Below are 125,002 nucleotides of genomic sequence, written 5' to 3'. Positions count from 1 at the left end.
CTGCTGTTCACTTGCCCAGGACTCCCAGTCCCTGAGCACCTCACCAGCCATGAGCCACTGGCCAGAGGCTAGGGCTGCCTGAGGTGTCAGTACTGAACCACTGGGCTTCCTCCACCTTTTGAAACACCATCTGGGTGTGTTTTTTTTGGTCCAAATGCTGCACAGATCCAGGCTGAGTGTGCCAGGTGAGGAGTAGTACCTGCTACACCCACAGTGTGAGTCTAGCGATCAAATTTGCAGTGTGAGCTCAGCCTGGGATTGACAATTAACATGGAAATTCTGCAGTATCAGACTGGGTAAAAATAAACTCAGATGCATCCAAACCTACCAAAGATTTTTGTTTTTCTCCTTCAGCCAGTGAGTAAGACTCTAAGCAAGCATTTATATATATGCACATACACACACACACACATATATATATATATGTATGAATTAAACTTTTAAAAGGGCAAAATGCCTCATGCTCAACACACAGGAAAATGGGTAGAAAAATGTTAACGTTGAAGTTTTTAATGAATGTGAAAGGTTCAGCTAAAAATATACAAGAATGGGCAGCCCTGAACTTTCTTCAATGCAATTTCAGAATAAAACCAAAATTAAAGTTTAATTTACCAAATACATGCAAGCTCCAGATCTTTGCAAAGAGCTCGGCTTTTCCCTGTGTTTCGTGCAGGTGGGTATGAGGTTTGGCTGACAGCTGCAGTCTGGTTGCTTTTTCCACCTCCATTATTGATGACCAGGGAATGAAACTGAGAATAACCTGGAAGACCTTGAAGTGTCAGCTTATGTATTTACAGTGCCTTATTGTGATGGTGTTTGATGGTAGCACTCAAGCACAGCAAAGCTTTCCTGGATTACATGGGAAAGTGAGACTGGAAAATGACTGAATTAACTCACCTGAAACCCCATGCCTGGTCCAGCAGAGCAGTGAGCATGAACACCAAGGACAGGTTTGCTGGGGTGCGAATAGAGTCTGCTTGCAGTTCAAATGTGCTGCACATCCAAACTGCAGCAAAGCCAGAGGGCTCCACTCTAGTGCCAGCCCTGCCCGTGGGAGCTGATGGAGGTTGGGCACTGTCTTTGGTGACTTCTCCTGCTGTGCTGTCAGACGTGGTGGCTTTGGGGCACGTCTGGTGAAGCCATTTCGGGCAGGGAGCCTGGTGTTTCACTGAGGCCTTGCAGCTTGCCCACAGAAACTGGCCTCTCTCCCTGCAGGCTGTGGTGAAATCCCCTGAATCATCACTAATCCCTGCCGGGGCTGCCAGCGCTCCCGGGCTGCCGGGCACAGGGGGCCTGCGGCTGCCGGGAGCCGGCACAGCCCACCCAGGCTGGCACTGCCCCTCCCGAGGCCGAGCTGGAGCCTCAACACGTCCAGGTGGGCAGGAGAGGAGAGGTTCCAGGGGGAATGGATGCAGGAGGGCCCTGGAAGCACTGGGCTCCGTGAGGGTGGGCTGTGCTCAGCGGAGGACACTGAGCTTTGTCTCAGACTGTTGCTGTAACAGCTCCAAGCTGGAACTTGTCTGGGGAGACATGGCTCCAGAAATACTTGTGGGAATATGCATGACAAGGGAATTGCGATGGATGACCCCAGAGTTTCAACTTCTCTCCATGGGACAGTCATGGCTGGCTTTTTATGTTTCTTCTTTTTTTTTTTTTTTTTTTTTTTTTTTTTTTTTTTAAATAAGCCATTATTTTAAGGGAAAATGGCATTGAGTGTCTTGAGAATGCTCTTTGCCTCGTGGCTGGAATGGGTACCTACCTCCTTCCCTCTGACTCTGGCATGTCGCCCCTTTGGCCATGTCAGTGCCCCTTCCCCTCCTCCATCTGGTGGGTGGCACAGGGTGCTCTCTGTTCCCACCAAGGGATAGTTAGTGGGGCCCTCAAACCTTGCACTTGCCTAAAGGGTGGGAAGGGCCATGAGAAATCAAACTGCTTGGTTGTTTCAAGCTGCTGAGAGCTTCGGGAGAGGCCTGAGGGTTTCTTACAGCTGTCCTGGAGGCTGAGGAAAGCTGAGGAGGGAACGCAAGGTCAGGTGTGCAGGGGCTGCAGTGTGCTCAGCTGCTCCAGTGCTCTGCCTCTGTGCCCACCAGGTGCTTGGGCACCTCCCAAATCTGCCTCTCTCCAGAGGCTGATCTCCAGCTCACAGTAGTGCTCACAGCATCCCACAGTGTCCATGCTTCCCACCTCCCATCTCTCTTTGAACTCCTATCCCAGCAGCAGGAGCTAAGTGCTGGGGATGGATGCACCTCCCCACAGCTCTAAAAGTCCTGGCCAGAGTCCCCAGCCAGTGGTGACAGTACAGAGTGTTTCTCACTGCAAGCCACCTCCTGACTGCATTAAGTGGAAGAGAGCCAGGTGGCTGATCATCAGCAGGGTTGCTCCAGCCAGCCCTGGGCAGGGCTGTGTGAGAGGCACCCAATGCAGCAGCTGCTGGGAACCACACCTTGCTCACACGGAGCAGCATCCACCTTGTGCAGCAGCTGAGCTGCCCAGTGCCCATTTACTGCTGCACTTGCTCCAACTCCTTCCCTGGGGTGCTGTGAAGTGGGGCAGGGATCATTTGGGCACAAGGCTGAGCCAACAAGCAGGGACTGGCCAGCCCAGAGCCCTGGGCTATGTGTTTTCTGTTACTTGGTGGTTTGGCCTTTTTCTGTGTTTTTGGTTGTTGTTGTTGTTGTTGTTGTTGTTGTTGTTGTTGTTTTGTTTTGTTTTGTTTTGTTTTGTTTTGTTTTGTTTTGCAATGAACCCTGTGCTTTGCAGAGACTTGTCTGCAGGACAGAGACCTTGCAACTCAGCATGGGGGGAGCTTCCAGCCTCAGATTGCAGGCAGCAGCCTGGCTCACTGCTGAGCTGAAACAGGGTGCTGAGGAGATGCTCAGCATGGCATGGAGGCAATCCATCTCCTCCAGACCTGTCCCTTGCTGCAGCAGGGCAGCACCCCAGGCACAGGGGGCTGGATGCTGAGTGTGTCTGCCCTGGCTCATGTGCATCATTTCCTGGCAATAACCTAAATTTTGGACAGAACCAGGCCCCAGTCCTATTGGGAATCATCAGTCTGGCTGCATCCATGCAGCATCCGGCCTCTCTCCCTGCTGGCAGTCCCAGATGCTTGGCAGCATTTCGTGCTAGTGGTCACTTGTGTCCTCACACAAGCAGCAGGACTGCATGTTTTGGGATGCAGCCCTCAGCTGCTACCCACTGTCAGAATCAGATCATGTCACTCTCCTCTCCTGGGGGTACCAGGATGTTTGCAGGGGCAGAGCACCCCTCCCTGCAGCCCCCTCCTGCTCCCTGGAAATGCCTTGGGCTCAGGTGGTCCTGCTGCTTGGGCATGACACTCCAGAACCTGTTTCTGGGGAGACCTTTGCGTGTGGTATAAGATGCAGCTTTAAAAGCAGACTGGAACTGTATTTTGTTTTTCCTCACAAGGAACAGAGCATTGTCCCTGTACCAGTATTTATGAGAAATTACACCAAGCAGTGGGTCAGCAGAAGAGGCAGATGGCCGGTGTATCTTTTCCAAATACTTTTATATAAATCAGTGTCAAAACCAGCAATGACATGTTTTTGTGGTTGGTGTATGATCTCCATCAGCCTGGATTTTCCTGGGGTATCTGTACAACATTTTTCTCTTTTAAGATAATTTCTACAGCCATTGACATGGCCACATGGAGATTATTTTCATACTACTTAGTTCAAGAGTGAAGCCTCCACCAAGAGCAACTTCCCTGGAGAGACATAATCTTCTACAGGAGTTAAGTGCTCACCTGACTTGCCTTTCAGCTCAGTTTATTCACTTCCAGTTAAAGCCAGCCCTGAGCAGGGACCATCAAAACCAAGATAAGATTACCTAAAAGGGGTTTGGAATAAATGCATCAAAAAGATACAGAGAAACAATGAAATACATTTATAAACCCAAGAGCTATTTGAGGCTGAATTGGTATGGGGGCATGTATTAAAAAGACTCAGAAAACTAGCAAGTGAGGGAAAACAATTTTAAAGGTACTAAGAAACATCTACCAGCAAGGCAGGAAACACTTTGTTGTTTGCCAGCACTTTTAGTCCCATGACACTTTCAAACACAAACCTCCACCATTAAAATTTATTAATCCTCCCTTCTGACTTCTGTGTGGGTCATTTAGAATTGCTTAATACTGAGCTTAGAGGAAAAACCTAATAAGCCAAGCACTAATCTTTGAACTTGGCATAATTCTCTCCTTGCTCTTTCTCAGCGTGTTCTGTCTTGTCCTGCCACCCCGCTGAGAAAGCCCCAGAGTGCTGGCACAGGTGGCCAGTCCAGACTCACACTGGCACCCAGGGCACGGTGGCCATGGCCAAGGGGCTGCAGTTTCCAAACAAACTGCAGTGAGAGAGACTTTGGGACTTGGAAATGAACCTCTCAAAAAGAACTTGTGATGAGAGACTATTGATGAGACACAGGAAGACTGGGATCTTTGGAAAGTAACACATGGAAATTACATATGTATATATTTGTTTAAAATAATTACACTATACTCTGCATGAAGCATGAGGCTAAAACATGTTTTAGATTCAGATGAAAGCTTGACAGCATTTTCTCTCCTTTCCAAAGTAGAAAAGCCTCCTGACACAGCCCCAGGTGCTGACCCAAGTGAAGGAAATCCCAAAGTCTGTCTTGGAAAACAAAACAAGATTGCTCCTTCAGCTAATGCCAGGCTTAGTGCTAACATTAATTTTGTACAGTGCTTCTGTAATATTGCATTTAGCAAAGCATCATTCAGGCTTTTAACCAGCCCTTGGAGAGTGTCTTAGCCCCATCTCACAGCAGGAAGGAAGCTGCTTTGCTGAGGCTGGGGACAGGGTGACAAAGGTGGCTTTTGGACATGATCCTCTGCTGTGCTGCTCACCCTCTTCAGAGGTGAATGTTAACCTGGTCACTCTCCTTCTTCTCCAGAAAGAACATAAAGAAAAGATAAAAAATCCTGGTTTGAGATACAGAATCTTCCTTTAGCTGAGTGTCTCTCTCATGTACAAACTCACCCACAGTGCTAGGCAAGGATTTCAACCAAGTATTTTTGTCCCAACTAGCTGGATTTTATTTATGCCCCTTTTGGTCTGTTCCTTCCTCAAGATTAAAATAAAAACAACAACAAAAGTAAAAATAAAGTACAAAGGTCTCGAGAGAGATCAACCTTTCCTCTCCCTGCTGCCTTTCCCGCAGAAATAGAAAATTCCTGCAGAATTTCTCTTGGGAATGGAAAAGACTGTAAAAAGCACTCTATGAAAGGTGAAAAGCCTTGTGGTCCACTCACAGCTGGACACCTTGGTCCCTCCCACAGCTCACCTCGCACCAGCAATGAGGAGAGCATCAAAGGGGGCCCCATCCTGCTCAGGACAGATCCCCGTGCCAGCCCAGGTGCTGGGAGCGAGATTGCCCCGCTAGAGATGTGGCTGAGCCCGTGTCTGCAGCCCCCACCTCGTTGTTTCAGGCACTGAGCTTTATCCTCCAGGCTGTGCCCATTTTGGGGGTGGGACCCCTTTTGTGCCCCGTGCCTCGGGGTGCTGGCGGGGGCAGGATGGGGCTTTGCTGCCCCAGGAGGGCTCAGAGGGCTTGGGGGGCAGCGGGAGAGGCTGCAGAGAGCAAGGGAGGAGCCCCACGAAGGGAAGGGGGTAAAAGCAGGGAAAAGCTGGGGAGAAACCTGTCGGGGTGAGAGCGGGGTCAGAAAGCCAAGGGCAGGCGGTGCTCCCATGGCAGCAGGAGCGATGCCCGCCCGCTCGGCTGCATCCTCCGCTCATTTTTAAAGGCAGCTCCCGTGTTGGCAGAGGAGCGTTCGGCAGCCCCTTCCCGGGAGGAGCAGGGCGGTGCCGGGCACGGGAGAGGAGCATTATCTGATCGGGGCGGCGAGGCAGCCCCATACATGGCAGCGCCGGCACGGCCCGGCCGGGCGGCTCCCGGGTCTGCGCTCGGTCAAAGTCACAGCGGGGTCCAGGAGCAGAGCTGGTGTCTTGCGACTTCCCCTCTACACTGAGCAGGCCAAGCATCCTCTAAATAAAAAGCCTGCCTTGGCCTCTGCGTAGGAAACAGCCGCATTTGAGCAGCTGGGTCGAGCAAGAGACTTCCAAATGAGGGCATCCCGGCCCCGCCAGCCTCGCTGCGGAGCGCTCCCCGCGCTGGCAGCGGGCGCTGCCTGCTCCTATTAAAGGAGATTGTTTAATCTCCAGCTGGGCTCACGCAGGCTGGAAGCTGCAGCCCAGGAGAAATCCTTGGCAAGTGTCATTAGGACGTCAGGTCTGTTTTGGGATGCCGAGTGGGCCGGGTGCTGCTGCTACAGCCAAGGGTGCTGAGCCCCCTTCCCACTGCAGCATCCCCCGGCCTGCCCTGGGACAGACCCACACTGGTGTGGGATCGTGAGACCTGCAGCTCTGAGGGATGCTCTGTGAGACTGGAGATCACTCTGAAGGCGACAAGACCTCCTGTCAAGAGAGGGGGACATGACCTCCTGAGGTCTGTCAGGACAAGCTCCACCATGGGGGTGGCAGGTCGGGTGAGCACCCACCAGACACAGCACTCAGTGCACCAGGAGCCCCAGCACCAGGCTGGATTTGGGCTGGGCTCAGGGACACTGGGCTGGGCAGGTGAAGGCTGCCTGCACCATGGGCCATGAACAAACAGTGCCAGCAGGAAGGGCACACTCCTCCACTGACCAGGGTTTCCTGACCTCCAGTTTCACTGCTTTCAGCCCAGGCTGATCCCACAGCAGCAGGCTGTGGACAGGATTCCACTTGCCTTTGAAGCTCTATTTCGAGACATTCACCTGCAGGCCACACACCTGAGGCCACCATGAGTTACTGCAATTTGTGACTAACCTGTTTTAAACCACAAATGGTCCCTACTGTCACCTCAGAGTCCACCAAGCTGAGTGGGGCCAAACCTGACACCATGTGTCCTGCAAAGCATTAGGGTTTCTGCTGATGTTTTCACCTCACTGAGGTGTAGCTTGGCTCAGAGGCTCACAAAAGCCATAGCTGATGCTGTCCCGGAGCACTGAAAGGGGCAAAGAGCTCCCTTGCTTTTTCCTGCTCACACACCAAGGCATCAAACCTTGCCTTTGGTTCAGGCACAGCCAGATCTGGCCACCAGCTCACTGAGCCACTTCCATCCCTCCTGCCTCTTCCTCCTGCCAGCTCCCCAAAGGCAGGGAGGGGTGCAGGCTCATCACAGGAGCAGATGACTTTTTCCACAGAAACAGATGCCTGCTTCAGCCAACACATTGTCTTTGTGTTGAGCTCGATCCCACCTATTCTGATTGTCACTGTTGTTATTATTTCCATAATATTTTTCCTCCAGACTTCTGGCTCCAGGAACATATTACTTCAGCCCTGCCCACTCCCAGGGCTGTGAGGCTTCAAAAGATGTCTGAAAGACCTGTCCTTCCTGGTGACAAGTGATCCTTCCTTTGTATTCTCCCGGGACAATGTCTGCAGCATGTCACAGGTAGGGAGGAGCTGCCCAGGAGAGCAGGACCATGGCTGTGGCCATGGCAGGAGGGTCAGAGTTCTGGCAGCCAGCTCAGGAACAGCTCAGGATGGGGCAGGAGGGGAAGGGGTGATGCTCCTGGCTAGCACCAAACCAGAGGTGGCTTCTTTTCTTCTTTGCCAAAGGAGAAAGGTGCCTGTGCTCGAGATTTTTATGGATCACTGCAGGCTGAAATTCACAAAACAGCTTGCTGCTTCCTTCAGCAGTGGAAGTGAGGCAGTCACAGTCATCCATCCAGGGAGACTTCAGCATGGACCCCCAGCTCCCTCCCTGGGATGTGCACAGGATGCTCCAGGTCCAGCTGACACAGGCAGCCACGCTTCAGCCACAGCCAGGGCTGTCCATGACATGCACAGTCCTTTTCAGCAGCTTCAAACAGACACCAGCTCTGTACAGTGAAGATCTGAGGCACTTTCTGGCTCCCCAGAGACATCACTGGCTGACCCTTGGAGCTGACTGAATATTTATGATCTCCAGGAAGGAGAGCAGCAGCTTGAACACAGACAAGTAACCACAGGGCTGTGGTATTGTGCTTCCTCCTAGTTCTTTGCTGAGTCTTATGACTATAAAACAAACATGAAGATCCTTCTTGCATACTGTGAATCCCTTCTCCAGGAGAGAAAATTTCAGGAAGGTTCTCACAGCCCTGTGAAAATGTAGCACCTCACTTTGCCGAGAAGAAAATCTGGGACCTTCTCAAACTACTCCACTTACATTTACCAACAGAGTGCTTTTGTTGTCTTACACGTCAGCAGGGCGGCTAGAGATCTAACTTGAGCCTTGGGAAATTCTGACTCCTACTCTTCCTGCCTTGTAAGTGACACTTGTACAAGCTGCACCACTCCCTCTGTGTGTGAGAGCAGGACCTTCCCTTCCTCTTTCACACTAGCACCAGCCTTGGCCATGGGGAAGGGCAGCAGAAAAGCATCCAGCCAGCCAAAGGAGAAGTTGGTTTAGCAGCTAGACAAGAAACCAGGGCTCAGAAGTGTCCTGGCCCCAACCCAGTGTATATTCAGACCAGAAGAGAGAAATGAAAGCAGCTGAGACAGGAAGAGACTTTTTGCTGTCATCAGGCAGAGTTTTGTCCTTCACCCACCAGCTCGCCCCTGTCTGGGGCAGCTACCACCCCTTCCAGCCAGAGCTCTGTCACAGACAGCAGCAGAGCAGGGTGCTCTTCTGTGGAAAGCCACACCTAGAGAGGGATGTGCCTGTGGGGCTGTTGCTTCTTGTGGTGCTCCCCAGGACTGCCAGGCTGGACCCTTGCTGCAGGAAGGGGTGTCCACTGTGATCACACACTGGTAGTGGGTCCCTGTCACAAGCACTGGGAGGAGGAGCAAGTGGCTGTCCTAAAAACTGACCCAATCCTCCAGCAATGCCTGGGAGAAGTGTGCCAAGGGAAGGAGCTGCTGCTACTCACTTTTCAAATCCATAGATCTATTCCACCTGCTTGAAAATAGAAGCCAAGATTAGATCACCTCAACCTTTCCTTCTCTAGATTTGCCTCCATTTCTGCTGTCTCCTCCATCAGGACATGGCCTATTTAGGGACCCCCATCACCTGCAAAGACAGATTTTAGTACCTTTCCCTGAATCTCAGCACACTCTAGGATTTTCCACATGGCAGCTGGTGAGTGGGATTGCTGGCAGCCCTTTTTGTCTCAGTGGCATCAAGGCTGAGCAGGGCTGTGTTCTAGCTCCTACTGGGTTTAACACCTCCTTTCCTTTGCTGTCTGCCCCAGAAACACGAGGGAAGGAGGCTCTGTGCCCTTCAGGCTCAACAGCAAGTTGTACAGCACCCCACAAGCACCAGCAGCTATGGGCTGAAGAACTGGTCTGGGAGCCCAGGTTTGCTAGAGACTGCAGACTCCTTGCACATACACTGACTTCTAAATGAGCACAAGCAGCTCATTGGATCCTCCCAAGCTGCACAAATTTGGTCTATGAGCTGAGGAATCTGCTCACAGAGTCACAGAATTATTTGGGTTGGAAGGGACCTTAAAGACCATCTGGTTCCACCTCCCCTGCCACGGGCAGGGACACCTCCCATTAGACCAGGTTGCTCAAAGTCTCATCCAACCTGGCCTTTAACTGTTCCAGAGACACAGCATCCACACTGGAGATGGCAACCTTCTCCATGGGCAGCCTGTTTTTATGCCTCTTGCACCAGAAGCCAGGCTAGGGGGTGCTCTGCAGCCAGGTGGGTGTTCAGTCCCCTTTGAGAAGAGACTGAGGCTTAGTTCTCAGCTTGAATGTCATGACAGCCTTGGTTAGTCACCATCAGGATTGGGGGTGCCTCCTCTTCTGCATTGCACTTCCACACCTACAGCCTGGCTGTGAGGCATCCAGAAAATCCTCCAGCACAGCCAGTGTAACAGGTGCAATCAGCATAACCACAAATTTCAATGCAGCACCAGGCTGATCCAGAGCTTTACTTCCAGGCTTTTGGTTTTTCCTTTAGCAGCATGTCTATCTTTGGTTCAGTCCCAATTTAGGATTTGTTTTCATCCCCTGCCTTCCCTGAACTCTGCTGCTAGATCAATGAAACTCAGCTTTGCAATGAAATGTGGAATGCTACTGCTCCCAAGAAAAAAAATCTGGGAAAAGGCATCATCTGAGTGACAAAAAAAGGCAAGGATGAAGCATTCTTTATTCTTATATGTTGTTGGAGGACAGAAGGGGAGGGTAAGGTAGAGGTAATAGTAAGTTAATGAGAAAGGCTGGATGCTTGTTAAACAAACAGCATGTGTTTGTCCCTATAAACCTTGGCTCTCATCCCTCTGCTTTATTTTTATCCTTGATGAATGCTTTTGTCACTGCCTTTACTTCTACTGCTTTGCAAAGGTGGTTCCACAATTCCCCACTTCTTAGCCAGACGTAAGACCAATTTTTCCTGACTGTTTTGCATCATGCAATACCCACCCTGGCAGACCCAGCTCATAATGTCAGCAGTAGATAGAAAATTGGAGAAGCATCATTGATATTTTTAACTACCCAAGTTATTTGGTGCACAAACCAGAGCTCAGCTCTCCTTTGCACCCAGCAGAATTCTCCCCTGTTCCATCAGGATTCACCCCAAGTGCAGCTCTGACCTAAAAACTGACCTTTAAAATGAGATGCCTCTTGGCCAGCAGTTCTGGTTCCTGCTGTGAGCTGTCACAGTTTTTGGGCTGATTTCCCAGAGAGACAAGCCTCATCTAACAACACACTGTGTGTGAGAGCTTGGGCTTGTGTATGCTCAGTCTGTGCCCCCTGGAGCTGTGGCACCTGCAAGTGGGCAAGGCTGGGGGGGCTGGAGAGAAACCTCCCTGCCTGTGCCCTGAGCAGAGCTCAGAGCAGCCATGAGCCCCTCCATGCAGCTCCTGTGGGCTGCAGCTTCACTCCAAGAGCTGGAGTTGTTCCACCAGACTGTGAGACAATGTGGGAAACAGTGCACTGAGCCCCAGACTCAAATCCACACCAGCGAGGGGCCCTTTGAAGTGGTGCTCACTGAGCTCCTCTTCTGTCACTGGTAAGCTCCCATCACGTCTCCCTTTTCACCTTGCAGTATTCATTTCCATGACTAAGTGGAGCTAAAGGGCAACCAGGAAGAAAAATGGATGTGGTTTCCCACAGCAACGTGGCCAGGACAAGATTTTCCTCCTGCTTGTGGCAGCCTTGCAGTGAGAGCAGGCTGCTCCCTGACAGCCCCAACAGCAGGAGAGCCCTGCCCTGTCTGTGAGCACCCAGAGGCCTCCCAGCCCCTCACTGGGGTGTTCTGGGGATGAGCTCCTTGCCCATCTCTGCCCCCATGCATTAGAGAATCCACCCTATAAAGAGCGTTCAGTGAGGTGGTCGATTCCCTGGTGAGAGGCCTGGAAAACACCCAGGAACTGAAGGCATCCAGAACTGATGACTCTCTTTCCCCCTATCCTAGGGGCTGCTCTAAATTCTAGATTCATTGCAGCCTTGCCTTTATTTGAGCTAAGCCATCCTGCAGGTCTGGATTCACTTCAGCAGCTGAACACTGAGGAGATCCCGTTGCTCTTGCCATGCACCATGGACCAGCACGGAGATGCTGCAGGGACCCCAGAGCAGTTGTACTCTTTGTCCAGCTGGAAAAGCAGCCACAGATCTGGTCTGTAGAGACTCGTGGAGCTCTGACACCACAGGAGACCTTAAAAAGGGACTGTCCCTTGAAGCAAGGGCTGAGCCAAGGCTTGTCTCTAGAGATAAGAAGTAAGCAACAAGTTTTGAAAGCCAAGGATAAAGAGGTTCATCAAGGGGTCAGTTAGATAAAATATACTAAAATATATTTGACCTAACAAAGTTACTCTGGTGGCTGCCCCCAGATCAGTGATGAGGAACAGAACTTCCCAACAGCAGAACTCTGCTTTTGCTGCTCCTGCTGCAGGCACACACAGCAGGGTGAACCCTGTGCACGCCTCTCACCACAACCAACACTCCAGAAATTGCCTTGGGAGGCTCAGAAAAGGGCTCAGCAGCAGCCCATGGCTCTGGGACTGCAGGAAGGAGGGGATGAGACACAGGATTCCTTCACAGAACAAGCACCACGTAGCCTGGAATAAACAGCTCCCACCAGCCAAGTCCAAACACCCCAGTGATAAATATTAGTACCAGTCACTATTAATCCCACAACAGCAAAATTTGGATTGCAAGTGAAAGATGGAGCAAAATATGCAATTTGAACAAAGCTCCTGAGCAAATAAGGAAGTTTCACTTCTTGCCTACTTGAAGCACATGTGACATGATTTGTTTGAAGAATAAAATAGACTGCAGGCATGGAAAATGCCAGGCATAAAGCTTTAGAGAGTTACAAATACTGTGGAATATAAATGGCAAGCAATCCCAGATTATTTTAGAAAAGGCTGGCTGCAATTTACAGCCTTGATTAGACTGATTACTGAAGGATGAACAGCAAAATAACTTCAGTAATTAAATTTCCAAAGAGGAAACCAAAGGTTCTTACTCGTAAAATGAGCAGCAAATGAATTTAAATATTCAATATGACTTTTGCCCTTCTCAACAGAAGAACATGCTACCTGACATAGTCATTTTCTAGGAAAGGAGACTGAACAAAGCTTAATGAATAAATGAAAAGGGCTTTGTGGCCATATAGGTTTTCCATGAGAAAGGTAAAGCCCATTGGAATTACACTTCAGCTCAGAAAGCAATACAACTTAATGGAAAAGTAAACGTATCATTAGGGTGTATTTCAAGTTGAAAAAATAGTTTCCAACAATATCTTGTGGTCAGTTTCCCTCCATAATTAAGTGGAAGTTGTACGAGTAGATGGTAACACCGATAACCGATGTGAAATCGCAGTGAGGGAGTGATCCATGGAGTTCTGTTCTAAAAAAAACTCCAAGAGAATCCCGACCAGAGCCGTTTCTGCGTTTGGGAGACATCCTGTGGCTGCTGCAGACACTGCACCGGCCCTCTACAGCTCGCCTTGCCGAGCAGAAGGGATCGAGCATCCATCCATCCATCCATCCATCCATCCATCCATCCATCCATCCATCCATCCATCCATCCATCCATCCATCCCTCCCTCCCTTGCCAAGCACCCCAGATATTTCAGCTGGCACCCCCTGCCACCAGCCCCTGCCCCTCTGGGTGCCACAGACACAGGACCATGGCAACAACGCCTCCAAGCTCCTATCAGTGTTTCTCCCATCCATGTGGAAACACGTGTGAAAAGCATTTCATGCCTTTTTACTGCGTGAGCCAGGGGAGGAAATTATTCCACGCTCAGAAACTTTGCTGTTTGTTGCTGTTTGCGGTGCTTGTGCCAAGGTCTTGGCAAGAAGCACCTCCAAGCAAACAGGATTTTACCTCGAGACAGGCAAATGATTGAAAACCATGTGATTGAAATGCCAGTAGAATTTTACTTTCTGATTTTGCATCCACATATGTTTTAACAGAATTATTTTCGTGGTGAGGTGCTTTGTTATCTGATTTTATTCACCTAATACATTCAATGTGATCAGCAACTACAAGGAAACACAAACTGTACAAATATTGTGGTTTTATGCTCTGAATTTTTTAAGGATGTTAAACGGTAACATAAGTGTATAAATGGAATGAGAACTGCAACATATCTGTGCCTTGAAACTCCATGCTGTGGTTCCCACAGCAACCATAACCATGGCCACTTCTCATGGATTTTACATCGAGTCTGACGCTGTTCCAAGTGCTCAACACACATAAGCAAAAACCAAGCAAAAGCATTTGTTTTCCCTGCAATAAACATCTTACCTGCAAAGTCACAACCACTGAAGGTGTTAATGGCACTCCTAGGTGAAGGTGAACTCCCAACAGCTGACGATTTAATGCCCTGAGTGTGGCTTCTGTGCAGAGATATTTGCAGGATTCATAGTGTTGGCATTGACACCCTCCTGTTTTCTGTTATTGCTGGAACAAGAGCCTTGTACCAAAGGTTAAAGCATTCTTAGAAGGCTAAAAGAGAGCAGTTAAGGGTCTTTCAAATTCTTTTATTTCAAATACCAAACTGTTTCAACTTCTGAAGCACTGAGTGGTCAAGAGACCGTTCCTCCATGGTTTTAGTCATTTTATCCAGCCCCTTTGCTGGTAGCAGTACCTGGCAGTGCACTAAAAAGAGACTGGCAGAAACAAGAACATGAAAATCATAAAGTTATCTGAATTTACTGGTTTGCCTTTTTCTGCTCTTAAGTTTGCCAAAAGTAAGGAGCACACACAGAGACAGCAATTCCTGCATCCCCTTGTTCTTGGTTTTCTTCAAGCATTTACTGCTGTTGCAATGCAGGACTCTGATTGGTCTTGGGTATGAAAAAGTTCAACTCCTAACAGATTATTCATTTCTCTAGTTTGAGTGTTATTCAAAACTCATGTCCCTTCCTGCTGGATAACAGTTTATTCTCTGAAGTGATGGAATAATTGTCAGTGGTGAAATCAATGAAATAATTCATGGCTACTGGAAGGGAAAATCTCCAGTTAAAGGTGGAATTTTCAAAACTCCACTTCATCAGAATGTCAAATCTGGGGTTTACTTGGCAGCACGAGTGCCCTGTAGTAACATGAGCCTGTCTTTACTGGAAAGCTCCAGGGCTTTTCTATGAAAACTTACAGAAATGAGATAGTATGGACAGTTACAAGCCTACATATTTAAAATTAAATGCTAATCCACAGTGGTACCAGCTTTCCAAAACAGTATTTATTCCTAAACATCTGCAGTGTAAATCAGAAACCAAAATGCTACATTAAGTATGACCCCCCACACCCCCACCCCAGATGGCAGAAATACCATCAACTACTGAAATTCTCTAAATATTTAACACTTTAGGTTACTAAGAAAAGATGTAGTCCTGGATAGCACAGCGAGAAACACCCAACCAGCCCCCCCTGAAATACAGAGAGTGACACTGGCTCAAGGGGCCTCTGCCCACACCCGGGGGGTGCCTGAGCCCTTGGGGACAGTGACCACTGTGACCCAGCAGGCTCCAGCCCAGGGCCCGGGCACTCACTGCTGCTCCAGGCCTGCACAGGCAGAACAGCTCCCCGGGCTGGCTGCAGGCCTAATTAAATTGCAATCCACAACATGGTCTGTGACACAGCAGCTGTGGGAAATACTGATTAAAAGCATCTACACATTATCCCAACGGGCCCATGTATAGCTGAGGTTTTAACTGAATTGAAGAGAGCTCTTATTTAAATTCCAGATATGCCGCAGTCTTTCCATATGACTGGGAGGACTACTGAACCCTGCACTTCACTTCTGCAACATAAACGTGTGGATATTAATTCTGTATTTTTATAAATAATCTGATTTATCTTGACTTCTGTAATAAAAAATAGGATACAGTATCTTCCTATATTTGATCTTGAAGCCTCAGTGTAATGCAAGAGAAAAAGCGAAACCTTGCCCAAATCTGTACCAGAAATCTTTTAAACCCACAAAGATTGTACCAGATGCTGTAACTTGAACAGAAGCAGTATGCAAAACACTTAGCCCAGCAGGACTAGCTGTTCTTCCAGCCTACCTCTCTGTACTTCTTCTCAATATGGTCAAGGACCTCAGGTCTTGTAAAGGTCAAATAAACTGAAGTTTTCAGAAATCCTAAGTACAGGGAAGGTTTAAATAAGAAAAAGTGTATCTGAATTTTTTCCTGCTCAGTGTTCATTATTTTATGCATGCATCTTTAAATCCTTTTATTTACTAAAGTGAAACCTGGCAAACTCTTAATACATTTTTCCCTGCCAGATCCAGCAATCAAAAGACGTTGTCAGTGCTGGCTGACACAGGTTTCAGTGATGCAAACCTTCAGTCAGGAGCCCATTGCCATCAACCCCTGACACAGCACTTGGACCACACGTTCCAGGACAGTCATGCTGTGAAATAAAAATGCTTCTTGTTTGCTGTTCACGTGTCTCAAAACACTGAGATCTGCTGCTGCCTCCTCACCACACACTGACCTCTGATTATTTTTAAAACTTGCCCCTTAATGTGAGAAAAAAATAGGTGTGGTTCTGCAGAGTCCCATCAGCAGTGGTGCCTGCAAGCCTACAGAGATTCCTAAGAAATAAGAACAGGTAAAAAGCCTTTGTTGTGGCAGCAGTTCATCTTTGGTTTCGAGAGCTGAAAAAAACAATTTTCCTTCCCAGGCAGCTCCCAGAGGCTTCAACACCAATCGTGCAGGGTGCTAAATATTCTCACAACACTGTAATTTTACAAGGCATTTGGGAAGGAAGCTGTTAAAAATAATTTTCTGATTATAAGAAGTGATTTTTTTTAATACCTCAAATAAAGAGTTATTGAAAGAACCTTTTGAGAACACTTTAAGAAAAATACCAAAGTACAAACTTTAAATATCCAAAGTATGATACTGGTGCACTTTTTAGAAACACTTACATACTTAACAGGTGAAGTAGGAAGAGAGTATTTCAGAAAACATTTAATATGAAACCTTTTGGAACTTCCATCGAATACAGATTTACATAATTTATCAGAACACTTTTTCAGTTCAGACAACAAAGTGCACTGCCAGGTGAAAAAAATACATTTGGAGGAGTGCTGAAAATGTAGGGAGTGAAAGGATAGGTGACCATTCACCTGAGAAAGTACAATGACTGCCCTGAAATGTCTTATTGCTATTACAAAATGGAGTTTTCATGGAAAAAAACCCATACTGAGCAGTACAGGCATGGGCAGAGCACTGAAAGCCAACTGAACTCTGGTAGCACCTGGAGTTCTCAAGCCATGGCATGATACAGAATATACAGAGAATAAAATGCAAATTCAGGAATATTTACTACATTTAACAACTATGATTACCCTTTAAACTAGCATAATCAATATCAATGCTTAGGGGGAAAGAGAGGGGAAGTCTGCTGCCTTCACAGACTACAGATCACAAGAGCTAACTTGCAAAATATTAAGGACTTTGCATTTTCACCTCGGGTCAAATCTGAACTGTATACTATGAGTAACTATTAGCTCACTGCAAATTTAAAATGCAAATTTAGGCTCCAGTTTAAAGCACATGTTAAGTACATGCGTAAGTGCTTCACTGAAATAGAACCACAAAACATTAATACAAAAAGTCAAGTAGATAACGCAGGGTATTATCTACACAAGTCCTCGATGAAATAAACTGAGTATCGGTAGGAAACAACACGTGAGGAAATCTCCTCATTCTAATTTGCAAAATCAAATCCGTTTCACCGCTGTGATGGTTAAAAAGTGGGGGCTGTCCCAGAGCAGCTGCACGTCCTACCGAAAGTTAGTTGGCCATCAGAGTTCATCGGGGCAGGTTCCACACTGCACAGGGACGGGGGACAGGGCTAATAGGGGACAGGGGACAGGGGATGGGGGACAGGGGATGGGGGACAGGGGACTCCCTCGGCAGCACGGCCAGACACGCGCTGGCACAGAGCCACCCAAAGCAGCACAGCCGGAGCCCAAGGGGAAGCGCGTTGAAGAGAGCTGCAAGGAAAAGCTCCAGCTGCTCCTGCCTATGGCTGCAGTTTAGCAAGCTGGACGTTTGGGCAGAGGGCATCAGCAGCCAGTCCAACTCCCACCTTTGGGTTCCAAAGCTGGGGGTGCCCGAAGGCGAGGGACAGCGCTGCCCCATGCCCAGCGAGGCCCCGAACCAGGACTGGCAGAGGATGGCCATGGTTTGAGAGTCCCTTTGTGCTTTGCATCAGCCTGACCTAGTCTAACGTGGCAAACCCGCTCCCAAAGAAAACCACTACTCAGCGATTAGCACCTCCTTTTACACTGCCTCGCTCCCTAGAGGAACAACAGAGAAATGTTCTTAGCTGCGATCAATACTCATAAGCCAAAAGGACAAGGATACAGTTTTAGTAGTTTAGCAGAAGCAGAAGAATGGAAGCATTTACCCAAATATTAATGCACAAATTAACTACATTATTAAACTCTGATTCAGACTTAAATAATAAATAGGTGGGCAAAATATAATGCAAGACTTACTCAGTAGAAGTGAATTTTTAATCATCTCATGAGATCTACTTAGAAAACAGGACTAATAATGTTCACAACCATAAATCCAAACCCTTCACACATTTTTTTCTTAACACAGCAGTGAACTGTAAACCTGCGTTTACTGGTTATCGCTTCAGTCATTTTAAATATTAACTCAAGTGTTTCCTCCTTGGCCATTTCAATTTTTAGCACCAAAATTAGCCCAAAAAGAGGTACTGGTACAGCTCGATGTTGTAAATGAATTGTTTACATATAATACTTTATATATTATACACACATACTGTACATTCACACATCCACACAAACAGGAGGCATATTTAAATGAATATATTCTGTGTTTCAATTTGTTGTCAAAGACTTAGGAGCAATGGAAATAAAGCAGAAGGGGTAATATTTTACATAGTAGGCAACTTTAATGCTGTAGTGCACTTATAAAAAAGTCCAACTCTCCCTCCCAGCTCAGCAGCTTTTTTTTTAATATCACTATTCAGAAGGATGCAGAAGTTATTGCCTAAATGTTATTCTATACATTTCCATCGGAATTCTCAAAAACACTTTAAATTGCTAACTAATTTACAACTTAACTATTTTTTCTTGTTACAGCTTTAACTCATTGGCAATTTTGGAAGCAATGTTTTTGAAAGCTATGGATGTTCCCGATATCCGCTTAAAGCGAACTCCATTCAGGGACAGTCTTGGCAGTTTACACACCTCCATCTCCCACTGTACAAGGTTTTCCGCGTGCCCATCTCCATGGACACAGAAAAGCAAGAAACGCTCTCTTTGTTCATAGTCACAGTTATTGGCATCCAGGACCTTTCGTATTTCCCTCATCATGTCATTGGGATCCATGGAGCTGGTGGTTTTCATGCTCCAGGTAAAACGCAGCGACCGAGGCTTGGCTTCCTTGTTCTCATCCTTCTGATCCCCAGCGACATTGCGGCTGAAAGACAGGAATTGCAGAGTGAGCAGGGCCAGCCGCCCTCCCCAGGGGCCACCTGGGCGAAGCCACCGCTCAGCACTCCCCAGCTGCTGCACACACACACAGTCAGGGGAAAGCTGTAGCTGCTGGGGCTGGAACAAAGGAATGGCACGAGGTGGGACACAACTGGCACTCACTGGATTCAGGAGCATGGGGGCAATGACCTTCTGGAGGCAGAACTACATGCAGCACCTACAACTTGATTTTAAGGCAGGTTCTGCTCAAAACTCTACTCTCGGGCCACGTGGGCAGTTGAAACACCAGCTCTGTGCTAGAAGTTTCTGGAACATTGAAGTAACAGCTCCCTGTGGCAGAAACAGTTCCATTTTCTGGAACATTGAAATAATGGCTCCCTCCAGGCCCTGGGAGGTGCCCACTTACACAGAATGGGGTGAGCCCATGCACAAAGGTGCTGAGTGTTCCTCTGCATCTCCTGGGCTGGAGTCTGAGCCCTGGGAGGGCCCCTGGAGCCCCAGAGCAGCTGCTGCAAGCAGAAGGAAGGACAGCAGGACCAGGGTCACCCACCTGCTGCCCAGGGCCAACCTGAGCCCCCAGACCTGGGCTGGCTCAGTTACACTCTGGCCTTCCTGCACTGGGGCGTGTTTGAGATGATCCCCAGGGACACACCAAGCTGCAAGCTCTGGGGCTGCCTCAGAGAGGAGATGTTTCCTCCTGAGTTGGTCAGGAATTCATTAAATGCCAACCACTGACTGAGGTAAAGTGATGAAATCTTCTGCAGCTCCAAGCTCTGCAGTTAAGTGCCTCGGAGGGGGATGTACATAAAGAGAGCTGGAAGTCACTACCAGACAACTCTTAAACATAGCTTGTATAAAGATAGTGAGAGGGTTCCATTATTGTCACATTTTTAAGAGATAAAGCACAAAGTATTGAACACAAAATTTGTGTTTCCCAAATCTGCAAGTATTTTTTTTTTAATAAAAAAGGTTTTCTTTTGGTATGGATATGTGAAGTTAAACAGGACAAAGGAAAAGAAATGTTCCAGAAATTTCTAGTTTGCAATCATTCCTCTACTTAAATTAAAATCAGTAGTCATGCAGCTGAAGAGTAAGGAACTACACTTGGACCTCCAGGGACAAAACACAGATTTGCTTAGTGAATATTTGAACACTGTCGGTCACCTCTTCAAATTTGATTAAATATATTGAATGTCATACTTAACTATTAGCTAACCTAACTGCTCCCCAACCATCCAGTTTAGGTCTCATGTTGAGCCTCCATATTAAGCCAAGCTGCTCTTTGAAATAGATGGCAATGGTTACAATACATTTTATTTCTACTACCATTAAGCAGGCAATTATGAAAAAGTTAAATAAAAAGTGATAGCAAGGCCACAACTAAATAAATATATTTCTCAAATATAACCTATTTCATAATTCTCCTATTAAAAGATTTCTTGTGACTGTGAGAGTCATAAGACTATGCAATGTGATTTGCCAGATGCTATAGAATTCATCACACAAATTAAAGAGTATTTTTTTTTAAGGTTTTAATTTAATAAGGCTGTAAAGGGCCAGGAAAAACCCCAAGTTTTATTCAGTGCTTATTTTATTTTTGGAAGCTTTTTCTACTTGAAAACAGTTTGATGATTTCTATTATTTTTTTGATATGCTGATTTTGTGAGAAGAGTATAACATGAAAAATATTTTACTGCCTGTGATTTTGGAGATGAGAAATATCTTATCATCTTTCAGTGGTTATTCCACACATTTGCAGCCTCACTAGAGACCACTTATCTACACATCTACACAACAACAGCAAATTACAATGACTAAAATGCAAAAAAAAAAAAAAGAAAAAACCACACAAGGGAAAAGGCAACAGGAAAGATGAAAATTTAAAACCAAGTCAGTCAGTGCTTTAATAGCTGTTTTGCAGACAGAAATGCTTCTTTGTTTAGTTCCAATGACTTACATGAAAAAAAAGCTGCTGCCTGAAGCCACTATGCCACATAATCAAGGGAAGAAAGGTTCAAACTCACCTAAGTAACGTTTTAAACAAAAATTTTACCCTCACCTTGAGCCCTCAAATCTCCCGTTCCTCTCATATTCAGTCGGGAGCCTCAATGAAAAGAATGCAGAAGCAAAAGGAAGTGGGAGAGAGAAGACAAATCTTACACTACAATATAAAATATCTGAGTAGCTGCTAAAAATTACTGCAGTCATACCACATGTGTGTTAAAATACAAAACAACAAAGATGTAAAGAACTTGGTAGGTTAGGACAAACTCATAGAAAGCAACATATTGTCAAACCAAATGGAAGTCTATAAACTACAGTTTTTAAACTGACCATAACTAATTTTAACAGTATATGTTTCTAGATTAAATCTGTAGAACTCATGGAATAAATCTGAAGTTCTAAAAGCAGAAAATGTGAAACTAAAGTTACAAAGCATATTGAAGAGACTGTATTATTTACTAAGTACCTCCTAAAAAGAAATAACTCCCAAATATTTTTAGCTAATGTTATTTATAAGTTTTATCTGGAATAAAGTACATATTTGAAAAAATCCCCATAGCTTTTTACAGACAGGTCTGATCACCTTGTGTATTTGCATGCTCATCAGATCTGCATGTTCAAACACCAAAATACCTTAATGCAAAAGAAGAAGATGCATATACATTTTAACAGAACTTTAAGAGGTAAATCCAAGATTTCTCAATCTGTGGTAACTCCATCCTTATAATCCCACACTGATGCATCTTCCCCACCCAAGAGCAAGTTTAAGCTTTCTGTCTTCTTGCAGTGCTTAAGGCTACATTGCTGGTCACTACCATCTACTGAAAGCCCAGGGTCAAGAAGAATTACGGGGAAAATTCTCTACCTTCCCATTGTTGAAGGAGGCTGGTTCAACATATGAGCATTAACTCTGCTCAGGGGGATGCTGCCTGTACACTGCTTTCATCCAGACTAAGGCAGTACATGGCTTCCCTGAGTAAAACAAACACAGCAGTTTGGGTGGCAGGTGTCTAGGGACAGGAATGTAAGACAGTAACCTTATTTTCAGATGCAGAGTGATATTTATATCAGGGTGTGTGGGGTGTTACAAGGTGTGATTTCCTCCTTTCCTTCCTTTTGAGAACTCTGGTGGGATCAGCCTTGCAAGGTGACTCTGGCAGTCTGTGTCACAGGGGACCAGGAGCTTTCCTGGAACTGTGAGGGGCAGGGTGGCAGCACTGGCTGCCTGGGCCACAGAACCAGCCCAAATTCAACTCAGGGGCTACTGCAAAGCAACACTGCACTTAACAGGGGGCAAAGTTGCTCAGCTGAGAGCTGCTGGTCATGGGCAGCATCCGAGGAGAACCTGCTCTCTGAGGTACCACACAGCTCACGGTACAACAGGGACAGTGTCACTGGCAAATGAAGAGCTGTAAGCAAAAGAGGATACAGAAAAAATGAGAAGACGACATTTAAAAGTCCCAGTGTAAAGTGGGCAGTTACTGAATCTATTTTCATGAGATCTTCTGCTACTAATCTATAGTGGATATAAGAGAAGGTGGAAAAAGATTTTTCATGCCTGTATATACCAAGAGCATGAAGTCACCCCCTATGAGAGCTCTACAGGACCAAAAAAGGGGTAGGCAGGAACCACCACATGTACCAACTGAACTAAACTGATCCTCCCCTTTCAGATGATTGCTTTACTGGGCAAAGCAACCAGCAAGTTAGAAAACACTCCTCAACTGAAATATTATGAGTACTTAAACTTCAAAGAGCCTTCTGTACTCCTAGGAAGCGGAGGATGGCAGCTTTAAGAGCTGCAAACATTTATGGATTTTTGTTGAGTTTTTGTGTTTTGTTTTGAAACTTGCCAAAGGCTGTAGAAAACGGGAGCACAACCAGTCTCCTCAACAATGAACAGCCTTACTGTTGCTGGAATCTGTCCAGAAAAGTCTGTAAGGAAAAATCTCTAGTGATTCGCTGACACACTTTTCAGTTTGAAATTAAACCAAAGTGTTCAGTTTGTAAACTACTGTACTCTAAATCTAAGAAAGGTCATTATTTAGAATAGACCTGCCACTTTGAAATAATAAACATTCTCATGGAAGCCTCTCAGAAACCACTCACTTTGCTCAGTTTTTCCATGCATCAATGTTCCATTCACTGAGCAGGAGGAGCTGCATGAAGTGACACAGAACCTCAGATGTGAGCCATCATGCCAAGCTTAGGAGAGCTGTGCCAGTCTCTCAAGGTGTTCCTTCCTTCATGACAGGCATGGGTATGGTCCAGCTCTACAGCCCAGCACTGCTGCTCTGGGAACAGGCACTTACTGAACTGCCAGGATTGTTTTGGTTGGGGTTTGTGAGTCAGATGCAGCCCTGAGGCCTCCTCACTTGCTAATAAAATACTCACTTCTGTGCTAGTTTATGCTGCTCTAAATTTTCTGCTTTTGCTTGTGTTTTACATTAACTGATTTTATGGACCAAGATGCTTCTTGGTCTTGGGAATGGAACAAATATATAGACAAGTTCTGTTCTCATTTGTCATGCCATGCCTATACATTATCTACCTTATGGTTTATGAACGGCTTTCACAAATCTGATTGTTTCCACACATCTGTCCCAGATTATGCTGTTTCCTGTTCTTTACATCTTTGTATGCTATTTTAAATATCCAAGTAATCACAAAGAAAACTCTCTAAAAAGATACTGAAAATCAACAAAAAGTGCAAGATGATAAAATAAGATCAATTTATGGAAATGGATAAATGATGCTGCAATAAAATCCAGAACATTGATTCATTTTTGCTGTCAGGAAAAAAAAAGAAGTTAAGACTTCCACAATATGCAGATTGGCAAACACAGTGCATAGTACAAGATATATATATATATATATATATATACACACATATATATACTCACACACACATATATATATCTGATACCTCTGTGTACTGGGCACAATATTAGAACTCAGCAGTTTAACAAGGAGTGACTGATCATCTACTTTCATTCAGCTCCCTAGAACTGATGTTGTGGCACTATGTATACATGCTACTGGGTTACTGTAGTTCTTTCAGAACTACAAAGATGGTGAGCTCAGGTAGGATTCACAGCAAATATAGCCAGGAGAAACTGCCAGTATTTTCAGTTTTTGTATCTACAGACAAATCAGGTATGGAGGGACACCACACATTCTTAAAACAGAATTTAAAAAGCACACTGCTTCTGTGCAGGTTGTGTAAGACTTTACAAATTTCTTATTTAAAAAGACACATTAATGGAAGCTGTAACAGATATTTCCACCATGGTCTAAGGCTCCTGGCCTCAAGTCAAAGGTAATTTTTTAAAAAATAAGCTAAAAATTACCTGAAATCTCAAATTTAAACAGTAACTTTCTAGTTTAAAACTGTACTCATATTAGCATTTTCCATCTTTCTTCTGAACAAATGTAGATGCATCCAGCTGTGGAGGGTTGCACAGATGACAGTCCTTTGTTTTAGAAGTGATCTACACCCCACAGCTCATGACGCATGCTAGGTTAAAGCCACTGCCCCTTGCTCAGTTCCAGCTGTATGTTGAGTTGCATGGTTTCTTTCCTTAACTAAGTTGTTGCATTTTTCTCAAGTCAGTTTTGACAATGCCAGCCAAGGCAACACCAGTTCCAAACATGGACACATTTAGAAGAGCACTGATTATCATCACCATGGCAGGGAATTTACTCAGTTAATCACGTAGGGCACCTTTAGCCTTTCACTGTACATAATAAATCCACATTTAGGCAGCAATTTACATATGTCAGAACTCCCTAATCCTTGAAATTGTCTAACTCCAAATTACAGTCACAAGCATAGCCTTGTATTCTGAAGGTTAAAACAGATGCCTGGTTTTTGGCCCCATCTCCCTGGTTTTGATCAGCAGTAGGAAACTGGAAGTACCACCCTTTCAGAAGTTCCCAGATGTGGTACAATTAAACAGGCTATTACAAAACTCTACTGGGAAATTCACCTGCACATTGCATAAGCAATTTCACGAATCATAGTGGATTAATGAGAAATACAGCAGCTTGATTCATTCCCAAATTGCAAAACTAAATTCAATCCTTTGGCTTGAAGTGTGAATCAGACTTCTGAGCTTTTCCCTTTTGTTGATAAATTTGCATAAATGTTGTACTTTTTGTTTATAACTGAAGAGCTCTATTTGCACTTCAGTTGCAATTCACTTCAACAAATGCACCCCATGTTAAAATAAATACACAGCTATTGAATCTTCATTCAATCTTTCACACAGAACTGTTCAACTCACAGCTGTGCTCAGCTGCAGGCAATGCTTCAAACCTTTTTTTCTCTTCAACATCATAAAACAGAGAGATAAATTCAACAACACTTACCTTTATTTGCTTGCAACCTTATGTTTTGTTTATACTTTCATCATTGTTATCAAACACCTCATTCTTCAAACATAAGCATGCTAAGTGTATTAGTACAGAGAACAGAATTACTTTGGCACTACCAACTCTATCAAAGAAAGAAGAATTCACAAGGCATGCTTAGCATCTTGTTATACAACACAGATGGTGCCACAGATTCTTAGGTATCATCATGAGTTAATGGATTTATTCTATGCTTTCCTCTGAAGAAAGAAAGTATTTAGTTCTCAGCAGGAAGTTTAGTTTTCAGAAAACCAAGGCTAGAAAAGCCAAATCTTTTGTTAATTGCAGGAGCCACTTTTTTTTTAAATATAAATAAATCCTACCTTTTGATAAACCTGAATGACATGTTTCTAAAAGAAATTAAGCCAAAATAATAATTAACAAAAAAATTTGTACAAAATAAATTGAAAAAGGCATTTAGAGTGAAACATGCAATAAAGATCTCATTTTAAATGCACAATTAAATTACACTTCAATATATTCTCAGATTAGGCAGACGATTTAGGGGCTGAAGAGTCAAACTCCTGGCATCCTGGGACTGTTACATTCAATTTTTTCTGGGAAATATGTAACCAGTATTTATCATGAATTAAAATATGTACTGGTGTCAAAACACTTTAAAACTCAAAATCTGCAAGGTCAGGTAAAAATATGTTTGTGTTTTCTTCATATATGTACCATAGAAAGCAAAAATCAATAACACTACCATAATTATATCTTGAGTATCTTCAGAGTTAGATTTCTTCCTTTCCTCATAACATTAAGTAAGCCATGTTGTGTCAAAACCTCCCTTAAATATTTAGCTATTTTAGTGGCAGAAGCTATAACAATTGCCTACACCAGAACATAAGTAGTTCATAACCAAAAGAATTCTTCCCCATGGAGAATGCTACAATAAATTAATGAGCAATAAGGTTTAAAACAATTATTTAACAGGAAGAAACATAAGCGTGTCCCTCAGTGGCACTATCCACCTCCTCAGTAGTTTGTACAGCACTGAATATAACAGAGCCCCAACTGCAAGAAATCCTCCAAGAGCAAACTAATCATCTGTAACTGTGCTATTGTGTTACAACTGCATGTTACTTAATCAAGTCCAGATGGAATTTAAACTACTGTCAAAAGTCGTGGGGAAAGACTTCTTCAAGAAAACCACACTGCACTGCAAAAGTTGAAACTTTGAGGTAATGATAGAAGTTTGAATGCTGCCTAAACAACTGAGTGAAATGCTTGCATGTTCACAGTTTGAGCGTCCACATTTGGAACGTCAAATGGAAAATTAAGTAAGGACATTACAAACAAAAGTACAGAAAGAAAGATGTGCCAAAAGGATGTGGCTGATTAAGACTTCACTTGACATAAAGCAGATGGCTTAACACTTAAAGAGTATTCAAATTAAATTTCTCTCTCTCAACATAAAAAGGAAGGGAAAAAACCCAAACCAAATTTCCTACAGCACAGTTTCCCAGAGAAGTGTTACCTGGCAGAGAAGTGAGCAAATGAAAACATTTATCAAAGGCTAGACTGTCATGTTCTTGTATTGCCAAGAAACAACTTCTACATGTTTAAAGAAATTCACTCTCTCAACTGAAATCACCCATTTGTGAAAAACTGGAGTGTGGCTTAGCATGATTTTGTAGGAACGGGAGACTGCAAAGGGGATACTGAGAGGGAGGCATCCATGGTCATAAAGTAGACAGGAAGAAAATGGCTTGCTGCTGACGTGGTATAAGCTTAAAACAAAAGCCAGCAGGGCAAGATCAGAATGATCTTGTCCAAAAAACTTCATCTGATAAGGAGTGAACAAAAGCTTGATGATTATCTTAAAGCGAAGACAAACACGGCCTCAATTCTGCAAATGCAAGTTGTGGAGATCAATGGTCTGAAGTATGTGGTTTGGAAACTGACAGGTTTTAAATACAGAATAAAAAAGCACAATTTTCAATTTTAGGGTTCAATTTTCAATTTTAGGGTTTTAGTAAGTAATCTAAATCATACATGGATTTGAAACTAGAAGTTCAGTTAGAATAAAAACTGTTAGTGCAGGAGCAAGACCTGCTGAAGCTTGGCTTTGGCTGGACCACACACCTTCACACCTAACACAAAATCTGCACATGAACTAAAGGCCAAAGTAGGAATAAATTTTTCCAGGTTTGACCAGACTCCTACCTAGACTGAAGCACTAATACTGCCATTATTTTAAGATAGCCTGTGACAGCGTTACTGCCAACAGAAGCTTTTGTCTCCTGCCCCTACCCTTTCACCTGTAGTATTTCTATTTCTGTGTTGCCAGCAAGGTTATGCTGGAACCACTAATGGACTAAGTGCCTGGGAAACACAACCTGAGCTTCTAATGCTACATCAAATATCTAGACTGGGCTCCTAGTTTTTGCCATCTACTGATGGACTATGCAGCCACTGGGCAGCTTTTCAGCTGAGCTGAAATGTTTCATCTCTGCAGCATTCATACCTCAGACATGAGGTTGAAGAGCCCAGAAGGAACAGCACAGACCAAACTGTCTCCCAATTAATCCCATTTGACTCAACTCCCAAAAACAAATGGCTTCAGAAACCAAAACAGACCTATGAAAAAATCATAAGCAACTGCATTTTAAGTTAAGAGAACTTCAGTTATTTATGAGTGAACGTGGACAAAATCACTTAAGCAACAAAGTATTTCCACTACAAAAAGGAAGAAAAGCCAGACGCAGCGCAGGAGCAGCTGAAGAGCCTTACCTTCTGGTGAGTTTCGACGTGAGTTTGCTGAAGAGGTTGGTGGAGCCGCGGGCGCGGGTCTGCGAGAGCGGCGTGGCCTCGTGGGACAGGCTGGGCGAGGCGGGCGGGCCGTTGTAGGTGGCGGTGCGGCGCTCGCGCAGCTGCCCGTGGAACGTGCTCCGGCTGGCCGTTCCTCTGGGGAAACGAATACGGTCAGGGGTGGTCGCACTGCTAATGCTGTGGGTTGAAGCAACGGGAGTTCTCTGATCGGGAATAGTGCTAGGGCAGAAAACAAACAAACAAACAAAAAAAAAAAAACGATGCTAGAACGCCTTCGCACGGGCACTGCGCTCAGCAGGAAACACAAAACACTATGTTCTACAGTAAAGCATAAGCAGACACTTTTATATAGGCCAAGGTTGGGATTACCAACATTATTACAGCACTGTATGGAATCAAAACTTGCAAGAAGTTAGGATTAAGAGGCTGCCGAAACAGAAACCTACATAGGCAGAAAAGTGCAACAGGAGTATCCTGGAAAAGACCAGATAAACCAGGCCTACGGAGTTTCGCTGAGAAGACTGATAAAAGAATAGACCAGTAAAGTTTCCTCCAAGGAGAGAGAATAGGTAACTTTAATGTCTCTTCCTCCACATTCTGTACATACATCTTTGAAAGTCTTGCTAATTTGAAAGTATCCTACACAAAATTCTCTACAAGCGAACCGCTCCAAGCAGTGAAGTCCTTCGGGATACACATTTAAAGTCTCCCACAAACTTTGACAATAGGGAATGTCCAATACTCCTAACAATAGGAAAAAAATTAAGGTTCACTATTGCAGGATTATGTCACAGACAGCCTGACACACCACAAGACAAATGTAAACGAGACTAAAAAAATGAGGAAACACACATCTTGTGGGCAAAATATACTAGAACAATCTAGGACTAAAATTCCACAGCACAAAGTTAAGAAGCAGTGGGTATAAGTTAGTGTCACAACGATTTCTGGTTCTTACATAGGCCTGAAGTTATCTGCGCCATTGTCTATTGGAGGCAACATCATCTTCGTGTGCACAGAGGCTGACATGGACATCGACTTCTGATGTCGCAGCCGAACACTGGAGAAGGATGTGGTACAAACTGAAGCAGGGCTAGCTGCGTAAGCGAACATTTCTGTCAGGCTGCGAGGGGGTTTGGGTTCAGGCAGAGGCAGAAAGAAGAGCATGATGGACCAACAACAAACTACTGCATAGAAAAAAAAAGCAAACTTTTCCTTCTATTAACTGGTTTATCAAAGAACATGAACTCTAACAGCCCTCCTCTTCTATGTAACAGCAGTAACTGCCCTACACTCCCCTTAAAGAGCATCCTTACTTACATGGCACTGGACATCTGTAAGTGACCATGCTCTTACCATTAGCATTAGTTTGCAGTGATACCTTCCTTGATGTACAGAACCTGAATAACTCAGAATTCTATGCCAAAGCTCTACGATAAAGCACTGATGTAAATTGTATTGCTCTTAAGAGTAAACAATGCATTAAAACCCCCACCAAATGCACTTTCCAAAAGACTCGTAACAGCTCCATTACTACAGCAAAATCCTTTGTTCTCAGAACGTATCCATGTTAAAAGAAATTAGTCAAAGTTGGGGAAGCTGTCAAATCTACATGAGATAACTGAGAGACTTCATAGGTACAACCAGAATCAAAAATACCATGATCTTTAACAACTCCAGGGAGGCCAAAAGAAAAAGGCTGCTAATAATGAACCTGTGTGTGTAGTAGACACTGAATATGCTAGCTGTTCTCTAAAGAAAGAATGACTGTTGAAGAGCATCTTGTATTGCTTTGACCATGAACATTAAATTCTCCCAATTACCATTCAGGCTTTGAAGGAAAATATAGAGCACTGTCTTAGCAGAATGGCCAGTAAGCTGCCAGCTGAATGGTATGTTCAAATAGAAGCATAGGAGCATTAAATTTAGTTATTTATTTAGGCCAAAATACTCTTTGCAGCCTTCACGTTATCTAGTAATGATACAGATAGGACAAAAATGAGAAACCACAAGATGTTTTGGGCCTTTCAGACTACATCCCATGTCATTCATCTGAAGTTTGCTTTAAAATTTAGACAGCTATAATTCAGAAATTTTGCTCAAGTTGAGAAAACAGTAATTCTCAGTGACAGTTTCATGACACTGCACGTCCACTTCCAAGTTACTTCTTGGTTACACACAACATCTCAAGTCCCGTTACCGAATTCTGGTACATCAGACTCTGGAGAGAGGAATGCTAGTGCAGCTACAAGTGTCAGCTCCTCCACTTCTCAGGCTTGGCTGCCAAAGCACCAGTGCAAAACACCACACAGCTCAGACATCTGATCTGCTAGCTAAAATGCTTAGCAAAACATACTTGGTTTTGGTTTGTTTTTAACTTTTCAGGATCTGAAAAAATTCATCTGAGTCATGCATGCATCTCAACAATGCTGAATCCATCAGGATGACAACTACAAGCACTACTTACAATGAGGCCTTCAACACAGGCCAGGCATTTACATTACCCCAGGGTTTTAAGGAATTTTCAAAAATTGAACATTCATCTCAAAACTAATACCCTGAAGTCAAAATATTGGTCACTAGTCTCTCAAGCTCTTCCAGCTCATTTCCTCTATATTTACTGCAAAAGATAAAGAATCTAGTTTTACAACACAAGACTCAAGTTTTTAGTCACCTGCCTCCAAAGATGTGACATCTAAAGGTGTCAATAAAGGACCTTCTCCTCCTCTGATGCTTTGCTAGAAATCAGCTTCTTTGGATTCCCAGCCTGGGAACACAGGAACAGTGAACTAACAATCACCAATTACTGCCAAGGCTTATTAAAAATCTGAAGCTGTTGTAAATCATTTGTGTTACAAATGATTTAAAGCAATTGCCTATCATTATGAAGAGTGTTTCATGAGTCCCCAAGTGCGTTAATTAATGCTCAGGCTTTGGAGGAAAGCCAACAGTTGTCTCCAGCAGAATGCGTGTGTCAGCCACACAATGTGTTAAAGCAGAGATGGGAGACTCAGAACTCTTTGCTTCTACCAGTCTGGCATGGGTCTTCAAGATTACTTTCTTCAACATCAGACTTACTGACTATTGATTCTTTAAAGTGTCCACACTTCCAGAAATAGTGCCTTCTCAGAATTCAGTGTGGAATATAAAAGCAGAACAAGCAATTTTTTAATGCTTTTGCTACAGAAGAAAAATAGAGATTTTAAATGTGTGCACTTTGCCTTTTATGGTAAGTCTCCCAAATTTTCACTGAGTCACAGTCAGTATTTGAGTAGCTATGGAAAATCTAAAATCTAATCTGTAATAAACCAATTAGAGCAATTACTCTATCCTGTAACATTTGCCACCAACAGACATTTCAAAAGCATAGAAGTAATTTTTAACTAATCCTTGGATATGTACAAAGCCCAGGTTCAACTTCAGATCTTGCTTTACAGAAGAAAAAAGACTAAGTTTCTAGAGTTACTTTCTGCCAAGCTGAGAGTACAGTAACATTAAAGATTAATTCTGAAGAGCCAGTCTCATCAATTGCCATGTTGATTTTCCTGCAATAAAGGTTTCTGCATTTTAGGTAACCAGTCAATGCTTTATCCAGTTACAGCAATAAAATACATTCAGATGTAAATTCTGAATTGTGCCAAATCACAGTAATTCTAAAATTATTCCAAAATGAACACGCAGTTTAGTACTGAAGTATTTCAGACAATGAAAGGTCTCCAACTGTAATACAATAAGCAATACATTCTCATTACCTTTTCTCTTTTTAACCCTCTATCAAAAGTAATCAATGTAGTAATTAAAAAATACACAGTAAAAGCTATAAATACACTTTTTACCTGTGCAAATATAAATTCTCAGACATTTCAAATGACCCAAATAAGGCTAGTTTGTAGAAAAAGTAAATTATGTTTAAAGATCATATTGACAATAAAAGGTAAATTACACACGGATAACCAATTATGAATATACACCACAACTAATACAGTTGTCAAGTGCTACTCAGTCTTAACTTTGAGTTTAAGGTGTATGTGTAACAAACCAGAAAAACATCAGTTTCCTGAGAAACTCAAAGCTGGGGAAATAAAATTGCTTCAAAAGATAGTTCTTCATGAGTATGAACTTACTCCCAAATTAAGGGAACATCTAAATATCAAGCATTCACAGTAAACAATATCTAGTAGCTTTTAAAAATGTAATAAAGAATTTGTAGGCAAGATATTAGTTTAAGGATGAACAAAAATTGTATTAAACCAAGTCATCCAGTAACAAAAAATTATCAAAACTATTATGGGTAGAAAGATTCATTTTTTCAAATATTTTCAAATAGTGTTTGGAAAGAAAAAAAGCTATTAACATATCAAATCAGAAAAAGGATGGTGAGCTTTAACCTAAACAACCTGGTAACATTAACAAGGAGTAACCAGTGAAGGCTGAGACAGACACATTAAGGGACAGCAGCAAAGAGCTCTGCTGTACTTCATAAGACAGTGACTGCAGGCCCAGCTGGCCAACTACACTTTTGGCAGTCTTCAAACTTATATTTGACTCTTTCCTTAATCACTTTCCAATTGCAGAAAGCTAGGAGGAAGAGACAGGGTCAAAATCATGTTCTTTATCCCTAGGTTCCAGGAATCAAACAGGGACTAGACAGGCTTTCCATTCAACATCACAATTCCTCATCAGCTGCCAAAAGGAGGGAAAAAATTTTGTGCATAAACACAAGTTAGAAAATAGGTATTTTCTTCCTACCCTTTACAAAATAGCATAATATCAGGAAGAGCTGGAGAAAATTGGGAAGCACAGTAGAGGGGTACACATTCTTTTAAGTAGCAGCTATGTGAGTGCTCTCCTGGCAAGGGTTAACTACTTAATTGTTACCATCTTTTGACAGCAGTAAAATTCTGACAAGAAGGGCTGGAAATTAAAATACCTCAGCCAGCCAGGAAATTTGGTGGTTTTCCTCCCAACTGCTACTCTATACCTGATACCTATGTTCACTATAATATTATTTCTGACAGCTCTTCTCAGTCTACACAGGATGGCAGTAATGTGACCACAGTGCCAATACATACAGTTGTTAGCTCCAGTTCCACTGCTTGCTCTACTCAGGCTTTCATTCAGAAAATTAAAAAGAAATTTATTATTTCTCTGTTTTCACTCAGAATATGGAGATACCCTGAGGAGGGAAGCAGCTGAGTTCTGTAAATCCTGGGAAATAATTAGACTGTCACAGTATTAGCAAGGATCACTGTTAGTCCAAGACAATGGTGGGTCACCATTTCATCTTTGCTCAGAAAAAATTACCTTCTCCCTAAGACTTTACATCAAAAATAGTATTTCAAATTATCCCAGTGAAGCAGAGTTAGAGTGAAATATAGAAAGAGAATGGCTCAAGAGAGATAGACCTTGTAGTCTGATACTGAACAAGGCTCTTCTGCAAGCATATGCTGATTGGCCACAGGAGTTTACAACAGATTTAAGATGAAGGCTGCTACAAATAGTTCATGTATTTAACCAGAAATTAGAAACTTCCTTTTACATTCTAAGTTTAAAGATTATAAAATTAAATATAGGAAAAAAACCCAAGGCCCAACATACTTACAGGTGCTGCATAACCAAAGATCTGTACTCACCTTTCATTATGAATTACATTAGAATATCACTTATTTTTAAATTAGGCATTAGAATTTTTTTGGAAAGGTGAAGACAAGGGACATACACCATAGGAAGACATTTCATATACCTGTTCTCCTTGCCATTTTGTATCACTGAATGCCTATCAGCAGTGGTTCTTTCACTACAAACATATGTGTTGCGCCGTGTCATTGCTCCAGGGGTAGTATTATTCTACAATTAAAAAACATAGGTTTGTTATTCCCCACAGAAGGCTTTTCTGAGGTTAGTCTGCATATAATTTAAGGCTTTTTACTTTGTGCTTGTTCTACACAGCTCTAAAATTTACAATAATTAAATAACTTAATATACAAACTCCATCTAGTATTTGTAAAGATTAATGCAATCAGAAAAAATAATTCTAACAAGTTGTTCTTGTATTTCATATTGATGTCTCAAAATTAATATTCCTTAATGTTTTTAATTAAAAATGTTCTGAATTACAAATTCTGAGTATATACAGTATTCTTGTACATTGGCATAGCCTGTGTCTTTATAGCCTATTTTTGAAATACTTTACCACTTGTAGCTTGAAGAATTTCCCTTTAAGTTAAAATCATACCCTTAAACAAGATAGGAAAAGCAAAGACTTAACAAACAAATGTGGTAAAATTCAGTGGGAAGGTAAACATAGACTTTTAAATATTAAGATATTATGAAACACTAGACAGGTTTTAAAAACAGGGAAGAATAAGAGACAAATTGCAGAGAATTTTAGTAAGACATTTTTTAAAATACACATTTCAATACAAGCATAATACATAGAGGACAAGAGAACCAGGGGGACTTAAACTACAGACCTTACTTTAGAGGGGAGAAAAGAAATAGAATTACTTTGCCTCTGTCTTTACAGAGAAAGAGGGTGGAGATATGCCCAAGTTGGCGGTCAATTTTCCAGGAACGACTGAGAAGCTATAGGCAATTCACAGATAACAGAATTATACAAAGTTAGATGCAATTACTGTAGGAAAAGCAGGGTGGTCCAGACAAACATGCACCCCCAGGTCGTAGAGGAAGTAAAAGCTGGCAAGCCTTTGTATTTTTCTCTCCCCACCCCAAGAACAAAACACAGGAAACTGCAAATGATTGAAAAAGTAGAAAAAAACTTTTAAAAGTTTTCTTTAAAGAAAAGGATCACGGGGCAAAGCAGGAAGCAAAAAAGGCTATAAACTTCAAACATCACTGCTGGGGAAAGTCTTGGAGGAGGTCAGCTTAAGGGAATGACTGGTCAGCACCTGGATAAGCACGTGTTGAGTAAGGAGGGCCACTAAGAATCAGGCAGGGGACTTCATGCTCAACTAACCTTTTGGAGTTCTTTGAAGAATTATGCTATGACGGACAAGGGAAACTCAGCGGATTTTAAAAATAGCATTAAGAAAAGGTTTCGCATAAACAGTCACAGGAGAGAATCATGGCAAGATGGATTAAAAAAAAAGAAAGGAAAAACTAGTTCAAGCAGAAAAGCAGAGTAGCCAAACCTTTTTTGTTTCCAAACCTGAAATAAAACTGTTAAAGTGGAGTATTCTCAATAAATACCAAGTGCCTTAAGGCAAAATATCTGCTATCTAGGGAGTCTCAAGCAACACATTCCCTGAGCTACTTAACCTTGAAGCCATCTTGTCTAAGAGACTGCTGACCTGTTTGTTACACATCTTTTTATACAAATGTACAAATTAAAATTCAACAGTGAAGTGCACAACCTCCTGGTGTTAAAAAGTACAAAGACAGAGGATATTTTAAGTGGGCAGAACAATTAATTAAATTGTAAGATGCATGCAGCTGTCTGAAGGGTTCTCAAGTATTCTTCACTAGATATTCCTTAGGGATAAGCACATGTCAAACATCAGCAGAAGCTTTCCTGGCCCTTTCCTTGTACTTTATTCCTTATACATGCCTTGACTTCATATACATTTATTTAAAAAAAACCCACCACCAATTATTCCACTTTGACATTTATCACTGTATAAACTCCTCTCTCTTTACTAAGTCTGCCAGCAATGAAAGCTGTGCACCTACGGTGAGTTTTTGTTTATCTGCTCTTGGGCAGGACACTTTACGGAGACTTCACAAACCAGTGAAATATTGCTTATTAGTGCTTGCAGATCATTTTGTTCTGTGTTTTGAACATACTAGAGGATGAAGCACCTAAAATACCCAACACTGTTCTTCTGGTGGGAAGTAAGCACAATAATCAGTGGCTTCCTTCTTTCAACCTGCTCCCTTTGAACATGCAGTGTTAGTTTCCCTTGAGAGAACAACACATAACATTACAGTGTACTGTCATGTGGCACATCTGGAAAGACAAGACTGCAATCTCTGTGCTGGACCAGACTTTTAAAACTATGCATTTTCAGGTTTGGGAGCAGACAAGTTTTGGTATTCATATCTGAAATGAGAGGACAGCAAGGACATGCTCTCCCAACTCATTCTGAAATGCAAAGATGGAAGCATCAATATACATTTTTTCCTGTTTGACTCAGATTTCAGAGGTCAGAGGAAGAGATTAAGTACTTCAAGGTTTCAAATTTCAGTTTTGGCAAGAATAGTCTTGGTACTGGGGCCTTTACACTTTCTAGTGTATGACCTTTCACAATTCATCAAGGAAGCTCTTCAGCTGTGACTTTTTGTTCAGCCAGTCTACAGACTGTTAATCTCTGGACATGACTAAATAGCACAGGTGCACAGCACTGGAAACTGGTGTGAGCAGCACCCCATTCCCTGATGGAATGACAACTCCCAGGGTCAGGGTTAGCTGCCTAAGTTCATCTTCATGGCATCGTCTGCCTTCTCTGCAGGAGGAGCTGACACAGCACTGCACACGTTGAGACTTGTGAGCACATGCACAAGGTCCAATCTCAGCACAAAGGATGAATCTGTGGTACAGAGTCCTCCTCTCTTCCTAGAGACAGTCTTGTGTGCACTGCTCAGGCAGGCTATTTCCCATTAAGAGACACCAAGCCAAGGACTGATGAAAAACTTTCATAAAAGCTTCTGACTTAAAACATTGAACCAATCTATTTAGTTAAGAGCACTGCTATGGTATTTGGTCCTGGATGGCTTTTCAAATGTACTACCTATTCGAGTTTTCTCAAAGCTATTCTAAAGGTTCTGGGACAGCTTTATTACACCATTGAGGAAAAAATCCAAAGCTCTAAGAAACAAACAAGGAATTATTAAAACACAGATATACCGGTTCCTGCTAACTATCCAAAATCTGTAGCAGATTTCCATTATTAATTTGGTATTTGCCCAAGTAGCTTGATGATTCTTGATGCCTTCTCGTTCAGCTTGCAGAACAATTTTGTTTACCAGAGTTTAAACACTCTGTCAACTTTAGAAGTACAGCTTGGAGCCCCTCATTCCAGTCCCAGACTCAGCTATCTGCTCGCCAAGCACAACTCTTATCCTTAAGTGTAGCCTTTTACGCTTTGTTACTCAATAACAGTAGCACACATCTGACTAAGGGTCTCCAGCAAGGACTGGCTCTACTGCTTTTGCTGTTCTGTCAAAATATTAATTGTTTTTGTAAGGTATTTTTCCATCTCTTCAGTGTTTTTTCATCATACTATAGATTTCAGGACTTCAGTGCTCAGTAAAACAGAAACTCTCTTCACCTCAAACCTTTTTCAACCTCAGGACAATATGGCAACTCCTGTATTTTTTTTCCTTCTAGATGCATGCCAACATTGTAAGAAACCGAATTCCCTACTTAGCTGCAAGAAATGAGTAAAAACTCAATGCTTCCCTTCATTCCTAACAACTAGAAAGCCAAAGTTTCATCTTTGCAGTCTTTTGCAGGGGGGAGAAAAAGGAAAGGAAAAAAAAAAAAGAGTTTGAACTGTCTGGTGTGAAGAGCTATAAAGAGAGACAATTTTGAACACTAATTATTGAGTGACAACAAAAATCTGATTTCCTGTTCACCACCTGGTATCACTGCTAGTAAAAGACCTGCTGGACCAGTTGCACACTGAGTCAGGGAAGCATCACATCGTTATTAGCTGAAATTTTATTTCAGGTACACTAGTAAGAAATTTGAAATAAGCCTACTGAAATAAATCCCCAATATTTGGGAGTGGTACAGAATAGCAGGTGAAAAGATGCTGAATGTAAAGTATGTTGTAACTGTGACACAAATCTTTGGAATAAGGCACCATACAATACCAAGCGAAGTCCAATGTAGGACAAAATTTATTTGATTATCTTACCATTTTGAGATTCAATAGCTAAGAACTGTCTTTTAAGAGAAAACCAAATCTGAATGGTTTCTGAACTGATCAAGAACAAAGGGAAAACTGTGGAGGACCACAAAAATAAAAAAAGAGTCCCCCAAAATCTTGAGTTCTTGTTCACATTTGTGAGTAACAGCTGCTATAGTAGAAGACATGTTTTTCCAAGGAAACTCTTGGGCTGAAATCCTTGAGCCAAGTCACCAGTGCCACTGAGCCAACTGACAGTACAGGGCCAATAAAGTAAAACTAGTTTCATTTCACTTCTTCTGCTTCAGACTGTCCCGCAGCTCAAGAAGTTATGTTCTCATTTCTTGTAAGTAATGGTGCTAACTATTTATATGACCAAAGAACTATGACAGCTTTGTGGGATGAGTTAAAAAAAAAAAAAAGTTCTGTTGCAAGTTGAACAACTTGAACAAAAGGACTGAGAATTTTTTTCTTCTGAAAAGAAGGAAGTTTTTCAACACAAAATACCAAAGTTTTAGAAATGTTACATGACTGAAGCATTATGGGAAAACAGATTTCCAACTTTGCCTTTGAGGGAGGAACCACAAAGAACACAGGTTAAAGCCAAAATGAACAAAGGCTTTCTTTCTTTTGGCACACTGCCTACTGCTAAACCATGAACATCCACTACTTTTGCTCCTTTAAATGTTTTTTTTTTGTTGTTGTGGTTTAGAGGCAGGTGGAGGAAGCCCACAAGGACAAAAGCCAGGCACACTCCTTTTGAATACAGGCTGAAATAGATATTTGAAGAGTTTTTTGAACTACATTTCTTTGATAATCTTAACAACATAATCATGACTTAAAATTGTAATGTTTGAGGACAAAGATTGGGTGGCTGCTTATACACATTAAACTATAAAACAGGATAACAAAAATAGAGATTTCATTCTTCTGTGCAGAGGTCACAGAGGAGTGGTTGGTGATATCAGGAGTAATATAACTACCTTTTTACCTTTTACTTTTTTTTAATACCCAAATCATGTCTGTTTACCAAGAGCTACTAATGCTAATTATGAATACTGACTACTTCAAGACTATTAAGAGGTAATGTGAATAGCTGACACTGCAAGGGAAAAATACCTACATTTTCTCTTGATAAATGAAAAGTAAAATCAGCACCACCAAGAAATCACAGGTTTAACATTTTTTAATGTCTCAAAAAATTAATGGTTTTGATAAATAAACATTTCTACTTACACTAGGGGCAGCTGAACTTTTCTTACGTTCAGGAATATCAGCCTTATTGGGATTGCTGGCATTTCCAAGCATTGGGCTGGCTGGTGCAATTCCTCTTCCTGCAACAGCACTACTGCTGGATTTTCTTGACTGAATTCCTTCCTCTTTGAGGTCACTGTCTGTAGTACTAGTCTGGCTTCTTTTAGGATATGCCACTACTGAGGGGATGGATGGTCCAGCTTAAAAAACAAACAAAAGAAACAGGAAAAGGATTTTTCTTCTCAGAAGTTCAGTAACTATTTTTTATCACAATGGAAATGTATTCACACATGAGAACCAACACAGTTATCACTGGGAACCAGAACTGCAAAAAAGATAATTAAATTATTGAAATAGATGTATTTCAGGCGACAGTAGAATATTGTGGAAAAACAAAAACAAAGGTGAAGGTACAACTTGATTTCCATGAAAGTTCCAAGAATTTCATTAAGGTTTCTCATTTGGCTTGCTAGGAAAATGCTTTAGAGACATCTTAAAGATACTTAACAAGTAACTGACTCATTCAAACCAGACCATCTCTCATTAGCACAGTGCTGCCAAGAGCTGTTCAAGCCAATTTCCTGAGCAGGCAGCTGGTGACACAACCCTGGGGCAGCACTGATGGCTGCTGGTCTGTGCTCCTGCAGAAGTGGCAGTGGTTCACCACCAGCCTCCCCACGTGTGCCAGGACAGACAACTGCTCTGACACTGGAGAATCAGGAAGCCCCTTCAACAGTGCCAAGCTCCCTCTGGCTGCAACAGCCTCCTGGACACCAGGTAAAGCCTGTGGGGTGTCTCAGGATGGTGTTTTCTGACCTCTCACACCTCTGAAGGGGATATGGCAAGTTACATCAACTTCTTAGTTAAATGTTTTAATAAGAATTAATCAAAAAGTGTATGTATGCATATACACACATATAAAGGACACATAAACATATAAAGATAGAAATGAAATACATAAACATATAAATACATAATATGTAGCTAAAAATGTTTTACAAGTATCAAAACCCCCATAACTGGCATCCCCAGGACTCCCAAGGAAAGCAACCTCTGAATGCAGAGAATGTAGGCCTAAACAGGGATTCCTTTCATGAGTTAAGTGTCTGAGCAGGAGGAAGTTTAAGACATTTAGAAAATCCTAATCTACTATATTGCACTTTCATTAAGCAGAAGAGTTTTTAAGTTTGTCAGACTCATTGTTCTTTAGAAACTGAATTCCTGGGGGACAACCAAATGACACTACCCTCAGGAAACAGGAAACCAGAAATATTGGCAAACTGACATTTCTTCAAGTTTTAGACAGAAGCTGACCTACTAGTGTCAAAAGAAAACAAAAGCTGAACAGACATACAAGAGCATGGGGGAGGAGTGCTGTGCTTTTCATGAAAAAGGGGGTTGCAACATTCTCTTCAATTTGTGCAACAAGATTTTGCCAGCACAGTCAGGAATATAAGGGACAAGAGAAGGCAGAACGAGAATTAAGTTGGTGTATTCAGTGTTCCTCTAAAAGCTCTTTTGAAGGCTTTTAAACAAAACTAATTTAAAAAATCAGTTATTCACCAAAATATTTAATCACAATGCTGTGAACTATGCTGTTGTCATGCTCCTTACACTTGGGGGATGGAGACAAATCCAGAACCGAGCAGAACTGGAAGTCACTGTACTCTGCAAGGCTGAAAATGAGAAATGCTCACCGTGATCACTGTACCGCCGCTGCTTCTGGCTAGAAGATATGCTTCTCTGAACTTTGTGATGAGGAGATTGTCCAGTGCTATTGTTCAGATCACTACTTGGCCTAACTTTGGCAAGTGAAAGATTGCTGCTGGAGCTTGAATCACTTGCATCCAACTACAATACAAACGAGAGTATTAAAACAAAAAGTTCAGACAAAACAAATTAAAACATGCACCATGTTCTGGGAGCAAGAACAGGGAGGTGGAAGATGACCAAGAGCAGCTTACTGATGCTGAGCCCTTTCAGCATTGTATGGAAAGGTAATCTACAATGCAAGAACTTTTTCAAGTTGGTCAGTCCTGCTCCTTGTCTCTCTTAAAATAGTTACAGCTGGCACATTCACACCTGAGCTCCTAGACTAGCCAGGACAGAAACTGCTGAGCAAACAGGGCAGTTCTGGAGAGCCTAAAGGCAAGAGTTTACTGGCTCAAAATCAGTTGAGAACAAATCTGCTTAATTTGGATTGCTTATGAGTAGAACATGACTTTAAGCACAATGGATTTTTGTGCAGGAATGCAACGCCTACAGTAACTGACTTAATTTCTTCTTCTAACTCTGCTAAGGACACTTTCTGATTTGCTTCTTTGCAGTTTGAAGAATGGTACTTACCTCTGATGACTTCCTTCCTAGGAGTAAGTATGTAGCTGTGATTTCATCATACTTCATTTTACTAAGGGATTCTTGAATTTCTTCTTGAGAATATCCCATTCCTACCATAATATCTAAAACCAAGCAGACATTCTGTAAGTAACTGAAACTCTGATGTTAAGGCTGGCTGAGTGTTCAAGAGAAAGGATGGAACATCTAAAGCATTAAACAAGAATTCTTAATTTTGAGAACATAAACCTGATCAAGTATCAGTTTTAAAGGATTAGTTACTTTTTCCTAATGTCAAACAAATACAGAGTGGTGGTGGAGAAAAAAAAAAACAACCAACCCTCCCACACCATGCAAACAGTATTGTGGTCCTGGAAAGTACTCAATTACCTATTCTTTTCTGGTCCGAGATGTCTAGTTCTGGTTCAACAAAAGGTTTAAGCTCATCCTCCTCATGCCCTGCATTGATCCACCTGTCCTTCATAATTTGCTATGAAAAAAAAAAAAAAAGGTTTGTTAGTACAGTACACTTAGAAGCAAAGAAAACAACCTGTGGGAAGAACAACTTCTTTATCCAATGAACACTAAGGTCTTTCCTAGTTTTTATTCTCCAGAACATTTCCAGCACCTATTGCTTTGCTCCAGTGAGAAGAATCAGCTGTGCACATCAAGCCAAGCTTCTCCCCAGTCAGCTGTATTCCAACTCACAGGTGAGAGCCAAAAGCCTGCAATACACACCAGGAGCAGTGTGACAACTTTGACGTGTCTTGGAATTCCAAGCTCCACCAACAGAAGTCCATGGAAGCCCTGTTTTGGTCTTTTCCTCCATGAGGGTACAAAAGGCAGGTAAAAGGCAACTACAACAGCCAATACCTCCAGTTTACAACTGAAAATGTGGAAAACAATGTGGTGGATCATCCATTAATGCAGGAATCCACAAGCTCACCACCAAGAGAAGTTATATGACATAGAAAGTGTAGGGACACATTGATTTTGAAAGTAACTGGAGTCAGGTGTATTACAACCCCAGTAAACAGTATCTTTGAAGACTCATGTGCTTTCATCAACAACCCCAAAACCCAAATATGCATAGGAATAGTATGGAAATAATGAGTTACAGCTCAAAAATGCAGTATGCAAAGCATGTTGAGCCTTCTGATGCACCTCATTTGTGCAATTACCTCAAGAGTGCCTCTTTTTGTTGGGTTTAGCACCAGGAAACGTTTGAGGAGGTTTTCACAGTCTGTGGACATGTAGAAAGGAATCCTGTATTTTCCCCTTAGCACTCTTTCTCTAAGTTCCTTGGAAACAGAACAAGAACAGACAGAAAGTTGTAAGCAACAAGCCACTTATAATATTAGATAAAATATTAACTAAACATGTCCAGCATAGTCTACCTTTAAATTCTGTCCATCGAAGGGAAGAGATCCACTCACAAGAGTATAAAGAATAACACCTAAACTCCAAACATCTACTTCAGGTCCATCATATTTCTTCCCTTGAAAGAGCTCTGGAGCAGCATATGGTGGGCTGCCACAAAAGGTGTCCAGTTTATTTCCAACTGTAAACTCATTGCTAAAACCAAAGTCAGCTATTTTAATGTTCATATCTGCATCTAGCAATAGATTTTCAGCCTGGAAGAGAAAGAATGGTTTGTAGATGAATAAAACACTTGATTTAGAATGCTATTGGCTGCTTTTACTCATTCTTAAAAGGCAAGAAGCTGAAATACGCATTAACATTCCCTTCCTTGCAAGATCTTTAGGTGTGCTTTAGTCAGTCATTAGCATAACCCGTTTTAAAAATGTCTGTACAATTGCTTCAGACTATGGGAGCTGTTTCACTGCCTGAAAACATGTTACCATCTGTTTTTCTCTACAAAAACGTACCTTACATTTTGATCTATCCAGGTGAAAATAAGATATAGTCTCACTATCCATACTTGATAGCATGTGGTATTTTTGCAATAGTTTGGCAATAAACATAACCTGTAAAGGTTTTTCACGTGCACCTTTTTTTTAGTGGTGGTATTGTTTTTTGCTTTTTATAAGTTACAAAGCTATGACAAGTTGAACAAACTACGTAGCAGTACTATTAATATAAAAGGCACAGTTTAAAGAAGAGATATGCTGTTTCATGCCAAGCTACAAAGAAGCCATACTTCAGTTTCATTATCACTACTGGTAATTCATTCTGTTCAACATCAATTCTTGTCATATTGCTACCAAACTACCACTTAAAAAAAAAAATAAAAAGCTTTCTCAGCTAACACTGACCTGCATCAGATCTGAATGTGACCGCTGGGGGAGAGGTTATCTTTCAGCAGCCATTAAATGTTTGCATTTAAAAGCCTTATAAATCCTCTTCCTTTTATTTAAAATGGTTCTAAGCTGCAAATATTTCTCAAGACTCGCTATAACATATGTAAATAAATAAATAAATAAATCAGAAAGCTCAGTATAAACTGTATTTTATAAACAATGAAGGTCACACCCACAGGTACAGAAGCTGACACCCATAACACTGCACACACACATTTTCCTACTCACCTTGAGATCTCTATGAACAATATGCTTTTGATGGCAATACTGCACTGCAGATACTATCTGGATAGAAAACAAGCCAAATTATGTAAGTGACATCTCAAAAAAGCAGGAGCTTTAATCAAGGATTTCAACATTTATTACTGAAGTTGATATGAAGTTATCCAGTCAGAGCTACATAACCAACTCCTACAGTGCCCAGTATATTTGGGAAAAAGCTGCTGAATAACTTCAATGTTATTTGATCTATTTGCCTTCTCCTATACTTGAACAAGGATTTTGTTTTTCCTGTGGGGCTAATTATAGACCAGTAGAAGCAACGACTTTCAGAAAGGTTACTGAAGTATTTCCATTCCAATACTGTATACAGCTATAAAAGCTTTCCCCCTAGACTGAGGTTTTCCAGGCCCTCTCCAAAGGTGATTTTTCATGCCATGCCAGAGAGAAAAGGGTAAGAAATGGGCTTTGGTTACTTGAGAAACTACTGGGAAACAGCTTGTTTGTCAAAATTTATGCAATGAGAAGCAACTATGCATCTGACAGAGGTCTGCTGTCTAAGTGCATATGGTTTATTGTATTTTGTGTACCATAGCAAGTTCAATGGAAAAACTGTCTTATGTCTCTCAAGCATAATGGAATAATTTCTTCCATGATAATTTCCAAATATCATAAAGTTTTTCCTGCTTTATATAGCAAACCATATAAGCTGTTTACAGAGTGCAGTGTCATAGTACATTGCTTCTTAGAGTCATAAGCACTACTTCAGAACTTCACATGTATGGAAAAGCTGGATAAAGTAATATTCTTACATGACCACAAATGCAGTCAAACACATTTTGTCATGTATGCATGGTCAGAATTGAGGCAGATGTTATGACTTCTTAAAATAAGGGGAAGTGCACATAAAAATAGTAACTCCATTTCAATAAATATATTTTCAGTCTTCATTCCAGAGTAAGAAGGCTTCCACAGCAGAAAGATGAGGTAGCATTACTGTTACAAGAAAACTCCTGATCAGATCACCAGTTTCATGTAAGGATCCCCTGTACTGGTACAGGAGCAAGGGCTCTCTCCTTCAGCATTTAGAGCACATGAAAGGTGTTGGTAGGATCTTGGTAGGTCAAATAACTGATGCACCAGTAAGTTTTGTATTTGAAACTTAAGCACCAAAGTGATCTTTGTGCCCTGTGATATTGAATCACTCACATGCAAAATGTCACCTTAGAAAGCAGACAGTGGAAAGTTGAAGTGCTATTTCCATTCCCTACACCTTCCTTCTGGTTTTGCTTTTTCCTTTATGTACTGGTTCCCTCTTTCAGACTCCAAGTTCAGCCTTTTTCAGTTACTGAAACTGCCAAAGTGCTCCCATGCCAACACATGTCCCATCCTTTTGGTTTCCCTTCCTTTTCTCTCTGCTACCATTACCTCAGCACCAGTTACAAGCTCACCCTGCAGTGGCTTCCAGTGCTGACAGCATGACAAACACCTCAGGGTTTATTCAGGATTGCAGGGACAGCACCATCACCACTCACTCCTGAACTGCTTTACTGTGACTGCCTAAGAGCAGAAGGCTGAGCAGATGATCAATCAGTAGCTTCCTTTGGAGATGCTTTTGAACTCCTCTGCATTGCAACAGGATGGCACAGAGACTGCAGAAGTGATTCCAATCCACGTGAAGTGAAATAATGAAATGTGTAGGACATTAATAATTGAAGAACATAACTGAATGAAAAACAGCAGAAAGCATGGCTGCTCCAGACTGAAACCCTTGTCTTCCAACTCCCATCACTGTTTCCATTGACAGCTCCCTCACTTCCTCACCTTCTTGTGTGAGGAATTTTCTGACACTTGGCAGGTGAAGAGGGGAAAAAACATCTGAGCTTTTCGCTGGCAGTAACAATTGGAACATTGAAAAAATTTTATAAAGAGTGATTTTAAAAATCTGTATAAATACAGGTTTTGAAGGAGAAGGTCTCTCTAGGCAGAACCATTCTCTAAAAGGATTAAATGACAAAAGGATGAATGACCTCTCAAGGCCCCTTCCACAATGCCAAGAGCACTCTGTTGCTTTACTTGAACACCCCAATAAGATGTATTTTGTGGATTTTATAATTTTATAAGATCTATCCTAACATCTACCAACATTAAGAACTCTAAATTGCTTCAGCAGGGAAACAGTGAGAAGACTGAAGAAGGCCAGATCTTATTGCTTGCAGAAAAGAGAGGGGATTAATACACAGAAATGTAAGGAGATTTGCTGCTTGCATCAGATTTTTCTGTGGAAAAAGGATGAAACTGAACCAGAACTGCCTGGAAGTCTGTAATGGGGAAGAAGAATTAAGGTGACATTAAGAATGCAAAACATTCTCAATTTGAATTTCTCACACATGGCTACACAAAAGGATTTTGAAATGGAAAACTCTATAGCACAGTTGTATTCTTAGACTTTGTACCTTTTCTGTGTTCCTTGTCAAGTGCAACTGAAATAATATGATTACTGTCTTTTACATTCTATTTTCCTGCTAAAAACCTTACATACGTTTAACAAACTGGACTAAAAAATAGTTCCTTTTTATCTTTAACAAGCAAAGGGAGAATTACCAAATTCTGCTCTTTGCCTGCTAGAAAGGAAATGTCTCCTCAGACAAAACACAAGTGTTTGATCCAGAAATCACATTTACTGAAAGAAGAAACATGATCTGAAAACAAGATATAATACAACCTATTGTAAGAACTAATCTCAATACCATGGCACAACTGTTTCTTCAGTTTAGAAAGAGCCACTGTCTGCTAAAACAGTTAACAAATTTTAAAAAAATAAGACTATTATGTCATAAGTCTCTATCTAACAGAGAACAGCTGCACTGCATCAGATAAAAGGTCTGCAGAGTGCATTCTTCCTCCAACAATGACCAAAAGCAATACAAAGCTATTCCAGGACTACAGTAAGGTGAAATGAATAGTTTCATGATCTGTGAACTCAGCAAGATCTAGTTTCCTTATTTCCTTTGACACTTTCCCCCAGCCTGAGCTTTAGCACCTAATAAAATGCCAAGCTCTGATCAAAGTTACCTGACTTTCATCCAGCATGAATGCTTTTCTCTCTAGCTAAGCCCAATCAGCTCGTGCTGCAGTTTCTCTCCTCTGCTTATTTCTAGGCTTCTCTCTTTTTTCCCAGGAACTGAGGCTTTTGAAGCTTTCAAGAACCTCCTTTCTTTGAGATCAAGGTCCTTTAAAACTGGTTGAGCTCAGCAGCCAGGAAATCAGCTGTTGGGGGAGGACAGAGCACAGCTGTCTGCACCAGCAGACTTCCCTGAAAAAACTGAAAAGTGTATCCCAGTGTATACAAGTGAGGCCATCTATATGTCTTTATAAACAGCACTTATTCTACTGAAATATGAAAAAACCCCAACAAATCAACTCAAAAAATCATCAGGCTGAGAGTACATAAACCAAATTCTTGACGGGTCAAATACGCAGCTCAGCAGGGAACTCCCTTTCAAATTCTTTTCCTCCACACTTCTTTTTGAAAATGAAGCTACATATATCCTGTACTACCCACATTATCCTATAAAATTAAGCACTAAGTGTACCTGTAAAACATGTTTGACCTGTTTCTGTAAATTTTTACTTAAAAGGGAGTAAAATTGTTAGAAAAAATAGGTATTTATTGAAGAAACATGTACTTTAAATGTAATTACTGCAAGATCTTTTTCCATTAGCTCCTGATGAAAGAAATTGAGGACTGAGAGCAAATATCAGTAAAAGTTTCCAATATTCACATCTGAGAGAGAACAGTCAATCCTCTCAAGTTACTCTGAAGCTCTTCAAGTGACATTACAAAGGCAACAGCCAGGGATTTAGAAGAGATGGCTGAAGTGGGAGTGACTGTTTCACATCCCACCACTTCTACTCCAAACACAGCAAAGAAGCATAAACCAGAAACCTTCAATCACAAAGGAAAACTACCTACCAGAATATAAAAGTGAAGGCAGCAGCTTTAAAAAGTCATGTAAGACTTTGTTGAAGAATAAGAAAAGTTTTCCTTACTGTCAAGCTGTATAACTCCAGTAATCACAAATGACTTCTGGGGAGATGAAGTCTACAGCTGCTTTTGGGATGTTTTGTTTGTTTGGTGATGGTGGTTTTGGTGTGGGTTTTTTTCCCCAAAAAGATTAAAAAGAGTAAATACAAGATTTAATAAGATGAGAGAAAACAAAGCAAAATCATTAATCTGGAAGTCTCATATCTTACATCAAATTTCTTTTATGTATGACTATGCTTAAGAAGTGAAACCATCAGAGCCTCCCCTTCCAACACAGAAACTGACTGACACATCACTGCTATGATCCAGCAGTTCAAAACCCTACATATCATTCAGAAAAACACTCCTGTCTCTACTCATTATTTTCAAACACCATTAAGCTGGAGCAGAATTTTGACATTTATTACTTTTCACAACATTACCGAGGCTATCCAAGTGACCAAAAGGAATAGGCATTTACAAATTTCAGCACAAGAGCAGAAAACAAGTGTGTAAGACTGGTCAGATCTGAAACTCCAGATGCTACAAAAGCAGACATTTGGATTTAAATTAGTTATGGAAAAATATCTGGTTATGTTCAGTACTGCTTGACTGTAGAATGGAAATGCTTTTTGCAGATCAATGAAATTCCAACATCTTGGCAGCGCTAGCTTATTAATCATAAAGAAAGAAAAACTAACAAGTCTAGACATTATTCTTCTGTGACTTTTTAGAACAACTATTAAACAGTATCTTCTCATAAGCAGATGAATGTGAATGGATCCCTCCTACATGCACTGTCTGCATTTTGAAACTGGCCTGTTAGTAGCCTGCTACATTTGAACAACTTCCAAAATGTTACAGAGCTGCTGAGCTAAGGACATATGAAATCAGTCCAGAGGAAATGCATTTTGGAATGGAATACACTTCCAAACCAAGCAGTCTCTGTGCTCTGGCACCCTTGGACACCCTGGCACTCAGCACTAAGGAAACCAGCACCACTGAACAGACTACTGACTCCTTCAAAGTACTGCTGTGACACAAGCTTTTTCTTACTCAGAGCTACAAGCCCACAACATGCTGAACACTGCTCTAAGTCAAATGCAAAGGACAGCTGTTTTACTCATTTCAGCATTAAAAACAGGGGTGCGGGGAAAGCTGACATACAGGAATGTTATACATACCTGTCTAAATTTAGCTCTAGCCTCCTTTTCCTTCATTCTTCCATGTGCAACCAGATAGTCAAACACCTCCCCTACGATTCAAAAACAAGATACATAAATGCCAATTTCAGAATGCAGAGATTCTTCTCCAGCAGTTGCCCACAGCAGCTTCACTGGAATTACTGTACTTCAAGTTTATGATTACAGGACAGCTCAAAAGAACAAGGCACAACTGCTGTGCAATTTACTACACCATCATCTCTTTTACAAGAAAATAATGAGTGACTAGATATACACAAAGGAAACCATTTCCTTCCAATTACTTAGGATAGAAACTGAGCAGCATACTTCTGTTTTGTAAACAAAGATGACATCTACCCCTTCACAGACTTTCTCATAAGAGTTTCTTTTGCTTCAGAAAAAGGAAAAGTTTCATATATGAGAACAGTTGATGATATTTTTAAATGCCATCATACCAACACTAGAATTTTAATTTGTGCATGTGTATAAAATGGTTCTAAACAAAATAAAAAACCTTAGCTTTAACCTAGGCTTGGAAGAGGTACCCACAAGGAGGGCCACAAGACTGACAACAGCAGGACACACTGATCCTCACACAACCATCATACCTGTAAAATACACTGAACAAGGCCACTGTTGTACAGCTGTGGATGACTAAAGATTACTGAAGATCTACTGTGTTTCAGTTTTTCCCCTCTTTGATCAATACAGTCATTTTAGAGCACGTTAATACAGACTACAGTGTTTGAGCTTTAGGTGCAGGCCACTGGCCAATGAAACACTGACATGCTTGTGAAAGCATGGGAGATTTTCTTTACTAGAAACCAACAGTCATGTACATAAGAACTACTAACACAGAATAGTAACACAGTTTTAAAAAATCCTCACTCGTATACAAAAACCATAAAAACTTCAGAAGTGGTTCAAATATTTAAACATTCCCTACTGAGCATGGAAAGATGGTTTTGTAGACAGCCACCTCAAAAGGGAAGAGCTGAGTAATACCATAATTTTTTTTTTTTTTAACTCCACCAGATTGCAATAAAAAAAGGAGTCACATTGCAGGAAAAGCAACCACTGAGCTATCTCAGGGAATGTCAGGACTACCCATAAAATAGTCTTCCCGTTGCAGTGTATTCTTTAATACTCAACTCACAATACTCTCCCAGCTGTAGTTCACAGCATTTCTTAAAAACCCTTGAAGCAGCAAACCTGAACACTTCCTCATAATTCAGGGAAAAAGACACCAGGGAAAGAATTATCCCAAATGCATGTGAAGTGTTGCAGCTGCAGCAATCATGCCTTTCATCCTGCAGCCAGAGTTCATGTGCATCAGGATGACCTCTACCTTGATAAAGAGGAAACAGGGAAACTGATGCCTGCCAATGTGATTACCAGCCACTCCTGTCTTGCACAGCATGGCTCATCAAAAGGTACTGCTCTTGGCCTTTAGACCACTGCAGTACTTACCTCTTCCTTATCACCCTAGGAAAGGTTCTCACTCCTTCAGAGAACCACTGGCCTTTCTACCTCGTAGAAGCCAATCACTAGATGGCAATAAGACTTCACTTTTAAGTCTAGTGCTATCAAACTACACAGAGATGTCTCCCCAAACACCTGTACTAGTCAATTTTTTAATGTTATAATACCCATTCTGTTCCTGTTTAAGCAAACTTTGGCTCAGCATTTAGGAAGCTGCTGGAAGAAAATACAGGTGGGTAGAGAATCTTGCTTTATTTGTAGCAATTGATTAAACTTCACATAATCTAATGTAAGAGTCTGAATTCAATGCTGATTTTCTCTGAAAAAAGTCTACCTCCTTCCTAACCCTAAAGAAAAGCCTGAACTGGTTGAAATTCCCAGATGCTGGTGCTCAAGGGTCACACTGACAAACTGAATGATATTAAGTTCTAGCCAGCAAGGAGTAACTTAAGCCTGAATACCTTAATTCAGGCTATGGTGAAAATATCTGACACTGTACAATGTGCATTTTTCCATCTCCTCTAGAATCAGGAAAAGCATTTAAGCTTCTTCTAAAATGGCAGAAGGCTAAACCTAACAATTCGTGACAGTAGAAGGTCTGTGATTAAGATACGTAAGATGTCATCAACATCTAAAAACAGAAGTTGCAATGCTCATGCTTTTGAAAGCAACAATTAAAGAAACACAGAAATGTTTCATCTGAACATGATTTTACCAAATATCTTATACAAAATAGGACATCAGAGGTAGGGAACTGAATACAGTAAACTGAGAACATTAGTATTTGTTATGGGCAGGAACAATCATTGGCCAAGGTAAGACTAAATTATTTTGAGTTGTGAAAAAAAAGCAAATGTTACTAAGTTGTAGTCAATTTAGAAGCTGGTTTTACAAGTTACATTTATTATTTATGTTGACCAAACAAGTCCCTGTGAATATTAGATTTTGCTTAATATTTTACATTACCTTGACATAAATATTTGCTGAAAAAGAAAGCAAAACTTTCAAGAAAACAAGTGCTTTCTCTCACCTGGCAATTTGATTACATGTGTCACTGCAGCATAAAGGTACTTACCCCCACTTGCATATTCCATTATTAAATAGAGAGTTTTTTCAGTTTCAATGACTTCAAATAGCTTCACTAGAAAAGAAAGACATTTAGTCATCAGTTAACTAGCTTTAGAAACATTATGTTAACACCCCACAGAATTCTGTGAGGGAAATACCCAAACTGTTTGCCTGCCACTATCAGACTATTTATTCTAGAGAAGCTTTCTGTCCAATGTTCTTAAGTAGAAAATACTGTAACACATTTGGTCAACTCATACAGAACAACATGTTCTCAAGAAACAATACTTTGCTTCTTTTACAGGAACATATAACTAAACTAAGCAGAACATGCACAGATTTGAGCAACAGCCACTCATGTGCACTGAACTGACACGTGGTGACAAATCAGTTACCAGTCTGCTGACAGTCCCATAGGAGTACCACATCATTTAAATGTACAAACTTGAAAAAATTCTTGACCACTTCTTGGTTTTGGTGTATATGCTAATTTTTAATGAGAGCCTGAATTCAGTCAGAAATCAATACTATACTCAAAAGGAGCAAATTTATCAGTTAGCTATGCAAATAACAGTTCTGTGCAAAGGGATCACAATGTTTATTTTATTTTTTTAAATACACAGTTCTGAAATAGCATTTATTACTGCTATCTTAGAATAAATTCACACTCCAGTGCAAAATAATCTTTTAACCTCATGCCAAAACAATCTTAACTGAAAAAGCTGAAATTTCTCTAGAGTTGGAAATTATTTGAAAAAAACAAGATACCTATATTTGGATGATTTAAGATCTTCATTATTCTTACTTCTCTAAAGAGCTGAAATGAACATAAAACGTGAAATAAGTTAATGAAATCACTAATAAACAACCATTCTCCTTAAAGACTGATGACTTTGATATAGTCATTTAAACACATAGGGCAACATTATTAAACATTATCAATTAAGTTCATGAAATAAGCATTTATGGAAGGGAAGAGTTAAATGCCTACTTAACATCCCTCCCAAACAAATCAACCCTCAAAAACCTGAAAACACCCAGGAAGAACTCTAGACAGCTCAGGAAAGAAGTCACCTTAGCTCTAGGGTTTGCAGACTTTTGGGGTCAGAAGAGCATTGAGAGCCCACGAAGCTTCCTGCTGACCTGTACATCTCACACATCTCTCACTCCCTTCACAAGAAGTACAGCTCCAAATTTTTTTGAATCCCCACCAAAAGACCTTTAGAAGTCTACTGAAGTATATTGCTGGTATGAATTCAGCATTCTTCAGTACATTGTTAAAGCCCAAGAATTACTGTGCTACGACAGCAGCTCACAGGTGAAAAAATCAGCTGTTTATATTGTACAAAAAGCATGTTATCCAACTACACCAGCAAGGAGCAAGTTGTAAGGAGAGAAGGGAAGACAAGGCCACCTCTCAGCCCTTCAGAAGTATTGCTGCAAGGCAACTGAGGCACAGCAGTCCTGGGTCTGGCAGCACAGCTGCCCTGCCTGACTGCAGGCACGCCTGAGCTGCCCGGGCAGCGCAGCACGCTGAGCGCTCCAACCAAAGGCAACAGGGCAGAACACAAAGCGTGTTCTCCTGACCCCATCGTGCTGCCGCTGTTAACCCCGACTGACACACAAGGCGCAGGAATTATTTAACAGAAAAATCACAGAAAACACACAGCTTCCCCATATAAAAGCACTATATCTCTAGCCCACCCCAGCAGGATGGTGGTGACGGACAACTGCCCATTTCAAGCTGCAGGATGACATTATACCCCCTGCCCTAAATCCAGAGGTAGTGTACTGATTGTAAGGATACTGTCATGTTTCATGTCCTGTCTGTCCCTCCCCCACTGCCAAGACTCTGTGAAGAGGGCTTTGCTTGAGTATCTATTTCTGAAGATTTCAACTTTGCCTGTCACACAGAGCAAACTCTGTCCTTCTGCAACTTAATGAAAATATAGAGTGACATTCAACAAATAGAAATAAAAGCAAAGTCATGACTGAACAGTTGTAATTATTTTCACTTCCCAAAACACTTCTGCAAAAGACTATTGTAAGATATACATAAATTCATAACCATTATGCTAAAAATACTATAGGTGATGTTTCTGCACTATAAAACATTGCTTTGAACAAAGCTGGTAAATAGCATATTAATTAAAAGCAGTTCCAAGATAAAATATTATTACAAAAAACTTGAAGCACAAATATTCTTATATTCAGAAAACCAACGAATTCGCTTTTTATGTACTACCCTACATGGCAGTCAAGTGTGTAGCTGCTCTCCCTCTGCAGCTAACCCATGCCAGCCCAAGACTCCAGAGAGCTGATGTTCTTCAGTGCCAGTTATTTTCTAACAGCATGCTTCAAAAAGTGGGAGTAATCATGAGGTTTTATTAGAAAACTAACACAAATTTCTACACGAATATCAGTAACCTAACATCATATTGAACTTCAAGAGACTGAAGCAGAATAGAAGTCCACAGCTCCAAGTGAATGCAGACATAGGAAAAAACCCAAGAGTTTTGTAAATTCAGGATAGGGATAACAGCATTGTTAATTATAGCAAGGAAAAAACGTGCTGCTGGAAGATTTGGCTTAGGACAGATTTCAGATAAAGTGAAGAAATTTGGTATGTCGACACATATTAGTAACAATTCAAAAACTTGTAGGTGCATTTACTCAATAAAAGTAAAGAAAAGGTAAGAAAAAAGTAAAGAAAAGAAACTTTGTAATTAAAAAAAAAAAAAAGTGAAACATTAGAAACAAACAGAAAACAACCAAAGAGTCAACAAAACAAAATCCTTGTGCCTTTGTGATTTTTAATACAAGAAAATGCAAGGGGTGGGTTTTAAACTAATCAATAAGACAAATTCGCAAGTTGGAGACCAGCTGTTCTAACCATTCTCTGCTTTCTGATATTTCAGAATCACAGAATTTCTGCAAATGCCAACATCTGGGGAGCAATCCTCACTGCACTGCCCAGGAGAACTTCTCCCTGCTACAGCACCAGCTGGGACTGGCACAATACCTGAACAGAGAAAAAACATTTTTCCAAATGCTTTTAATTATCTTGTTATCCAGGTCTGTGCCTGACACTTTGCTAGATGACAAGCTGCTTAAATGAAATAACGATTGATCGATCAAGTAAATTATTGGCCATGCAAAATAGTTTCAAAATCTCTGTGCACACATTTTCTTTATCCTCTAGAGAGGTAAAACTGCCTTCCTTTTTTAAATTATGTTATTTCTGAAGCTTTTTCATATGTAATCAGACAAAGTAGACTACATCATCTGTCTCTTATCATCAGGAATTTAAAAGCAGTTGAATCTATAGCGATTTTTTCTTGCTTTTCATTAATTTCAGCTAAACTGGCATATAACATATTCTGAATACTCCATTAATATTTTTAATCACAGCTTATATAACTGATAGCCTCTTATCAATTTTTACAATTTTGAAGAAAGTTTGCTTAATTCACCCTCAATTGGTATCTGATATCTTCCACCCCCAATACCCAGATAAAGCCTACTGGGTCAGACTCTCACCAAAACACTCCACTTTTGTAGTCCATAAAATGACTACTCTGCTTTACTAACCTGAATGAATCATGTCAAAAAGCAGCTTCTACTTCATGAGCCATTTGTTCAAGTGGGTAACTAGGAACAAGCTCTTTTAAAAAACTACTATTTCTGCCTCAGAGGAAATTAAAAATAAAAATACTTGAGAATAGGGTACAACACCACCAAACTGTAATTGTAGTTAGATAAATGCACTTTAGATTGTACACCCTTAGTCAGTTTATCTGTTATATGCTGCATTTTGACACAGATGGGGATATCTGCAAATGCCTGACATTGTAATATGTATTACAGTCTGTTTCTGATAGAGGGATAAAATGTACATCATACAAATTTCCCAAAGTATCCTGGATAAAGGTTTTACAGATTTCATTCCCCCAAAATATTACGTGCATCAGCTTCTAGGAAATGATGTAGTAACTATCATCACACAATAAAATTCACTGCAAACAGCCAGGTATGATAAAACCTCACATCTCTGAGGTTTCCTGCCCACAGGAACACAGAACAAGTTGTAATATCAGGAAAAGTAATATGAAGGTTCTCAATACAGAAAATTATTTTCTTAGTATTAGGAAATTATTTGTCATAATGAAACTATGAGGGCAGACAAACAACTGAAAACAGTTCTCATCAGTTTAATTTCTAATACTGAGATCCAAAGCTACTCCCAGCTTGTTGAACAGCTCATTTTCCATCAACAGGAGCTCTACAAACGTTTCCAGGCAAAGACAAACATCCTTAGTCTGCCAAACAAATGGCTTTCAGCTTTGTTGTGGTCTGGTCCTTTGAGTGTAAGCCATGTCAGATACAGGAAAAGAATGCCATTTAATTAATACTGTGAGCCAAAGTACTGAATAAAAAAATCCCAAAGAACCAGCAATGGAAGCTGGTTCTTTTAGGCTAACTCTCTTTGAACACAGCAAAAGACAGACTAGAAGTGCTCCCACAGTAGCTATTACATGATGGTAACAAATATTTTTAAAAATACTGAAAAAGTTTGCTACCAACCTCTCCTGGTCACCTTCTCCCTTAAAGGAGGAGGCTTTTCTCAGGATGTTGTCCCAAGGCAGCTCAAGCCTGACCTGGTATTAGGATTCTCCTGGTAACTGCTCACTGAAATGTGTCTTACATCTAATAAAGAGCCTCAAGCAAAAAGCCTTTACACAATACAATTTTGCTTCAAACTAAGCACAACTTGAAAACAGAAAGGGATACTCACTACAAAAAGAAAAGTCTGAGCATTTGAAATTCTTTCCCTTTTCTTGCAGTTCTTAAAACACTGGTTGACCCATAGTCAGAAAGGACATGAGCCATGTTAAAATTGTTGTTCAAGAACACTTAAATGCTTTAACAATAAGTATTGACCAAGTAAGTGGCAAAACATCTGCACATAATGAACAAAAACATTTGGCTGAGGAGCCAAGTTCTAAAACAGGAAAATGAGAAGTGATTTAGTGCTATTACATGAGCTTGCTAAAAAACCCCTTACATATAATGGCATTGGTAACTCAAAAGAAAAAAAAATCAAACTATTTTATTTTTTTGTCTAGGAGGAAGTGAACTCTGTAGCATCAGCACTTGTTTGCAGTGAGCCAAACATCCACTGGAATTGCATACACAAGTCCATTTGTGGACAACAGTGATTATGACTAACACCACCAGCATGGGAAAAAAACACTAAGAATTCCTTTTTCTTTCAAAGCAGGGAAGTACCAGTTACAGCTTCCTCCTCACTAGGCAAGAGCAGCAGAGCAGTAATTAGGTCCTAAAACAACAGTGAGGAGTAGCTGCATGTGGCTGCCACAGAACTTCCTCAGCGGCAGACAAGAAACCCAACCCTTCTGCTGCTGAGGATCAGCATGGAGCTGTCAGGGCTGCAGCGAGGGCATACCAAGAATTACTGCTCTGGAAAGCAAAGCAAGTCCTTAACAAGGTTAACTTCTTCCTGGCAGCTGAACTATCGATGTGCAAGATGGAACATAAAGAAATCAGAACTGGCAGCCCTTAATCACCATTTGTTTCCCCACCTAAGGATGACTCGGGCATGCAGCTACACCGCAGCTGAGACGCTGTACACCACACCCTCTTCTGGGCACAGCCCTTCCCTCCCCACCATACCTCAAATATTTTATCTCCGTCCACAGAAGTGCAAGATCAGAAGCACTTCCATCTTAGCTTCCCCCACATCCACAGGTCGCGTGTGCAGCTGGCTCCAAAGGCACCGAGGCTGCGGCACTGCCGGCAGTGCTGGGGGGAAGGGGGCAAAGGCTTGCAAAATAAAAAGCCTTGGTCAGGCAAAGCTGGCAAGTTGTATGTTGTCCATTCACTCTGCTTCCTATGGCAAGCAGGCATTTAATTTTAATAAAACTGCTTTCAGTTTTTGAATTGAAAACTGATACTCCTTACTAAATTCTCTTTGTGCTCATATAATAAATGAGCATAGAGATGAGAGCACATTAGCAATTTCACTCCACAAATTTCATCTGATATCTGCCCTGCTATTTGGTACTATTCTTCCAGACTCCCAGTTAAGAAATCCAGCGGGTACACAAGATCACACTACAAATCACAATTCCTAATCTAATTTTATAAATTGTAAGTAAAAATTAAATTACAACAGAGACGGAGCTATGAGTGGACACTGACCCAGCTGAAACCCAGAAATCAAAGGCCCATCATGCACACTTGTGGCTTTTCCAGCTGAACACCTGTGACTTGTTAAAGGTTTGTATTGTACCCCATTATGAGCCCAATCTCAAGTAATACCATTTGTAGGACTATGATTTTACATTTTCAGACTGAAAACATGGCCTCTTTAGCTCTCTCTGACCATTCTTCCCACGCCCTGATATTTCCCCTTTTAATCACACAGCTTTTGTTTCACTTTCAAGTGCTTCAAGCATGCAACCATTTTTCCAACTTTTTTTCCAAGTTGTAATCTGCCACAGAAATCAACTTTATTTAATCCATCGTATTACCTAATTTGCACTTTATTTTCACCCTGATTATCCAGAAACCACCAATAACCTCAGGGACTAAACTGAGAAAAATGGAACCAGATTATCTACTTTTACGCCATCTACAGAGTCATACAAAGCTGCCACCTGCTCAGATGATGGAGCCTTTCAGGTTATTCTTTGCCTCTCAACTAAACAATAAAATGTAAGAACTTGTGTGTTTTTCCAATTTACTTTTGCACCATTAATCTTGATAAAAAGTCTAGTCACATGATCTTTTTAGTATTTGCATAAAATACAAATGTGTATATTCTCCAGTTTACTCTAGTTACTCTATTTCATTTTGTTTGCAGGTAAATTCTGTGTATTCTCTTGTTCAAACAGAAATATTTCAAGGGGGGGTTTATCAAAGTACTCAAAAGTAAACAAAAAGCCTGTGACTGCAGAACTTAAAAGGACAGAGTTAGAGAAGTCCCAACTAAAAGTAACATTTAAATGCACTTCCTGCATGGACTCCCAAACAGGCTGGGTTGCTTAATGAAAGAGCAGGGTTTATCACTCTGTACTAAAAAGATAAGGTGATACAACTGTAACAGCACATTAAACATTCAGAGCTAGAGGGAAGAAACCAGAATAGCCATGGCCCAATTTGTTTCATGCAACTGCATCACCTCTCCTGCTGCAAACTACATGAAAGGCACAGATACTACCTGGCCTTCAGTCCACAGGCAGCATTTCCAAGGCCAGTTTAAGAGAACAGAACATAAGTTTTACATTTCTAAGTTTAAGAAAGCAACTGGCACAAAGGAGATATGGGGGCATGACACCAAACCACAGACGTCCTCTCTACAGAGTCAGCTCTGCTTGGAAGACAAAGGAAGTGGCAAATACCACTGTTTTCTCAGTTTACAGCTCTGTATGAGTTCAGCTCGAACAACTGCAGGGTTGTCAGAAATATCTGTTACAAAACCAGTTTTTAATACAGTAGTCAGACGTGTACAAAGGTATGCAATGCTTCAGATTCTCCAGCACAGGCATTCAGTGTTAATGGAAGGAGGTGGGGAAGAGAAAAAGTCATAATACAGTTGAAAGATGAAATGTAAAAACATACCTTTTGTAGACTAGTTGGGTTCAGCTGTGTTTTGTCAATTATTTTTATGGCAACCTAAAGGAAGAGTTAATGATCAGTATTTTCCACAGGAACAATACCACGTTATTACAATATGGTCAAATCCAGTAACAGACATGGAAAACATGAAAATTACACAAAAAATGCTTAAGTTCCTTCTGCAAATTATATACTTGTATTTAAACTAGAAGCAGGAATGGAAAAAAACTGGTATTTCAACGATATTAAGATGAGAAGCTTGCTGAGTCTTTGACTTGACATTAAGACCATCACACTCATGACAGTGAAAGCTCCAACAGCAGACAGTGCCCCGATAGAGAGCAGTGTGCCTACAGATAATATTTACACAGTAAAATTACACAACAGATTACACAGTAGTGACTGCGCATTGGCAGTTGCTAAAAGCAGGGATTTCAGAGCATATTGAAAGCATTTCCACAGAAATTTGGCAAGAAGTAAGTTAATCTTTGGAAATGCACAAAATATTTGTGTCAATTTGCTCCCTGATGGGTATTAAAAAAAGTATCACTTGGAAATCAACAAAAACACATTGGCCATAGTACAACACTTTGGGTAAGTACGTTACTTTACTTGTTCTCTTTTCATTAAATGCTGCACAGAAATATTAAAGAACAAAATAAAAATTTCACATAATAATCAGAAGAGAAATTCCATACCATGCTAACTAGACAGAACCTGAAGATCTGAAGCAATGAATAGGCAACAGAAACTTCAGTGCAATGCATTTTGGATACAGGACAAGGTAGAACAAGAAATGAGAATCTTCCCAGAATTACACACCAACTGGTATTTTTCCTTTCTAAATTAGAGACTAAACATACCAGAAGAAGCTCTACAGAAGGAGATGGTGCCTCTCAAAGAGGCAAGATGCTGCAACTCAGCTGATTATAATACCTCACTGGTGCAAAGTACAGGCTTTCAACTGAATTCAATTTTTGGCTCAAACAGTAGATGCTGCTCCTTCCCATGCCACAGCTCCCATTTCCCTGCATCACTCTGAGCTGTCTTTGTCACCTCATTAACTTGGGGTTGGTGACATATGGAATAAAGAATATCTTACATCAAAGCCAATTTATATCCCTACATTCAAGTGCAAAACCACAGGGATGGATTGTCAGGATGGAGAGGGTAAGAAGGGAACAGTGCTCAACGCTCGGGTGCATCACAGAATTATATAATGGATATGGTGTTTTCTGAAACTGATATTCAAGATTTATTTTGAGCTCTTCTAGCTGCAAGATATGATGAGACATGACTGAGAAGCCATCTAAGAATGCTTTTACTCTGGGGAGTTTTTTCTTCTAAGGCAAGCTACTGAAATTATAGATCACTATTTCCTGAGGCAAAATTCCATTGCAAAACCTTGAGAAATCACTTCAAAAATACAAACAAGAGAGAAAGACATTAAGCAACAGGTATTTTTATATTAGCAGCTGTGTACAAAACTAAGGAAGATTTTTATCTCTACCTTTTTGCCTGTTGTTAACTTTGTGACAACAGTTCAAAGTTACTTGCTTCCTGCAATCTCTTATAATTCTGGATTATAGTGCTGGACTCTTATAATGTTGGATGTAGTGAGCACTGCCTTTGTCAACAGAAGATAATGTTATTTGAAAGTGACCTGGTGCCCCAAGACTACCTATAGCTGTTCACTTAGTAAGCACATTCCACTCAAAAAAGTTTGCATTTTTGTTCTAGATTGTACCATTCTGGTCAATCTTTAAAAGATTTTTTTCTACCCACTAGAACACTCTTTTCAACCCATCAAGCCTTAAGGTGCCATGTTACTGCAAAACCAGCTCACCTCAGTGTGCACTTGGTGCCAGATCACCAGAAAGGTCTCTGACACTGTCAAACAAATTCAGCCCTGGAGATACAGGGAAGGTACATATCTCAGTTTTCCAAAAGACAGACTCTCAGGCCTGTTCAGTGCACTAATTATAGCCCTAAAGGCAGGATGAATTTAGAGAATTCCTATCCACATTAACACTGAGAGTACAATGCGTTAACATGGGCTGTGAGAGCTTGAACCCATCATCAGAACAGGGAACAACTTCAGGTGCCTTGATAAGGTCTCCAAATCACAGCCAAAGGCAGTCTGCCCTCAAGAAGAGTTCTGACAAGCCTGAGAAAGTTAAATTGAGAATTTTCTAAGTACACTTAATAAAACATTAAATTGCCTTTCAACGCAGAACCTTTGCTCTCTTTACATAAAGTGCATTTGGAATGGTTTCATGTACTGTGAGCTAGGGCTAGTGCTGGAAAAATGCAAGTCCACCTACACTATTACACCACTGCCATGATATTCTGTGTGAAATTAATAGAATTAAAACTGAGTTTGCTTCCACCATTCACAATAATGTAACTTAAAACATTTCGCCTACATGATTTGAATAAGGCAGTTAAAGAAATCAGAGGTTGGGACACTGAGCAAATTGGCCAAGCTGCTACTATTCAGAATGCTTTCTCCCTCTTAAATTTCATTTTTTCCAAGAGAAGAACAGAAAGAAGATGACAATAGATTCCTTGGAGTGAGACATGGGTTCTGAAAGAATTCAGCCTCACTGGGAAAATTCAGCTCCCTTCCTATTAACTGAATACATCTTTAAAGAGCAGAAGGGTCCATAATAATTTTGGCTACCTCAGTAAAAGCAGAAGGTAGTTTTATCTTTTAGATTAATTTTGTCAAGTACAGAAAACTTGTCAGAGGAAACACCTTTTGATAAAACTACAACAGAAAATACATGGATTACAGTAAAGAATTAAGAAAAGCAGATTGACAATGAAGACTTGTGGTTTCAAAAGGGCAGACAGCCTACAAATAACACACTCCTAGGCAGAGGACCAAGAAGGATGGTGTGTCCAAGCACCAGCCCTAATGCAGTGAAGCTAATCTCTGGCCACAGACACTCCGTGCAAGACAATTCAACACCCTCAGATTAGGCTGATTTTCTGACCATCCCCTGAAGGGCTAAACATTTCTTCCTTTCAGTAATTTGAAGATGGGCACTCATCATGCATCCTGCAGACACACTAGAAATGGAAAGGAAAAAAGAGTCCTAGAACTTACTCCAGTTGGAAATATGAAATCTTCATCTCAAGCAACAGGAATATTCCCAGGGAAGGACTCCAGATGCAAGGAGATGAGCAACTACCCTAAAAGAATGCTTAAACAAACACATGCTCCTCCCAGGAAGTGACAGAAAAGTGCTGATCTGCTTCAGGATTTGGAAGCTACTCAGCACAGAGATATGAAGAAGGAATTGCCAAAAAGTGAACCTGACATGGTCACTTAAAAGGACATTCAGAACAGAGACACAGATAACAAGGAAAAGATAAGTGTGGTTCAAATATAACAAGAACACAGCAGAGATGAAAACCCATTTAAGTATAACTCCCAAACTAAGCATTTAGTTTAGGTTTTGGTACATAAAATGGAAAAAAGAACAGGAGCAAAGACAGAACAGGCTGCAGGAGAAAGTGTGTAAAGCAGGAAATCACAAATTCAGAAAGCTAAGTGCCATCTGGCTGAGGCCAGGCTGAGAATATGACCCTGGAACTCTTACAAGAAGCAGGTTTTCAAAGGAGAAAGGAAAAAAAGCATTCTTGCAGCACAGGTTCCTAGATCTACCAAGAACAGAACAGCAGAGCAGTGTTTAGAAATGAGCAGACAATTTCTTCTTCCAATTCATCATTAAATTCCTGAACTTGAAACTGGCAGGGATAAAACAAGGAAAAAGAAGGTTTAAATGCAACATATTTTCCTCAGTTAACTGTACCCTATGGAAACACGCAAGATATGACTACCTGGACTAATGAAAAGCCTCATCTAAGAGGATGCATGGAAATTTTTCAACTAGATAAGCTGAGAAGTGCACAGAGTTGTTTTTTGGTTGGTTGTTTGGGTTTTTTTTTCCCTAAAGAAAAGAGTCTAAAGAGATATTAGGTTGGAAATAAATGAGTTAGAGTTTTTGAAGGACAAAATTTTGGGACCAATCTTGTTTAATATCTGTATCAGTGGCCTTGGCACAGGATGTCAAAGCATAATGATTAAGTCTGTTGAAGGAGTTAAGAGGCACCATCAAATACAAATCGGAAAACCAATTTAAACAACCTTGGAGATGAGTTACCAATGAAACTGAGATTCAATATACAAGGTTGGTGCTGTTGCTGATCACAAGCAACACACATCAATTTAACAGCCACAAGAAAGGCTAGTACAATCTGAAGATTGATCAGATAAATACTTCTGTAAGGGCAAGGGTGAAGTAATGACATTGGTGAAATTGCTATCCAGAATATTGGAAACAATTCTGGTCACAGATTTAGACATCTAAAATTATCAACATTGTACAGTTTATCTAGCAAGAAGAGAAATTTTCCTCTTCTCCCTCTTAAAAAAAAAAAAAAAAGTTTTAAATATCTTGAAGGTATTCCTATAAAATCAGCTTAATTGTTCCCTTCTAAGGAATGACACTCATTCCAATGGTCACAACCCAGAAAGTATTTATGCTCTGAATTGATCAAACTACATCAATTCCGTGAGAGTGGAAGAAACTTAGTACGGAAACAGTGTTCCCTTTATTTGTTGAAATTTCATACAAAAATAATGAACCAGGAGTCAATATAATTATTTGCAAGTAAAGAAAAATGTACTTACCTTTTGCAAAGTGTGACACATATCTATCTCCAACACTAGCAAAGAACTACTAACCAAGTACTGGCATATCCCATCTTAACTATCAGTAAAAAAAAGGAGGGAACTTAAGTGGAAAGGAATTAACCAAAAACTTTGTCTACAAATGAGAACTAACTTTAACATGAGAAAACAATGGGAGCTGTCAGTCAAAAAAAAAAAATCAATCTCAACAGCTCTTGCAGAACGATGTCTCCTCTCTTCTTTCCTCTGTTCCTGCTACTGAACTCTGTATTAGCTCAGAAGAGAAATTCCCTTAAAGCACTACAGTCAGCAACACAGCTTCTGTAAAAGTCCTTGCTGGTATCAGCAAACATTTACTTCATCAGACAGGTTTGGCAAGAAAAGGTTAGCAAGGTGCTTCTCCCTCTTGCAGTACTTCAAAGTTGCTTTTAATAAAACAGCACTAAGAAACACCTTCTTGTAACAAGCAGACAGGACTATAGCTCGCCAAATCAGAACCACCATTAATTACATTGCAATGGCATGCAGAAACTGAATACAGGGCTGAGTTCGACTCCAAGAAGAGATGCAAGAGAAAGCTGTACTGCACACATTGAGCAAACTGTCACAGACACACAGACTATCCCTGAACAAACTGAAGCATCCTCACAAAGCCACCCAGCACTGCAGACACCCTGGGATGATCCACCCTAGGACTCCTGGGAGATACATGGCTCTGGCAAGAAAATACTGCATTTGGGCTACTTGGAACATAATTAAGACAGCATTTAGTTCTCATGCCCGACTTCGCCTCCAATACAGCCCTGCAGTATAGAAACACTAAAGAGGCAGTCTTTCCAACCAGCCTATTTAATTGCTGTGTATTGATCTGGTTTTTGAAAATGGAGGATTTATCCAATAACATTAGTAGCAAATTTTAACATAATTCAGCTGGACAGAGGCTTGCCAAAAATACAAGTTTAAGAAACCATTTCTAAGAGAAATTGTTTTGTAATTGTTACTAAAAAAAAATAGTTTTCAATTTCTGCTTTTTTTTAGTGGCAATATCTCTAGTAAAATGTGCTCTATGTTCACTGACTTAGATTATACTATTACAAGAACACCCTCACACCTACAGCAACTCACTGCTGTTTACACCCATACCACTTTACCTCTCTGCCAGTTAGGATGTGCCTTGCCAGTTTCACTTTTGCAAAATTCCCCTTTCCAATCGTTTTAAGGAGTCTGTAATTTCCAATATGAGGCTGCTCATCAGCACAGGAGGCTATGGAGTTCCTGCAGCGAGCTCCAGAGCGCCCAGTTCGAGAGGAAACCTCCTGCCGGCCGTCTCCATGGGACGTGTGCTGCAACAAAAACATGCATGGTAAGGCTGAGGAATAAAGACAAAACACATCAATGATGAGAAGCATACAACATTCAAAAACATCAGCAATGCCTTTGAAGAAACCTTCAAAGAACCCAACTGAAACTTCACACTCGCAATGGACTTTGTTCTGATGGGGGCAATAACGTGGTGCCCAGTTCATGACACAATGTTCATCCCATCAGCTGGTCAAGACAGCGGAACATCACCTGCACTGCAGCAACAGCCGAGCATTTCTAAGTAACTCACATGGACTGCCAGATCAGGTACAAAATATAGAGGTGTTTATTATTATCTCTCATTTGCCTTACTGTGCATAACTAGTGCAGGAAAGCCTTTGGAAAGAAAACATGAATACAGATTTTCCAAGACCACAAATTGTTAACCCTTATTGCACAACTTATATTAATAAAATAAAGGGTTTTTTTTCTTTTCTGTGGTACTAAACTTGTGTTCTACAGATTCACATGACTGAAAACACCCAGGATGACCTGGAGAACAATTGAAGAAATCTTACCTAATGTACTGAAACCTTGAATATTGATAACCTGAAAGCCAGTTACAGATATTTGAGACACTGCAATCTTTCAAGTTCCTTTCACTCTCATTTCCCTGAACAACTACTGATTGCAAAAAGGAATGGTCATATATTATCTCTAACAGTCTTTACTCATTGATCACATGGTTAAGATTTAAGTATTTTTTCACTTCCTGATAGCCTGTTTATGAAAGAGCAGGTGCCCTCTTACATTCTTAAATCATGGTTGAGGTCCATACACCAATGTTTAGGGGCCTCCAAATGTGGAACAAATATATAGCTCCACCAAAGATGACACATTAAATTCATAGTCATCCCAGAAACCCCAGATCTTGCTCTTCTACTACTACTCCTCTTGCTGAAACCCATTTTGGGCAACCAAGAAACTGGCATACAGCAATATTCAGTCTGAAAATCACTGTAGTGTGAGGATGAGATCATACTCAAGAGCTAACAACCATGGTACAGGCACAAATGAACAAATCCGTGCTTGCATGACACTTGGCAAGTTCCACTTGCCTGACGTAACCTTGTGACCATATACTCTCACATTTGGGTTCCTTGATTTGTTCAATTGAGTGCATAAAATTGTGATCAAATTTTATTTTAAAACACTTTATTTAAGAAATGCTACAGACAGGAGTCTATGGCAACTCCTGGAAAATTGTTTCAATAGTAACTAATTTAAAAAGCACACAGTGTTTTAGAATCAATCTGGCTTTAGCTTCTCCTTACTGCCTGGCTATTGCATTGCCACAAGATTTGCACCTCCCATAGAAGTACTTAATTTCTCTGATCACAATAGGTGATATGTATATTGAGCTCCTGAACAGGCTGGTGTAGGAATGAACAAGGAACCACTTCCTGTACTTCTGTTGAGAACCCTCCTCTATTTTTCCAACATCGTTTTGTGGGGCTCATGGTAGGCATGGATCCACCATACCAAGAGTAGGGGCAGCAGGACTAAACGCAGAGGCTGCATCTTCTGTTCAACATCTCACTGATTTCACAGGGGCAGAACTAACCCTCTTTGCAGAAGACCATCTCTACCTGACCACCCAACACCAACCCTGATTTACTACTTCTCATTCCTGGATCCTTACATACACGATCACATTTGGTTGAAGTGAAATGCAAAGTTTCTTTTCATGCATAATATCAAGTGTTCCTAATGAGAGGCCCATCCTACCCTATTTCACAGTCTAGCAATTTTATCAGAGTTTTCAGGAGCAAGAGTACATGTTTTTTCCAAACCACTAATAACTGGCACAAGAAGCAAGAAGCAAAAACATCCAGTAAAAATTCAAGACTTGATAATAATTCAGTGTTCTCAATATCTTGAGACCTGCAACAACTGGTCTTGATAAACTGGGTGTTTATCAATCAGTAACTCTCAAGGAGAGGAATGATGAGCAGTCAACTGAAGGACCTACTAAAGCCAGAGAAATCCTATATTAACAATTTTGGTATTTTGCATATCCTTAATGTCAGGCTGGTGCTGATTGTTCAGGCCATCTTAGCCACTCCTGTGTGTACTGGCACAGCAATGCCAATCCTCTGTATTTCCCTGAACTTTGACTTCTAACAAACCTTGCAACACACAATGCAGAGAACTTCTCTGTCAGCTCCTTTCACACCTTTCAGTGTCAAATTATTCAGACCAGCTAGAAAAAAGCAGCACTTGCTGATTCTAGATGCTAACATCCTCCTACATTGCTACCCCTGGTGATCAGGGACCAAGATGTTCTGTACAGGGCCATAAGGATATTTCTTGGATATATCAGAGGAAGGTTCATTTCAGTTCAAGTACAGCATCCCAGGAATACTGTACTACTTACACTGCACTTCACTGAGTTGATAACTTTCCTCAGAAAAAGAAGTGTATCAGAACTATTTGAACTACAGCCCTTCCACACCTGGGCACTCAGCACAAGCTGGTTTCAGCAGGAGCCAGACTGCCTCCCAGCAGGGCTTGTTAGCTTAGGCTCTCCAGCAGACAGATTCAACAACTTGAATTCAACAGCTTTTGAACCACTCAGCTGACTCTGAAAACAACAGTAGCTGTGCTGTCTTGTGCTTAAACTAACACAGCTAGTCCTGAGCTTGCCTAAGAAGCAGCTGAGATGTGGGCATCGGGCTCAACATAGTCACAAACCAGAGAACAGGTTAGTCAAAATTGATCTAACTCATACCCTACTTCACATAAGGACTATCAGGTAAAGGAAAGATTCTGTTATATTAACAAACTCTATTCCACATAGTAAACTACCCAGTAATTGTGTCTTGAGAGCTTCACTGTCCTCTTGTCGAGAAATGACTTTTTGTGTCCTGTAATTTTTTCATGCTTCCTAGCTTTGGATTTAAAGGGCAGCATTAAAAGCTGTGAACTCATTTGGACAAGGATTGATAAACTGAACACAATCTCCTTGTATGGAGGTTTGCATTTCCACCCCAACCAAGATTATTTCTTTTCAAGAATATGACCTTTTTCAGCTGTGGGTTTTAAGTATCAAGCTGTGTGTTCCTAAGCAGTTCAATTCTCTCCAACTGATTTGCTCAAAGCCATGTTTCACTCTGTACAAATCCAGCCATTTTCAACCATATCTAATTTGGACTATATTCCACTTTACATAAATAAATCTATCAGTAAGTCCTTCCTCTGTCAGTTACATTATTATACTGAACAGACAACAAGCTTTCTAAAAACCACAGAAAACAGATTGTCCATTTCAACATGGATTTTCTTTTGCATATGGAAATGAAGAGCATAAACTCAAAACTGAGTGAAAGTGTTTCTCCCAACCTAGCCATTTTTAAGAAGCCGTGACAGGCAGATGGAAAGCTAAATGGTGTAGGCAAAAAGCAAAATACAGGTGGTCCAATAAGCTTAAATCATGCATTGCCTTGTACAGCATCTGGATGTGCTCAAGTACTTCCCAGGGCAGTTTCCTCAGTAAACAGGTTAACAGTACCAATCTCAGCCCAGAAAATGGCAATAGCATCCTCTGCTCTCCAAACTGAGATGCATGTCATTTGTCTTTTCCCTCAAATCTACAGATTTTGCCTTCCTCACTACACTGACCCATCAAAACTCTGTTCAATTTAAGGCTTCTTTTCCAGGTCTGCATTTATATGGTTTCAGAAGATACGGGCCTTTGTCTTAAAAACATAAAATTTAAAATCAGCATGTGTTTATTTGTAGTAAGTTTCCATCCATTGTGATAGGTGAGTTGTATTTCCTGGAGGTGTTTTCTGTGTAAGAATAACACTTGCTAATGAACTCACCAGGGCTGAGGGATTCCTGAAATATCTGTCTTCATGTAAAACAAAACCATTACACTGTAGAGGGAAACTGAGGCAAGGAAATTGGGTACTTTGTGCAACTTCAGGTTTGCCAGTTGCCACCTCTTCTAAAAGAAAAGTTTCCTGAAATTCACTCCTGACAATAAAGCACTTTCTTCCATATCTTGGCATGCGTCAGGTTGCACTTAAGAATCTTTTAAATACTTTAAATGTTTGTTCTTTTTTTGCACCATCCATTTCCAAGCGAACTGGACAACCTTCGTCATTAAAAAAAACCCAAAACAAAACATTCTCCTCCTCCCCTCAGCCCCACCCTAGTATTACTCAACCCAGAAGGAAATGAAGTAAAACATCTCCATTTGTGAGAGACCTTACTGCAAGGGAGGAGGGACTGAAGCCAAGACCAACTACATTTGGAACACAACACAAAACCCACCTTTTCGCAAAAGCCTTCCCCCAATGATGAGCCGACATCCTTTCATAGCCAGATAATGATTAGCATGAAGAGAAAGAAAAAAGAAAAGGAAAAAAAGTAAAAAGCAAATGACGTATGAGGGTGTCAATAACTGAAATTTTTTTTGGTAGATGTTAGTTTTATCCAGTATCTGTATGGTTTCAGATATCTTAACATTCAGAGAATTAGAAACACACAGGGCAAGGGATGACTAGTATCAAAGTTCTTGAACTGCTTAAGAAGGTGCCAAAAGTTGAGGAAAAACCTGAAAGAAACAGAATCTGATATCCATTCAAAGAGCTGAAAAACAGTAAAAAATCAGAATGTCCAAGAGCTGCAAAAATCCACGTTTAATTACAGTAAATAAGGAACTCTTTCTGAAATGCAGAGGACAAATGGCATCAACTTTTGAAAAGTATTTATTTAATTAAATAGTGAGAACTAGCTTATCATCAGCAAAAATGAACTATTAAAATTCAATTTTACTGAAGTCTCCAGGAATGTTTATTACCTTAGCCGTTATCTAACCTCTGCATTAAATACTACAAAGTGGTATAATAGAATTTCTTGGAAAGCTGTCAGACCAGTAACAGTCATGACAACCTCGTTTGATTCAGCTTTTTTAATTGTAATAAGAACAAACTTAAAGGCTATACCTTATAATGTTACTAATGTAAGCATTCCAGGACACAAATTTGAGACACTAAATTGCTTCATTACTTTAACCTGAGCACACAATATATAAATAAATGGTAATTTCTGGCTGTGCATTTCCCACTAGCACTCTCATTTACAGAAAAACTTAACAAGAAACATACCGTAGTTTGTTTTTTTTAAAAAAACTCAGAAATATATTAAATCAAACATACAAATACAAAATTTCACTGCAGCCCTTCCCAACAATGTGTTGTATTTTATTTCCCCTTCTCATTAAGATCTTTAATAAGATGCAAACTGCTGAGTACTACTCAGTGTAAGAGTAAAAAGGTAGCCCTAAGGATATGCACAGAGGTAGCATCTTACTGAGCACAGATATCTCTGAAACAGCACAGCAGGGCATCCTGCAACTGCTGACAAAGGAATTCTACTGGAAAGTCAAAACAGAGACTTATGTTTCTGGCAGCCACCAAAGGGTGTCACAGCAAACACTCAACCACAATTGTTTATAGTGCAGTTACTGCTCTGGGATTCCCTAAATCATCATGTATTATATGATATGATTTTCCTAGATTATAAAACAGGAATACATCAGGTGAAGATGTCCTGTACTCGTCCTGATTTTACTACACTCCTAGCAGTGACCAAGGCACAAATCAGGATATGGAGTGACGTGGATTTTGTCAGACCAAGTATGCATATCTTGATGTTTGCATAACCAATTATTTAGTTCCAACACATATAATTAAAAGGCAGTTTTTAGACTAGCTTGCTCCATAATCAATCTTAAGGGTAAACAGTCATGGCTTCCATCTCACAAAATTTTAAAGGGTCTCCTAGGAAGAAAAATGCTATCCACCTAAAGTGGCACTGAAGTTATCAACCCATGAGGGCAGATTTATTCACTGATGTGGGCTACAGCCCAACCATTATGGATGTTGCAATCAAGTGGAACAACTGAAAGGGTCAGAATTCATCAAGAGAGACAAGCAGACCTTCTAGAAATATAATATAGACATTAAGGAAGAGAAAACACTAATTGGGATGCTTTCATTGTCAAAAGGGGAAAATTTCACTGCACAGTTCTCAGCCTGTCATAGTGTTCATTCATGTAATTGGTATGACATTTATGAAAACCAGTGGCTCTTTTAATTAGGTCAGATCTGTCAAACCACCGGATTAAAGGGGGAACCTGAAGAGTAAACAGCCTTTAGCACATGGAAGCTATACCTCTGACACACATTCCTAGCTCCTCCACACCTCAGTGGGGAAAGCAAAATAAAAGAAAAAAAACAGGAGTAACACTCAGGACACAGCAGACCCAGCTCAAAGTGAGCACAGCAATGGAACACCCTACACTGGGCAGCCTGATGAAGGTGGACAGGAGGGACACAGGACACTTTCACCAGGCAGAGGGAACACTGCTACCCAAAGCAACACTTGCACACTCCTAATTCTGGCTACTGACCAGCAGTGGGAATTGCAGTGGGAATTGCTAGTGACAAGTGCAGCCGTGCCCTGAAGACCAGAGTGGGGAAGTGCTGACAGCAAAGCACTAAGTCTTCAGCAAAGGCAGGGTCTACCATGCAAAACCACTACAGCCTCTGCAATGTGTTTGGCAGTATTTGGTTCATGGTCTATACAGCATATGAAAGAGAGTGAATCTGTAATTCCATGATTAGCACTGAACAACACAACAGTGAAGAAATCCTGCTTATATAATCAAAAAGATAAGTCTGGTGCCGGTTAGAAAAGCTCTTTAAAAGCTCTTTTGTTGCTTCACATTATCAAGATCTGACATTCATCATATCTTTCCAGCCAAAGTTCCTTTACTGCTGATTAAAATGGATATTTATTGACATCAGCCTGGGGAATAATAGCTAAAGAGCCAACCATATTCTATTCTTCATCAACAATACTGCCAACTAAGTTGTTTCCAGAATCATCACTGTCAGTAATTACATGCTAAACAAAAAAGAAAAAAACCCAACCACCTCACAGTTGGTTTTCAAAAACCACATTGAGCTTGCAGATAGAAAGCTTTGCTTTGGCTTTAACCCTGCAGGAACAAATTTTATTTGAAAGTCAATTTCTGTTTATATGTATATATACACACATTGAGCTCAGCAGCTTGCTGCTTTACGGGGCAAGAACTCCTCCTAACGCAAGGGTTTCTTCCTCATCACAGGTGTACTCAGTATCTTTCAGGATTATGTTTTAAGAGCAGTACGTACCTATTTATCATATGTTCTAAAAAAATTTAGTGGCAGATGATCTCCATGCTAAGCAGAGCCAACCTTGATATGCCATGAGCCTAAAAAAAAATTGACCTCCATTTTTGATCTGGCTGACACCCATGAGGCAGCATTACTTGACTGAGGAGAAGAGGAAGTTGCAGACACATGCTACTTATATATCATATGAAATGGAGATTGGGAGAGACAAATGCCTCCACTCTTTGAATTCCTTTGACTTGAGTCACCTGAGACATGTTGTCAACAGGAACTGCCCGCTTACATCAACAATATATCTTTTGGCTAGAACTAAAATGGAGAATTGAGCAGGTAAGGACACCAGGTGAGTGGGTAACAAGAGCTAGGAAGAAGACTCTGAAGTTCAGTGTACTAAATACTGTATTTACTCTCATTTATTTTCTTTCAGCAATTCCTGCAGCTGTATTCTGTTTTTTAGACTGCTACTTCTATGGCCACAATATAAGTCACATTTGATGGTGCTAATGAATTAAGTCTAACTATGTGACATTTTCTGGAGTAAGGTCCTGCAATCTAGTTTTTCTGAATTATTGAAATAATGTAAGAAAGTGGGGGGGGGGGAGGGGAGGGGAAGTTCATTTCCAGGAATAAACTATCCCAAATGACACTGTTGTAAATATGTATCTGGTTGTAGTTGTAGCACAATTCAAGTTACCCTAGCCCTAGGGTGCTGTGCTACCACTGGCTTAATTCAAACCAAAACAAAAACACTAGGAAGCATTTCTAACCTTCCCCACCTGAACTGGACATTCTGTTTACAGCCACAGAATGGGGATAACTCCACTTTTCTTAAGGGTTTATACCAGCCGGATCAGAGCTGACCAGACTCATCTCACAGCCCCGTGATAATTAGCGCTGGCACAAACCGCGGGTGGGAAGGGGCACCCGAGGCTGATGCTCGCAGCAGCCTCCCATCAGTGCGAGCTTACTGAAGCCAACTGATTGAACACCACAGCACAGGCTGCTCAGCACAGCTGAGAATCCAATGTCTCACTGAAAAATGTGAAAATGCTAGCAGTTAACGACTCGCAATGTCATGCAGCCTCACCAGGTATTTTCTGAGGACACAGTACCAGGCCTATTGGGCGTCAGCGTTTTTTTTCTGCTCTGGGGAATTTTGGCACTAAAAAATACATGCCAGGTGAATGCCTAAAATATTTTTTATTTCTAGTTATTTTGCCATCTTTGCCCAATTTAATTAAAACCAGAACATTTATTACAACTGGTGAAAAATATGGAATAGTGTAGATTGTCCTGTAGAAGAAAATCTGTCAGAACTCTTGGCGACAGGAACGCTTCCCTCCTCAGTCCCTTCTTTAAAAAAACCCACAGGATTTCATGCTACAGAAGAAAGCATTCAAATTACAGATCTATCTGTAATAGGAGAAGACTGATAAATAATATATAGAACAATGCAAGCTTGCATATTGTCTGCAAATGCTCTAATGCATTTCATAGTTAATTGGTAATAAACCAAGGCATACTAACTTTCCCAGTATCTTAAAATACATTTTTGTACCTAACCCTGCCTTTACTAAATCTTTTTAAATGAAAAAAAAAGGGGTGGTACTACTGCTGCACAAAATCCTTTTGTGCAAGCACAGTTGCCATCATGCTGGCATTTTTCAATAGCAAATTTTTCACATTAGGCACAGTCATGGAGATAAGAGTATATTTTAGTCTTGCTTTTTCTGAAATTACTTAAATTTTTAATTCAGATTGGCCTGCAGAACCAACACATTCAAAACAGTTACCCTTCCCCCCAAAAAAAACCACAGCCGTGCAATGAACAGAGGTTTTAATTAAACTCTTTAATCCAAGATTTTTCTTTGCTATTTCATGCTGTTAAAAAAAGTAATCTTCCAACCTCCATACCACCTGTATTTCCTTGTTTCTATTTATAGTTTGCTAGCATCTTCCCACTCTTTGAATATTTTTTTTTTAATGAATAGTTGTCCTACTCCTCACAATCTTGTTCCTTCTGCTCCTATTTCTTTGTCACTGGTAGTCTCCATCCTGCCATATTCACATTCCTCTGTGACTCCTCTCATCTTTTGTTTTTCACTGTGTTTCCACACTCTATTCTCCTCCATCTTCCCTCCCTTCCTTCTCATCACTAGTAAAACAGGTTTACTCATTCTTCTGTCATCTAAAGTCCTTCTTCTGTGCATGAAGGAGGTCTCTGCTGTCTCTGTTGCTTTCTTTCTCACGTGCAGGACATATTTTGAAAAAGGACAGAGAAGATCTGATCCTGTCCTGCATTTCTGTCCCCTAAGCAGCTGGCAGCCACTGCTGCACAAGACATGGCCAGAGAGGAGCTGCTCTGTCTCTGCGATGAGGAGCCAGCTCATTGCAGGCCACCAGCCAGCTTCCAGCTGTCCAAGTGTGAAGTTCCTATGATCACAGATCATCTGGGATGCCTTTCCTCTCAAAACCAGGTGACTCGGAGCCAAATTCTTTAATCTCAAAGGCACTAAAGGCTTGGTAGCTCTGAGTAGCTTTTGGGGAAAATCACTGTGACAGTATTTCCACTTCAGCATGTCTTGATAAGAAGCCTTAAGAAAAAAAAATAAAAATCAAGTACTGGCAATTACCCTTTTTTATACAACAGGACCTGCCAACCACTGAACGTGGTTAACTGCAAGCACAGACAATGGTAATTTACACTCACTGTCATTCTGGAGGCTAACTTCATTTTCAAAACTGCAAGTATAGGCATGGATAAGCTATGATCAGCACACTTCAACCAGATTCAACACCAGCCAAGCCTTTGTCAGCAGTGGTAACCTTCCAAGCAGAGAAGGCATTAATGGGGTCCACAACCATGGCCCAAAGGCTAACTGAATACCTTGGCACCTCCTAAGCCTCTTCAAAGAGTCCTCTGAATACTAGCTAATTAGACTTCTCTTATGTGAAAGAGAATGAACCAAGGCTCAATTTACCTGCCAACGTAACACACCCAGATTTGGGGTAAAGAACAGTTAGCTGAAGTATCAAAATTATTGCATGTGGTATTATAAGAGACCTGGTGTTCACAACTGTAGGGATAATTCAGACAGACTAAATGTCAGATTTAAATTTAGTTTCTAAGAAAGGCATAATAAAATAGTTTGGTAAATTTCTAGATAGCTGATGGCCAAAACATCCGAGAGCTTCCTGAAGAATATGGTATTGTACTGGGTGGGGGGCTTGGCTCACTGGATCTGGCAAGTACTTGGATTAATCACTCCCTGTCAATATCACTACCTACAAGTATTTGTGTAGACACCAGCACAGAATACAGCAGTTGAAAAATATCTTTTATTCTAAACCTAAGGCAATTTATCTGCAAGCAAGACAATCCATGTATGTCAGATTATGAAGATAACTAAACTGAAGTGTCAGACCAGTATTTTGAAGTGAGAACAAGGTGCCTTAAGTGGAAGACATGTAAAAACCTAACTTCAAATGCTAGAACATACAGCTTGTGAATAATTATGTTTCCTTGAGCACATTATTAGGTCTTTCCACTGTTAAGCTATCAACAGTAGAGTTTGAATTAATTGGGGAATCTGATCTGAACACTTTCTAAAATGACTTACTATGTGGCCTCCATACATTCACATGGAACCTGAAAACCCCAGTCAGGTTTGGTATAGACTAAAACAATCATTCAAATGAACTCTGCACAATATTTTTTAGAGTACGTTTCAACTTCAACTCTCCCCATGGCATAGGAAGGGCTGCATAATATTTTAATTATTTTCTTCCACAAGACAGGAAGCTCATTGAGATTTTACAACCAAATATGCTTAGTTGGCTTTTTGCTCAATACAGCCCTTAGCCTGCAGGTTGCATGTAGTGCTAAAGCAAATAAAGATCACAGAAGTTAGAAGTGCCTATTATGTCAATAAAATCTAAATCCCTAGTAATGCAGTAATTGTTCCATGCAGCATGTTTTCTAATGCTTTGTCTGGTCTTGTTTTAAACAATGGGGCTACCATCACTTTTCTCGGACTATTTATGGTCTGGAACAATCCAACAGTTTTTCCTGATATTTAACCAAAGTTTTCACCTTTTATGCCTGTCCAAAACATAAGAAGCCCTTGCAAAAAAAAACAAAAAAAACCAAAAAAAACCCCAAAAAAACCCAAACCTCCCCCCGCAAAAAAACAACAAAAAAAACCCCAAAAAAAACCCCAACAAACCACCGTCTCCTCAATCAAGCTTAGCATCTACCTTGTAAAGAATATCAGATAGCCTTTACAAAAAGCTGAACATAAAGTTCACCAATCAACTCATTTTAGGCTACAGTGAGTGAAAACTCCCTTCTGTTTATCATTTGGAGACATGTCAGAGCCTATGCAGAAAAATACACCAAGATACACCAGGATCAAGTAAGTTCTAACTTAGGAGAAACACGGTTTCTATCTGCAGAAAGGGAGTCTCCTCTCGAGCTTCGTTTGTTGCTATATGCTCATGTGGTAGGACTAGTTTTTTTTGTTCTTTCTTCCTTTAGCATTCGACCTTTGTGACTGACTTAATTTTGTAAATAAAGTGTCAATTCCTAAACCTTGGCTTTGTCAAGGTAAAAAAAAAAAAAAAAAAAAAGGGGGTATTCTGTGTGAAGGGCTCCCTTGCGCAAAGGGTAATTCCAATAAAGAAACCCTTTTAATGTCATCTGAACAGGTGACAAGCCTAACAGCGTCATTACCAGCGAGAACCCTGCAAATTAAGCAGGGAAGAGGCCTATTATCTAGGTCACCTAGCCCACCCCTAGGCAAGCTGAATTATTCCCATCTGTTTACTAGGGGTTTATTGGGGTTCTTTAGCAGCGACTTTGCGTATCAGGAGAAGGCAGCAGCCCCCCAGCGCTCCCCTCCCCACCGCGGATCCCCGTTAGCGACAGAACCAACCCGATCCTCGCCACCCTGCGACACTCACACAGTACAGGGGGAATTAAAGAGGGGGCACCGGCTTTGGATGGGGGAGGGATGCCCGCAAGCGCCACGGAGCCGGCGAACCGTGCTGTGGAGGGGTTAAAAAAATAATCAATTCAGAATAAATCGTCAATTTGGGCAGCGTACGGGCGGCTGCTGACAGCGCCCCGCGGGGCGATGCCCGCGCGGCGGGGCGGGCGGCGCGGGGCCGGGCGCGGTGCGGCGGGTCCCCCGCGGCCGCGGTACTCACATTCTCGGTGTCGCGCTCGTTCACCGTGGGCAATGGAGTCCGAGTGGACATTTTCCCTCACTCGGGCGGCCGCGGCGGCGGCGCGCACAGGCACACACACACGGGCCGCGGGCTGCGCGTCTGCTCCGAGATGGTGGTCGCAGGGAGCCACCATGAAGGACGAGGTGCCTGGCGGGGGGCGGCGTCGCGTCGGTGCCCCCCCACTAGATCCTCCTCGGGGAGCGGAGCGGCCTCGCCCCCTCCGAGTCCTTCGGGTTCATCCTACAGCCGGGGTCCGCAGGGGTCAGCAGCGCGCAGGGGGCCGCCTCATCCAGCGGGGAGGGGATGGAGCCGAGGGAAGGGATGGAGCCGGGGAAAGGGAGGCGGCGAGGGAGCGGCTCCGGGGGGAGGGGGTGAGCGCAGGGCGGGCGGGAGGAGGCGGCAGCGGGGCGCCGCGCAGCCCGGCTTCTCTCCGCTGCCCCCGCAGGCCCGCCGCCCGGGGGGCTGCCCTCTCCTTCCCCCGCCGCGGCCCCGCTTCACCGCGCCGCCGCTCGCATGGCGGCCCGCCCCAGGCTCCGAGAAGGCCGGCGCCCCACGGGCTGCGGACGCTCGGTGGGTGCCCGCCCGCCCGCCGCTCCCTCCCTGCCTGCCCCCCGCCCGCCCCGCCGCCGCTCCCGGACGAGGCAAGATGGCCGCGCTGCTCCTCCGCGCCAGCCCAGCGCCGACATGAACCGGAAGGTCCCGCCCCCCGCCCGGCGTGTGCGGGGCCTCGGGGCCGGCCCTGCCCTCCCGGGGACCGGCCCTGCCCTCCGTGCCGGCCCCGCTGCCCTCGGGGGACCGGCCCTGCCCTCCCGGGGACCGGCCCTGCCCTCCGTGCCGGCCCCGCTGTAGTCCGGGGCTCGGAGCAGCGCCGGCGCGGCGCAGCTTGGAGCAGGGCTCCCTTTTGTGAGAGCCCACCTGGAGCACTGCATGCAGTTGTGGTGTCCCCAGTACAAGAGGACATGGAACTGTTGGAGCAAGTCCAGAGGGGAGCTTGAAGTTGATAAAGAGGACTGGAGCATTTCCCCTACACAGATCGAGAAAGTTGGGACTGTTCAGCCTGGAGAAGAGAAGGTGGTGTGAGGCACCAGAACAGATTACTCAGAGAAACTATGGATGGCCCATCCCTGCAAGTGTTGAAGCCCAGCCTGGATAGGGCTTTGAGCAACCTGGTCTAGTGGGAGATGTCACTGCCCATGGCAGGGGTTTGGCACTGGGTTCTTCCAACCCCTTAAAAGTCTCTGATTCTATAAAGAGTCCCTCAGGGAGCTGTGCCCTCCTCTGGCATGGGAGGAGATGTGGTGTGGTGGGGAGCTCAGGTTTTGGGGAGCGCTCTGGGGCAGAGGGGATGGTGCTGCAGAGTGCCTGGAGAAACGGCAGATCTCCCTACAAAGCCAGCCCTTAGCTGGGGAAGGGGACAGACCCCACTGCCCTCTCACAGCCAGGGGAAGAGACACAGGCAAGGGTAGTCCAGCAATGGTCATCCGTGTTCAGAGTTCTGTCCTTGGGCCATCTGCCAAAGCATGGCCTTCCTTTTCTTGGGCTTTCCCAACCCAGAGGACAGCGTGTGTTACAGAAGGAAGCTCACACCTGGCAGGGGTCTGAGGCTGCTGTTGGCAGATCTCACCTGGTGCCATCAGACACCCATACAGTGTTACAGCACTGAGTTTTCATACCAGCCTGATGCTTGGCTCATTTGTTGAAGGAGGGTGGAAGCCTGGGCTATCAAAACATTCTTTGTGTATCCAGTAGTTACTCTGCATAATCCCTTTTAAGTTTATAAAGATCTTGGTATAGTCATGAGTAGATCTACTTATGAATGAAAAACAAAGAAAAATTACTTCTGTATATTCAATATGTAGGTGGTTTAAAACCAAACCTATTTCTGTTTGGTTTTTATTTTTTAACAGAAAAAAATGCAAACCTCTGTAGAAAAAAAAAAAAAAAGTTGGGTCTGGTGGGATTTGTAGAAACTTGGCCTATCTGTGGATCTGGCAGCCTAGCAGTAACATTTTGTCTTTCTAAAGTGGAAAGACTAAGCTAGACTTCTGAACTTTATGGTTCTCAGAAATATTTGCCAGCTCAGCCCTGAAATCTATCCTATAATGTAGGTGATATTTCCCTTGCTTTTAGAGACATGAGCAAGGAAAGAGGGCCTTTGAATGCCACACAATAACGTGTATGTCTGTTATTTCATCATCAGAACTACAAACTGCTCCACAACATCCGACCTGCAGATTGTCCTTCCAAACTCTCTCATTAAGCTGATGTCTTGCTCTGTGTCAATGACAGGAATTTTGGATTTCAGTGCTCACCTCTTGTGCAAATGTTTGTATTTCTGTGTGTACATGTACATCCATGTGTATCTTGCTTGGACCATTTATACTCATAGAGAGCCACTCTCCCTGGGAAGCAGGCAGAACCCTTTGCACAGAGCAGGGAGTGGGATTTGTCTATATCAAATTTGTCAAGGTCAGTCACAAAGCCTAAAGCAAAGCCAGGAAAAGTATCCAGATCTCCTGACTCTGCTTTTGCCACAGGCCTGCTGCTTCATCTCTTTCTTTTTGGTTGCCAGTAGAATATGTTCTTTACAATGTGTTTATAAAAAATGGTAATTGAGTTATGAGAGTCAGAAAAAGGGCAACAATTGGGCAGAGTTTCTTTGGGATGTTACCAGCCTAGAGCTCTCACCCTGCACTCGTGGGCAGCTGAACTACCCATGGTGGAGTGATAGGCAGAATGTGAGAGGTACACATAATGCTGTTTGCACCCAGGAGTGTGCCTGTCTTGATCTGTGGAAGTTCTGTGCACAGGCATGAAGAGGCATTAAACTTAGCATTGTGTTTTACATACTTGCATTTCTGCTCCGTGGAAGCAGTAGTCACTCTGATAAAATCTGAACTGTACTATGGTTGATAGTCAGATGGAATTCCTGGGCCTGTTGATACAGTGGTAGTTCCACTATTGCCCTTGATAAAGCCTACATTTAATACTTGCAGTACTAAGATTTAATTTGAAGGGACTGGGGAAAGGGCACAGGGAGCAGGGGAGCTGTGGGGGATGGCTGTATCTTTCAGGGTCATGTTTTTGATTGGCAAAGGGATTTTGAAGTAAGAACTTCCAAAGAAGTGCTTAAGACCACAAAAATAACAATAGCTGATTTTGCTATTTTATTGCCATTAAATGACAACATTGATTAGAGCTGGTTTTACTGTGTAGCAAAACTTGCACAGGGAATGATAAATAGCAGGTGCTTTCTTCTACATTTCATTGTTGCTATATTCTGCTTCTCCCATTTAAACAGATAAGTTAATTTCAAAATGTATTCATGTTCTTCTTAGAAATTAGGTCATAGAAAGAAGCTGATTGCATGGGTTTCATCTTCCTTTGTTGTCCATAAATATTCTATGTATTGTCAGGTATTATTTAAGCCACATTCACAAATCAGAAGGTGATTTCTTTTTCTGTGTAAAGGTTTTGAAAATTCAGAAAGCAGTTTGATAATCCTGTCATGCTTTCTGGTTCTTGTGCTATCACTAGCAATAGTGGCAGAGATTTTGATAATAATGTTTGTATCTTACCAGAATAGGCTGCAATTTGTTTTGAGCTGTATTGCTAGCAGTTATAAAAACTTGGTTTTGGCAATAGAGCTGGAGAACATGACTCAAAAACATACAGGAAGCAGATTCTGCTAGTTAAGGTGCCTTTTTATGTCACTCATTTGGCCGCCACCTCACAGAGAAAACAATAAGATACAGAACAACACCACTGTGGTGAAGAATTTAGAATTTTTTTCTTCTGGACATTAAAAGCCACACTAAGAACCTCTTAACACTGTACTACACAGAGTAGACTCCAACAGCATTTGCAGTCAGAGCAAAAAATGTTGGACTTGATTACAATTGCTGGGTAAAACATAAGGATTAAGTTTAATGTATTCATATGCACAAGTTTTGAGCCTTAATTCTGGAAGAAGGATTACACATGCAGAACTGACTGAGGAATTTGTATTCCACTCACCACTTTTTAAAGGCTGGGGACTGAAAGACATCAGTTGGTAGAGACAAGTATAGAATCAGCTAATGTAATTGTTATAGGTGCTCTGTTGTGTTCTGCAGCTATGACAGTGCTTACCAGCTGGAAACCTGCCCAGGTATTAAATCATTTCAGTTCATACAAAAATTCCAGTTTGGACTGATAGTCGTTAACCCTGATGAAACTTTTTGTTTTTTTCCTTAAGCCTTTGAAAAACACATTTTAAAATATGTTACATCCATTGGAATATAGCTAATATTATTCATTCTTATTCCAATGCCTTTTTCTTGTAGAAATTCTAAGGTAATTCCATACAGTGAAAGATTTCCAAGATTGTTTTATCATTAATGCTGTCTTTAGAACTGAAATCACTCCTTGCATTTGAAATCAGTATTTGTATTGGGTTTTAAAATCTTAACATCCAGACAATACATAATCTTAACAGGGTTTTATGGTAGGAAGAAGCATGTGATTTTTAAAATGTCAGTGACAAAGCTATTGATAGAAAAGGACTGATTACAGTCTGCAACCTGAATCAATAGTCCATGCTCAGTTATGACGAGGCCCTAGTGCAACCTCCTGCAAGGCCAGAGCAAAATATGGTGCTGGCAGCAGAGAAAACATTGAAAAGGGAAAAGATCTTCCTTCTCAGCTTCATGTCAAGCAGACACTGAGATTTGAGAGGTGGGAGAAGATTTTGTGTGTGTTAACTTCTCCCTTTGATCCATACAAGTGCCTGAGGACAGCAGAGTGGCCGTGGCACTGCGACTGCTCTGCATTGCTCAGGTGAGGAGAGGTTCAGGTTCTGGGCTGCAGCCATGGGCGAACAGGAGCAAACACTGGTGGTTCCTGAGCTGCATGCCTGTTTAATTCCCTTCCTGTAGGGTGGGGCATGCTGTGCTTTGCCTGCAGAGCCATGTAGTGTGGTGCATGACACGTGAACCTTCATGGTGGCATCGCTATCAAGTGCCTGAACTGCACTAATTCCGATGCCATTTGATGTAAATACCTGTATGGATCATAGCTCCAGGACAGAATCACAGTGCTGTGGAGGCACAAGGTCACTGTTTAGAGAAACAGAGGATTGAAAATACCTCCTTGGCTTTCCATGACCCTGATGCCATGTGGGTTAGGAAGGCAATGCAAAGGACAAGTAGCTAGTTGGTGGTGATGCTAGCTCTGAATTTGACTCTGTATGTTTGAAGCTAAAACATGTGTTTTATAGCAAGTCTCTTCCATTCTTAGCACATGACCCTACCAAAGCAACATCCCAGATGCTTTGTCATCTAAGTCAGGCACGTTACTGTGCCTCCTCTGCCATTTCCTGTGTGGTTGATACTGAATCAATGACTCTATTCACAATGAGGGAAAAGAATAGATGACTCCTGAACATGTCATATTTTCAAGTGCTGGTTAAGAATTGGTGTGTCCAAGCAATACTGGGAAGTAATTGTTTTGTAGCAGTAAGGTAAATTCCAGGGCTTTTGGGTACAGGTTATCCTAAAAATTGGTGTAGCCCACACTTGTTAAACCACCTTGCTCATACAAGAGTGTGTATCGAGGTCCAGACATAGGGCTGAGCTTCAGTATTTTCTGAAGGCACTTCAGGTGAAGACCCCGGTTGTTGCTCATACAGTGTCCAAAGTTATAGCAGAACCAAGCCCTAAAGTCCCTCTGTGTATTTCCCTGAAGTAAGTTGTGTTTGATTTGGATTGTATCTTTTATTTAAATATTACCAGAGGCAAGGAATCAATGAGTAATTTAGGAAGACTGTTCATGTGTTTGTTCCTCCTCGCTTTTAGAAACCTTTGCTTCTGTTCTGGATATGCCTGCTAATGACACCTTCCAGCTATGGGAACTTTCCTACTGTTTTTGTGTCATGGATGATCAGACTTTTACTCCAAATTGGGACCCAGGTCAGCCCACATCCGTTTCTTCAAAAGGCTAAAGAGATTGAAGTCTTGGGGTCTGTTATCAAAAGGTATCCTATGTAAATTTGTAAGCAGTAGCATGCATGTTTCCTCTGATTCATTTCTACTTTATCCATTGGTTTGTGCTGAGGATACCAGATGTGAACATGGCTTTTCATCTGTAATAACATGAAGTCCAAATGCAGACATGACGTAGGTTATCTAGCTGATGTCACAGCCAAAGAACCCATTTAGCCCTCTCAGATATTGTAAGTGAACTCTGGAAACTCATATTCAGCTGTGTCTCATGTGCCCTTTTCAGTATCTCTGAGCTTTCCCTTCTATATGGTATCTATATCTATCTGAATACAATTTTGCAAACTGGTCTGCTTGTACTGGTGACACATCCTTAATTTTTTATCTTTTTTCTCTGTCTTGGTGTCATCCACAAACCTTATCGGCAATCCTTTTGTTTCTTTACAGTTCTTGATAAAATAGCAGCTGCTGAAGATGAAGAACTAATTGTGCAGGGTTATAGGACCATATTGCATTTTTCTGATGTTAAAAAATTGTCGGTAAGTAATTGCTAAAATTCACACAATGCACAGGCCATCCAGGGTGGGAAAGGAAAAAATAAACAGCCCTGAGAAAACACAGCTAATTAGTGAGGTCTTCCAGCAAGCAAGGGGAAGGAGTGCAAGGACTGAAGACTGAATAAATGGTTGGGGTGGGACACTGAGCTGAGGGTCCCAGGGTGGCACCCATGGAGCAGTGCTTGCTGCTCACAATGCCCTGAGCACCCTTCCAGGAACCCCATGGTGGTGTCTCGGGGATGATTAGTTAGACAATCAATTTGTATGTGTCACGTTGGCTTTGGATTGTTCCGGTCTCTTAATCACCATGTCTTGCTGCAACAAGCTGAGGGCCTTAAAGAAATCCAAGCGTTTTACATCAGCTTTGTTACATTTATCACTCAACCTTACAATCTCCTTGGTGAAAGATAACAAGTCAGTTTGAAAGGGTCTCTTTCCATAAACTCCTGTTGATTGGCATTAATGATATTTTCCTCCTTTGATTCTTTGTTAATCTGGATCCATGTGAGTCATTCCATTATACTGCCGGGACTCGTGTCAGGAGACAGGCCTATAATTACTTAGATCCTTCTCTCTACCTTTTCCAAAACCTTTTCCAACATCTGCTTTCCTTTGGAGCTTTGCCACTGCCCAAAAAGTTACTGGATATCGCCGGCATCTGTATTGCTGTGCTTATATGTTAAAGGCATCCTTGATAATTACCCAGACAAAGTCAGCAACATTGTATGTGCTACTGAAACAAGGGGGGTTGAGCTATGAATTAACTCTAGAATCATAAATAACAAAAAATTTATTCTTTTCAAAAGCAAAGAATAAATATTTTATTTGCATGTTTATCCTGAATTTCTATATCACAACCTAGTGTTATGGCTACAGAGGGTAGAAGGTCAATAGCTTCAAACTGAATTGGAAGAATATCACATTAATGCTGTTGCTTCAATCCTGATTATAATTCACATCACACAGGAACATAAAAACACTTTTGGAGGGAGAGGGGATGTTTTATCATCTAAGCACGGGACAGTTTTCAAGATGCATAGAAGAGCAAAATGAATGAGAAGGAATGCTTTATTATTATCAAAATGAAAAGCAAGAATCAAGACTATCATCATTTCAAACACACACAAAAAATAAACTCAAGTCCTTTATTCATCTGCATCTGTATTTATCTGAACAGGCAACTGAAGTTGCTGTAGAGGGCCAGGTTCCCCCTGGCTGCCCCTGCAGCCAGCCTGGCTGGTGCTTCCCAGTGGGAAAGATGTACTCCCAGCTCAGGCTTTAGAGGAACAGGACGTCTTTGTCCCAAAATAGTCAGGGCACCAGCTCTGCTTCTTCCTGGCCAAGAGTGCCTGTCACAGCTTAGCCTTTTTTCACTGATGACAATAAACATTCTGGGATTAGGTCTGTGGTCTGTATGAATCACAGAGCTTTGTAGGACTTGCTTCAAGTGCCTGGCACTATATAGCCATAATAAATGAATAGTCCCTGTTGGCAGTGAAGTCCATGCATGCTGCAGGTATTCTGAGCAGAGAAAATCAAGCCTGTGGTGTACAGCTGAAGAATTTTCTGCATATGTCATGGAGTTTCCCTTTGAATAACTTGCTTCATTTTTCTTTTAATGTTACACACCATCACATGATTTATGGGCAAGCATCTACCTACAACTACATAGCATGAATCACCTTTCACTGCTTTTATTCTCTTTTACCTTCTCTCTCTTAGCCCAGTACTTCTATGGCTGGTTGGACCTAAGTCTCCTTTCATAAAAATACCATCAGAGTGGCCACAGTTGTGAGCTGCTCTGAGCAGGGCAGGATGGGAGCCCTGGGAACCCCCTTGCCTGGGGAGTGCTGCTTTTTGGGGGCTCTGCACCCCTCCCTTGCCCTCAGTGAATGCCCACTTTGCCACCTACCTTCTCCTTGGCCCCTTAGCTAGTCTGTCAACAGAGCGATAATTCTTGCTGGCTGGATTTACCCTTGCAAATATAGGATCCCGTTGAGCTAATAAATACTTCCTGTCATTGCCTAGGGTTGCCAACAGTAACATTCCCTTCCCCATTTATAGGAGATGCTGAATATGGCATTGGTACTATTAACACCTTTAATGTTTCTCCCATTAACATTTTTTGCCTGTAAAAGGATTTTCATATTTTCTGTTCGTTCTGGTTTTACTTTCTTTGACGGCTACTGAATCCTGGACCACCTGAACTTCAAGGAATCAGACCTTTACATTTGTTTTTAAACTTTTTCAATAACTGTAGATTTTTCAGTCTGACTTTGAAAAGCAAGATAATATTGGAGAGAAATGTGGGTGTACAACTCCAAATGCTTTAGGAACCTTTTATATTTACCCTTTTTTTCAGCAGCAATATGGAATCAAATAGCCATGAAAAAGAGACACCAATAATTATTAATACAAGACTTTTCTGTAGGAAAAAAAGTTAAATAAAAGAAGGAAGATTGAAAAAAAGAAAGATAACAGAATGGAGAGGATTTTGCAAGTTTTTAAAGCTTCAGTAAATGCTTGCTCATGTTTTTCAAACAGCATTTTGCTGAAAGCACTTCTGTGTGTCTACATTAGCAGATGAGATGGTTTTAACCCCAGTAAGCAGGAACATGGGACAGTGCTGGTTCCTGCTGCCTTGCCCCAGGAGGAAGTGAAGGAGGGCATTGGAGGAGCTGGGTGGGCTGTAGGAGGCTTCCCAGTGGGAGAGGAGAAAGGGAACACACATGTGGACATGAATGAAGAGCTGACAGACTGAAAAGGCACATGGATCTGAGGGATGGGGAGAGAGCTAGCAGCTGGAAAAACATGCAGACACTAACCCTGGGAGTAAATCTGCTCTTCTCACAAAGAGGAATGAACTCAGAGGCTACGTTAGGTCCCATGCTGGGTGTGATCCTGGATGGTTTGAGTTCTTGTTTCCTCATTCTATTGGGCTTCAGTGAGTACTGCAGTTGGTTATTATGGGGCTGAGCCTCTAGGACACCCTTTAAGAGGAGGAATACCATTTTGCCTTCTTATATGAGGGAGATTACCTGTGAGGGCACTTGTCTCCAGGGGACACTGCTGAAGGTCAGATGCATCACCTTTAGTCACCTGAGACTGAGCCTGGACTCACCTGGGGCCAAGATGAGTGAGTTGAGCAAGGAAGTTTGGAGGACATTGAAGGGCTCCTTTAGTGGGGCTCTCCATTGGAGAAAAATGTGTTTTTTCCACTGGGCTACATTTGCCATTCAGTGCCAAATCCTGCAGGCCTCTCCATGGCACTGTGCCATAGATTTCAGGACCTCTGGGCTTCTCTGGGAAGACCCAGCACAGACTGGGAGAGGACTCAGGAAATGCACTCTGTCCTCAGGAGACAGCAATGTGGGGCAGGCACAACCAATGCTCCTTGGCAGTGCTGACAAATGCTGTGTAAGCATGCATACACACACACAGATATTTATATTCCTCTGTGTCTGCATGCATATAGCAGGAAATCTTTTGCTCCCCCTCGTAACAGACCCTCCTGGTATCTCTAAGCATGACAGACACTCCCCTTAGGAGGCTGTAATGTCAGAGTAGGATTTATCTCCTTCTCTAACACCTAGGGAAAAGACTATTTTCTAAAGTGCTGCATTGTTTTTGGGTTCATCTATATTGCTTTTAATATTTTATGTATGTGAATGTGATATACTGCAATGAAAACACCCTTATATCTTTTTCTAGTAAGTGCGTCTTTCAGAACTAGAAATGATGTCAAATGATGCAGAGGAGCTCTGGGTCTGGAAGGCACAAAGAAATGCATAAAAGATGAAAGCCTATTTATGTTTCTCACACACACGAAAAACCCTCCAACCAAAAAAACAACCCACCTACATTAAAGGAACACTATTCAAGTTACAAAGAAAACCAGCCAGCATGTGGTCTCTCAGTACTTGCATATTAGGATCCAGGCTTTAATTACAGGAGTTCATGCTGCCTTCCCAGAGGCCCCTGTGTACTCTCCCTGCACCGGGAGCAGAGCTGTGTGTGGGAGAGGAATCCCCTTGCTGGGTCAGCGGGGTTACAGCAGGTACCTCTACCAGGAGCAGTATAAATGCAATATTAGCACAACAGAACTGGCTGATTTCCTCTATGCTCAGCAGTTACACTGCTTTAGGGCTCACACAGAGCTGCTTCAGGTATCTCTCCAAGCAGGATTGTGGCTCTGGTGATGTTCTGCCAGTAGGCACCATCCATGTTGTGCATGGAGATGAGCCTGGGTGGGGAGCCTTGGGGAAACAGTGAAATGGGAAACCTGCAGAGGCAGCTTTGCTCAGTTTTTCATGCCCCTGGAGCAGCTGGCTGTGTGACTTCAGCTCTCTGAAGGTCACTTGCACACATGGTCACACCTGTGGGGCTGCTCCTGGGTTCCAACAGAGCACATGGGAGTCCCCAGCAGGCCCACCTGGGGGGTGACGGGGCCAGCAGCACAGCTGGAGTACAGAGGCCACCAGGGAGAAGTGTGATGGGATCTAGCAGTGTGTTTGTCCCAGTGAAAGGCTGCTGTCCACAGAATGTCAGCCGATGTGAGACATGGGACCAGAAGGTTCCAGCTGATGATGGAGGAGAAACACAGGTGGGAGTATGTGATTCTTCTCAGACATTGCTGAGGACACATCCTAATGGGGAGAAGGGACTCCTCTTTCTTGCTGTCCCATGTCCTCTGAGGTCTACTCCTTCCTTTCCCCTAGCTCCTTATCCCAACTTGCCCCTCCTCAGCCATCCCACCCCATCTCAGACATTCCCCCTCTGTTCCCAGGATGTCCACATCTCTTCTCTTTACCTCTTCCTCCCAGAACTATCCCAAAAGGTCAGGGACAAAATATGTCATCTCCCAGCCTCACCCTTGCCAAACTACCTTAACTGAGATGTCCTGGTGTGGCAGCCAGCCACATATCTAGGACGACCCTGGTGGTTAGAGCCTGACAAAATATGTCTGAAGCAGGTTTTACAGAAAGAACCCCGTGCCATGGTGACAGCAGGCAGTGCTGCCAGTCAGCAGAGACATCCTGTGCCTGAGAGCCTGCGAGGCTGGCAAAGGCAGGGCGCGTTCCTGCAGGCTTGAGTCCTGGTGCCCATGTGGTTGTAGCCATTAGAGCACGACTTCAGGATCATTCTGCCTTATTAATTGAAGAAAATAATTGCTTGCTTCTCATGAATATCCTTCAACTCCACCAGCCCTGGGCTTCATGGTGAGCTGGTTCTGGGAACCAATTCTGCAGTTCGGAACAGACATTCCTGCTGAAGTCAGTGGCTTCTATTTTCCATCAGGCAAGGTGCTAACTCTGGAATTCCTTGCAGTTGCCCTCTTTCCTGAGGAAACTGAGTCCATGCATGGTTTTATGGGCTTGTGAGCATTTCATAACTTAATAATAGGTTGCGTTAATTCATTTTTTTTGTCTGCCTTTACTCTTTAGAAAGATGGAAGTTATTTTTTAAAAATAAAGCATTGCATATGCTGTATGTGGGAAGTGGTGATTTCTAGCTATGGACTGAGGGGGCAAAATTGTATAATTTATAACTGTATAAAAAATTAATGAGTCTGATGCCTGTGTTACTGTGATTTTATACAAGTCTAAAAGTGGAGTCCTAAAGCCAAGACTCAGCCCTAATATGTTATCACTCCATTGCAGAGCTACAAAACAGTGGAAAACAGATCCTTAGTTAAACAAGAGGAGTTTCTTTAACTTTATTTTTCAGTTCAGCTTATGAGCCAGGCAGTAAATCCATTGCATGATTCAAACCTATCACTTTTGCACCAGAAGATAGGCTGGCATAGGTGTGGAGTCCTGGACAGGAATCAAGGACTGGCAAGACGTCAGGAAAATACCTGCTCATGTGGACTGCCTCAGGGCAGCTACCCTCACTTGTCCCAGCTGATGAGCTGGCCCTGAAGTCACAAGGCAGCACCAAACCTGCAGCATGCTGCTCTTTGCCTCTCATTTCTTTGACAGACACGAGTGCAAGGCAGGATGAAGTCTGAACTTTCTCGGCACTGAGAGTTCAGAGAAGCAGAGGTTGCTGCTGATTTGCCAATTCTCAGTCTTCCTCAAACATACCTACAATACTGTAACTCTGCTGCCTTGAGGGGCTGAGATGTTTGAGCTGAATTCACAGCACATGCATTCAAACACAGAATATGGGCAGGGTGAAAATCCAAACCAAACAGCCACACAAAATGCTAAAATACAGCTGTCCAAATGATAGTTGTGTCCCGCAAGTGTAGACTCTAGCAACTGCAGAGTCTGAATAGGAGGGAAGCTGAGGCCCTCTGCTCTGTGCTGCTCGGGATGCTGTCCCAGGAGATGGCAAAACATGGCAGAGTGGACCTGTGTGCAAGGAGCCCTGGGCAGACTGCTCCTCAGTACACAGGCACAGTCCCTGTCCTTCCCAGCCCCTCACACTGAGACAGAGACACAAACAATTTGTCCCATGGGCTGATCCATCCTGACACTCTTGGGCTGTTCTGTCCCCACCCCACTGCTGGGAATATTGTCCCTACTTCCAATGCAGCTCCCCTGGGTGCTTGCACCCCTCACTGCCTCTTGCTGTGCCCACAGGTTCCAGGAGCTCCTCAAAGGCCTGATCCTCCTTTTGTGCCAGAGGGACAGTCAGTATCTCCACTGCTGGCTGCAAAGTCTATCCTGATATTTCCATGCTTAAACAAGAGAAAGCTCAGTCTCCTTCACTGTAGGGAGAAGGCTCCCTGGATTAGGGAAGAAGATATCCCTATTCTTGTTCTACCAGTGAACCCTTTAATTGCAAGCAGACCATTCGCTACAGCACACAACAGGGAAAACCATAGGTTTGGATGCCAACTAGAAATTTCCTAGTCTCACAGATTTCACACTTTTCCTCTCCCTGACCATCCCTCCAGTTGCAGGACCAATACTGCAGCAGGACTCCTTTGTCTCCATGTGTGAGAGGGATGGGAAGGTCCTTCAGTGGGTTTGCCTTTCCCTGGGAAGGAAGATCTTTAGGGCCATGGCCCCCCATCCCTGCAGCAGCTCCCCATGCCTGGGGCTGGCCGCTGCGTGCTTTCCCAGTGAGGTTGCACAATGGCTGTGGGGAACGGCGTGTTGGGACAAGGCGTGTGAGTCACCAAAGGTACCAAAGTCTTACATAACCCTAGCATACATTTTTGGAGTACACTTCATCTGAAGGGGTTGTCAGGAGCCCTGACTAAAATGACAGCCTGGGAGGAGCAAGGCAGAAGAAATCTAATACTTCTGTTCCTTTTTCTCCACTCCTTATATTTGATCCTCCTGGCAAGACCGTCTCTAGATCCAGGAGGCCTTGGTCAGTCAGAGGACCAGGGCAGTCCTGGTGTGTCCCACAGTGTGTGACACAGCATCTTCCCCAGGACGTGGTGTTTTGGACAACCAAACCACCAATGAACTTCAGATCTACATAAACAGAATTAATTTACCTCCAAACACTCTGTCTTCTGATTCTCACTTTGTCTTCTCTATCAGCTGAGCCTGCACAGCCCCATTTTCCCCTCTCTGCTGTTCTCTGAGCTGGTATCATGAGCCTTTCCTTGGATTTCTGCCATCCCATCTGTACAAGCTCTGGGTCTACTGGAGTACAGCAATAGCAGGGATGACAAGACATGTCTGAACCCCCTTGTACAGGACCCACATTGGGATCTCAGCAGGGTCTGCTGGGCAAAAGGACTTTGCTTGGCTTGTAATCCATCCTGCTCATTGGGAGAAGGACACAACCCAGCTTCCAGCCTGATAGTGTGGCACACTCAGAGATGTAGTTTGAGAGAGTGTAGGTGGGGATCAGAAGAGTTTCCAAGTGATAGGGTTAATTTCTGATTGCTTTAACTGTGAACTGAATACATCTTCCAGTTCCCACATCAAGTCTCATGGTGCAGCCAATATTTCGTGTTTCAGGTTCAACTAAAGTTTCATCAGATAGCTCTTCTGGCTCCAGGATCGACTCTTTAGGCAAATCCAGGACCAGAGGAGTGTGAAGGGTTATGGCATTAGCTTTTTGCGTAGGGGAGAAAGTGGCAAATGAAGGAATCTCTTGTCATGGTTTGTATAATTTCTGCATAAACAAACCTTTAAGAAAATCTTGGCTCCTTCCCAGCATGGAAGGGGAACACCGCCTGCAGCCTCTATATTATGGGCTCCCCTGATGGCTGAGGTTTCCTGCAGAGCAGCAGAGCATGGCTGCTGTGGAGGCACCCAGCAGGGCCAGGGGCTGGCTCACCAGCAGCCAGGAATGATGACACATGGCCTGGGAAAAAACGGGACCAGCTTGGAGCAGCAGTGTCCCCCGCAGACACCAGCACAGGCTGGCATCTTTGTAGGGAGACAGGGACTGGCCCCTGGCACAGCTCCCTCTTTCCTTGTTGGGGTTTCCTCTCCATGGAAAAGTGCTTCAGGGTTGAGTTTGGAGGCTGCATGTATCATGTAATGAATGAACATGTTCCCAGATGCCTCTTCCAGACCTGTCCTAGCTCATTCTAGGGCACTCTGTGCAGCACCTTTCCCCCACAATACTCAAAGGCAGTGAGGAGACTGAGAGCTGCCTCTCACAGGTGAAAAGCCCCTCTGCTTCTAGTCAAAAGGACCCAAAGGTCTCCCACACACTTGAATGCCATGAACTCACATTCCATACCTGCATATCTCCATATTTCACAGACACAGGCCAGCCCCACAGTCATTACTCATTCTGTGTGAGCTTGGAGGTGTCAGAGGGGTCATGTGAAAGAGCCATCAGCTTCCACATCTGGAGGGAAATGGACCCCACGGCTGCAGAATGAAATGTGAGTGTGCAAACCAGCACTGAGCACCCCTGCTTCCCTGGCAGCCTGGGCTTGGGAAGAAGCAGGGCTGAGAACTGACAACCTCCTCACTGTGATGGGGCTGCCTGGCCAGAGCCTGAGGCTGCCTGGGGCTCGGATGGCAAAGTGCCACCACACCATATGGGGCTGGTTGCTGTAGCTCTTGCCCCACACTGCTGCTGGGCCAAGCAAACCCATTGGGGGAGCTGGCCATTTGGGGTTTTGCAAATTTTGACAGCCCAAGGCGTGTCCCAAAACAGGAGAGCCAGGTGCTCCTGCTACAGAGCAGGGAGGGATGGCTCCAGAGTCAGGGCTCCCCTTCCCTGTGGAGCAGCTAATCTTAACTGGGTACATGAGTGTCAACAGGTGCCATGAAGAGAAGAGGGACGAGGGGATATTGGTGCAGCTGGAGGAAGTATTTATAGCTGCTTTTTAAAAACCCCGTATAGATCACATCTCTGTTAACGTATGTAACACAATCGGGAACCTGAGCTTTTCATGATCCCATGGCTGCAGGATTTCCTGTGGAATCCTCTATGGGCCACAAAAACAAGCTAAAAATAAGTGCATTAAAAAGAGACGCATACTGAAACACGTGCCCGTGCCTCCTCTCCGGCCAGTGAATTGGATAGTGGCAAGCAGGGTAGGGAAGGGGACAGTCCCTGGAAAACCCTCTGTAGTGACTCCTCTGGTGAGACACAGACCCCAGAGGGCTCCAGGCACAAAAAGGTGAGAGCACACACTGTTGGTGGGGGTTTCAGGAGTCCCAAACACAAGCGGGAGTTACGGACAAGTTATCCACCAGAAGAGAGCAGAAACAGGTCGGGACTCCCCCAGCTGGAAGGCAAACCTGGAGAGCCTGTGTCTCTCCTGTGCAGGCTGGTCCCCAGCTCCTTCCAGCAACCACACAGCAGCGCCAACAGTTACACAACCCCGGACCTGCACATTTGGCACTCCCGTGTATTTTAGGAAAAGATGCAGAAATTATATTTTCTTGGGCACTGAGAGATGGAAAAGGCCACCAGTTCATCCTTCAGAGCTACTCAGCTCCTGTCAGGCTGGCCAGCAAAAGGCAAGAGGAGGGTTTTGGTGCTGTTGTGATGCTCATGGGCTCCCACGGGTAGCCCCATCACTGCTCTGCAGTATCTCCCAAGCCCCCGTTGGCACAATAATTTGTCACTGCCACACCCCCACAGGCAGGCCCTGGCCACCAGCTCCATTCAAAATCATGGCTGAGACAGGATGCAGCTGAGCTCAGCAGGGAGCAGTGGGGAGCAGACAGGACCTGGAGATGGTGACAGCATCACCTGGCAGCTCAGATTCTCACCCTCCCTTGGGCTCCCCAGGGTACCAGGACACCTCCTCCCCTCCGAGGACGCAAAACCTTCACCTTGCTGCTGCTGCCTGCACCGCGCATTCCCGACACCTGCGCTCACTGTGCAGGATCACCCATTAACGTTAAGAGCTTGTCGAGCTACAAAAGGTGTTTGGAGCGAGGCTTGTGAGATTCCCTGCAGCTAAGCAAGATTCCTTGAGCTGAGCCCGAGCTTCATGCCCTCTAATTGCCCCGGGCTGTCCTTTCAGCAAATGCCCGGCAGGCAGCAATGATGGAAGGCGGCTCTTCCTGCAGATCTATTCAGCCTCTGCCTTTCTTCCAGCACCGTCGTGCTGCACAGCAGCTGCCTACCCCGCACATCCCGGAGGGACCTGTGTCGGGAACATGCTCCTGGCTGCTTCCAGCTTTTCGTGCTGTCGCTCCACACAGAGGCGTCTGTCCCTGGCCCGTCAGGGAGCTGCCTCCTGCAACCCGCACAGAGGGCAAAAGCATCCCCTACAGCATGGAGACAGGGAGATATTCCTGTACCTCCCTGGCCATTTATCAAACCCTCTCTCTTGCTAGGGGGGCAGGTAATGGGATTAGTAAGAAGGCACCTTAGCTGAGCTGCTGTGGCATATGTTCCCTTCCCCCAGCACTCTGCTATTAGCTGCCAGAGATGAAAAGCTGCGGTGTGCAGAAAGACAGCTGGAGGTGTCAAAGATGTCACCTGCAAGCTGCTCTTTGTGGGGATGGGGATTGGATGGAGATGGCGATGGAGATGGGTGAAAACAACCAGCTGGAGGAACCAGAGCAGCCTCATACCACAGGGAATGTGGTCAGGGTTGGGGCTGCTCAGCCTTCTCCCACCCTGTCCCCACCTCCAGCCCCACTTCTGCCTGCATCCCCACTGCTGCAGGGGATCAGCCTCTGGCACTGTGGGGGTGCCTCCGTGGGCAGGAGCAGTGGGAGGGAAAGGGGCTGCTGCAGCACAACAGCTGGGGGGCTCTAAAAGGATTTCCTGCCATCACCAGTAAAACTCCCTCCATCCTTGTGCAGAATGAGCTACAGGTGTAAGGGCTGACCTGTTTTGGGGGTTTTTTTTGGGTGATTTCAAAGCAGAACCTAGGGAAAGGAGGCAACCCGTTGAGAGAGAAATAGTTTTAACCATTCTGTGCTGAGGGGAAAAGAAGGCCCACAGGGATAAAGGCTGTTGGTGTACCTCTGTTCACAGCGCTTGGAAGTCAGACTCTGTCTGCTTGGTTATTTCTGGATATACAAACTAGAGAAGAGTAGGACAAGGCCCTTCATGTCTAGGCCAGCATCATCTCTCATCTTACATGCCTTAACCTCTCTGGCTCTGATGCATCCATCCCCTGTCACAGCATGCGCAGCCGTTCAAAGCACTTCTGCAAAGCTGCTTTTCCTGGCTTGTTGCTTTGACAGGTTTTCTTTGTATCGCTTCCCTGGCTCTTCTTTCCTCCTTGCATTCAGGAAAAAATGATCTGCCTTTTACAGGAAGGCCCTTTATAACATTTTCACAACAAACCTGAACTGCCAGCCAGAGACGGAGTGCTCCTTTGTGGCCCAGCAAACAGTCTTCTTCCTGCTGAGGTATTTCTTCCTCACAAAAAGGTTCTTCCAAATACCTCATCTTCTTTCCAGGCCTTCTCAAACAACCTTACATTAAATATTAAGTAAATTTAGACACTTGCAAAGTCCCACTATCTGTTTCAGCTGTGACCCTCCAGCAGATCTGAACCACCCCTCAGCCCCATACATGGCTGCCCCACACAGACATGGCCTTTTTCAGGTTTTCCCCTCCTGCAGCACTTCTGTAAGTCTTGAGTAGCCTCAGGAGCTCCTTGAACCCAATTTGAAACCAAATCAGCCCAGCCTCTGCCATCATCCTTGTTGAATGTCCTGCTTTCTCAACAAAATAATTGAGGTGAATCAGCCCCAAAACACCCTCCCACCCTGGGCTGATATGCTCAGAATAGCACTCAAAAAAGCACTGTGCTATTAATACAGAAGGGAAGGGGAAAGGATTGTTTTTCAGAGGTGGATTTAGGGTTGTTTGAATAAGAAAGACTTTGAGGCAGTGTATGGCATCTTGGCTGCTGTGGAGGCAGACACATCAGTCAGACCTCTCCCTGTCCAGCTGGATGGACTAGGCAGAATCCAGTCCTCTCAGGACTGCAAGGCTGGGGTTATTTCTCTGTAGAATTAGAATTCTGTAGAATTAACCATTAAAGACTGCAGCTTCTCTCTGTCCCACAATAAAACAAATTCCTATGAAGCTGGAAACCTTGATTAACAGCCTGCTAGGAGAGACAAATCCCTGGGGTCTTACTGTACACCCAGAAGACACTACTCCAGGGTAAATCTATGCTTCATTTTGCTCTGCAAAATAGAGAAAGAACTGAGCTGTCTTCAAGGAAGCCTACAGATTCACAGGAAAAAGTAGGGGGAAAAAAGGTAGTTTCTTTGGAAGTCATTTTCTCTTAAGAAGTTCTGTCTGCATTTTTTATTAATGATACAACACCCTGGATGTGTCAAAAAAAATATGAGAATACATTTCCTGGTGGGGAGCTCCAACCTTGCAGAGTCAGGCAGTGCAGCTGGGCTGTCATTTGTTTCTTGGAATTTCATTTCCTAATCAACACATCCATGAAATGACTGTATTTTCAAAGCTTAGTTTCCAGAGCTGCTGTGATCAAAGACTGGGGAGGTGGGGGAAAGCAGGGAGGGGGAACCTGCCATCCTCATCAGCACCCCAGCACAGAGAAATTGCCTGCCTGAGGAAGCCTAAACAAAGGATGGTTTAAGGCCCTGACCAGGCTTTAATGTTTCAGAGCCAAACAAGAGAATTGGGATGCAGAGACCCAACTTCCACCATATTCCTGCTTTGGTGGAAAAAAAAAATCGACTTCTTAGAAATGTGGGGACCACCTTGAGATTTGCAGGACCTGGCTGTCCCCTTCTGGGGTGAGAGTGTGATGGAGAGCCCTGGAGCAGAGGGGAGGGGCCTGCAGGGCCCCTCCTGAGCCACCCTGTGCTGCTGAGGGTGACACCAGTCCCTGTCTTCACCCTGTCCCTGCAGGCAGCACCCATCACACAGGTGATCATACAGGATCATACCCCACCTGCCTTTTTGCCTTTGGTGTCCAGCTGGTCCCATGGACAGACTTGTGGCCACCCAGCCTTTCTGTGACCATCTGACATTACAATTGTCAAGCAAGAGGAGCTCAAACACGTTAAAATTGCCCCAGTCTGACCCAGACAATCAGGTTTTTGTTTCTCTGACACCTGCAAGGCCATAATTCACTTGTCTGGCAGTCACCTTAAAGCCCTCCCACAAGGAGGCTATGCTTGTCTTTGAAGAATTTAGGAAGACTGGGAAAAAATAATTCTGTAAAAATACACAGACCCCTCTGGTGTCTTCATGTATCAGGAAAAGTGGATGTGCACTCACTGGTGATTTGCAGATGATTTTTGGATAGTAGCTTTGTTTGTCCTTTCCCCCTGCCTGGCAGAGCTACATGGATGCAGCCAGATACCAATGGATTTTGGACAACTCAGCCTCCACCATCCCATCCCACCACCCTGCACCACCTCCCTCACTGCCCAAGCAAACCAAGATGCTCAACCCTGCTTCCCAGGACCAGCCTGAGGAAGGATCGTGTGGGGAAATCTCTCTTCCTGCACTTCTGATACTCTTGGCTGTTGGGCTTTTCATTTCAGTTTTGCTGTGAGCAACATGATCACAGAAAAATAACATCAGAGCAAAATGAAGAAAAATAAATGGATTCTCAGATTTCCCCCATTGGAGCGCTGAGGAGGAGCTGGATGGTGTTGCCATCAGTTTTATTTTCTCTGTGGCTCCCTGCAGCTCTGGGTATGTCCAAGCTAACACAGCTCTTCAGAGGTGTTTAATTACAGCATCCTGGGTACCAGAAATGCAGATGGAGGGAGGCCACAGAGCTGCACGGGGCTGCATGGTGAGTCACTGCTGCGTGAGACAGGGCACCGTCTTCTTCCCAGCACACATCCCGTGCTGGAGGAGGAAATCTGAACTCCCAAGATCATCAGCAGGACAGGGCAGGCATCCATGCAGGCAAAGCAGAAACTGGCTGTGTGTGCAGGATCTCCTCACGTGACATTTGGGTGAGTGCAGCTGGCAAAATGGTTCATTACAAGACATTTTACTGGGAATGAGTCAGGTAACACACAGATGTGGAGATGAGGTAGTTTGTTCCTGCAGATAAAAGTGCTGCTGAGGATCAGCAGGCTGCATTGTGACCTGAATATTTCCTCCAGTGACGCCAAAGGCATCACTTTCCCCTCAAATTGGCATGTGCACTGAGATTACATGGACCAGGGTTTTAAGAACATCCTGATGACACAGGTTGGAGAATACAAAAAAGCAAGCTCTCCCTGAGTGTGACATGGATGTACCCATGGACAGTGTGTGATGGAGAGACAGCTGCAGCTCTCCCTCTCTCTCTCAAGTATTTTCTTGACAGTACTTTCAATTAAGCATTATTTTCACTACCCTCATGCCCTTCCCCATCACACTCCTCTCCACTGTTTCTTTCCAGAGAGACATATCCCTCAGTGCAATGACTGAGGCAAAGGCAGGGGGTGACAAGGCAGGTGCCACCTCCCTGTGCCAAGGCTCCGCACACCCCCTGGGGCCCTGCAGCAAGTGTGACCCCAGCAGGGGCAGGTGCGAGGCCGGGAACCCCCTTTCCATCCAGCGAGAGTTTTGCACTTGTTCCCCAAAGATGTGCATCAGGCAACCTGAGCTCAGTGGTGCTGGGAGGGAGAAGTCCAACCCTGGTACATGTGTAGCCAGACAATATTCAGGAGGGTGAAAACTGGAAGGAGGAGGATATTTTGGGTGGTTTTCCTTTTTTTCTTTCTTCGTGAGTTTTTTTTATTATTTTCCTTGGTTTTATTTTTTTCGCCTTTTTTTTTTTTTTGTTAGTTTTGTTTTTTCTTTGGTTTATATTTTTATTCTTTTTTCTCCCTTTCCTTCCCCCCCGGGTCCGTCACCGCCTCGGGGCCGCGTTGGGCCGGGGCGGCGCCGCCGGCGCGCGGGCGCCCCCTGGCGGCCGCTTCGCTTCGCTTCGGGCGGCGCGGGGCGGGGCCGGGGCCGCGGGGGTCCCCCCTGTGCCCGTGGCACCGGGACCCCCCAGAACCGGGACCCCCAGCACCGGGACCCCCAGCACCGGGACCCCACAGCACCGGGACCCCGCAGCACCGGGACCCCCAGCACCGGGACCCCACAGCACCGGGACCCCCAGAACCGGGACCCCGCAGCACCGGGACCCCACAGCACCGGGACCCCCCAGAACCGGGACCCCACAGCACCGGGACCCCCAGCACCGGGACCCCCAGCACCGGGACCCCGCAGCACCGGGACCCCCCAGAACCGGGACCCCCCAGAACCGAGACCCCCAGCACCGGGACCCCGCAGCACCGGGACCCCCCAGAACCGGGACCCCGCAGCACCGGGACCCCCAGCACCGGGACCCCCAGCACCGGGACCCCGCAGCACCGGGACCCCCCAGAACCGGGACCCCCAGCACCGGGACCCCAGAGCACCGGCACCCCCCAGCACCGAGACCCCCAGCACCGGGACCCCGCAGCACCGAGACCCCAGAGCACCGGGACCCCGCAGCACCGGGACCCCGCAGCACCGGGACCCCCAGCACCGGGACCCCACAGCACCGGGACCCTGCAACACCGGGACCCCGCAACACCGGGACCCCGCAACACCGGGACCCCGCCTCGCCGAGACCCGTCAGCCCCGAGTTCCCGCACTCCCGGGACCCCGCCCTCCCCACACTCCGCACTCCCGGGATCCCGAAGCACCGGCACCCCACATTCCCGGCACCCCGCTTTGCCTCGTCCCTCCCCGCAGGCGCGCCAGTGCCCGGCCCCAGCTCCCCCAGCCTGATCCCGCAGTCCCAGCCACGATCTCGGCCACGGTCCCTGCGCCCCACGCAGCCCTGCCCCGGCGGGAGTGGCGGATGCTCGGGGTCGCAGGTGGCACGCAGGCCTTGTGGCGGGTCAAAATGTGCCCCCTGTGCCCTCCCCATCCTGCCTGCCCGCCCGGGCTGTGTCCCTGCAGGATGCTGTAACAGTGTCACGGTGTTGGGGGGAGCAAGGTCATTCCCGGCTGGGATCGCTCCTGCAGCCTGGGGAGGTTCCTGGGGAATGGGTCTTTGCCACTGTCATGAAACAGAATTTTGGGAGGAAAAGTAGGTCACAGAAAATTCCCAGCACTGGTAGCTTCTATGACACCTAAGTGCCTCCTCAGGGCATAGCCCTCTGACAGCTACAAACATCTCCCTTATAAACTCCAAATCCACCATTACCACCCAGCCTAGACCAAGGCACAGGCTGTTTGACACCACAGCAGAGCAAGTCCCATGGAGCAGGAAAGGCAGGAGACCTTCCTTTGGTTGCTCCTTGAACAGTACTGGGTCTCTTTGACCAGAGCTGAGAAAGAGTTCATGGGAAAGGGGAAAGACAGGCAAGAACCTGTCATTCCCCATCACCCTCTGGCCTTCTGTGTGCAGGGCAGGCTGGGTCATGAGTCCTTCCCCATCCTGCACACATCTGCAGGTTTTCCTGCAGAACAGGTTTTCTGGTATTAGTGATACCACTGCTTCTTTCTGTCTCCCAGTCCCACCCCACAGTGCTGAGGTGAAAGAAAAGGAACAAAGGCAGAGACAGTATCATAAAAGACTGTAAAAATAAAAAGAATAAAGTGCAGCAGTCAGTGCCTCACATTAGTGAAGCTCCACAGCTCCTCAGTGCACATCCCTGAACGCCTCCAGAAAGGCTCTCACAACAGACAGGTACCTGCTCTCCCACTTTTCCTCCCACCAGGAACACTCAGTTCCTCTTCAGTGATTCAGATAAAACCACCCCCTTGCCCAGGAAAAGCCTCTTGGTGTAACAAACAGGAAGGCCTCACTGATCACCTCACAATCCTCACCACCCACACACCACAGCCACCTTCACTTCCTGGCTTCCCTCTCAGTGACCCGGAGCAGGATGCAGCCAGCGAAGCCTGTGCTGCTGAGCCTGGCTTTCCTGTGTCTCTCTCCCAACCCACACACTCTGTCCTCTCCCAGGAACAGGTCCGGAGCAGATGTTTCACCCAGGCACACAAAGCTGGCCAAGCAAAACTGAGAGCACCCCCAGGTCCCCACAAGAGGCTGGTTACCCACCTGCACAGCTCTGGGGACTCCAGGAACACCTCTTGCTTCCTGCAGCATTTCTTTCCCCAGGTCAAATGCACTGCTCCCGTCTTCTGGTATCAGGATTGACCAGGTGCTCTTAGGAGGACTCATCACCTCTCCACCTCCTTGATTTTTAGTCAGCATGAGGAGCGCACAGTTGATTATTTCCCTCTATATGTTACTGCTTTTTACAGGGGGGGTTTCATCCCCTGTAGCAAGTTGTGCTACTTTGATAAAACTTTGGCTCCTTCACTGACTGCGAGGTGAAGGTGTTGTTCTTTGGTGACCTCTGTTGGGTAGGCTCCAACCCACTTTCCTCCCAGAGAGGTTTTCTCCTCTCTGTTTCTGTACTGCTCCACCTAAGCTGGGGTTTTGCTCTTTGGAGGTGGTGTGTTCCTGACAGCAGCCCAAGTGGCTGCAGCTACATCGTTCATCTTGTCTGAACTGTTTCTTGGGATTTTGATGAAGTCCACCAATAGTCAAGGGTTTTTAAAATTTTCCTTAAAATTTCCTCTTTGGCATTCTGGTATTAGTGATACCTTTTGGTATTAGTGATGCCTTTTAATAGGCATCTTTCAGCAGAATAAAAACTAAAATCTAGCCAATCCTGTTCATGGAGAAGGTATGGAGAATGCAAACTCCTGTATTAAATGTCAACTGATAAATAAGAATCTCAATGATATTGTTTAAAATCCCATTAATTCTTCTAAACAGAACAGTGTTTTCCTGTCATTGGAGCTCCTGTTTACAATTTTCCCTGAGTGTACTTGCGCACCATCCACAACCATCCCAAGTTCCACAGCACATCCAGCTGGAACCACCAGCTCTTCTGGCTTGTGATACAGAATGTGAGCACAGGCTGAAGGAACAAAAGAGGCAGGAGATGGTAGCTTTTAAATCCATTTTTCCCAACTCCAGAGACCACCCTTAGTCTTTTAATTTAGTATTTTACTTCTTTATTTAGTCTTTTCCTATGCAAACTACTCTGTTCACAATTTGTATACCTGTGACTTTGTCCATAAGAGTGATAATTGATTAATAAATAATTTAATAACAATTTCCTGACAAGACAGGGATAGGATTCTCCTGGGGAAGTATACTTCCTCATGTTTATTTTAAAGATGTCAGATGTCTACCTTAATTGCACAAAATCAAAGCCAAACTCCATTGACGTCAATGCAGTTCCTTGGGTTTTATTAATATCAGATAAATATAAAAAACAGTATCAAGCACAAATTCACAGAGAATAATAAAACACCCACACAAATCTCTAGCTGAGTTGTTCCTGGTGCTGATACTTCCCTCATTTGGAATGTATGGCTGTAGTGCCTGTAACTGTGCTCAGACCAGAGCACTCCTTTGAATTGTCTCTTTTCCCCCTTGAGAAAATAATGTGCAGAAAATGCCTCTAACACCACAGTAATGGGATGAGATTAGCACCAGAAAAGACAGCCCAAACCTCAGAAAATATCAGGGACCTGGGAGCAGAAGTAGGCTCTGCAACCCTTTCCCCTCCTTGCAGGTGCAGGACTGGCTGTGTTCAAGCTCCGGTGTGGTGCAGCTGAGAAACCTTGGAGCTGAGTCATGTGGAAGGATCAGTGGGAGAAAGTCCTGAGAGAAAACGTCTGTGGCCAAGGCACCTTGGCACTTGGGCAGGGGCCCTTGTGAAGCTCGTGTACCCCCACGGGCAGGTCTGTGCCCAGCCCTGCACCTTGCTGCTCCCAGCCTTGCCTTACTGACCCAGCCTGGCTTCATTCTGAACCTCTCACAGCTGATCTGTGTGGCCAGCACTGGAAGCCACTGCCATCTCACCCGCAGGACACCCAGGACTGGAAATTCAGCCACAACAGACCAGCTTAAAGAGCCCTGACTATTGAGTAAGCAACGACTTGGCAGCACATGCAAGTAGAAAAACTGATGTGCAGGGAAGATGGTTTAGCACTCATTTGGTTTCCCTGACACTAATTTCAGCAGGAAGAACATTTCCCTCTGTTTGAGTGAATCTGCTCCTTATGTTCCTAACCCAAACGATCAAGATGTTATTTGATTTTTCTCTAAAAAAAATGAGGCATTTTAGAATTTTACTGAATAAAAGCAGCATCACCTGGGCACTGGGGCCATGCCCTTGATTGATGTCAGCTGCAGTAGCTCTAAGGAAGCTGTGGAGATACCCTGGTGCTGGTCTGCCCTAGGGAAGGGACATCCTGGGAAAGCTGCTTGTCAGGGGCCTCAGAACATCTCCTCAGCAATTCCCAGTCAAGAGACAGATTCTGACACCTCTGTGGCAGCAAGATGATCATTTCCAAAATGAAAAACACAGACAACACCAGCAGCCTGTTAAGCAAGTAAGTAAGCCCAACAGCTCCAACAACTTTATAAACCTTAAGCTGAAATTTAACCATGCAGTGTTTCACAGATAAGGTTTAAGAGCATTAAGTTTCATTGCTTTCAAGCTGCCTTTTTTTTTCCTTCTGAGTTTTCTGTTCCAGAATTTTACGGTTCAGTGGTGTTACCGAATGTCAAGGAGTCAATCCTCAGTAACAGGCCTCTGAGGCTCTTTGGGACTAATTAGTTTGAGAATAGCTGCCACAGTTTGGAAAGACTAATTGGGGGTCAGCTACTTTTGTTCCATCTCTCCTTGCCATGTCTAGTCCCTGCTTTCACTGGGACCCCAGAGGTCCTGTGATCTTTATTACAATTTCGTAGCAGTCCACAAATGAAAGGACAGTTCATTACAGATCATTACATTTACTACTTTTCAGAGGTGCCTCTCCTTTTCAGACAACAAGGTTCAGATCTTTCACAACTGGAAGACACCCACATGCTAAGCATTATTTATGATCAACTATTTACACTCTGAGGTATATCTGGACAGCAACAAATCAACCGAGCTGTTTGACTTGGATGGACATCAGGATCTTTCCACAAGTCTCTTACCCCAAGGAACAGGGCAGATCTTAGGGGGGAGGAATGACAGCCTTGTGGCAAGGCCTCAGGCAAGTGGCCCAGCAGAGATGACCTCTGGGGCAGCACCACATCACAGGTACACTGGCAAGGGAAGCCACTACCACAGCAAGGTAAAACAAAAGCATTGAGCACATTTCTCTGCCTACTGCAATCCCTTCAAATCACTTTTCCCATCTTTAGCCCTTGCCTCACTACAGGGCAAAGCTGTGCACACTCAGGAGCAAAGAGCACACTTTTATCTAACAGTTATCTAATCAGATCCAGCTGAGGAGGCACTGGCCTCTAATGACAACTTGTAGGTTTTTAACAGATAAAAGTAAAACCAGGCAATTTTACTTCTTACATGCACAACAGGATTTCAAACCCTGTTTGAAGCTGCTGAGCCCCAAGCTGGCAGCTGAGCAGCTCCTTGTCATCATGGATGAAGAGAAACTGCTGCCAGAGGCTGCCAAGCTGCAGCAAAGCTCCCAATCTCAGCCTCCTGCAAGATGAGGGTTTGAAAAGCCGAGGCTGATGGACCTGCCACGAGACCCTGCACCTGCCCAAGGGCAGTGCTCACACTGAGGTTTTCTAGCAGACACGGTACAGCACCAAGTGAAGGGATTCACCCAGCACTGTTTCCTTCCCAGGTGCCAGAAGTCTAACTTTGAAGCCTGGAGCAGGTTTTATCTGAACTCCAAGTTGCCTTTTGAAGATGTACTTGTTATCTTTAATCAGATAGCAGAGGCAATACATTCAAACACTCATGAAACTTTAAAGTCAGACTTCCTTCCCTAAAGAAATAGTCACACAACACTCAATTTTTATAAACTGGTGGAATCATCAGTTAATAATCTGAGACAGAAACAGCAAAATGTGAAAACAGGGTCAGAAGTGTAACTCAGCACCAGGATTTTCATAGTTGTAGCCTCAGCACTTTTAGAAGCCTCCCCGACTGAATTAGGGCACCACTTTGTGATACACTCACTCTGATCCACCTGTGGGCTACTACAGACAAGAACACCTCTCTTCCCTGCATACTCCCACCATGTTTTACACCAAATCTACCATCCTGTAGCTTTGGTATGACATCACCACTTCACTGACCCTACGAAAAACTTTTCTGGGTGATTTCCTACTTTCCCTGCAGGAAGGAACAGGTATGTCTTGCTAGTCTTTACAGCCTGGGGGGAAAAAACCAAACAGCCAGAGATTATCCCTACGGATGGCAGCTTGCAATTGCCATCAAGTCAGCCCTGAAATGTGACTGACCACCCTTGAGATGGTACTTCACTGGCGTCACCTTTCACAGCAGCCAACACCACAAAACACCGACTTCAGGCAGAAACCTTCTGGTCATGAGAGTAACACTTATCAGGGTGTGCTCACAAGTTACACAAGGGAGGCACTGCCTGCACCAAGAGGAACAGATGTGTTCCTGAGAGCATACACAGGCACTAGTAATCAATCTTCCAAGTTCCCAAACATGCATGGAAATGGGCATTTTGGAAATACAAACCTGGTTTAAACCCAATGGAGAACAGATTTTCTTTTAGACAAAAGCCAGGAATAAACCTGTCTCTAAATTAAAAATTGTGGGTTTGTATTGCAGCAATAGAAATCCACATAAAAGGGCATTTTGAAATGTCCCATGACTTTACCCCATGGTTCTGGCACTGTTTGCCACAGCTGCTAGTGCCCAGTGATAACTCACTGCCAGGGCCACATGCAACACAAGACACTGTGGAACAGAACCTGCAGATCAAGGCACCCCTGCTGCAATTACCCAAACAATCTTTGCATTTGTCCAATTCCAAGTCCAGCCAGAACAACCCGACTAGAAAAAGCAGCTCACCATGCACTGCAGCCTTGATCTCTCAAAACTTCTCATACTGAATCCAACAAAAAACTCAAAACACTCTTTGATTTTCCTGGCAGGCAGCTGTGAGGAACAAAACCCTCACCCTTAACTCCTCCCTGGACAAAACTTGTCACACACCATGTCATACCAGGTTCCTGATTTTGAAGTTATCCCACTTTTAAAGAAATCTGATCCCTCAACATTGGTATTTAAGACACTGACTTCCAGAGATGTGAAACTGGGGACCTCTGCACTCAGGTGCCAGATCTCCTCCTCTGCCCCTCCCTCCCCAAGTGAGGCTGGAGCTGGACACTGCTGGTCCTGTGCTGTGGTGGCACTGCACAGCTGGGCCCCTGGCAACAGCCAGGTCCTCAGGGGCAGCACACACCAACTGCAGCAGTACCAGCTCCTGCTGCATTAATCCTGGATTTGGAGCTGTTGAAAACCACAGGAAAGGAAAAACCCAAGACAAAACCCAACTCATGTATGATTACAATTGAAGTTTGTTTAAAACACTCCAAGCATCCAAAGATCAGAATACAGACACAGCTGTCCTGCTTTAAGAAGCTGGCAGCTGCACACTGTTGATTACCCAACACGTGCTTCTTGCCCAGGTTTCAAATCTCCACTGTTGGAACAGCTTCTAGGGTGGTTAAGGTGGGATTTTGTTTCATTCAAGAGATTGTCATTGTGTGATCAGCTTCACAAATTTCGCTGAGCTGTGTAAATACTTACTTGGAAAAGCAATAAGGGGGTTGAATCACAAATGAAGATTGACCAAAACCAAATCCTTTATTTCCACAACTGTATAAATGTGCTCCAAGTATGTGTCCAACACAAGTTAGAAAAACAAAATAGAACATGCCAGTTGCAAACTCGATCAGTTCACCGACGTGCTGACTCCTTGGTATTAGGCTTAGTTACACAAGACCAGTCACAGTAAAAAGATACATTTTTTAGAGTACAAAGTAGCAGGATGTTAAGCCATTTCAGCTTGTGCACATACAAGTCACACTTCTGGCAGAAAATGCAGAGAAGTTTGCATTACTATGCTGGAAGCTATGTTGCATCACTTTAAATGGCATCAATATCGATATCATCATCTTTATTGTTTGCAGGCTTCACAGTTTCAACTTTAGGTACACTGGCAGTTGTGGAGTACACCACCTGTGGAGACAAGACACTTCCTTTAACTACAGCACCTACTGCCACTAAGCACTGGAGTAATTCCAACACCCAACCACCCTCCTGACCATGGCCATTCATGAATCCCTGCTTTGTAGGGCAGAACTGTGCGTGTACATCTGGGGGAAGCAGCATCTCCTACTCAGGAGGAGAATAATACAATGCTGGGAGGAGACCAACCAACCAATCCCTGTCTAAAAACACTCCCAGCCACAGCCAGCTGGAGTGTAACCAACAGATTACACCCAGGTCTGAACTGTGAGGAAAATGGTCAGTTATTCTTCCATCAGCTTATCTAACAAACTCATCTACAACATGAGACACGATGCTTGATACCCCCTGTCAACCTTGCACTACGTGAACTGCTACTGCCACTGTAGAATGGCATGGTCTTGGACTACCCAGGTGCAACTGCATTACACTGATATCATGTAGATATCGTTGACACCAATTAGCAGCACTTAAAAGGCACTGTAAACTGAGTGTTCCTCCTGTTCCCAACATGCACACTAATACCCCAAGTAATCAATTTCAGAGTGCACCAGGACAAGGTTACAAGACTTCAGCATGCAGGAACAGAGCAGCCTTGGAGCTGCTGACAGTAAGCAAGCCTTTCCTACCTCTATGTTTTCATCTTCATCCTCTTCTTCATTACCGGAAGATTCTTCTTCAGCTTCCTTTAGCCATTTAATAAATGGTTCTGCTTTGACACGGATTTCTTTGGCAAGGTCCTTTGAAACGTATTTCTTTGAGGCCTGAAAGACAGATACTTTGAGTGAACAGTGAAGGAGCTTACACCAGATTGTACCCAAATACTGCCTGAACTGGAACTCTGATCTCACCCACTGCCTTCCACAGCCCATTTTTGTGAAGGAGGCCTCTTGGTCCACAAGTTACACCAGGAATGGAGAAGCCAGATGCACTAGGCTACCTTCAGGTATTTAATTGCTACAGTACATTACAAACTGCCCTTTACCTTTTCTGCCCAGCCAAGGATGACTTCTTCTTCCAGAAGATCTGCGTCATACATTTCCTTCAAAATATGTGGTATTTTTGAAATAAGCTGAGACTGATGCATAGCTACCACACACTCAAAGCCATGGAGAAGGTACCTCTGAGCTTTCTTGTTGTTGTGGCAGAACTAGAGTTGTGATAAAAGCAGAAGTGATTGAATGAGCTTTTTTACCCTCTCTCCAGACTGAACAGAGCAGAAGCAGTTCTATGAGATTGCTAAGTTTACAGTAATTCATATTATCCCTTCCCAGCAGCTCCCCCTAGCCAAGAAGTTTAAAAATAAAACACTACAAAAAGTCCTTCCCCATAGTACCAAGCAACTGCTACAAAAACCTGCCAACAGTTGTCACAATGAGTGCAGAAGAGATGGCTTACACGAAGGAAGTGACGTCTGTATTTTCTGATTTGTTCACGAATCTTTTCATCAAAAAGGACTTCAGTGAGAACAAGTGGGCCCATAGCCTTTACATCCAGTCTCTCTGCTTCTGCTACAATGTCTTTGTCAGAAGTATCAATGACACCTTCTTCCTTCTTTTTCTAGAGGGAAACAGGTATAGAAACATTTTAATGCCACTTGAGGTCTGCATTCATGCTCTTCGCAGTCATCCCTTCCCACTGCTGGTAGAGACAGCACTCTGCAGGAGCTCAAGCAAGTTGCTTTTGGTTTCCTCACAAACATGTTGTACAATTACAGCCAAGCGATTACATCAAGCCAACAACCAGAGAGTAGTTACCTTTACAAAATCAAACAGTAAGTTGACTCTCTCCTCTATAGTTCTTTCCAGGTCTTCACTAAGTGTGAGGTTCTTGGCATGGTCACTGATTTCATCCATTCTACGCCTCTGGGCTTCTTCTGTTGTGTCCTCACCCCAGTCATCATCATCCTCCTCCTCCTACAATACAAAACCAAAACAAGAGTGCCACAAAATATTACTGCAAGCTTAGTATGACATGAGGATAGAAATAATACAGACTTGACAGCCTTAAGAAATGTTTGGAATAAAATTTCCAAGTCAACGATCACGGTGAAAGTGCAAATATAGGAAGTAATGGTAGCTAAACCTAATTCTATAGCCATCTGCAGGGCTACCTGAACTGCAGTTCAACCATTCTACCTAGTACACAGGTGCCTGAAAAGGAGTGATAAAGTATAGGCAGCTTTGACTTAGTAAGGAGCATAAATTCTGGTACTGATGAGCTGATAAAGATGCTATAGAGTAAAATCAGGGACCCTTCTATTCTGGCACTAAGCTCTGGATAAAGTAAGACTTTTAGGTGCAATGTTGACCAGCAAGGAATGCCAGTGACTTCAGAGATTTAAATCTGAGCAACACAACACACACCCTCATCTCCCCACTTTCCCTTCTACTTACCACAACCTGTGGAGGAGTAATCTCCTCTGGTGGTGGGGGTGGAAGTGTCTCATTGCTGGACACAGAACCATTCTCTTTGTCCTTGCCTTTTCTGTTCTTCTTCTCCTTTTCTTTCTTTCCTGTACCAGTGTCACCACTTTCTGCAAGTGAATTTTAATGTTTTGTTCTATGAACTAGAGCAAACTAGAAAGTCCCTGCACCTTTGCCAAATCCCCAAGTGGGTTTGGATGCTGTCATTAGCTGCAAGTTATGGGTAGTACCCATCCCCAAACACACTCAGGGAAGATGTACATTTGGTGGGGAAACCCCCAGCTGCAGCCAGTCCTGCTTGTCACCAAGACTGTCCAAGTCTATATAACAGGTAACCTCACAAAGCAGAGACCCCTGGAATAGGTTAGACTTTTCTATTCTAGCAAGCTTAAATTGCAGCAGGCAACTAGATGCTTACTACAGAGTGTTGCTTGCACAGATTACAGTTTGCATTTACTACAGTTTTTTACTTCCTGCTCTCACATTTCATGCTGACCTAAAGCTAACTGCCTTCCTTTCTTGTAAGTTTTGTCATGCACAGGCAAATCCAGCTTTTAACCAATAGCTACACTTGAGAAGAACACATTGTAAGGAAAAAAAACATTACCAGTACAGCTCCTTCAATCTTGATCCCCAAAACCACTCTAGGAGTATGCTGGTGCCTTTTTACATTTCAATTAAATGTGAGCTATTTATTTTTCTACTTCCATAACACCACTAATACAGTTCTCTTTATCCCCAGAGGTAAGGAAAGGCACTTACCAGGTGGGTTTTTGAGAATGAACGTGCAGAGTTTATGGTTTGTGTCAAGCATGCCTCGATAGCCACAGGCTTTGCAAGAGTTACCTATAGTTTGTTTCTTAGGATTGACATGCTGTAAAGAGAACAACCTCCAGTTAATTTACTACTTACAGAACAACTGCATTAAAGCCTGATGTCTACATTTTAAGCCAGAGGTTCAAATACTTTAGTATCACCCTCTAAAGACAAAGTTTAGAAGTAATAATTTATCCCAGAAGTTATGAACTGTTAGAGATGCAAAACCTTCCCAAAGGGTGCAAAAATGTGTACTTTAATTTCTGTTCATAGATACTGAAGTCTCTTAACTTTGCACCGCTTTCATAAACACCTAACACAGTGTTTCCATGGTGTCATTGTTAATGCAGACATAGCACTCACCAGATCAGTTTCAGGATTCTCACACTCAGGACAGAGAACAAATTTTTTAATGAATCCATCCAACATGTCTTGCAGCTTATTCGCCTCATGAGATCCATTGACAATGTAACGGTCATTCTTAACATCAAACTGGGTCTGTGCTCCCAGCTCACAACCAAAAAATTTGGTAGGATCTGTAAAGGAAGAATTACAGCCATTACCACATTCATATCTTTGTTCTGATTCTTAAAGAGCAAGTAGAGGCTACTGTTTCTGTCCATTCTTTAATCCTGAGATAATCATGTTTTTTTCCTACAAATCTTTAAGGAACAGTATTAATGCTTTACTAGCCAATTCACACTACCACTTCAAACAGAAAAGCATTACAAAATGCTGTGTCATTCCACAATACTTACACGTTGGAGGCCGATTAAGCGCCTTTGCAACGTCAACCATGTTGACTATAACCGTCTTTATTCCATTTCCTTTGCCCTCCACCTACAGAAAACAAATAATATTTTAAGGTCAAATGTTTGCAACAGCCAAACCCAGTGTGCATTTCCATTTAACTACACCAAAATTCCGCTTTGAAGTGCAACTCCTTCCAAGACTAACATGTACTTAGTGTGGACCGGAGGAGGGCACATCCTCCCTGCTCTGAGTGACCAAGCATTATCCTGGCCTCTCTTTCCCACCCTGGGAAAACCAGTTATGGGAGAACACTCCCTGCTTTGCTTCCAGCTGCTGCTTAGGAAGTTACCTTGGCAATCAGACGGGGCATTTTGTAGCGATAGAACTGATCTGAAACACTGCGGTTGACGTTGACAGACATTTTGCCTTATTAGTAGCTTTATCAATAAGATGAAGAGATCTTTGATTGCAGTTTTTTGGTATCTTCTGTCTGGAGAAGACGGGATGACATAAACGACTGCAAGAGTTCTCGGTCTCTGACATGAAAAAATTTTCGCCACTGAGGCTGTAAGGTTCTTGCTTGTATGCTATGTTTCCCCAATACAGGTACCAGTGGCTGCGCAACAGCTCTGCAAGTGTTAACAACACACAAAAAAATTAAGTTTAGATTCATGTACATCAATCCACTCTTGCCACAAAGCTATATAATGCATGATATTTAAGGTGAATAAAGGGAAAAGTACATTTCTTATGCTATGGCTTTCTTCAACCTATGGAACTGAAATCCATCCTTGGCTTGTACTGCTAAGGAACTTTTCTTTAACTGCACCACCAAGCTTTCCACCCTCTCTTACTGCCCTAAAACCACTGAACAGCTTACAACTACTTTTTTATACAATTAATTCCAGCAGGAGTTCTGGGATCACTAAGGAAGGGCACACGCCTCGATTATGCAGACCAGTGACTTGCGCCATAAGGGTCACGTGGTACAGTTTCAGGCTGAAGGGCACAGGAAATCAGGAGAAATATTTGGAAATCCATTTCAAATTCCACATCATGAACCTATCACAAACTGAAGTCTGCCAAAATGTTGCAAAATATAAGTAAGATGAAGCAGCAGCAATCTGTAGCCCAACAGTTTCTACATGGCTTACCAGTTTTTGAATCGGAGTGGAAAAGAGTTGAAAATTACGTAATTCTCTCTCTCACTTATGGATTCTCATAGCAGCTTCTGTTGAGTTCTGACTTAACAATAAGCCTGATAAAGTCTGACAGAAGTTGCTTCACTGTAGAAAGCCTAGCAATGCAGAGGTACAGAGCAGTGCAGCAGCTTTTCCAGTTGATTTTTTCTTGGGGGAAAGGGAGGGGGGGAGGAAGGGGAAGGAGGATGAATCCTATTATTAACGTTGCCTTGAGCAGTATTTACATATTTAAATTAACACGTGCTTCTATAATCAGATCTAAGAGTACTTAAGCCACAATTGGTTGAGTACACAGGCAACCCTGATTACAGAGCATGGCTATTCTGACACGTCATCACGTTGTTATCGTTAATGACAGAAGCGTTGACACATTAAAAAAGCTTTCTTAGTATTTATGTGGAAGAGCGTGCCTATGGTGCAACATGATCCGAGTCCTCTGGTCACGTTTACAACTTCTTTACACAATAAGAACATAGATCTCTATGTGCCTTGTCTTCTACATTAGCCCTGATACAATTTTACCCTTCCTCAGCAAAAACCACACCGCTAGGACTCCGTTTACAACACACTATTTCCTTCCCCAGGATGTCTAAAAAGAGCCGCGGTGTAACCTGACCACGTGTCTTTAGAAATGCCGAGGAAGCAGCTCTCTCGGTGGCCGAGCTCCCAGAAGGAGCGTACCGTTTTCCCCCCTTCCAGAGCGCAGCACTGATCCGCTGCAGGCTGCAGCTCCCTCTCCTGGTGCCCACACCACCTCATCCCAAGCACCACCCCCCCTCGCCGCGCACGGAGGACAGAGCGGGAAGGCACACCGGCTCCCTGCCGCACAGCGCCGCGCCCCCGCCCCGCCGCCGGTGACTCATAAATGCAGCAATTAAACGCTGACTCAGCGCCGGGAGCCGCCGCCGGCCGCGCATGCGCCCCGCACGGCACGGGGGAGCCCCCGCCGCCCCCCGGGAGCGGGGCCGAGCGCCCCCCCCCGCGCCCGGTGGGAACTGCGCCACTGCCCCCCCCGGGCACAGCGCGGGAGGCGCGGCCCCGCCGCCGCCATCTTGTCTCGTCGCATGGCGGCGGCGAAACGAATATAAATTAAAAAAAAAAAAAAATCCTCGCCCTCGCCCCCGCCCCAACAGCAAACAATAACCCCACAGATGAAGGTTTACTGCTTTCAGAGTTGAGTTTTGTTGTGCGGTTTTATGTTGTTTGCTCCCCCGCCCCGCGTTGCTTCTCCTCCCCCTCCCGTCAAAGTCCCGGACGCTTCGTTACACAAAACCTCAGCGAATCTCCACCGTTCACCGGCAGCCTGAGGCCCCAGCCCGGCCCCAACCACCCGCCGGCCCCCGCTCCCCTTACCCCGCTGCCCTCACCCGCACTAGCCCACTATTAGCACTCACCGTTTTCGTCCAATAAAGACATAAACCCAACGCTGCTCGCCCCGGGCTGCGACGAAGCCGATTGTGAGAGGAGAACAGGGCCGAGGGGGCGCTTATATCCAGACGGAGAGGGAGGCGGAGGCGGACGCCGCAGCCTCCGGGTCCCGGCGTCCTGGGGCGGGCGGTATCACCAGGGAGAGCGGCGCCGGGCAATCTGCGGGCAAGATACAATCAGGAGCATCGTTAGCGGCGGCACCTGCGAGGGAGAGGGAAGAGGAGGGGGGAGAAGAGGGAAGGGGGGAGGGAGAGGCGGCGAGAGGCGCGCAGCTGAGGCAGCAGGGGCCGGCGAACGGGACCCGGCAATGGCTGCCCCGTACTCACCTCTAGAATGTTCTCGCTCCGACTGAACAACGCCAGAGCTGGGATCAATCAGCCAGCGCTGCGCCCCGCCCCCCACCGTCGCCATTGGCTCACCGCTCCCCTCGCTGTGAAGCTATTGGCTAAAACCTCGCCGCTCCCCTCGCCTATTGGTGAACGCCGCTATCAATCAAGGCTTTGCCTCCCTCCCCCGTGTGCTCCCCCTCGCCAGTGCCCCAAAGGACATCGCGTCTACAGCGACCGAGTCTCGCGAGAGAGCGCGGGGCGGGGGGGGCCGAGGCCGGGCCGGTGCGGCGGGGCCGGGGCTGAGGGGGCTGAGGGGGCTCCCCGGGGCTGAGGGGCTGAGGGGGCTGAGGGCGCTCCCCGGGGCTGAGGGCGCTCCCAGCTTCCCCCGGCCCCTCCGTCCTGCCAGGTGTGCCCAAACTCTGCCCGTGGGTGGGGGGCGAGCTACTCCCTGGAGGGCAGTGACCCAGCGCTTGACATCTCAGCAACTATGTTACAAGTAATAATACAAAGAATTCAAAGCAATTAAGTTGCTGAATAAGTTGTGTTTTTCCTGCACAGCCGGCTTGTGGGGTTGGGGAAGAGCCTGTTGTTTAATTCCCGTGTCATAAAGGCTCAGCGTTGGGTGGCTCTGGGTGCCTTACAAAGAATGACACAAGTGCCGTAAGCATGTACTCTATTCTTAGTGGAAAATGTTGCCAGCCCTATGTAGCTGAATTGAGATCCTGAATGAAATGCATATCTTGATTTATTTTCACATAAAAAGCAGAAAACTTGCATCCTTTTTTCCATTTCTTGTTCTTTCCCATCTTCCATCTACGCTCCTCCAGTATCACAGGAGTTATACGTTTTGGGGATTTTACAGTGTCAATAATGTTCAGGTGGCAAAGAATTTTTCCCTGACTTTATGAACTGAGTGGGCAGCCAGCTTCTTGATGGCTCTGTGGGAGTAGAGGAAAAGAGAGGGAATGACAATAAAACTAGTAGTGACATTAAATAATGCTCTAAATCTCTGCCTGCCTAAAGTTGGTTTTAATGTGTAGTTTTCCTGCCTGACTTCGATATCACGTAGATGTGGTCAAAGGAGACATCACTCCTGTTGAACCTTGAAGTACATATTGAACATTTTTGGTCGAATATGCAGAAGAACTGCACTCAGGAAGGTGGCTGATAAATGATGTTTTCTTGCAAGTCACAAAAGCAGGACTACTGCCACTTCCAGTAGCATACAGCAACAATGAAAAAGCAACCCGAGATAAATGCGCACATCTTGGTGCTTTCTATCAAAACCCTCATTGTGTTAGCTGCCCCTCCTACATGTCTCCTTTCAGTATGTGGAATAGCTGGTCGTTCTAGCCAGGACAGTGTCCTGTAAAGAATCATGGAATGGTTTGGGTTGGAAGGGACCTTAAAGATCATCTAGTGCTAACCCCTCACCATGGGCAGGAACACCATCCACCAGACCAGACACATCCAACCTGGCCTTGGGCACCTCTGGGGATGCAGGGTCCATCATGTAAGTTTGTCTTGGACTTCACTATCAGCATTTGAAAAAGGTAAACATTCTTCAGGATATGTAAAATGTCTTCTTGATAAATGCACGGCAACACTTTCTGAAATGGGAGAGAGTATGTTAGGGCAAAATAAGGAAGCATCTCCAAAGTATGTAGGGCTTGGCAGTTACCAGGAGAGGAAAAAAGTAATAAAAAAGTGTGAGGCAAGAAAAGCACCGCAGAAAATCCTTTGCTGTGAAACTATGTAGCACATATAACTTGCTAAATGCCTCCTGACTGTGGCTTTAGCTCCCTATTACAACACCTAGGGGGTTAATAAATTACAAGTGTTAAAGTATACTGTTGCCAACACCACTTAGAGAGCTGCTGGGAAAGAGACCCAGGATTTGGTACTATTTGATGTTATGAATAACTCTGAACCCTTACAATTAATAGCACAAAGGAAGATAGTTTTTAAATATAGTATATAAATTGACAAAAATTAAAGAGGTACTTTTAAGATGGTGTTTCTTCTGCAAAAAGCAGGTCTTATCCACGTGAAGCCACATGACATTCTCCTGGATCATGCAAATCAGACCAAAATTATGGATTATTGACTTCATGGTGCCTAGTTGTTGATTTTTTTCCTCAGCAGAAAATTAATTAATATTAAGTGTTAGATTCAAAATATTTTTTACTGAATCTTAATATTTAGTTTGTTCATTTTAATATTTCATGATATGAACAAGACAGAAAAATATTTTATCTCCTCCCACTTTAAAATGTCACAATTTCATGAATCCCAAAGTTCATAGTACACATTGCTTGTGTGACCTTCAAAATACAGACTGTTTGTGTACTTTGTGTTTTATTGACAGAAACTATGCAGGTTTTATACATACTTTTGTAGATATGACATTTTAAATTACATTAGTAAGTCAGGTTTTCCAAATGGTTTCACATCTAAGAATAGGAAATTTTCCACAGTTGAATTTAGGGTGCTTCTCCTTGTCATAGAAATGCTTTATTATTGCTGAGTTCAGCCTTGAACAAACCAAGTTTGTTCCATGTTGCCTTAGCTGGTTTTTATTAGAAATAACCAAGAATCAATGACTGTGACAATGCAGCAAAATCAAAACTCTATTGAAATTCTTAACATATTTAACATTTTCAGAATTAGGTTTGTCAACTGAACAGTTACAATGTGTCCTTTAAATCCCCGATTGGTAACCTGATGTCCCTCTGTGGTTTATTCAGCGAGCTTGTCCTCCCTCAGTGGTGTGGCTGGCTGCAAACATAACCCTAATTCAGTGCCCTCTTGGTAACCTTGGCCTTGAAGAATGTTTTGTCTCTGCTGCGTGTGTTTTCTCCCAGAGGCTGGGTCAGAGCTCTTATTTCATGCAGTGCAGGCAGGAACCTTAGCACCTGAGTAAGGGATTCCTCCTCATGCTGGCTTTGGATGTAATTTCAGGAGATGGAAGGAGGGCCAAGCTTATCTATAGTTATGTGGAACAGCAATAGCCTTTCTTCTTCCTATCTTGGCAGTGTGTAGAGAAAGTTTAATTATTTACATGTCAGTTGGAATAGCTAACATTTAGGGAAGGGTGGGTCCGAAATCCATCAGGATTGACGCTAGACATTGATCATTCACAAGGGCAGAGGTTAATTCTGGTTTTACTGTTCAGGAGCTTCAGAGTAATTTCTGTCCAGCACCTCACTGGCCGTCTTGGGGAGGTTCACTTTGTGAAATGCTTTTCTTTCCATGTTCTGCAGCACCATCATTTCTGTTAGCTATTATTAGTAGCTCAGGAATTAGTAAACAGAGAAAAACATGAAAGTAAGTGTGTGATGTTGCACACATAGAGCCATTATTAATGGAAGTCATTTTTGTTGCTTCTATTACCATGCAGAAATACTAGAATCTCCCAGCTAGTGTTTTGGGTCTGGGTTCAGTGTCAGCTGACAGCCTGAGCCCTGCCCTAGATCTGGTCTTCTCACTAGTGAGGTTCCCTGTACCCTCCCTCTTTCTCTTCCAGTGTATGTCCCTACACAAGGGAGTCACCACAGCAAGGAGAGGCAATCAGCTTCTCTTCAGAATACAAACCAGTGTTTGATAGCAGTGAAGTCTCTGCCTTGGAAACCTGTCTTTTCTCTGTGTGTCTCACCAGAAAGTGGAAATGCTGGTGATAGGAATCAGGGAAGCCTGGTTTTCTCAGTTTGTCTAGGCATCAGTTTTGGCTATGGGCCTTATTGGCAACCACTGCCATTATCCAGCAGTTGCATGCTGTGGTTGGCAAATCTGCCTGCTACATTTATATGGTTGCTGAAAGAAGTGGATGTGGAAGATAAGAGTCCCTGGGAGTACAGCTTCCAGCTGAGAACATGCTGTCAAAGCTGCCTGTCTGCTCATAATGCCCATTAGTAACCACTGCATTTACATTTCTCTGCTTCTTATCATAGTCAAGCTTCAGACATGAAGATCTGCCTGTGTGTTTAGTTAAATCTCTCTTCCAGTGCCATTTTAGCAATCTGCACTTCTATTTCCCTAAAGAAATTGCTCAGGCCCTCTGCAGCTGTCGTGCTTTGCCATCACCTCCACAGATTAATCCCCCTTCATCCCTTTTCATTGGCTTCTGGTGGTCTGGCAACCAGTACTGTGATTATCACTATAGATTTCCCAGCAGATTTAATTCTAAGTAGTAAAAAAGAGTAATGAGTACTTAGAGTTACCTTTTAGCTTTTTACTTTTCCTAAGGGAAAATGTGGTAGCCCCTGGTATTGAGAGCCTATCTCCAAACCTCCTCCCAGACTGGGGACACCTTGGAGATCTTAAGTGCTCTCACAGCCCTTCTCTTGTGAGCCAAAATGTGGCTGCTGATCTTGTTTTTCAGGGTCTGCCCTTCTGGGTGCAGCAGATTTTGCTCATTTCTTCTGCCCATCTGAGCAAGGAGGAGTTTCTTTGCTGTAGAAAAATACAAGGGCATTGCTGGGAGAGCTGAGCTTTGGAGGCAGTACTGAGGCCCACTTAGGAGTTAAGTTTGTGCTTCTGCTGGCAGCTCTAGGAAGAGGATATGGCATCCCAGATGCTTGGGCTGAAAACAAAGGAAAAGCCAGTTTTGAAGGCAAAGGAAAATTTTATGTTCTCCAAAACAAAACCTTTGAAGGTGCTGCTTGGCTGGTGCTGTGCATTTGGAAACAGGCAGACACATCACAGAAAATATTTTCTTCTCCTAAATCTGATTTTAAATTCCTAAGAGTTTCTTCTCTTGTGATGTTGAAGGTATTTTTCAGGGAACTAGAGGTCCTAGAGGATAATGTTGAATTTGTACATAATGGCTGAGAATTTGCTGGTTGTTTGGTATGTTTAACCAGCAGCTTGATTACAGCTGGTGCCAGCTTCTTAATAAAAACACAGGGATTACCTTTTGTAATGAAGCAAATAATACATGACTACCTTGCAGTGCCAAAGGCTTTGAATGCTTCGGTGGTTTGCAGCTCAAATATTTATATTACTAAAATAAATTGTTTGCCAAACTACAAAACAAAGCAGGGGGAGTGGTACTTAAATAGGAAAATAGAGGCAAAATCTTTGTCCTATGGTTTGCATATGCCAAGTGTTAGGCATGCTTAGGGTATTACACAGACTAGTAGCAATATTAAAACAGCTAATAACACACATGTTTTCCAGGACTGCTATTATAAATTAAGTCTGGTTTTGGCCGGTGGGGATTCTTGGACACCTAATAAAAGCTGACTTGGAGCTCTAATAATGTCTCTTCCTGTGAATGCCAGTGTGTTTGGAAATATGCAGGGGGTTCAGGAACAGGTAAATGGTGCTGAGGACACAGGTAGGTGCATACTCACACACAAACACACTCACCACCATTGCATAAATCTTGGTTGTTTAAGAAATGAGGCTAAAAATATCCTTGAATATGAATCTGGGTCATACATAGTGTTGACTGTAACGTCTAGCATGATTTTATTGACCTAATGTAGACCTCTGTTTTTGAGAGTGACCCAGGAGGCACTGAAGGGAAAACATTTTTAGAAGGATTTTACTGCATTGAGTTATTTCCAAAGTCAGTTTTTCAAAAGTCTTAAGACAAAGAGTTGGGCCAGTGCAGGCTCAAAAGCGTAATGCAGAGTGAATTTTTCCTTGAAGCTCAAGGGGTTTATCTGAAGAAAAAAAATCTTAACCAATCTTAGTGGTTGTTTTTGAGCTTTTTACTTGGGATAGTCTCAGGATACAAGCTTTCCTGAAACAGGCCTTTTCATAGAGTTGAAGGGATCTAAAATAAATGCTAATGATATAATGATTTGTGGCTACCACACTCATTTGGAAAACTGTGGCACCCACAACTGAATTACATTATGTGGTAGCTGTGAACATTTTGACACTGTAATTCTTTCAGAACTTGATTTTAGGATTCCAAAATGATTGGGTGCATCTAAGTGAGATCACATGTATAATGCATTATTTGGCACTTAGTCTAATTTATACTTATTTCACCAGTGTCCTTAAGATGCCTTTTTCTTAAGCCTTATTTGCACAAGTAATTTAAAGTCCAGTAGCAATTTGGCTTCAGTGCCTGATGTAGACATGCAACATCTGAATCAACTGCAACATGTTGTTGTATAGTTCTCAATGGATTTTGTATCTTCTGTGTCTTATTTGCAATAAAGGACACAAAGTAGGTCTTCCTAAAGTTCCTCACAACTACTCCAACCTCTAAAAGATGAGATACTCAAAAAATATTCTGGCTGTTTTCAGTATTACTTGCTGCATCTCACCCATAGTTAGTTTTTAATCATTATCATTAATGATTTACTGTTCCCTTTCTATCATGTTACTTTTTCATTGTTGCCTCCAGCAGACAAAAAGCTTTCAAAGGATTCTTTAGGACTTAATGTATTGTTTGTCCTAGATATTTGGCATGACTTATTCAGAAATGTGTAATAAATACACAGCTCCTCTAATTTCTGATTGTTTGCACATCTAAAACCTATCCTTGTACCAGCCCTTGTGAAGCAAATTAACTCTACCCCAGCTGAAACCAGCAGAGATGTTTGACAGATTAATGGATGACCAGATGATGGATGAATACTCTCAAGTTAGGAAGGGTGTGTGGATGCAGGTGGGATCTTGAAGGTCATGTGTAAATATGTGTGAGCTCATTCAAGTCTGTGGGGATGCAGCATTTTATACCAGTGGATAATGTGCTGGTTTAACTCAGAGACTTTACTTCTGAGGCATCATTCCTGGTACTGGCTTTGTGCACTTACCCCTGATTATGGCTATAATGCTTCTGTCTTCAAAGACATATGCTTATAAAAGTTTACTTTTTGTAATCAGATATCCAGTTCTTTTGATTCGTTGAACCTAATGTGGCTAAAGAAAGCCTTTACTTTCCCTGCTTGTTTGGTTGTTTTTTTTTCCCTGGTGCACTGAGACAAGAAGTACTGGAACAAGTGGTTTTGATAGTTTAGTCTATCTGCTTTGACGGTAAATCTCTGTGTGGGTCTATGTGCTCTGAAGGATGTTTACTGGTAGACAGTTGATAAAACTTCTTTTTATTTTATAGACAATGAATTGTGAATCTCAGTGTCACTGCTGCTCCCACAGAGACTTACAGTAAACAGCTGAGTCATACAGATAAAGGCTGAAATTTCTTCTCTCACAGCTATGATGGAATCCCACTGAGTTCCTTTGCAGAGAGTCCTGAGCTACTGAGTTCTGCACCCTGAAAAACATTTGGATGGGCAGGAGGGTGAACAGCTTATCCCCTGCACCTTGTCCAGCTCTGTGCTAGCTCTGGTGCTCAGGAGGCATATGCTGGGATGGGTGCAGCCAGATTGCTCACAGCTCACTCACATCCTGGAGCAGCAGGGAATCAGGAAAAGTAGTGGTGGGCTGCCAAGTCTCAGCCTGCTGGCCAAGTTGCTTGAGAGCCAGCACAAACCTGCTATAGAGTGAGACTCAGGACTCCTTTTGCCCGAGCAAAGGTCTTAAAGGCAGCTTTGTAGCTGACTTTGGGCTGTGGCACATTCACCTGTTTTTTGCCTGTTTACTTATCATGCTCCAGATCTGCAAAATGTTGTGTTTCCCATACTGATTCTAACCTATCTCAGTATACCTCCTGAGAGACCTTTGGGAGATATTATTGGCATTGGGGAGATCTGTCTGCCTACATCTGTGGACTCTGCACAGGGCTGTTGCACAAAAGGCTGTGCAATATATTCTTCAAAAGACCTACTAATGAGAACACATGAATCAAAGGAGAGTTACTAGTCATGGGTTTCCCACAGTAATCTCTTTCATAACTGATAACTGCTTCTCAACAAGTACCTAAAAATATTAAATAAAACACAGAGTCTTAAGCCTGTACTCAGGACCAGCTAAGCTTCAGCCATTTGCTCTGACCACTTTTGAAAGCTCATGCATTGCTTGCATGGGAGAGCTCTGCCAGAGCTGTGAAAATCTGTATATGTCTTCACTTGTGTTCTGTGTCTTTTATCTTGTCCACTTCTCACTGGCATTGACTGCACTTAAAGCTTTTTAGAGGGCCTGTCATTGTGCTGTCCATGCTGCTAAGGCATGGACAGACAGTATTCTGTTCTTAAATCCTGCTTTGAAAATCTCTTCATAATATGTCCCTAGAAGAAATTTCTGGTTTGTTTATTTTGATTTGTCCTTTGGCTGTGGCTGGATGCCCCGTCATGAGCCAGAATCAAACTGGCTGAGTACCAACACAGGGTAATTTGCAGCTCCTTGTAGGCGACTTCAGTTCGTTTTGGCCGTGCCTCTGCAGCATTTCCCAGAGCCAGTCATCTCTGCTTCAGCTGATCGGGTGCAAGCTGAACTCTGACTTGCCTGGCTGAGCTTGCCAAGAAAAGCATTAGCTAAGCAGAAACAGAGTGTGGCTAGGGGCAAAGGTGAGCATGCATTAAGTATCCACATCTTGATACTAAAAGGATGCAGCTACAATCTAAACGGGGTAAAGGGCCCCCGGCAGACAGACAGCCGCCTCAGGTGACCCAGGAGCACACGCGCATTGCTCGCTGAGAAAGGCCTCTCTGTCTCCCTGAGTTAAGCATGCCTATTTTGAGTGAGATGCAAAACAAGTGCAAGAAACCAAACTATATGACCTTGATGACATTCCTCTGTTTCTTGGCATTGGTTTGTTGTGCTTAGAAAGACCTTGAATGTGCATATCTCATCCCCAGGCAAAACAGAGATATTTGTGCAGCTGGATTGAAGTTCCCCTCTCCCTTATACACAGTCTAGGGGATGGAGAGGGTGTCTGAATGCTGGGCCACCAGGTGAGAGACAGGATACAGACACTTAAGTTCTTCATCTGTGTTTAGGAAGGAGTGAGGAGCAAAGGTGGTGAGGAAACCTTTAACCATCACCTACCCCTTTATCACCAGTGTTGTCTGCTAGTATTTGTATTGCTTCCCTCTTCCCGTTTAGATTACAGTTTGACCAGTGTGACCTGGATGTTCAGACCTTATTTTAAACACAGCTAAAGCAAATCTTGCTTTGGTTGAAGCCCTGCTGCGTCCATGAATATCTCTCAAAGAGACAGGAGAGTGTTGCTTATCAGTTTTAGAGAGATCATCTTACCAAAGTTCTTGTACTTCACCTGGATATGTGCAGTTCCTTTTTGTTGTGACAAGGCTTTACCACTTTGATAAATTACACCTGCCATAGGCTAGAGATAACAAGATAAAATAGACTTCAAGTTACAACTGGTTTTCTTTTCAGACTGTCTTTTGTGTCTATTTCTGCACTGACAAAATGGTTAGACTGTGGACCTTGAAGTTGTTAGATTGAATGTGAGAGATACCAGGCCTGTGTTTCCCTGAGCTTTGACAGCATTCAAAAGTTTGGATGTACATCTTGACTCCCATAACTACCAAATATGTGTTTGGCAAAATAGTTTTCTTGAATGGCACGTCCTATATCTGTATGCAGCTTGGCACTGTCTGGTGGGGCTCTTTTGCAGGAACAAATAGCTTCAGTGGGTTCAGATCCAGCCAAGAGACATGTTGGGTGAGGTAGCAGAGTCCTGCAGCAGTCCTGGCTGCTATTAGTGAAAGGCAATTCTAGCAAAGTAAATGCTTATTTCTTTTAGTTGCCCCCTACTTTAGTGTCTGGTAGTGACAATCTCTGAGCCCGTTGGCATGACAGTAGCTTTGGTCGCTTTCAGCTTTCAGAAATTTGGGACTGTGTGGGCTCAAAACCTCTGCCTTTTCACGAGAAGGCTGAGATAAGACCCACATCTGAATTTGCTGTGTCTTACACAGGAAAATTCCCATTTCCCGTTAACTAAAGAGCTTTAAAAGTTAAACAGCAAGCCTCTTCAGACTCTCTTCTTTCTTTGTTACTCTCATGTTCATTCCCATTTCAGCTCCCTAAGGGGAAAATCAAATGTCATTTGCAGTTCACTGCTGTGTATTACATTTATTGCCCATCTTGCTCTTTCAGAGCATGAACCCAACCAACCAACTTCTTATCAGTTTGACAGGCTGTGACTGTTGTCCTGGTGACCAGTGTAGTTGCACTATCATCGTGTACAGAAGGCAGAGAAAGAGATGCCTCAATGTGTGGGTG

The 125,002-nt window shown here is 43.3% G+C and overlaps 2 protein-coding genes and 1 non-coding gene across 37 annotated transcripts; all 3 read right to left on the bottom strand.

Moving 5' to 3' along the window:
* Positions 1 to 16,418: 16,418 nt before the first annotated feature.
* Positions 16,419 to 78,703, bottom strand: MARK3 (microtubule affinity regulating kinase 3). Of its 33 annotated transcripts, none has more exons than XM_085580798.1 (21): positions 78,002 to 78,194; positions 69,885 to 69,923; positions 65,396 to 65,587; positions 59,546 to 59,599; positions 52,670 to 52,718; positions 51,909 to 51,974; positions 49,352 to 49,422; positions 44,150 to 44,206; positions 42,998 to 43,234; positions 42,782 to 42,901; positions 41,991 to 42,090; positions 41,613 to 41,725; positions 40,964 to 41,117; positions 39,249 to 39,466; positions 34,651 to 34,728; positions 33,887 to 33,990; positions 29,102 to 29,266; positions 28,105 to 28,362; positions 25,692 to 25,718; positions 21,011 to 21,055; positions 16,419 to 18,937 (listed from the first exon to the last, which is right to left on the bottom strand). In XM_085580798.1, exons 1-21 carry the CDS (start codon positions 78,050 to 78,052, stop codon positions 18,592 to 18,594), a joined length of 2,544 nt encoding a protein of 847 aa, XP_085436924.1. In that variant the 5' UTR covers positions 78,053 to 78,194; the 3' UTR covers positions 16,419 to 18,591. The 33 variants fall into 33 exon arrangements, with proteins under 33 accessions (XP_085436924.1, XP_085436927.1, XP_085436930.1 ...); XM_085580801.1 differs by having other exon boundaries at positions 28,105 to 28,320; XM_085580804.1 differs by having other exon boundaries at positions 28,105 to 28,278.
* Positions 78,704 to 107,532: 28,829 nt separating this feature from the next.
* On the bottom strand, positions 107,533 to 114,918 carry EIF5 (eukaryotic translation initiation factor 5). 3 transcript variants are annotated; one of them, XM_085580796.1, is made up of 13 exons: positions 114,893 to 114,918; positions 114,533 to 114,725; positions 113,091 to 113,285; positions 112,286 to 112,565; positions 111,942 to 112,023; positions 111,547 to 111,719; positions 111,130 to 111,241; positions 110,338 to 110,477; positions 109,699 to 109,857; positions 109,340 to 109,501; positions 108,927 to 109,091; positions 108,571 to 108,705; positions 107,533 to 107,932 (listed from the first exon to the last, which is right to left on the bottom strand). In XM_085580796.1, exons 4-13 carry the CDS (start codon positions 112,355 to 112,357, stop codon positions 107,840 to 107,842), a joined length of 1,293 nt encoding a protein of 430 aa, XP_085436922.1. In that variant the 5' UTR covers positions 112,358 to 112,565; positions 113,091 to 113,285; positions 114,533 to 114,725; positions 114,893 to 114,918; the 3' UTR covers positions 107,533 to 107,839. The 3 variants fall into 3 exon arrangements, with proteins under 3 accessions (XP_085436922.1, XP_085436923.1, XP_021384544.1); XM_085580797.1 differs by having other exon boundaries at positions 113,091 to 113,233; XM_021528869.4 differs by lacking the exon at positions 113,091 to 113,285.
* LOC116183780 (small nucleolar RNA SNORA28) lies at positions 110,677 to 110,800 on the bottom strand. Its single transcript, XR_004148473.1, has one exon. It is a non-coding gene; the product is annotated as a small nucleolar RNA SNORA28 (small nucleolar RNA).
* Positions 114,919 to 125,002: the final 10,084 nt, after the last annotated feature.

The sequence above is a fragment of the Lonchura striata genome, chromosome 5, assembly GCF_050655825.1.
Source record: "Lonchura striata isolate lonStrDom1 chromosome 5, ASM5065582v1, whole genome shotgun sequence".
Classification (NCBI taxonomy): domain Eukaryota; kingdom Metazoa; phylum Chordata; class Aves; order Passeriformes; family Estrildidae; genus Lonchura; species Lonchura striata.
The sequence above is the reverse complement of the archived record's forward strand: the minus strand, read 5'-3'. Positions and strand labels throughout refer to the sequence as shown.

Coding starts and splice junctions, on each gene's coding strand:
- MARK3 (XM_085580798.1), bottom strand. CDS start 78,052: ATGTCCACTCGGACTCCATTGCCCACGGTGAACGAGCGCGACACCGAG. Junction 43,235..44,149: donor TTGTTCATAGAGATCTCAAG/GTGAGTAGGAAA, acceptor TTTCTCTTCCAG/GCTGAAAATCTATTGCTAGA. Junction 39,467..40,963: donor GCGGCGGTACAGTGATCACG/GTGAGCATTTCT, acceptor TTGTTTTTTAAG/CTGGACCATCCATCCCCTCA.
- EIF5 (XM_085580796.1), bottom strand. CDS start 112,357: ATGTCTGTCAACGTCAACCGCAGTGTTTCAGATCAGTTCTATCGCTAC. Junction 112,024..112,285: donor TGCCCCGTCTGATTGCCAAG/GTAACTTCCTAA, acceptor TGTTTTCTGTAG/GTGGAGGGCAAAGGAAATGG. Junction 108,706..108,926: donor TCCTTGGCTGGGCAGAAAAG/GTAAAGGGCAGT, acceptor TCTGTCTTTCAG/GCCTCAAAGAAATACGTTTC.